General features: G+C 48.9%; 8 protein-coding genes, 4 long non-coding RNA genes and 1 other non-coding gene across 32 annotated transcripts; 6 read left to right on the plus strand and 7 right to left on the minus strand.

The window, feature by feature from the left end:
- Positions 1-12,383: 12,383 nt before the first annotated feature.
- LOC131423690 (uncharacterized) lies at positions 12,384-19,579 on the minus strand. Its single transcript, XR_009225573.1, has 2 exons — positions 19,444-19,579; positions 12,384-14,474 (listed from the first exon to the last, which is right to left on the minus strand). It is a non-coding gene; the product is annotated as an uncharacterized LOC131423690 (long non-coding RNA).
- On the plus strand, positions 19,532-30,152 carry Mzf1 (myeloid zinc finger 1). 3 transcript variants are annotated; one of them, XM_046431158.2, is made up of 6 exons: positions 19,532-19,699; positions 21,214-21,649; positions 22,077-22,260; positions 22,961-23,031; positions 23,147-23,267; positions 28,403-30,152. In XM_046431158.2, exons 2-6 carry the CDS (start codon positions 21,254-21,256, stop codon positions 29,839-29,841), a joined length of 2,211 nt encoding a protein of 736 aa, XP_046287114.1. In that variant the 5' UTR covers positions 19,532-19,699; positions 21,214-21,253; the 3' UTR covers positions 29,842-30,152. The 3 variants fall into 3 exon arrangements, with proteins under 3 accessions (XP_046287114.1, XP_046287115.1, XP_046287116.1); XM_046431159.2 differs by lacking the exon at positions 19,532-19,699 and having other exon boundaries at positions 21,476-21,581; XM_046431160.2 differs by lacking the exon at positions 19,532-19,699 and having other exon boundaries at positions 21,526-21,649; positions 22,063-22,260.
- A 3,787-nt stretch (positions 30,153-33,939) lies between these two features.
- Positions 33,940-37,195, plus strand: Ube2m (ubiquitin conjugating enzyme E2 M). Its single transcript, XM_046431157.2, has 6 exons — positions 33,940-34,638; positions 35,779-35,873; positions 35,982-36,020; positions 36,122-36,225; positions 36,526-36,589; positions 36,674-37,195. The coding sequence occupies exons 1-6, from the start codon at positions 34,530-34,532 to the stop codon at positions 36,812-36,814; spliced, it is 552 nt and encodes a 183-aa protein (XP_046287113.1). The 5' UTR covers positions 33,940-34,529; the 3' UTR covers positions 36,815-37,195.
- A 565-nt stretch (positions 37,196-37,760) lies between these two features.
- Chmp2a (charged multivesicular body protein 2A) lies at positions 37,761-41,139 on the plus strand. 2 transcript variants are annotated; one of them, XM_046431156.2, is made up of 6 exons: positions 37,761-37,916; positions 38,564-38,755; positions 40,299-40,478; positions 40,560-40,690; positions 40,778-40,839; positions 40,924-41,139. In XM_046431156.2, the coding sequence occupies exons 2-6, from the start codon at positions 38,588-38,590 to the stop codon at positions 41,049-41,051; spliced, it is 669 nt and encodes a 222-aa protein (XP_046287112.1). In that variant the 5' UTR covers positions 37,761-37,916; positions 38,564-38,587; the 3' UTR covers positions 41,052-41,139. The 2 variants fall into 2 exon arrangements, with proteins under 2 accessions (XP_046287112.1, XP_058430647.1); XM_058574664.1 differs by lacking the exon at positions 37,761-37,916 and adding an exon at positions 37,926-37,948.
- A 638-nt stretch (positions 41,140-41,777) lies between these two features.
- Positions 41,778-47,716, minus strand: Trim28 (tripartite motif containing 28). Its single transcript, XM_046431155.1, has 17 exons — positions 47,365-47,716; positions 46,964-47,076; positions 46,645-46,777; positions 44,813-44,948; positions 44,616-44,732; positions 44,428-44,542; positions 44,205-44,351; positions 43,997-44,111; positions 43,811-43,917; positions 43,691-43,727; positions 43,553-43,598; positions 43,226-43,478; positions 42,815-43,134; positions 42,608-42,731; positions 42,440-42,526; positions 42,210-42,347; positions 41,778-42,117 (listed from the first exon to the last, which is right to left on the minus strand). Exons 1-17 carry the CDS (start codon positions 47,699-47,701, stop codon positions 41,941-41,943), a joined length of 2,502 nt encoding a protein of 833 aa, XP_046287111.1. The 5' UTR covers positions 47,702-47,716; the 3' UTR covers positions 41,778-41,940.
- Positions 47,717-56,027: 8,311 nt separating this feature from the next.
- Positions 56,028-56,100, minus strand: Trnav-cac (transfer RNA valine (anticodon CAC)). The gene has a single exon. It is a non-coding gene; the product is annotated as a tRNA-Val (tRNA).
- A 9,056-nt stretch (positions 56,101-65,156) lies between these two features.
- LOC131423702 (uncharacterized) lies at positions 65,157-71,293 on the minus strand. Its single transcript, XR_009225607.1, has 3 exons — positions 71,167-71,293; positions 70,707-70,845; positions 65,157-70,457 (listed from the first exon to the last, which is right to left on the minus strand). It is a non-coding gene; the product is annotated as an uncharacterized LOC131423702 (long non-coding RNA).
- A 17-nt stretch (positions 71,294-71,310) lies between these two features.
- Zbtb45 (zinc finger and BTB domain containing 45) lies at positions 71,311-77,686 on the plus strand. 3 transcript variants are annotated; one of them, XM_046430870.2, is made up of 3 exons: positions 71,311-71,520; positions 73,645-74,917; positions 76,906-77,686. In XM_046430870.2, the coding sequence occupies exons 1-3, from the start codon at positions 71,311-71,313 to the stop codon at positions 77,160-77,162; spliced, it is 1,740 nt and encodes a 579-aa protein (XP_046286826.1). In that variant the 3' UTR covers positions 77,163-77,686. The 3 variants fall into 3 exon arrangements, with proteins under 3 accessions (XP_046286826.1, XP_046286827.1, XP_058430723.1); XM_046430871.2 differs by having other exon boundaries at positions 71,311-71,481; XM_058574740.1 differs by lacking the exon at positions 71,311-71,520 and adding an exon at positions 71,719-73,270.
- A 1,179-nt stretch (positions 77,687-78,865) lies between these two features.
- On the plus strand, positions 78,866-87,086 carry Slc27a5 (solute carrier family 27 member 5). 4 transcript variants are annotated; one of them, XM_046430867.2, is made up of 11 exons: positions 78,892-78,910; positions 79,154-79,594; positions 79,942-80,151; positions 80,517-80,675; positions 83,243-83,367; positions 84,987-85,181; positions 85,267-85,357; positions 85,955-86,153; positions 86,295-86,392; positions 86,557-86,687; positions 86,787-87,086. In XM_046430867.2, exons 1-11 carry the CDS (start codon positions 78,907-78,909, stop codon positions 86,961-86,963), a joined length of 1,830 nt encoding a protein of 609 aa, XP_046286823.1. In that variant the 5' UTR covers positions 78,892-78,906; the 3' UTR covers positions 86,964-87,086. The 4 variants fall into 4 exon arrangements, with proteins under 4 accessions (XP_046286822.1, XP_046286821.1, XP_046286824.1 ...); XM_046430866.2 differs by having other exon boundaries at positions 78,866-79,594; positions 86,499-86,687; XM_046430865.1 differs by having other exon boundaries at positions 78,866-79,594.
- On the minus strand, positions 82,478-85,955 carry LOC124084037 (uncharacterized). The gene is made up of 3 exons (XR_006849014.2): positions 85,648-85,955; positions 82,953-83,612; positions 82,478-82,637 (listed from the first exon to the last, which is right to left on the minus strand). It is a non-coding gene; the product is annotated as an uncharacterized LOC124084037 (long non-coding RNA).
- Positions 87,087-91,068: 3,982 nt separating the features above from the next.
- On the minus strand, positions 91,069-111,370 carry Znf446 (zinc finger protein 446). 11 transcript variants are annotated; one of them, XR_009225594.1, is made up of 10 exons: positions 105,329-105,462; positions 103,778-104,159; positions 103,508-103,705; positions 102,865-102,959; positions 100,708-100,792; positions 100,451-100,542; positions 98,774-98,901; positions 96,680-96,754; positions 95,971-96,119; positions 94,298-94,916 (listed from the first exon to the last, which is right to left on the minus strand). XR_009225594.1 is itself a non-coding variant. In XM_058574756.1 (9 exons), the coding sequence occupies exons 1-9, from the start codon at positions 105,346-105,348 to the stop codon at positions 96,357-96,359; spliced, it is 1,104 nt and encodes a 367-aa protein (XP_058430739.1). In that variant the 5' UTR covers positions 105,349-105,462; the 3' UTR covers positions 94,923-96,356. The 11 variants fall into 11 exon arrangements, 7 of the variants coding, with proteins under 7 accessions (XP_058430740.1, XP_058430739.1, XP_046287008.1 ...); XR_009225593.1 differs by having other exon boundaries at positions 100,451-100,545; XR_009225596.1 differs by lacking the exon at positions 94,298-94,916 and having other exon boundaries at positions 94,923-96,382; positions 103,504-103,705.
- LOC124084099 (uncharacterized) lies at positions 105,479-108,159 on the plus strand. Its single transcript, XR_006849042.2, has 3 exons — positions 105,479-105,849; positions 106,094-106,359; positions 106,516-108,159. It is a non-coding gene; the product is annotated as an uncharacterized LOC124084099 (long non-coding RNA).
- On the minus strand, positions 107,630-113,718 carry Znf324 (zinc finger protein 324). 2 transcript variants are annotated; one of them, XM_046430949.2, is made up of 4 exons: positions 113,267-113,718; positions 111,779-111,905; positions 111,253-111,369; positions 107,630-110,447 (listed from the first exon to the last, which is right to left on the minus strand). In XM_046430949.2, the coding sequence occupies exons 1-4, from the start codon at positions 113,300-113,302 to the stop codon at positions 109,033-109,035; spliced, it is 1,695 nt and encodes a 564-aa protein (XP_046286905.1). In that variant the 5' UTR covers positions 113,303-113,718; the 3' UTR covers positions 107,630-109,032. The 2 variants fall into 2 exon arrangements, with proteins under 2 accessions (XP_046286905.1, XP_046286904.1); XM_046430948.2 differs by lacking the exon at positions 113,267-113,718 and adding an exon at positions 113,146-113,264.
- Between the last annotated feature and the right edge of the window lie 20,401 nt (positions 113,719-134,119).

Raw genomic sequence — 134,119 nt, forward strand, 5'->3', positions numbered from 1 at the left:
CTTCCAAAAAATAAAACCCTGGGACCAGATGGATTCTCAGCTGAATTCTATCAGACCTTTAAAGAAGAACTAAAGCCAATACTCCTCAAATTAATCCATGAAATAGAAAGGAATGGAGCACTTCCAAATTCATTCTATGAAGCTAGTATCACTCTCATATCAAAACCAGATAAGGACACATCAAGTAAAGAACACTGCAGACCAATATCATTGATGAACTTAGACTTTTAAAAAATATACCTAATAAAATATTAGCAAATCATGTTCAACAACATACTAAGAGGATTGTACGTCATGATCAACTTGCTTTTATACCAGAGATGCAAGGATGGTTTAATTTCCACGGATCAATAAATGTAAATCATCACATAAGTAGAATTAAGGGCAAAAATCATTTAGTCATCTTGATAGGTACAGAGAAAGCCTTTAATAAAATTCAGCACAAAATTTGTCAAAATAAAAGCAATGAAGAAACTAGGGATAGAAGGAACCTACCTCAATACCCTAAAGGGTATATATGAAAACACCTAAAGCCAACCCCACAGTAAATGGGAGAAAACTAAAAGCATTTCCTTTAAAATCAATAACAAGACAAAGATGTCCACTCTCACCACTCCTGTTTAATATAATTCTAGGCAGAACAATTAGGCAAGAGAAGGAAATAAAGGGATTAAAAATAGGAAAGAAAGAAGTCAAATTATCACTGTTGGCGGATGATTTGGTCCTATACTTAGAAGAAAAAAAACTCCACCAAAAGACTATCAGGGCTAATAAGCAAATTTGTCAAAGTAGCAAGTTACAGAATCAACATAAAAATCAGCAGCTTTCCTATACATCAATAATTAATCTGCAGAGAAAGTAATCAAGAAAACTATGCCATTCTCAATAGCCTCAAAGAAAATAAAATACCTGGGAATAAATCTAACCAAGGAGGTGAAAGATCTCTACAATGAAATCTATAGAACATAGAATAAAGAAACTGAAGATGACTCAAGAAGATGTAAATACCTCCCAGGTTCATGGACACAAATGTGAGCTTTCAGGGCCCCGTCTTTTTCTGATGTGGCTCAGAGGAGTCAGAAAGCAGTGTACTTAGTACTGCCAATTTGCCATAAAGCCTATCTTTCAAACATATCTTAAATAATAAACTTGAATAGGCAGGTGACAAAAATCAGGGAAAAGAAGTCATAAAGGGCATTTGGCTTCATGCCCTCTCCAGGTCCCACCTCCCAGCACGTTCAGCAATATGGAAGGTCCTTAACACCTGTCCTTTTGCTTTTCATTTAATGAATCATTAAATAATTGCTCATGGTGATCACCTGAAACTTCAGACCCTCAATCCTCCCCAAACTTGTGGGAGGGCACAAGTTCCAGTGAGCTAATCACAGAGTTGGTTCCATTGCACCCAGCCATCCAGAGCCACCCAGAAATCATAGATCATGGTTCACCTCCCTGGCTGCAAATAGACACACTGCTTCATAGATTCAAGGATCAGGAGTCCTACCAAGAGTCCCTCCAGCAGATCCCTCTGCATTAAGGATGCAACCACCGCCTGCGCGGTCAGAGGGAGCTGTCGCTCTCCACCTGACCTTCACCTTAGCACCTTCACCTCAGGGTTCCAAGGCGGCCGGGGGCAGCGCGTTCTAGGGCTGCCGCAGTCTGGCTGGGCACAATCAGGAGCCACTTGTCAAAAGAAACTAACTTTATTTTTAGAACCACACACGCCAAACAAAACAGCCTCTCAGGAAAAACCCTCAGAGCCTCAACTGCCACCACCGGCTTTCCACAAGCCTCTCTCTCCCACACAAGCTTCTCCCCACCTCCCACAATCCTCCTGCTCTTGAGGCCGATTGGCTGGGTCACGTGGGCGGAGTCAAAAAAGTCCCCCAATGAGCAGCTCCGTGGTCTGAAAGGGCAGGGAAACAGCCCAATGAGCATCACCGCAGAGGAGCCAATCAGCTAGATGTTGCTGGGGCCGAGGAGCCAATCAGCTAGATGTTGCTGGGGCTGCTGTGAGCCAATCATCAGCCAGCAGCTGGAAGTTTGCTGGCAGCTGGAAGTTTGCTGGGGCCCCTTTGGCTGTGGCTCTCAACATCTCCCCCTCTCTGTTTAAACAACAAGCATGTGGCTTAGGGACCATGCCTGTTAGGCAGTCCAATTCAACATATGGTCCTTACCCGTCATCGGATGAACTGACCTCTAGGCGTCAGCCTCCTGTCTTAGGTTGGTACCACTGCAATTGGATCATACCCGGTGGCTCTCAACATAGGGCGCCCCTCTCCCCAGCACCGCCGCCATATAGCAACGGCAGGAGCCTCCGCGTCCTACCGCCCCGCGGTCCCCCCCTTCGCCCCCACCCCCCGCAAGCCCCCGTCCTGCCTGCCTCGCCCGCCCTCTTGCGAGGGGGGAGCCCGCGCTCACCTGTGCAGAGGCGCTCACGACGGGCAGCAGACCCACAGTAGCGTCCAGGTGAGCTAATGGTATGCACAGGAGGACCAGCGGAAAAGAGAAGGAAGCAGTGCGGGCGCACAGGGCTGCCTGCCATTGCGCTTGGGCTCCGTCAAGCCCCCTGAGCCTCAAGGGCTGGGTCTCTTTCCAGGTCGCGATCTGCGGGTCCCGCAGCTGGAGCTGCGGTTCCAGGGTGAGTGGCCCCAGGCCTCTGTTGCTCACCCAAGTGGACTCCCAGGAAAGCTAAAGGCAAGGCTGACCGGTGTCCTTGCAGCGGGAGGTTCCATAGAAAGGAATCGATTTGAGCCACTGGGTAGACCATGGAGTCGTGCTGCAGATGGTGCAGGCCTTGTCTGCACACCCTCCTGTGAGCCCAAGCAGAGACACATTAGAAACCACTCACCAAGCCTAAGCAAAGCCCTATGTTACACTCGAATTCGGGACCCCCAAAAGACCACCAGAGACCCAAGATCCATGTAAGCCGCAAAGAGGTGTTTATTGCGAGCTAGCTTGGTCCTCCACGCAGGCACACACCAACTGGTGATGCTGCTTAGCAAATCATCACACACCACAGGAAAATCATAAAACAACTCTAAAACATGATTAGCACATTCACTGGCGGGAACAAGTTGGGTAGGGGTGATTGGTTAGTACAAGAGGGGAATTCATTTGAACTGATTGGTTTAAGCCAAGAGGGGTGTTCCTGCTGAACTACATGGTTTCCCAACATGTTATCAACAACCATAAACTACTGGGAGGGTCATCTGGCATGCCAGGTATTTCCCTGTCTCATGCTGATTGGTGGCTGCTAGGGGGCTGCTATGGTCCCCACCTAGCCTGACTGAGTCAGGGACATCTGGCACAGCAGATCTCTCCTGTTATTTGTAGATAAACAACTTAGCAGGGTGGGAATGTGCCTAGGAGTGCTCTGTGGGTCTTCCCAAGGACAAAGGTCATGTCCCTTCTTTGGACAGGTTTTGCTCTGAGGTAGAGGCTGGTTTTTCACCAACACGTTGATTGTTGAGCACGAGTTAAGGCTCCAGTGTAGCAGTATGGCATCTCAGTGTCATAGGAACTTAATAACCTGTGTTTGCCAAGTATAAGTCCTCACTAGTAACTTATTACCATGTGGCATTTTATAGAAGTTGACTGTGCTACTATTCTCATCGTTAAAACAGAGAAATGAGTTTGAAATTATTTAGAAGTGAGATAATTATGGAGGCCTGTGTTCTGTGTTAGTAATGATATGATACTTGGTTTCACATATCATCACCTAAAGGCCTCAAGAGCAGCCTCCTGTTTTGTTTGGTAATGTTAGCAGGCCCACCCCATCCATATGGCCCCCTGTCTTGCAGAGTGATGCCAGTGTAGTGAGTTTTCTGACACTCATCCTTGAACCTCTCCATGCCAAAGAGCACTTACCTGGTCCTATAGCCCTGTGCAGTCACAGCCACACCTTCCACCTGAACATCTTTAGCAACATCTTCAGCTTCAAGAGCTCAACACTGAACTATTACTTTCTTATTCCTCATTATGACAAATTTTTTACTCTCACCCTCCATGTGAAAATTATGTGGTTTTTCTTTTTTGCCACAAAATGTTACCAGGATTCTACTAGAGTAACTTGGAAATTTAGTGGATCGAACCCAGTGCCTCATATCTTTCTCCATTTAAAAACATGTGGTGAGGGGCTGGGGTTGTGGCTCAGTGATAGAGTGCTTGCCTACCATGGGTTCGATCCTCAGCACCACATAAAAATAAAATAAAGATGTTGTGTCCACCTAAAACTAAAAAAATAATAATAATAAAATATAAAAAATAAATAAATAAAAACATGTGGTGAGCCAGTGCTCTAGGGCATACATATAATCCCAGCTACTTGGGAAGCTGAGGCAGGAGGAGTCCTGGAAAGTTCAAGGCCATCCTGGGCAACCTAGCCATCCCTAGTGTCTCAAAATAACAATAAAATAAAGGGCAAGGAGAGATAGAGATCTTGCCTAGTGGCAGAGCACTTGCTGAACATGCAAGAGCCCCTAGGTTCAATCCTCAGTACTGCAAAAATAATAACATAAAAACAATATAGTGGACTGGGGTTGTAGCTCAGTGGTAGATCACTTGCTTTGCATGCATGAGATTCAAACTCAGTTGAGTTTGAATCTCAGCAGAACATAAAAATAAGTAAATAAATAAAGATATTGTGTCCATCTGAAGCCAGATTTAAAGATAGGTAGTTAGTGTAGTTAGGTAAATCGGGTCTAATATTGAGTAAAATCAAAAATGAAGGCCAGGCCAGCCAAGCCAGACCGGAGGAGGAAGCAGCCTGGCGCCAGCCAAGCCAGACAGGAGGAGGAAGCCCAGCCCCGCCCCGTGTGCTAGTCTGAAGGAAGCCCATCAACCCTTAAAACCCACCAGAGGGGGTGTGGCTACCAGCACGGTTTGCGCCTGATCCAGGTACCCGGTTTCCAACTCCCCCACCCTTAGCTGCAATAACTCAAAATGTTTCCCACAAGCTTTTGGGGGTTGTAGCTATCAACGCAAAACAACAACTGTACAGGCACCTGGTTTCTACCTCAGAGACTAGAGTAGGGAAGATACAGGTGGAAGCTCATTTCCTTTCACACTGGCTATACCCACCACCCTGAATACAGAGGCTCAAGCTAGGAATAGACAACGCCACCTACTGGAAGCAAGGAAAACAGTGTTCTGAGAGACTTTTTTTTTCTCTTTCTTTCTCTCTTTTCTTCTCTCTCTTCCACAACTTCAACATATGTGATACCAAGAGCTGTGCATGAACAACTGAATTACCAAAGTAATATAATATAGAGGAATTGCATATACCCCACTTTCCCCCCATTTTTTTTCTTTATTTCTATCTTACTTTCCTTTTCCTTCTCTTTTATTTCTCTTTTCTTCCTTGTTATTTTTTTTCTTTTTTTTTTCATTCATATTCTCTCTAACCCACTTTCAATCTCCTAACTTTTGCTATCTATACATAGGGTAACTATCTAAATACAGATAGGAGGTTGAGTCTATACATTCTTCCATAAATTACCAGTCTATTGGTGAGAGTTCTCCAAAGGTGCTAAGTTAGTTTAACCTCATACCCTCACTCCTTTCCCTCTAAGTATAACATCCTTCGTCTGAAATTAAGTTTTCTATATGCCACCAGATATGGTATGCCTTTTATGAAACTAATGAATATATTCTTAAGTAATAATTAAAACCAATATCTATAGACTTAGAATCTAATTATAAATGTATTAATAATGAAAACTTCTGCTTAGATGATGTATTGTTGATATTGGGAACTGTTAACATTGTCTTTCTCTGCAAAAGAGGGTTTTGGAGCTATACAAGAACAATACAAATATATAAGGGGAAAAACATTAACACAAAAGTTTCACAAAGCTAGAAAGAATCATGAGCAGTATGAAAAGACAAGGAAAGAAAGGACCACAAACAATACAGGTCAATTCAACATTAGATGAGGTAATATCTGCAGCTGATGGAATGTCAGACAAAGAGTTCAGGATATACATGCTTCAGATGATCTGGAGTCTCAAGGAAGACATTATACAGCAAATTCAGACAATGAAAGATCACTTTGACAATGAATTACATAAACAAATCCAAGAAGCAAAAGATCAACTCTATAGGGAGATAGAGGATATAAAAAACAAACAAACAGAAATCCTGGAAATTCAGGAAACAATAAACCAAATTAAAAACTCAAATGAGAGTATTACCAGCAGAGTAGAACACTTAGAAGATAGAACTTCAGACAACGAAGACAAAGTTTTTCAACTTGAAAAGAACATAGACAGCTCAGCGAGAATGTTAAGAAATCATGAGCAGAACATCCAAGAATTATGGGATAACATATAGAAACCAAACCTAAGAGTTATTGGGATACAAGAGGGTATAGAGGTCCAATCCAAGGGAATGAGCAATCTATTCAATGAAATAATACTAGAAAACTTCCCAGACTTAAAGAATGAAAAAGAAATCCAAATACTAGAAGCCTACAGGACACCGAATGTACAAAATCATAAGAGATCCACACCAAGACACATAATAATGAAGATGCCCGACATACAGAATAAGGAGAGAATCTTAAAAGCCACAAGAGAGAGGAAGCAGATTACATTTAGGGGTAAACCAATCAGGATAACTGCTGATCTTTCAACACAGACTCTGAAAGCTAGAAGATCCTGGAACAACATATTTCAAATGCTGAAAGAAAAAAGGTTCCAACCAAGAATCATGTATCCAGCAAAATTAAGCTTCAGGATTGAAGATGAAATAAAAACCTTCCATGATAAACAAAAGTTAAAAGAATTTGCAGCTAGAAAACCAGCTCTTCAAAACATCCTTGGCAAAACATTACAGGAAGAGGAAATGAAAAATAACAATGAAAACCAACAGTGGGAGGTAGTACAGTAGAGGAAAAACTAATCATAGAGGAAAAACAAATCATGTTAAGTAACATACATAATCAAATATGGCTGGAAATACAAACCATATCTCAATAGTAACCCTAAATGTTAATAGCTTAAATTAGCATTTAAGACATAGGCTAGTAGAATGGATTTTTAAAAAGATCCAACAATATGCTGCCTACAGGAGACTCATCTGATAGGAAAAGACATACACAGACTGAAGGTGAAAGGTTGGGAAAAATCATATCACTCATACGGACCCCGGAAGCAAGCAGGGGTGTCCATACTTGTATCAAATAAAATAGACTTCAAGCCAAAGTTAATCAAAAGGGATAAACAAGGACACTACATACTGCTCAAGGGAACCATACACCAACAAGACTTGACGATCATTAATATATATGCCCTGAACAATGGTGCAGCTACGTTCATCAAACAAACTCTTCTCAAGTTCAAGAGTCTAATAGACCACAACACAATAATCATGGGAGATTTTAACACACCTCTCTCACCACTGGACAGATCTTCCAAACAAAAGTTGAATAAAGAAACCATAGAGCTCAATAAAATAATTAATAATTTAGACTTAATTGATATATACAGAATATACCACCCAACATCAAGCGGATATACTTTCTTCTCAGCAGCACATGGATCCTTCTCAAAAATAGACCATATATTATGTCACAGGGCAAATCTTAGCAATTACAAAGGAGTAGAGATACTACCATGCATTTTATCTGATCATAATGGAATGAAATTGGAAATCAATAATAAAATGAGAAAGGAAAAATCCTACATCACATGGAGATTAAACAATATGCTACTGAATGAACAAAGGGTTACAGAAGACATCAAAGAGGAAATTTAAAAATTCTTAGAGGTAAGTGAAAACTCAGACAAAACATATCAAAATCTCTGGGACACAATGAAAGCAGTACTAAGAAGAAAATTCATTTCATGGAGTTCATTCCTTAAAAGAAGGAAAAGCCAACAAATAAATGACCTCACACTACACCTTGAAGCCTTAGAAAAAGAAGAACAAATCAGCAGCAAATACAGTAGAAGGCAAGAAATAATTAAAATTAGCGCTGAAATCAATGAATCAAAACAAAAGAAACAATCAAAAAAATTGACAAAACTAAAAGTTGGTTCTTTGAAAAAATAAATAAGATTGATAGACCACTAGCCACACTAACAAAGAGAAGAAGAGAGAGAACCCAAATTACTAGCTTACGGGATGAAAAAGGCAACATCACAACAGACAATTCAGAAATACAGAAGATAATTAGAAGTTATTTTGAAACCCTATACTCTAATAAAATAGAAGATAGTGAAGGCATCGATAAATTCCTTAAGACATATGAACTACCCAGATTGAGTCAGGATGATATAAACAACTAAACAGACCAATATCAAGTGAGGAAATAGAAGAAGCCATCAAAAGACTACCAACCAAGAAAAGCCCAGGACCGGATGGATATACAGCAGAGTTTTACAAGAACTTTAAAGAAGAACTAATACCAATACTCTACAATCTATTTCAGGAGATAGAAAAAGAGGGAGAACTTCCAAATTCATTCTATGAGGCCAATATCACCCTGATTCCCAAACCAGATAAAGACACCTCAAAGAAAGAAAACTACAGACCAATATCCCTAATGAATTTAGATACAAAAATCCTCAATAAAATTCTGGCAAATCGGATACAAAAACATATCAAAAAGATCGTGCACCATGATCAAGTAGGATTCATCCCTGGGATGCAAGGCTGGTTCAATATACAGAAATCAATAAACGTTATTCACCACATCAATAGACTTAAAGATAAGAACCATATGATCATCTCGATAGATGCAGAAAAAGCATTCAACAAAGTACAGCATCCCTTTATGTTCAAAACACTAGAAAAACTAGGGATAACAGGAACTTACCTCAACATTGTAAAAGCTATATATGCTAAGCCTCAGGCTAGCATCATTCTAAATGGAGAAAAACAGAAGGCATTCCCTCTAAAATCTGGAACAAGACAGGGATGCCCTCTCTCACCACTTCTACTCAATATAGTTCTCAAAATACTGGCCAGAGCAATTAGACAGACAAAAGAAATTAAAGGCATTAAGATAGGAAAAGAAGAACTTAAATTATCACTATTTGCGGTTGACATGATTCTATACCTAGAAGACACAAAAGGGTCTACAAAGAAACTACTAGAGCTAATAAATGAATTCAGCAAAGTGGCAGGATGTAAAATCAACACGCATAAATCAAAGGCATTCCTGTATATCAGTGACAAATCTTCTGAACTGGAAATGAGGAAAACCACCCCATTCACAATATCATCAAAAAAAAAAAAAATACTTGGGAATCAACCTAACAAAAGAGGAGAAAATTTATACAATGAAAACTACAGAACCCTAAAGAGAGAAATAGAAGAAGATCTTAGAAGATGGAAAAATATACCCTGTTCATGGATAGGCAGAACTAACATCATCAAAATGGCGATATTACCAAAAGTTCTCTATAGGTTCAATGCAATGCCAATCAAAATCCCAATGGCATTTCTTGTAGAAATAGAGAAAGCAATCATGAAATTCATATGGAAAAATAAAAGACCCAGAATAGCAAAAGCAATTCTAAGCAGGAAGTGTGAATCAGGAGGTACAGCGATACCAGATTTCAAACTGTACTACAGAGCAATAGTAACAAAAACAGCATGGTACTGGTACCAAAACAGGCGGGTGGACCAATGGTACAGAATAGAGGACACTGAAACCAATCCACAAAATTACAACTATCTTATATTCGATAAAGGGGCTAAAAGCATGCAATGGAAGAAGGATAGCATCTTCAACAAATGGTGCTGGGAAAACTGGAAATCCATATGCAACAAAATGAAATTGAATCCTTTTCTCTCACCATGCACAAAAGATAACTCAAAATGGATCAAGGAGCTTGATATCAAATCAGAGACTCTGTGTCTGATAGAAGATTGAGGAATTGTCAGACCTAGTACATTTGGGTTGTGTTGATCATCGTGCACATCTATGTATAACATCTCTCAGATTTAATGATTCCAGAAATACCTCTCAAATCATTGGACAGTACCTGGCCAGAAACTGGTCCATGGAAGCAGAGAAGTTGATCCAGACCCAACTGACACAAATTGCCATGTTGAACAACACTCGTGTGGACCCTGTGACATTGGGCCAATTTATGAATTGGCTGTCTTCTGCCTTTTCTTTCTTTAAGGAATGGGTGGGAGTAGGCATTTTTGGAGCAATATGTTGTTTTGGGGTTGTCCTTTGTCTGTGGCTTTTCTGTTGCCTAAGAGCTCGCCATAGCCAAGAAAAGGCTATGATCGTCCAGGCTTTTGCAGCCCTAGAGAATGGTATCTCTCCACAAGTTTGGCTTGTGCAACTTAAGCAATGATTTCCTGGGTTTTGGCCATTGCACCCCAAGTCATCTTTGACATTGCACTGGGTTTGGCATGCCCTCCTCTTCCTGCCTTCCCAGTTTTGGAAGGCCCATGCACTCTGCAGGCCTTGTTGCCATTGCACGCAGGTGGGCTTCCATGCTGGTGCTGCACTTTATGCTTTGGACCCTTCGTTTTCTCAGGGGCTGAGGGATGGTGTTGCCACTTCCAACCTCATAGTCACTGACCAGCTACTTGTAAAATCCCCTTTCCTTTTCACCGTCAGCACGATGCAGGATGCGAGGCAAGGCACTGCACTTGAGTGATCCGGTCTCCGGACCTCAAGGGAAGCATGTCCTATTGCATACGGGTTTGGCGTCCACGCCCTGTCCCACGAAAAAAGGCGTCGGCTGATATGGTGTCAGATCTAGGGAAGGCACCTCCTTAGGACTGAGCCATACATTGCAGCCATGTTTGCACAGTGGGATAGGACCTCTACTTTCGCCTGCATTGTTTTTTAAGAGATAAGGGGGAACTGTGGTGAGCCGTGTTTGTAGACCGTTGCCGCCATTAGAAGATGGCGCCGGTCTCCGTTGTAGATCTTGGTAAACAACTCCTTATTAGGAAAAGTTGGCGCGCTGTCCCTCAACACCCTATGAGAAAACCCCGCGTGGCAGCTTTGGATTGGACTTGAGTAAGCTTTATTAGGCTGTGTGTGGGGGCATGGAAAGAGTGCGCGCTTGAGAGAAGACTAGAGTTAAGGCCTGAATAAACCGCTGAAAGAAGAATCCTGTGTCGTGTCTTCCTTGCTGGCGAGGGGGTCGCGACACATATGGGTTTGAAGGTATTCCCACAAGTAAGCCTCAAGGTTTTTTACATTTGAAATAGACCTTAATGGTGCTCATTATTCATTAGCCTCCAGGTGTGGGAGAACCATTGTCACAGATGTAAGGATAGCTAAACTGGAGTTCTGGATATCAGCTGTTATGGATTTGAGCCAAAGCATCTTCTTTTTGGTCTGAAGAAATCGCTTTAGTTAGTCTCTCTGGAATCCAAATTGGCTGCTGTTCTTCCTTGTGTGGAAACACACAAACAGACCCCCGACTCCAGACAATCGCTGGGTCAGGACCTCTAATGATAATAACTGTAAGCTGATGCAGCTGTGGTGACAGCTGTAGAATACCAAATCTGAAGGTAAATGCTATCACCATAATTGAAAACTGGAGTTCGGGATATCAGCTGTTATGGATTTGAGATATTGCTAACCCTGCATTTCATTCTCTCTCCCTATCGCCGTCCCCTGGCAACCTCAGACGGCCCTGGGTAGTGTCCCGGACTCAAACTGCCACCGGGCCACACAGGGAGCAAGAGCCTGCAAGACTGTGCCTCCAGGTCGGGAGGGCAGGTCCAGGCTCGGGCTCGCAGCCGCAGCATCCTGCTCCCCGGGCGGGGGGCGGGGAAGGGCCAGTGCCACCCCTGCTGCCGCCGCCGGCTGGAAAGTCCCTGCTGCTGCACTGCGATCGGCTCACGCACGCGGCGGCCACCGCACCGCCTCACGCACCCTCCGGTGACAAAAGTGGTTAATAACAGCCTTTTGTTGTAATTCCTTCCCTGATAGTCCTTTCTCTTCTGAACTTTCTTCCTCTTTCTGACTAGAGTTCCTGGGCTTTTATCAACGTATGCCCTAACTGTTCTTGGTTTTACTGGGGTGCCTCCTTCCTTTAGCAATTTACTTAACACCCTTTCAGTTTGATTTTTACTAACTTCTAATCTCATATTTCTATAGTAAAGATAACACAATACACTAAAATAACACAAAACAAAAACACACTGTATCAATTTTTCTTTTTTCTTGAAATGGCCATCCGTCCTCTCGCCATATCTGCTTCCTCAGGGGCGAGCAGCTTTCCTCCCCCCCCCTATATATTTCTAGGGATGGGCAGCTTTCCTCCCGTCCTATCTATTTCTAGGGACGGGCAGCTTTCCTTGTCACTTACCCCCGAGCGTCCCGGAGTTCCCCTGTATGGGCCACCATTTGCCATGGTCCAGCTGGGCAAAATAACCGGGAGGTGACAAGCAACTTGAAGGTTGAAGCGGGAACTGCTTTATTACGGAACAACAGTGGTATATATACCTAACTGATTACACACAGCTTGACTCAGTTAGCATCATCCAGATACAGCAATCAGCCAATAAGGAATCCTCACCATCTTAATGGCTCCGTGGTGTTGCCTCACAAACCACTCCTCCTGGCAAACTGCCAGGCGCTATCTTGACTTGATTTGTGGTCCCCAACACATCCATCTTCTGCAGGCCCCTGCTGTAGTGAGGATAGGCTTCCTTTGAATTCTTTTTTTTAAATATTTATTTATTTATTTTTAGTTATATGTGGACACAATATCTTTATTTTATTTTTATGTGGTGCTGAGGATTGAACCCAGGACCTCACGCATGGCAGGCAAGTGATTCTACCTCTGAGCCACAACACCAGCCCTTCCTTTGAATTCTTGCTGCCACGACCACAGGGCCTCCTGAGGATGCACCTTCTGAACCTGCCACCCCCTGTGTCAGTACAGCTCCTGGAGGCAGGCAAAAGCTCTGTGGACATCCCAAGACATGCAGACTGCACTCCCAAATGGGGTCATTCTCTATAAGGACCTGAAGGCCAGAAACAAGGTAGGACAGGGCCAGGGCCAGATGCTCATGGCTCAGCACTACCACACCAACTTCCTCAATCCCTGCACCTTCTGTGAGCTCTGTCTCTGGCCTTGTTAAAAATAGGCCTTTCCCCTCCTCCCAGAGCAGCCTAGAGCTGCTGGCATCCCCATCCTCTGAGTCCAGGGGGACCCTGCAGGATCTGGAGAGCTCTCCATGGGCCTGCAGAGGCAGGCGACATCTGCCTCAGCCACATCCCCAAGCACGACCACATGGCTGGTTAGCACTGTAGTGCTATGGCAGAACCAGGGAACGCTATCAGGCTCAGTGATACAATCCTCCAAGCCCTGTTCACAGTAATGGGTGCAGTTCTGCCCAGGCCTCAGCAGCATTGTGCACTGTGGTCTTGACAGTATAGCTGTGCCAAAACTCCTATGCAGAGAGTTGGGCCTCACCAGCTATTTCCTGGACTGGCTGGTTGAGCATGCAGCACAGGTAATAGGTCTTGAAGGCAGCAGTGATGCCCTCGTTCATGAGCTGGATAGAAATTGAGGTGTTCTTAGGTAGGAACTCAACATGCCTGAGGTGTCACCCAGGTGTACAGGGAGGGTGGCAAGTTACACCATCCAGGAGCAGTAGGGCATGGTAGCTTTCCATGGTGGGACAGAAGGGTCCAGTGAACCATTTCTGGAAGATGTTAGGAGTCAGCCAGTCATGGTGGTTGGAGTATCAGACCACAGGCAGGCTGGCCTTGCAGCAGCCCTTGAGGGAGTGCAGATTCTCCAAGGGGCTTTAGCTTGAAATCACCAGAAGCACTGCCACCCAGTAGCAGAGTTAGGTGATACTTAGAAGTCTTGGGCCCAGCCCAGACACCCTCTCAAGCAGCCGCTTCCAGAACAGGCCTGTCTTATCCACATTGAAGGCCTGGGGTGGTAAGTAGCAGCCCTCCTTCAGGATGGTGTATAACTTTGGGTTATCAAGCAGCAGCCTGGGTGTCATCGTGGCATATCTTGAAATGGACAAACCAGCCATTGCTGGCCCCAAAGTTTTCAGTCTGAGCACTATTGCCCTGCTCTATTGAAGCCATGCAAGAAGCTGGTGTGTCTTGTCCTGGATAAGCAACATGCTGGCTCTCCATATGGCTCATCACCATACTCCAACAGCAGGTCAGCTGCCTGGCACTGACTGGAGTGGCCACCTGAGAACTGGCCAAGATCCGACCTTTGTTGACACGGATGGAGGCAACAGTGCAGATGGTCAGCCCCACGGCCCAGGCAGTCTGTCAGTTTCTCACCCTCCTCAAACCTCTGCGGCACCTCCACTTTCATATGTATTGTGATAGACTTCTGATTCCTCTTGGCACTGCCTTTTCTGACACCTGTAGTTGGGGGCTGCCTTCATTTTGCCTCCTTGCTCCATACACTTCAACAAGCTGTCTTCTCCCTGCCTGGAGCTGCTGTTGTGCCCACAGTGGTAGTCTCTTGCCCTCTCTTGTCCTCTCTCGCCACCTCCTCTACCTGTAAGAAGGAAACACATGAACTGTTTTTAATATTTATTTTTTAGTTTTATGTGGACACGATATTTTTATTTTATTTTTTATGTAGTGCTGAGAATCGAACCCAGTGCCTCACACATGCTAGGCGAGCGCGCTACCATTTGTGCCACATCCTCAGCCCCAACACATGAACTTTAATGTGTGACACATACCTGGCCATCCCATGCTCTTCACAGACCACCCAGCCCTGCCAACCACTGCTCCAGCAGCACACCCAGCCTCTTCTCTCTCCTACTAGAAACACTACAAACTCACTTCTCAGCCTTCTTATGACACTAAAAGAGGTCTTCTGGGGGACTCTGCTTTCTTCTTACACTGATGTAGGGTGGTCTAGGAACCTCTTGCCACCCTAAGGGAAAGAGAATTGGGAGAGCTTGACCCACCTCCAAGACACAGGTGAGCCACCTGTCTCCACACTTCTCATGCAGAGACATCAAGTATCAGTGAAGGGCACCTAAGGATGTCCACACTCCTAATTCCAGAAACCTATTAATTACTTTACATGGTAAAAGAAACTTTGTAAATTAGTAATCCCAAATTAAGTAGATTATCTTGGGTTATCCAGGTGGCCCCTAAATGTAATCACAGGAGTGCTAATAAGATACCCAGAAATATTTGACCAATGAAGCCTAGATCCTCAAGGAAGTAGCCTTGCTGATAGCTTGATTTTGGTTTAGTGAAATCCATTTCAATATTCTGACTGCCAAGACACTAAGATGAGAAAGCTGTGTGGTTTTAAAACACTAAATTTATAGTAATTTGTTATAGCAATCATTAGAAATTTAACACAGAAGGTAACCTCCTGAAAAGCTTAGAGTATGTGGTGTGAGAGAAGAATGACAGTCCTCTACATGACAGAGTAATGAAGTAAGACTGAAGCCAGATCCTGTCCATCCTCTGGTAGGGTCCTCCCAGGCCTCCCAACTCTGGGGGTAAATGTCACAGTTTCACTGGGTTCCTTGTGGCATCAAAGCCTCCTTCTCTCTTTCACTCACTCTAGACCACATCTCTAGGCAGAGTTCTTCCCCGTTATCTACATAGCTTGTTCCCCCATCTTCTACAGGTGTCTGTTCAACTATGACTTATCAGAAAGGCCCTACCCCTTGTATTTAACTGAGCCCTCTGTTGTGTCTCCAGACCCTGAAGTACAGAGAGTGGTGGGAGGCCACTTCCCACACTGTTCCTTTTGCATTCTGAACAATGTGACCCTAGCAGCTGATCAAAACATTAGGTCCTCCCCTATCCCGTGTTACTGGTATAGAATCCAGCGGCAGTCTACTACAAAGCTACATACCTAGCCTTCTTTCTTATTTTATTTTGAGACAGGGTCTCACTGAGTTGCTAAAGCTAGCCTCAAACTTGTAATCCTCCTGCCTCAGTCTTCCAAGTGGCTGGGATTACAGGAATTTGCCACAATCACCATTACAAATTTAAAGGAGTGCTTGAATGGTCTGTTGGTGGACTGGCTAGGGCGCCAAGGACAAATCCCCAGGGTCAGGAGCCTGGGAAGGCAGGGAAAGGCTCCTGCCTGTGTAACAGGGGTCCATTTCATGCTTAGGACATGACCCTTGCTGCTTCTGTCTCTGTGGCTTACTTTTAAACTGATATGTTTTTGTTTTGTTTTGTTTTCTCCCTCTCCCTCTCCCTAAACTTCTTCCCATACTAGGCCACATTATCTGTCCTTGAGCAAACCTGTACCACAGGAATGGAGTGATTCAGACTTCAGGGATGGCACAATAAGATCTAAAAAATGACTGTCTCCTTCAGCAACAGTGAGGCATTAAGAAACTCAGTAAGACCTGTCTCTAAATAAAATACAAAATAGGGCTGGGGATGTGGCTCAGCAGTTGAATGCTCCTGAGTTCAATCCCCAGTACAAAAAAAAAAAAAAAAAAAAGTCTCCCAAGTCTACAAGTGAATTACAACCCCTAACAGGGCACACCTAGAATGTAGCCTTTGAATCATCTCTTTAAAAATCCCTCTGTTGCAGTACTTGGTGGTGCATGTCTGCAATCCAGCAATTTTGAAGGCTAAGGCAGAAAGATCATTAAAGCCAGTCTCAGCAATTTAGCAAGGCCCTAAGCAACTTAATGAGATCCTGTCTCAAAATAAAATTAATACATTTTTAAAGGGTTAGGATGTGGCTCAGTGATTAAGTGACCCTACATTCAATACGTGAGATATATATATATATATATATATATATATATATATATATATATATATATATATATGCCATCTCTTTCCCAAGAGGCAGAATCAAGCATCTGGAACAGGAGTTCCTGTGTTTTGCCTTTGCTAGAAAATCAATAAAACTTATTTTTCCTTTTTTCTCAAAACTGTGTCCTCATTATTGGATTGGTTTTAGGGACTAGGATAGAGTTTTCAGTAACACCTGAAAGGGGCCCCAGTCCTTCTGTCTCCTGTATCCATGCCTTGACCTGCTCACCCACAATTTTAATTTTGCTCATTTCCCCTCTCCCTCTCCGGAGTGGCTTCCCAAGCCCTCTTGACATGCAAGATATGAGTGGAAATGGCATCTCGCAGAACCCAGGAGCCAGGAGCCCACAGCCGCCAGGAAGATACCTGCATTGGTGGCTGAGCAGGGGAGCCATCAGCCCAGGAGGATTGGGTGGTGCAGCCAGCCACTCTGGCCTTCCTGCCTCCTTTCCCTCTGGCTTTTGCCTGTTTTTCCTCTCTGGCTGTCCTTCCAGAATGGGCTCCCTTCAGAATGTCAATGTGTGTATATACTCTGGGAGAAGGGGCTTTTTTTGTTTCTAGAGGGAAGGAGGCAAGACAGCCAAAAGGCAAGGTCTCAACACCCCTGCCCCACCCCTACTCCCCCATTATAATTTTTTTAAATTACAAACAACTCTCAGGAAGCATGTGTCAGAAACTCATGTACCTCACAGAGGAACCAGGGGTCCCAATACTGACATAAAAGCCCAAAGTCAGATGCAAAACTTCTTAGTGACCTAGCCAGCAATACACTGGACAGAAAGCATCAGCAGTCTTTCAGCCTTTTACAAGTAAGTCTCTAATAAACCACCCCTGGACCTTGACCAAAAGTAGTTAATTGAAGGGTTGCTGTGTTTAGGGAGTCTAAAAATGGGCTAAGTAGACAATGCTAGGGAATTTACGACTTCCAGTCAACTTTTTGCCTTATTATCAAGTTTTAGATAAATTTTCCTAAAAACCAACTCTCCCTTTTTTTTTTTTTGTTTTGTTTTGTTTTTCTGTTTGTTTTGTACTGGGGATTGAACCCAGAGGCGCTTTACCACTGAGGTATATCCACAGCCCTTTTTATTTTGTTTTTTGATACAGGGTCTCCTTAAACTGCTTAGGGCCTCACTAAATTGCTGAGGCTGGCCTCAAACTTGTGATCCTCCTGCCTCAGCTTCCTGCAGTACCTGATTTCTCCATCTCTTCTTGCTATCATCTTTTTCCCAGTCTTTGAAAACTGTCAATCCATCTTACTGTATCTCTAATTTCTTCCCATGTCTTCTGTCTTACCTCTGTACTCCTGTACATCTCTTGAGTCTGGATGTCTGCACTTTTTTTTTAGAGCATTATATCTATACATGGTAGTTGAGTTCATTTAGACAAAAACCATACATGCAATGAATTTGATTTCAATCACTGTTTCTCCCCACCCCGTTCCCCAGGATGTAAAAGAGGAAGTCCAGTGGTCCATTTTCAGAATATAGTATTTAGCGTTAAATATAAAATTGGGATGTAAGGCAGTTGAAGGGGGGAGTAGAAAGTTACAAGCAGGCAACACCAGAATGAAAAATTCACAGCCCCTTGACAAACAGGAGGTGTGAAGTAAGGGGCCTGCCTGGCCAACAAAAATAAACTTCATAGGTGCCAAAATGCACCCAATCCCAGAAAGGCTTTCGGCCCACTAAAAACAAAGGAAGGTGGGAAGAACGACTAAAGGTATTTTTATTTAAATAATCCAATAGACAACAGTAAAACCTAGGCAAAGTTCTGGAAGATTGTGTACCCCATAGTATTCAGCCACTGAGGAAGTGGGAGAAAGAACTTTGAGCTCTACAGGATAAAATGCCAATTGTAATGGCTCTGGGGTGTGCCTGCTCCCACAGATTCCCGACCTTGCAGAATTGTCGCTTTTTGCTATATCTTGTGTCTCTTAGTCCTTTCTTTGGGCTTGAACAGGTGAGCGAGCGTGTTTCTTACAGTCCGTTATTCTTGTCTCTCCTCTCTCTCTCTCTCTCTCTCTCTCTCTCTCTCTCTCTCTCTCTCGTCCATCCGTTTCTGATCTTTCTGCCTCTAGGCAACAGTTCTGACTCTCTGACCCTCTCTAATTAGGTGAAATCCCTCTTTTAATCACATGGATTTTGCTGTTTACTTACTTTCACTGTCTCTGCTCAAGTCAAGAATCTGTCCGCACAGTCTCTGGGTCTCGCTTCCCTGTCCCTGCATCTGTGTGTCTGTCTCTCCTCTCTCACCCTCGTCAACTCCCGGCCCCAGTCGGCTCCTAAATTCTCATCCCACCAGCTTCAAGGCCTTTCAAAAGCCTGCTGCTCGGGCTGTTGCCCTGGAGATGGCCAGGTGGATCCCTGGTTACTATGGAGACTCTCGGGCCCACCCACCACCCAAGAGTACCAAGGAGCCTCCCGACGCTGCGCACGCGCACATGGGGCCCTGCCAACTACATCTCCCAGAAAACACCGCACTGAGCCTCTCTCCATTCAGAGGTCCGGGGTGGGGGGGCGGCGGGAAGGCCCTCCCGGCAGGGGGTTGCCTTGGAAACGGAGAGGCTGACGGCGTCCTAGTGAGGCCGTGATTGGTGCAGAACCCTGCAAATCCAGGGAGGGCCCATAGAGAATTGACGAAAATGTGGTAGGGGGCATGCGCGATCTGGAAGGCGGTACTGCCGTCCGTTGCCCCCAGAGAAGCTTACGCACGTCAGCGGAGGCCGGACGCCTGGATTCGAGGCGGAGAGTGTGGGAAGAGACGGCCAGGAGTGCGACTTCATTATTGCGGCCACCACTATCCCCAGGGGACGGGAAGAGGGAGTAGAAACGGAGGCGAGGGTGGAGGAAGGGCAAGGAAGGCTCGAGCTGTGCGCGGAGCATTCTGGGAGACGTAGTCTCGCCGGGGACGGGGTGGACGGCAAGTGCGCATGCTCGGGAACGCGGGAGCGGCCCGCTGAGCGCTGAGGTGAGGGGGGGTGGGGTCTCTCAACCTGGAAGGCTCGGGAGGAGACCGGGGCGGTGGCCTGGACTCGGGGGTCCTAGACGTCGACCGAGACCGGGAGAGCGGGGCAGACGTCCGAGCCCTCCCTCGGACGGCCCCTGCGCGGAGGCCTGTCAATCACCGTTCTTTGCGACAGGCTCTGGGAGCCTCGCTCCCGGTTGCCATGGCGGCGCCAGGACCTGCCTGGGCATCCCAGAGAGGATGTTGCCCGCCTCGACTGCTGGGAAATGTATTTCCCAGGGACTTACCGGCTCCCAGAAGACCCAAGTTTCTGTAAGGGTCTCAGGTTTACTTGGAACTCTTAAGAAGCAGAGATTTGGCCCACGGGATCAGGCGATCCTCGAAATCTATGCCACCCACAGGGCATGGCTGGGACAACAACCCATTAATAAACTCAGATTTTCACAGAACCCCAGCTGCAAAAGGAGCATCTCCAGCGGGGAAGCCAGCCCCATTTGCAGATGGGGAAACTGCGGTTCTGAGAGGCACAGGGACCTGAAATGAGCGAAATCAGAATCTTGGTCCATCCTTTCATTCTCCTGGTCCGTGGCCTGGGGGCTTTTGCGGGCCTTCCTAAATTCCCCCTTCACCTCCAACCCCACTTAAATCAGGGTGCTGAGAATGGAGTATTGTGTTTTGTGTTGAGTTGGGCTCTGATGATAGGGCTGAATAGGAGAGGGGTGCTGCCTGGGAGCTGTGACACACAAAAGTGACTGAATAGATTGAGATAGGGGACCAGGTGGAGCAAGGCTGCCGCCTGGGACCAAACAAAAGAGGAATGATGTTGGGGCCCTAGTAAAGGGGCAAATCTGAGAGAGACTGAGTGGGAGAGTAGACAGTAGTGAGGGGCTGGCTTTGGGTCAAGTGGAGTAGGAAGCAGTGGTGTTGATGCCTAGGTGGCAAGTGGCATAGAGGCCATCCACCACGTAGAAGGAGAACTGCAGGCAGGAAAGGGTTGATTGTGTAGAAGGAGGGCAGGGTTATTTGGCACAGTGGTGTATACCTGAAATCCCAGTGACTCCTGAAGCCGAGAGACTGCAAGTGCAAAGACAGTCTTAGCAACTTAGCAAGATCCTTTCTCAAGAAAATTTTAAAAAGGACTTGGGAGGTAGCTCAGTGAGCAATCCTGGGTTCAATTCCCAGTACCAACAACTAAAATAAAATGAAGAAGAAAGGCACGATTTGGGTAGAGAGGAGGTGTTTTCTAGGCTTAAGAAGCAGGCTGTTTTGGGAGGGGGGCTACCAGAGGTTCTGCACAGGCCCAGCAAGAGAGAGGGCCTGGGAAACAAGTGGCTCACCAGGGCTTCCAGCCCTACGGGTCCCTGGAGAGTGATCTGCCTGTTGTGCCTCAGTTTCCTCATCTGCCTTCCAGGTGGAGCAGGTCTGAGGATCAAACAACACAGCATACAGTAGGTACTCAATAAGTGTCCACTGCCACTGTCTGTTATTGCACCAGGCTCATCCTGTTACTTCCCTAGGGACAGATACTGGCCTGGGAGACGTGACCTGGTACTCCTGATGAGACCCACTGTGCTGGGCTCCCCAGGACACACCCCCCGAGAAGACGAGGAGCCTGTCATGGTGAAGCTAGAGGACTCTGAGGAGGAGGGGGAAGCTACCTTGTGGGATCCAGGCCCTGAGGCTGCACACCTACGCTTCCGGTGCTTCCGCTATGAGGAGGCAATGGGTCCAAGAGAAGCCCTGGCCCAGCTCCGCGAGCTGTGTCGCCAGTGGTTACAGCCAGAAGTGCACTCTAAGGAGCAGATGCTGGAGCTCTTGGTGCTGGAACAGTTCCTGGGTGCACTGCCCCCTGAGATCCAGGCCCATGTACAGGAACAGCGGCCAGGTAACCCTGAAGAGGCTGCCACCTTGGTCGACAGGCTTCGCTGGGAACTGGGCGGGCCTCGGAGATGGGTGAGTCAGTGACCTTGAATGGAGGGTCAGGGTTGAAGCACTGTCCAGCTCTGCCTCATCTTAGGGTGCTATGCTTGTCCAGACACACCCTGCCCCTCATGGTCAGGAAGTGGCCACCTGGGGGAGGCTGCTCAGGACAGGGTGTATTCTCACCAGGTCATTCCTGCATCACCTGGAGTCACATGGCTACATGGGCTGCAGGGTAAAGGAAAAGAGAGAGGGTACCAGGCAGCCCTGAGTGTAATAAGAGAGCATCTGTGCATTGTGCTTTTCCTCCCTGCTCAGGTCCTAGGGGAGGTAGACCCTTGGAGGATCTAGTCAGTATATATAGACTAGACAGACCTCTGGGGGTCCTGTAATGGAATGGGTGCCCATGAACCCCAGGTTGTGCCCAATCCCACTCTACTTAATAGGGGCATCTCCCCAGGTCACAGTCCAGGTGCAGGGCCAGGAGGTCCTATCAGAGAAGATGGAGGCCCCCAGTTTCCAGCCTCTACCTCAAACCAAGCCTCAACCTCCAGAACCTGGGCCTGAGATGCCCCCTGGAACAGTGCAGGAATTGCCACTGGGCCTTCAAGTGAAAGAGGAGCCAGAGGTTACCGAGCATCCAGGTGAGGCCAGGCAGGGTGGACAAATGGGGTGGGGGGGTTGTTCCTGGCCTGAGAAGTCTGAAGTCTACTTGGCCAGGTCTCTACTAGATGGAGTGGTTCCCATATGCCACTGGCCCCCACCTCCCACCAAATCAAGTTCCCCTCCAGCATAGCCAGCACTGTGACTATCTAACAAGCCAAGCCTGACTGCCATAGCTCATTTCCACAACTGTCCCCCAGCATGGAGCAGACTTTTGGGGTTTCCCTGTGAGAGAAAATGTGGATTCACTCCCCAGTGAGGTCCACTGAGAGTGGCTGGGGATCAGGCTCATATATAGGTGAGTGTGCTGACATATAATGATGTGCCTCCCCATTCACCTCCCAGGGAGAGTACCTGAGCCAGCCACCTACACTCCACCATTCCTATGTGGACCTTGTACAGCACCCCCTCACACACACACAGATGACCGTCCTACCTTTGTACACAGGGGTACAAAGTCACAGACCTGAGCCCACCTTATCCCACTGCAGCTCCACCACTGGCTTTCTAGGGTGCCCTGTTCACCCTACTCCCAGGCAGGCCCTCAGCTGCCCTGCCCTCCCCCACCCAAGCCTATGTCTAGGCCCTCCTCTGCCTAGAACCTGGCACCTGTCATACCGTCAAGAAGGGCAGCGGGGTGGGAAATCCCTTAGGCTACCTCACCCCACTCTTTCTCCCTAGAGTACCTGGAGTCTGGGCCTCTACCTGCTGCCCAAAAGGCTGTACCCGCCCTCTTACCTAAGGAGGCTCAGGTGAGCCCTGCACAGGACATGACCCAGTCTCTGCCCTAGAAGCCTCAGTGGGTGGGTGTCAGGTCCCTCCCCAAGCCCTGTGGGCACAGATGAACAGTGAACCCTGTGGTTTCAGGCCTATGGGACAGCGCTGGACCATGCCTATCCTCAGAGTGAGACTGGGCCTGAAGGGCCCTCATGGAGGGAGCACCCTGGGGCTCTGTGGCATGATGAAACTGGGGGCATCTTCTCCCCAGGTAAGTGAGACAAGACATGGTGGGGCTGGGTCCTCCTCATGGTCCACCATATCCATCAGCCCCACTCCTTGCTGTACTCAGGCAGCCCTCTCCAAGGTCTCCCTTCCCCATTCTCTAGACTGTCCTCTCCAGTGTTCAACCTCCTATAGCATCTTCTGCCCTCACCAACCCCACAGTTCCTCTAACTTCTGCTCCTTAACACCATGAAACCTGCTGAGAGTGGAGTCTGTGTTCCCACACCCACATCCCCTTCCAGTCCTGGAATCCTAGGTGAGTTGCAGACTCAAAGCTTGCCTCCTGCTGTCCTAGCATCAGGGCGAATAGCAGGCTACAGACAGGGCAGGAGAGACCTTCACACAGTACAGGGACCCAGCAAGGACAGACCAGGAGCCTTCCCAGTCACCCCAAGTCCCCCTCTTCCTTGGTTTGCTTCCTTGTGTGATATTCTTATCTCTTCACTCCAGTCTTCCATCCTTGTGCATTTCCACTCTACTTGTGAAATTTTCTTACTTATATCTTCTATATATTCTGTTACATTTCCATTTCTGTTAGAAAACTTTTAATCTCTAAAAGTGTTTTCATTCTCTGAATTGTTCATTTTTATAGTTGCTTCCTATTGTTCCATCAGTTGTAACATCTTCCTTTATTTCTGTGAGGACAGCAATAACTTCTTTTTTAAAGCTTTCTTTTCTCAATATAGTCTCTTTCCCTTCCAAATTGTTTGTTTACATGTAAGATAGGGAGGACACAGATTTAGCCAGGAGCTCTGAGCAAGAGGGTGAGGGGCTCATGGGTTGTAGCAAACAGGGCTGAGAGGAACATGGGGACTTACTCCATCAAGAAGATCCACCTTTTGGGGGTATGATTAAGTGACTGGAGTATGAGTAGATGCATTAAGAAATCCACAGGACAGTCTGGTTGGGCTACTCCCTGCTATGAGCATCCTTAGTTTCTTCCCGAGTCCCCATTCAGCCTCCTGCCTACATGCTTGTGGAGAAGATGATGTCCTAGCACTTAATCCTTCTGCCTTTCTCAGTGTGGTCCTCCCACTTTCCAGTAAACAGTCACAGCAGTGCATACTGTTGGCCAGAATCTGTGCAGACAGTCCGTAGCAGCAACATGATTGCCCCACTCATTCACCTATAGCCATAAGTACCTGGTATCTCCAACTCCAGAGCTTTTAGAAGCTTCTTTGGAGTAAACCAGTGTGGTTTTTTCCAACATCTCATCTTTCTCACTGCTAGTTTAGTGTTTACCTTTTCCAGTCTGCAGCAGTTACCATTTTCCCATTTTTCCAGAGCAGAAAATGTCAAATGTTTGTTTACTTCTCTCTTGTCTTTAAAAAAAATAAGGTTGGGGTTGTGGCTCAGTGGTAGAGCACTCGCCTCGCATGTGTGAGACCTGGGTTCAATCCTCAGCACCACATAAAAGTAAATCAGTGAAATAAAGGTATTGTGTCCAACTACAACTCAAAAATAAACATTTTTTAAAAAATAAATAAAATAAAATAAAGCTAAAATAGGCAGGCACAGTGGTGGCATGTGCTTGTAATCCTAGCAACTCGGAAGCTAAGACAGGAGGACTACAAGTTTGAGGACAGCCTTGGCAACTTAAAATTGCCTTCTCAAAATTTTTTTAAAAGCTCAAAGGCTGAGGCAGGAGGATCACAAGTTCAAAGCCAGCCTTAGCAATTTAGCGAAGCACTTAACAACTTAGAGAGACCCTGTCTCTAAATAAAATATTTAAAAAAGGGCTGGGGAGGGGCTGGGGATGTGGCTCAAGCGGTAGCGCGCTCGCCTGGCATGCGTGCGGCCCAGGTTCGATCCTCAGCACCACATACAAACAAAGATGTTGTGTCTGCCGATAACTAAAAAAAAATAAATATTAAAATTCTCTCTCTCTCTAAAAAAAAAAAAAAAAAAGGCTGTCTTTAAAAAAAAAAAAAAAAAAAAGGGCTGGGGAATGTGGCTTAGGGGTTAAATGCCCTGGGTTCAATCCCCAGTACCAAATTGGGATAAATAAAGCTAAAACAAAAAGAACTTAAGTTGCCAAGACTTGCGATCTTCCTGCCTCAGCCTCCCTAGTGTCTGGAATTAGAGGCACGTACCACTGTGCCCAGCTTCTGCTGTTATTTTTTTTATCAGCTAGGATTCTAGCTGGGCATGGTGGTGCATGCCTATCATCCCAATGATTACAGGCAGGAGGATCAAAATTTCAAGGCCATCCTCAGCAACTTGGCAAGGCCCTTAGCAATTTAGTGGGACCCTGTGTCAAAATTTTAAAAAATTTAAAAGTCTAGGGATGTGGCTCAGAGGTTAAGCACCCCTGGGTTCAATCCCCAGAATCAGAAAATAAATCAATAAATAAGGATTCTAACTCACTCTTTATTTATAATGTCCTTGTGTCATGGATGCTGATGCCTCCTTTTGAGGATTTGGAAATACTCATAGTATCCTTTGCAGGCAGGCCAGTTAGCTATATCTTCAGGTGTGAAGTCTCCCACTGGCTGGGTTATTGACAGCCTGCCCTCTGAAGTTCTGGGAGCTTCTTGTTTCCCCTACTGTAAGCCTCATCGTAGGTGTGGGGCTGCTAAAGGGCCCATCATAACCTTGAAGTAGAAGGATCATCTGGGACCTGGACCATTCAGTACAGACACCTCTGCCTGCAACCCAGCCAGAAGCAAGCAGCTCATTCTTGGCCAGGTTGGTGAGTAGACAGCTAATCCAACCCATTTCCACAACCCCAGCTGCCTGAGGAAGCCTGGCTCTTGCCCATGCTAAGCATGAACTCTACCACTGATTTATCCCCTTAGCCAGTCTTCTTTTTAATGTTATCGTCATGAGAATACTTTGAATAGATAATGCAGTCACGTATTAGAAAATTCAAAAGGTCCAAAAGAACATTCAGAAGACTGCTTCCCAACAGCCAACATTACCAGTTTCTTCCAGAAAGTTTCTGTATGTGTAGGATACATATATTGTCATATGCCACATAGTGATCTTGGGCAACCTGGTCCACAAATCCAGTGGTGGTCTTATAAGGCTATATTGCTTACTGGAGTTAGGAAAGTAGCTCAGTGGTAGAGCATGTGCTTAGCATGCATGATGCCCTCAATTCAACCCCCAAAATGCAAGCACACACACACAGAAAAAAAAAATATATTATATTCCTACTGACATCATAGCCATCACTCTGATATTTACACAACAAAACCACGCAATACTTCTCAGAACCATTCTGAGAAACATAGTTAAGCAACACATGACTATACAGACATATGTTCATTTTCCTTCTTTAAAACACATGTGGGAAAAAGAAAAAAATTTAAAAACATATGGCCAGTTGTGGTGGAACACACCTATAATCTCACTGACTTGGGAGACTAGAGGATTGCAAGTTCAAGAACAACCTGGGCAATTTAGTGAAACCCTGTCTCGAAAAGGTCTGGGGATGGCCAAGCACAGTGTCACATGTCTGTAATCCCAGCAGCTCGAGAGGCTGAGGCAGGAGGATCACAAGTTCAAAGTCAGCCTCTGCAAAAGTGAGGCACTAAGCAACTCAGTGAGACCTTGTCTCTAAATAAAATATAAAATAAGGCTCGGGGGATGTGGCTCAATGGTCAAATGCCCCTGAGTTCAATCCCTGGTACCAAAAAAAAAAAGGAAGGGGGGGGGGGCTGGGGATGTAGCTCAATGTTAAAGTGTCCCAGGATTCAATCCCTAGTACAAAAGAAAAAAGAAAGGGAAAGGGAAGAGAGAAAAGAAAAAACTCACATATGGCTTATTTCCACCTGTTCCACACCTGGCATTGCCCACTTCAACAAACAGCAGGGGGCACCCTAGGACTTTGAATGCACATAGAAGTATGCGCTATGGCTTACTGTGGACACACCATCCAGGTTCTTACTGGCATTCCTTTGGGCTGCTTTTCATTAACTCTGAAAAACCTTAGGCTGGAGAGACTAGCCACTTTTAACACAGATAGGAATGCAACTGTTGGAGAAATGTCGGAAAATAGAATTACTAGGGCAAAAGGTGGTACATTTACTGTTTTGAGGCCGTTTTTTAGTGGCTTCCCGTTTATGCTCACCAGTCATGCATGTGAACACTTGAGCCCCTGCATTGAGAATGTGGGAATGGTGAATGAGTTCAGCCCTACTGTGCATTTTTCTTAGAGGATACTTGTTTTATGGGGTTTCTTCACATCCTTTGACCATGTGTCAAGTCATTAGTCTTTTTTGTTGATTTATTGAAGCTCTTTACCGAAGAAATTAATCAGCCCTTTGCCTCTGGAGAGTTTTTCAGTTTCCCATTATTTTGACTCCGTATTGTTTTTTGTTAATTTCCTTTGATACTTCTAATACAACTGATGTTTATTTGAGGGCTTATTGATTTTCCATCACACACTATAATGCTCACCACTCTCAGTCTTCTGTATTTAACCTCCAGGATTCCCTTCTTTCCAGCTCATGCTTCTCAGTTGCCTTTGCTGACATCTCCTTCCCCATTCAGTGTCTTATCTCTGGATTGTTCACAGCCTGGCTGGGGTCTACTTCTCTCCTCCACAAGACAGGCCTCTGTTAATCAAATGCAGGCACAGGGCTCTGTATGACCTGTGTATACACCAGGCTCATGTTTCACCAAAGCCTGCATGAAGTCTATTCCTCCTGTGTGCCACAGGCAACTCAAGTCAGACACATCCAATTCCAGGACCAAAGTCTAGGAGCTTGTCTTCCTGCACCACCATCCCCCATCCTTTCCTGTGGGCGCTGCCTCCAGCCTTCCTCAGACCCACCCAATCTCTGCATGGCAGAGCCCATTACTGTCTACCCAGACAGTGCAAAGGCTGCCTGCCCCACTGTTGCCCTAGAGCCTTTCCAGAACCAGGCTGTTTTTTTCCTGCTTAAGTCAAGCCACGAAAGCCTTTTCACATAGCCCAGTCTCTTCTCATTCTGGGCTCTGTCCCATTGTCACCTAGGGGAAACCTACACGGATAGAATCCCTGCTCCCGCCTTGCCACCTATCTGCTCCTTTGGTCTGTTTCAAGCCTCTTCTAATTCATACTGTATGCCCAGGGCTGAAGTGGGTCTGGGCACAGAGGGCACTCTCATGAATGAGTGGGTCCCTCTTGTGCAGGGTTTGCGCTCCAGATGGACAGCGTCTCCACAGAGCCAGGTACTGTGAGCAACCACCTCCGTGTCCCCTGGGATATGGGCGCGGCCAGTCTCTCCAGCCGAATAGACTCTCCCTCCCACGAAGGTGGCTTTGTGCATGCAGTTGTGCTCCCCAGTGACCCAGGAAGTGAGCTGGACCCCACTATAGAGGCTGTCCGGCCCGGCATGGGACCTGCACTAGTTGCTGCCCGCTGGCGCACCCCAAGGGGCCGCAGCCGGGGACGAGGCCGCCCCAGCACTGGGGCTGGGGCAGCGCGGGGCGGCCGTTGCGACGTGTGCGGCAAGGTATTCAGCCAGCGCAGCAACCTACTGAGGCACCAGAAGATCCACACAGGCGAGCGACCGTTTGTGTGTGGCGAGTGTGGCAGAAGCTTCAGTCGCAGTTCGCACCTGCTCCGCCACCAACTCACGCACACCGAGGAGCGGCCATTCGTGTGCTGCGACTGTGGCCAGGGCTTCGTGCGCAGCGCGCGGCTGGAGGAGCACCGGCGAGTGCACACTGGGGAGCAGCCCTTTCGCTGTGCCGAGTGCGGCCAGAGCTTCCGGCAGCGCTCCAACCTGCTGCAGCACCAGCGCATCCATGGTGACCCCCCAGGCCCAGGCTCTGCACCCCCCGCCCCTCCTGGCGCACCAGAGCCACCGGGTCCTTTTCCGTGCAGTGAATGTTGTGAGAGTTTCACGCGGCGCGCGGTGCTACTAGAGCACCAGGCAGTGCACACAGGTGATAAGTCCTTCGGCTGCGTAGAGTGCGGCGAGCGCTTTGGCCGCCGCTCGGTGCTGCTGCAGCACCGGCGCGTGCACAGCGGAGAGCGACCCTTTGCCTGCACTGAGTGTGGCCAGAGCTTCCGACAGCGCTCCAACCTCACGCAGCATCGGCGCATCCACACGGGAGAGCGGCCCTTCGCCTGCGCAGAGTGCGGCAAGACTTTCCGCCAGAGGCCCACGCTCACACAGCACTTGCGCGTGCACACAGGTGAGAAGCCCTTTGGCTGTCCGGAGTGTGGCCAGCGCTTCAGCCAGCGTCTAAAGCTCACACGCCACCAGAGGACACACACTGGCGAGAAACCCTACCACTGCGGCGAGTGCGGCCTGGGTTTCACGCAAGTCTCACGGCTCACTGAGCACCAGCGCATCCACACGGGCGAGCGGCCCTTCGCCTGCCCCGAGTGTGGCCAGAGCTTCCGGCAGCACGCCAACCTCACCCAGCACCGGCGCATCCACACCGGGGAGCGACCCTATGCGTGCCCCGAGTGTGGCAAGGCCTTCCGCCAGCGGCCCACACTCACACAGCACCTTCGCACCCACCGGCGAGAGAAGCCCTTTGCTTGCCAGGACTGCGGCCGTCGCTTCCACCAAAGCACCAAGCTCATCCAGCACCAGCGTGTCCACAGCGCTGAGTAGCTCCAGCCATGCACTCACTGCTTAGTAAAACACCTACCTCACAGTGTTGTTGAGGCTGGCGGTGGCATAGGAGCAAGAAGGCCCCACCAGGGCCTGGCCCCCAGTAGGTGCTTAAGAAAAAGTGGACTGCCAAGCATGATGGTGCACACCTATAATCTAGCTACTTGGGAGACGGAGGCATTAGGATCAAGTTCAGGGCTTGCCTGGGCAGGACCCTGTCTCAAAAAGGGCTATGATGTAGTTCAATAGTAAAGAGCCCCTGAGTTTAATCCCCAGTAACAAATAAGTAAATAATAAACAGTAGACAGCTATTGGGTCTGCCCACTGAGTGCCTCTGCGCCTGCTCATTCTCCTCTGCCCACCTCCACTCCTAGGCTGGTACACTCCCTGTGCCTCTGCATGCCCCTGTGAAGGCCCTGCCACCCCTAGCCCTAAGGTGGCTCGGAACACACCCATCCCCTCTGTGGGACAGCCCTTTTATATGCCTCTGGCTACACAGAAGAAACACCCAGCAGGTCGGGCAGAGTGGTCACGGGCAGAAGTTCTTAGTCTTCCAGACCCACAGAGGAGAAAATGTTCTCTGTATCTGCCACACAGTGCCTGACCATCAATCAGGGTCTAGTCCAGAAAGAGTCCCAGCAGATATTTTAACAGAGATGCTAATTGGTATGAAGTGATTAGTGATTATTGCAAAAGCTAGTCAAGCTCAAGGAGAGACCGTCCTTGTGGGGCTTCTCAGACTCCCTTATAGTAGAGTCCCAGCACTTCTGACAGCTATAAGCCCAAGATTCATCCCACTTGAGCCCACCAGGATCCCTCCCGTGTTGGTGGGTGGTACTGAGCCTGGATTGTGATGCCTGATACCTGTACACCCAAGATCATCAGATGCAGCAAAACTGGCCACTGGCAGGCCACATACTGCCTGAAGACACATTTGTGAGACTCCTTTATACTTGGGAAGCCCTTTCCTAAGTTTGAAAGCTGGAAAGTTTTACCCTGAAATTCACATATTTCAAGACTTCCCTATTCCCATGTGTTTACAACCATAGTACTTAGGGAAGGATTCTATAGAAGGGACTCCAACTAGTTTGGAAAGCACAGACTACAGGCCCAGGTCCAGTTCCTCCATCCTCTGGTCATAATGTTCCCATCATTCCAGCCACAGGAGTAGTTCCTCCCACTCTGGCCCTGTGCACAGCCTGACAAGACTCCCCAGCACTGAGAAGCCCCCATCAGGAATGCACTCAGTGGGGATTGGGGATGTAGCCCAGTGGTAGACCACTTACTAGCATGCACAAAGCCTTGGATTCAACCCAAAGAAAGAAAAGGAGGGAGGGGAAGAAAAATAAAACAATGCATTCAGTGACAAGTAACAGAAAATGTAGCTGACAGCAGCTTGCATGTGCAGGTGCACATTCAGAACCCTGCAGACTTCAGGCCTGATGTTTCCAGGACACTGTGCCACTGGCTCTGTTAACCTAGCCATCTTCCGCTTCCACATATTGACCAAGCCCTTGACAGAGCCCCTCCTCCCTAACCCCACTGGTGGGTGCCTTGGGTTCAGGTAACACGGATTAAAGGATTCAGGTGCAGGGGGTAGGGTTGTGGCTCAGGAAGAGTGCTTGCCTAGCATGCGTGAGGCACTGAGTTCAATCCTCAGCATCACATAATAAAATAAAGGTATTGGATCCACCTACAATTAACAAATAAATGTTTTTTTAAAAAAGGGTTCTTGGGCTGGGGATGTGGCTCGCCTGACATGCACTGGACTCTGGGTTCGATCCTCAGCACCACATAAAAATAAAGATGTTGTGTCCACCGAGAACTAAAAAATAAATATTGAAAAATTCTCTCTAAAAAAAAAGGGGGGGGGGTTCTGGTGCAGCATGATCCAGTTTGAGCCCTAAGTCCCAGTCAGGGCATGAGTCAGCCTGGCCTTTACCTAGCATTTCCAGGAACAGCAACTTGGGCCTGTGTGTCCAAGCTTTTACAGGGGCATAGCTGTACCTTTCCCTTCCACTTGAAGTCATTTCAACCTTCAAAACTGGGGCCCTGGCCTATAAGCATATAAGCCAACCTGAGCCAGAGGTCACTCCTGTGACACAAGAGGGGTCATCCATCCCTATGATGACATTCACTATCCCCTCTGACCCCCAGACACTGGGCAGAATCCAAATCAGAAGAGTGGTCACTGGACCCTCAGCAGGCAAGTGTTACCATACGGTCAGCAGGGACAAGGGCCTGAACAGAACAGCTCAGCCCCACACAGTCATAGCCATAAAAGAAATCTGGCAAAGAAGTCCAGAAAGCCCTAGCAAGCAGGAACAGCGATAAAATGCCTGGCCTGCCTGTCCCTGAGCCAGTGGCTGGCCATACTGCTCACTCCCAAGCCCAGCACTCTCCTCTCAATGCTGATTCATGCAGTTATTCTCACCCCAGCTCTTCTATACACCTCCTTCTACACTTCTCAGCGTTGCTGATTATAGCTTCATCTCTGACCTAGCAACCTACAGCCTCCCTTCCCTGCCTACTCCTGCCCCTTCTTCTCCAAAACAAACCTGTCTTCCAACCTCCCAGAAGCTACAGTAAACACCCACAGTTGCACACACAGCCCAGCTCCTGACTTCAGTTCAACCATCCCCTTCTCCCTAGTCTGCACTCCAGGACCCAATTCTTCCCATGTTGTTGCATGACTGATGGTCCTTCACTGGATGGTGACATGTGAGGTCACAGACCATACAAGTCCAGCTTTGGCTAATTCAGCATCAACTCTCTGGGGGACAGATACCCCCTTCCTAGGTGGATCATCAGTAGATGGGCTTCAGCAACTAACTGGAGGATGGACACATGAACCAGGCTGGCCAGTAAGAACCACCCAGAGACTGTACTTAAACAGTCATCAACTCTCTTGAGGAAATGATCTCTATGAAAACAATCAGCCACAGAGCGGTGTGGCTAAGAATGGTGAGTATGAAAGAAGAGCAGGAGAGAAGGGGGGGGGGGGGGAAGGATAGGGGAGGAAGAGGGGAGGCGTGGGAAAAGGATAGGGAGAGTCTGGAGGGGCCTTGTGCGTCCCAGAACTAGCCACGAGAAGCCTGAGGAAACTGAGATGGACAATGGAAGTCCTGCTGGCACCACACCCAAGCTGTCTGAGAGTCCATCCTTGCCCCCCAAATCCTTTCCAAGACTCAGCTCTCAAGGGAAAGGCAAAAGAGGATGCCGGGGTTTTATGACCGGGTCAACTAGTAGGCTGGAGGAGCGAATCCGCCGAGGTGAGGGCTGCGGGCCAGTCCGGCAGGCTAGTGCTGCTGCCCTTTGGCAGAGGGCCAAGAAGTACACTAGCCTGACATCCCCCACGCGGCGCCGCCCCCGGTTTCCTTGGTGACGGCCGGAAGTCCCTGACTGGGCGCACCGTTTCCTCCCGCCCTCCTGGCGGGCTGAGCTGTGATTGGGTCAGAGATAACCACGCCTGCGGAACCCCGAAAGCGGTGGGGAGGTACCAAGGAGGCGGTGCCCTTTGGCGGGTCCCGGCGAGCGAAGAGTGCCCCATCCCCCAAGGGCCACTCTGGCCTGTAAACCTACACAGTAACCACCACTTTGTGGCACAATGTTTATCTTTAAGAGACAGGGTGTTGCTTTGTCGCCCGTAACTCCTGGGCTCAAGAGATCCTCCTGCTTCAGCCTCCGAACAATACGAATTTTCTGTTAATTTACCTCAATCGAATTTCCATGAGGAGACCTTTGGATTTGCCTTAGGACACTGAGGGGGCTCGACCCTGCAACCTCTGAGCAACAATCCTGTCCTCGCCCATGTTCTACCTTTGTCTGTGACCTTTTGGGGGCAAGGATCTAATCTGACCCACCACAATTGCGCTCCACTTGAATGCAACATTAAATGAACTCACGAAGAGCCAGGGGAAAGCACCTGCCCCACTCAAAGTTGGCTACAAGCATCACTTCCTGTACCGCCCGGCGAGGGTCCCCGGAAGTGAGCCCGGGACCGCTTAATCGTCACCTGCACAAACGGAAATACCCGAGCCCAGCCGGAAAAGCCCGAACCCCAAACCCCATCGCTGAGCAACGAGGGCTGCGGAGCTGCGCAGGCGCACAGCGCAGGCCCGGCAAGAAGAGCCGAAGCGGGCAGGCGGCGGAAACATCCGAAGCCGTGAGGCGCCAGAGGCCGTTGCCAATCTCTGCGCCAAAGCCTCTGCTACCGCGGAAGCCGAGCCTCCACCGGTACACGGCTACCACCACCGTGGCTGCCGCTTTCTCGTTCCACCCCGAGCCTCAACCCTTTGCAGAGGGAGCGAGTGAGCTCTGACCCGCGGGGACCAGGAAGCCCGGCAGCTGCAGCCTTAGCTGGGCCTCGGAAGACCTGAGCGGGCGAGGGGGAGGAGGGAGCGGCCGGGAGAAGGTGGGGCGGGGCCGATCGGGCCCGAGAATAGCCGAATCTGCCCGAACGCCGCCGAGCGAGACCGAGGCGCTGGGCCAGGCCAGAGCCGGACTACGGGAGCCGAGGCGGGCCGCGCGGTGGGCGCGGAGCAGCGCGGCAGGCCGGGCGGGCGGCGGCAGCAGCGGAGGAGGCCGCGGCAGCGGGTCCAAGGAGCGGAAGAGGCGCGGACGGCAGCGGGGGGCCGGGTGGCCGGGGTCCCGGGCCCCGCAGCGGCGGCGGCGGCGGCGGCGGCAGGATGATCAAGCTGTTCTCGCTGAAGCAGCAGAAGAAGGAGGAGGAGTCGGCCGGCGGCACCAAGGGCAGCAGCAAGAAGGCGTCTGCGGCGCAGCTGCGAATCCAGAAGGGTATTGGTCGGGGGATGGGGGTTGGGGCCGGGGGGGAGGGGGTCGGAGGACAGGGCCCAGGGGAGGGCAATGAGGGAGTCAGGAATGGGGAAATGTGGTCACCGAGGGTCAGGGATGGTGGGCCGCGGATGTGGCGTGTCGGAGGTCAGAACTTGAGGACTGTAATGCCGAAAGCGGGGTTAGGGTAAGGCGGCCACTAGGGAGGGTCACATAAGAGACCCGGTAGCGGGGGCTTGGGGTATTCTGAAGGCCTGACGTCTGGTATTAGGGCCCTTGAATCTGAGTATAAGGTGGGGGTGCGGGGGCTCGAGAGTCTGGAGGTCAGACCAGAACTTGGCTTTGGGGTGAAGGTCCAGAGGGATAGCGAGCACCGAGAACTGGGGAAATGAGTAAGAGACAGTTTAGTATATGAAGCTGGAATCGCTGGGAATCTGAGTCAGAAAAGGGCCCCAGACTCATGGGTTTGGGGGTTAGACAGCAGTTTGGAGTTTGTGGAGCTGGAAGGGATAGTGGGTGTCAGAGGCTGAAGAGGGGAAATTTAGGCTATCATGCTGGGAATCTCAAGAGTCACAAGGAGTGGGAAGGTGAGCACTTGAAAGTGTGAGGGTCAGACGGGAACCTGGGTTTGAGATGAGGAGGAGGAGTGTTTTGATACAGAGGGGACGATTTAGGGTATGGTGAGTCAAGGTCGTTGAGTTTGGATGGATGAATAAACACTGTGAAGAGTGGAAGTCATGACTGGGGAGCCTGGGGTTAGGATGTTCAGAGGCTGTTAGATGCCAGGACTTTTAGAATGGGGGCCACATGAGAGTGGAGTCACTTGGGGAACTGAGTTTGGGGGTATTTAGGGCTGTGAATTTAGTAGAATTAGTGTTCACCTTGGCCCAGGTGGTGGGACAATTAAAGATGCATGTTTTCCGTGTGCTGTGTATCCAGAAGAGCCCACCTAGAGACTGGAACAGAGAAAGCAGAGAATACAGAATGGGTTAGAGGTGAGGTGTGGAAACATAGCGCAAGACAGAGTCCATAGAGTCTGTGATGAATCCATCAGGACTTTCTGACACCTGTGCAGAGCTCCCTCCTTTCTCTCATGAGCCTCTTCCTCCCTCTCTGGCCTCTTTCTCTGCTGCCCAAATGCAGACATAAACGAGCTGAACCTGCCCAAAACCTGTGACATCAGCTTCTCAGACCCGGACGACCTCCTCAACTTCAAGCTGGTTATCTGTCCTGATGAGGTAAGTGTGGCCCAACTTGTACTGGCCAGACTCCCAAGAACAGAGCAAGAGAAGGGATACTTTGGCTCTGCAGGATGGGGCCCTACCACCTTCTCTCTTCCCTCCCAGGGCTTCTACAAGAGTGGGAAGTTTGTGTTCAGTTTTAAGGTGAGTCCCAAATGGGCAGAGGTAGCTCCATGGACTGAGGAGGCAGCATCTGAGGCCCTGTCAGGCACCTACTCACCTCCTTTTTCTTTTCCTGGAGCCAGGTGGGCCAGGGTTACCCACATGATCCCCCCAAGGTGAAGTGTGAGACAATGGTTTATCACCCCAATATTGACCTCGAGGGCAACGTCTGCCTCAACATCCTCAGGTAAGGGCACTGGCCCTCCACTTCCTTCCCCAGCCCTACCTGCCAGTCCCCCTTATAGCTAACTGCATCACTCTCCATCCCTTCTCTCCCCCTTATGGCCTGCATCCCTCTGTCCCGTTATCTCCAAGTCATCCTCCTAATGGCCCAACCCGACTTTTTTCCATGGCCTGTCCTGCTCCCTGCCTCCGTAGTTTCTCAAATCCTCACTCCTGCATGCCCTGACCCTGACCTATTCAGTACCACCAGAGCCTGTAGTGGCCTCCCACTCACCAGCCTGACCCTGATGCTCTCTGCCCACAGAGAGGACTGGAAGCCAGTCCTTACGATAAACTCCATAATTTATGGCCTGCAGTATCTCTTCTTGGTGAGTAGGAGTGGGCATTTGGGACTTGGGGAGGTTGGCTTTCTTCCTCTCTGGCCTGTTGACCCCCACTTGTACTGGTCACAGGAGCCCAACCCTGAAGACCCACTGAACAAGGAGGCTGCGGAAGTCCTGCAGAACAACCGGCGGCTGTTTGAACAGAATGTGCAGCGCTCCATGAGAGGTGGCTACATCGGCTCCACCTATTTCGAGCGCTGCCTGAAATAGGGTTGGCATATACCTGCCCCCGCCAGGGCCACCAGCCCAGGCATTCCCTGCAAATATTTATTGGGGAGCCACGGGGTGGGGGGGTGGGGGCAACCGGTGGGGGGAATCCTCTGCCTTGGCCTTGCCTCCCCTCTCTGCTACCTGCCCCTAGTTATTTTTTTTTTTAACCATCACGTGATTATGGTCGGCGCTGTCTCCCCCCCCCGACCTGCTCAGCGATGGGAAATGAATTGGCTTGTCTAGCCCCCCGCTGGGTGCTGTCCAGCCCCCCACTCTGGGCTGTGGGGTGGGTGGGCAAGGGGCCTGGGTAACTGGGCCCAGGCAACCCACCTCTCCACCACCGGAGGTCCCACCAGGCTATTAAAGGGGAATGTTACTGCATGGCCTCTGCCTCTTCCTTCTGTGGGATGGGAGGGTCAGGTAAGGTCCTTCAGGGGTCTGAAGGGGGTGAGGGCAGTGGAAAGTGGATGGTCGCAGGTGGGGTGGCATTTGGTCACCCTACAAAGACTGGCTGGTACCTGGGATGGCCTTGGGTTGGGTGGGATGACGCTTGCTCTGGGGTGAGGAGGGCAGGCCTCTAATCTGTGGCTTCCTGGCACCTGTCAGCGCGTAGCATCTCCAGCTTTGCCCCTTTTTGCCATGTGCGGGACACGGAGGGGGCTCCTGTTTGGCGCTGTCCGAGGCCTCAGGCAGAAGTCAGGGTTGCACGGATGAACTGTGCCCTAGACGGTGGCACGGGGGCCCTCCAGAATGTCTAGACTGAAGGCACCCAGAGATGCACTTCTCGGCTGCGGACGCGACCCGCGCCCTAGCTCGGTTCACTAGGGCGGGACTCCGACCCAGGGAACGCCCTCGGACCTTTGGCAAAGACACGGGAACTGGTGCGCAGGCGCTTGGGCGCAGGCCTATCTTAGTGCGCGTGCGCGCCAGCTACTTCCCAGCATTCCGGGTGTGGGTGGGGCCTGTGACGTCAAGTCGTTTAATCCGGAAACGGCGGCGGCGGAGACGACAGAACCGAGAGGCCTTCGTTAGTGGGTACGCCAGGGATCTAAGCAAGTGGCGCGTGACCCGGAAGCGGAAGCAACTCCCTGTGCCTGCTCCGGTGAGTGGCTCCTGCTGGGCCTCAGGTCCCGGGTGGGTGGCGGTGTACCAAGGTTTCTCTAGGCTTAGGTATCCAGGGTCAGGCTCCTCCCTGGGACCCAGTCCTCATCATCTGGGCCCCCCACACACACACCGCCTTGCCCTCGTTGCGACGGGGCCCCCGACGTTCCAGACCCAGCCCTCTGTGTACAGGGTGCCAGTGCCTCCGACTGCCCTCCGGAGTTTCCTCAGCAGTCGGGGACCCCAATCCTGGTGCCATTGTCCACCCTCAGAGCCCCCAGATCCACCTTGTTCGGGGCTTTCACCCATCCTGCCCTCTTTTTGTGCTCAGGGTCTGTCTTATCCCGGCATACCCATTCACCCATTTCCAGTCTCAGTCCGTGGAAAACCCCAGGGCCACACCCCTGGGTCTGAAAGGGGAGCCCAAACTTCCACACCCTGAAATTGCTGGGAAAGGTGAAGGGGCTTGGGCTGGCATAATGGAGAATTTCTTTTTTGACTGTCCCTGAGGGGCATTCTAAAGCTCGTATCTCTGAGGCTTTGTTCACACCTCCTGTCCTCACTCCAGTCTCCCTATGTGAGCCTGTTCTGCCTCTTGCCCTCCTTCTGGGCACAACACCCTATAGCTGCCCCTCACATCTGTCCCAGGCCTGCCAGCGGGCTCCAGCCACCATGGACCTGTTGTTTGGGCGCCGGAAGACACCAGAGGAGCTACTGCGGCAGAACCAGCGGGCCCTGAACCGCGCCATGCGGGAGCTGGACCGGGAGAGGCAGAAACTAGAGACCCAGGAGAAGAAAATCATTGCGGATATCAAAAAGATGGCCAAGCAGGGCCAGATGGTAAGTGCCAATGATCAGGGGCAAAGTGCCAGCTCTCAACCAGATACTGTTGTGATGACAGTGGACGAGACAGGACACCAGAAAACAAGTCCTTTGAGGAATGCTGAGTAAAGGATGAAGAGGGCTCCCTTAGTTTGGGGATCTGGAAGTCTTATCTATGGAAGTGCTGTCAGCCAAAGTGTGAACAATCTTCAGATCTGGCAAGGGAGTGCATCCAGCAGACATTGGAGAGCCTTAGCAAACTGGGGGCCAGACTGCTCAGAATTAGCTCTATGAAGGGTTGGAGCACAAGAGTAATGTTTGGCCAAAAGAAAGGAAGTCAACTAGTAGGGAGAGCACTAAGAAGGGAGCAGAGCCTTTAAGGGGTGACTTTCTGAGCAGCTGTAAAGCGCCAGGAAGATGTTTAGTCTTAGTTTTGTAGTACTTGGGAATCAAACTTAGAGGTGTTTTGAGACCGGTTCTTGCTAACTTGCTGAGGCTAGCCTCAAAACTTGGGATCTTTCAGCCTTGACCTTCCAAGTCAATGGGATTACAGATGTGCACCACTGTGTTTGGCTTGGTATATTTCAGGACACAGCCTTCGCTGTAGGCTTTAAGTGAAAGAGGCAAAAGAGTTTTTGATGTTTTGTTGTGCACTGGGAATTAAACCCAGGGTCACTTTGATCACTGAGCTACTACATCCCCAGTCCTTTGAGACAGGGTCTTGTTGAATTGCTGCAGTTGGCCTCAAACTTGCAATCCTACTGCCTCAGCCTCCTTAGTGCTGGGATTACAGTTGTGCACCACTACAATTGGCTATGCAGGTTATTTTTGCCCCTCACAGAGGCAAGCACTCTGTGAGGGCTCCATCCCCCGCAATGAGGCAGATTCTTTGTGTAGAGTGAATTAAAGGAAGTCTGGGCCTGCCTTCCAACATCTAGGGATCAGGAAGACCTTACATGATAAAAGGGTAAGCTGGGCATGGTAGTGCATGCCTATAATCCCCAGCAGCTCAAGAGGCTGAGGCAAGTGGATCATGAGTTCAAAGCCAGCCTCAGCAAAAGTGAGCACTACGCAATTCAGACCCTATCTCTAAATAAAATGCAAAAAAGGACTAGAGATGTGGCTCCATACCCGAGTGCCCCCCTCCCAGTTCAATCCCAGTTCAATCTACCCCCTGCTTTAAGAAAAAAAAAAAAGCTTCCAAAAAAAAAAAAATTAAAGAGGGCTAGGGATGTACCTCAGTGACAAAGGCCCCCAGGTTTAAATCCCTGGTTAAAAAAGTGACCCTTCGGGGCCGGGGAAGTGGCTCAAGCGGTAGCGCACTCGCCTGCCATGCATGCAGCCCAGGTTCTATCCTCAGCACCACATACAAAGATGTTGTCCGCCGAAAACTAAAAAATAAATATTAAAAATTCTCTAAAAAAAAGAAAATCTCACAATGATAAATTAAAATCTTTTTTTAAAAAAATGACCCTTCTATTAGCCAGATAAAGATCTTTGGCGACCCCAATATTAAAACATAATTTCATGACCTCATCTTTGATACTTCCCTATTCCGCAGGATGCTGTGCGCATCATGGCAAAAGACTTGGTGCGTACCAGGCGCTATGTACGCAAGTTTGTGTTGATGCGCGCCAATATCCAGGCTGTGTCCCTCAAGATACAGACACTGAAGTCCAACAACTCAATGGCACAAGCCATGAAGGGTGTCACCAAGGCCATGGGCACCATGAACAGACAGGTATTTCTTTCCCAATTTCTCTTTCCACCCCACCCTACCCCCACTGACCCTACTGACCCAAGTCACCCTACCTACTTCCAGCTGAAATTGCCCCAGATCCAGAAGATCATGATGGAATTTGAGCGGCAGGCAGAGATCATGGACATGAAGGAGGAGATGATGAATGATGCCATTGATGATGCCATGGGGGACGAGGAGGATGAAGAGGAGAGGTGTGGGGAACTGGGTGGTTAAGGTGGGGATGTTTTCCTGATCCTCAACCTGTGCATAGTTCTGAACAAGTTCCTCCTCTTCCCTAGTGATGCTGTTGTGTCCCAGGTCCTGGATGAGCTGGGACTAAGCCTGACAGATGAACTGTCAAGTGAGTGCTGCAAACTCTCAAGATTTCCCACCCACAGCCCTTGGCCATTCTCCCTACTCTAACCCTAACTTTTCCCCTTTTCAGATCTCCCCTCGACTGGAGGCTCACTGAGCGTGGCTGCTGGTGGGAAGAAGGCAGAGGCCACAGCTTCAGCCCTGGCTGATGCAGACGCAGATCTGGAAGAGAGACTCAAGAACCTAAGAAGAGACTGATGACCCCACTGCCAAGGGGGATGTCCGGAACAGACACCCAGGGTCTTTACCATGCCCTCTGTAATAAAATTGGACACTTAATCCCAAACCTGTGTGAGTAGCCTCACATGGGGTTAGGCCTTATGTCCTTGGGACCCAAATTCCATACTGGTTGGGGTTTGGCACTAGGTTGGACAAGCAGCTGACCTGGCATACTCAGAGATTTGGGGGCCCTGCTATCTCTGACCCAATGGCAAACTCCCTAAACAGTTTAACACCCAACAAGGTTTGACCTGGAAGTGGCTTGATGAGAACTTAAAGACAGTCCTAGCCAACTACACAGTGGGCTCCACTGGAATGCACCCAAAGAGTAGCTTGAGAGTCATAGGACAGACTAACTAGTGTCAAGAGGCTAAAAGAAAAAACTGGGACAGACTGGAAATCTCAACACACCAGGTTGGCTATGGAACCCCAATTTGACAATGGCTATAAGCTCAAAAGCACTCATTAGTAAGCTGCCCCGGGGCCTGCAGCCCTTATCAGACACTAGTGTATATCCACCACCCTGTACATATGACCTCTTCCTCCAATGCCAAGAAAAGCCTGAGGGATGTTCTTCGCCACACCCAATTCAGGCCCTCTGAAAAAAAGGGCCCCTGGGAGCCAAGTGCTTGATGGAAGTAAGGAGTATACGCAGGCAGAAACCAAGCCCCAGGACTATAGCCCCCAACCAGCCAAGGCCTGAGGAACTGGTGAAGTTTTTATTAAATCCATAGAAGTAAAAACCATTTTTGTGAGGGACTGGGGATGGGGCCACCAAGGAGTAGGAGTTAGGCCACCAGGGTTGGGATAGGGATGGGGTAACAGGACAGATCAGAGCTGGGCTGGCCAGGCCATAAGGGCCCCAGCTTCAGGGGCCATCACCAGGGCCTCCAGACAGCTCCTGGGAACTTAGGCCAGCACTGGGCAGGCTCAGCGGCGGGGGCTCCACCAGCACAGCAGAAAACTTGGTGTCACCGAAGGCCTCATTCATGCGCGTCTCGAAGAAGCGCTGCAGGCCGATGATGGACTGCACATCCGCCTTGTCCTGGGACAGGCAAGGGTGCACAATGGGTGGGTAGTCCCTGGCTTCCTCCTCCCGCTTCCCCCACACCCATGCCCTCATTCTACCAGGCTCACCTCTGTCAACTTGTTGAACTGCTTGAACATGCGGCCCACATCCTGGGCAAACTCTTGGGGGGAGCTGTAAGGGGGTGACAATTTCTCCTGGAGGCGAGCACGAATCAAGGTCAGGTCCAGGGTGCCACCAGGTTGCTCCTACAGGCAAGAGACAACATACACTTCTGACCTTTGACAGTGGGAATCCAGCATACTCCACCTCTACTCTTAGACCCTAGGAATCAACATACCAGAGAGAAAGTAGAATCGGTAGCCAGCTGGTGCAGGGGGCGGCAGGGTTCATGGCAGAATAGTGCCAGGAGAACACGCTCACATTTCTACAATAGATGTCAGAGCTATAATACAGAACATAGATCAAACCCACTATGCCAACCATATCTCAGCAGCTCAGCCCTTACCCTCTGGTTGGCTGGTGAGAGCTTAGCAACCACGCCAGTGTTGTCGCCACCATCCAGGCTAAGGCTGCCATCCTCCTCCTTCAGGTCAGGGAGCACATGGCAGAGGGAGCAACTCCACTCCTCCCTGGGGTGAAAAAAAGGAGGGAATGCACAGGAACCTGCCCAGTTATCATGCCTTACCCAGACCCCACCCAGCCTCATACACACCCTGGCACATCCTGCAAGGCAGGCAGGTGGCAGTCCAGATGGAAGCAAAACTCGCACTGGTTGCACATGACCAAGTCACCTGGCTTCTGGCATACACGGCAAATGGTGGCACTGTCATCCAGGGTACCTGGGCCACCAGCTGGGGCTGAAGTACCCTCTGGAGCCACCACCTCTAGGCCTGAGCTGGTGCTGCCACTAGGTGAGGCCAAGCGGGGACCTTCAGTGCCAGAGCCCTCAGCCAGAGCCATCAGCACAGGCTTGGTCTCAGGGCCCTCAGTGGCAGCAGGAGGGGCTCCAATAGCAGCCTCCGTCTCTTCCTCCTACAAGGCAGTGAAAGGTGTTCAAGAGAGAAGCCAGCCAGACCCCGGTGACCAAATGCCACCTTCCAATGGTCCCTTGGGACAAGCTCACCTTAACAATAGCCATGCCAGGCAGGGGCGGTGCACCAGGGGCTCCCGGAGGCATGCTCCCTGGCTGACCAGCAGCCGCTGCAGCAGCACCACGTTCAATAACTATGAGGTTGTAGTCCTCAGTGGTGCTGCCTGGAAAGACCTTGAAGACGGGTGGCTGGCTATCAGCTGTAAGGTCCAGGTCCAGGCGTTCGAGGCTCACCCGTGGCACCTTCCGCATGAGGCCGCTCACCTCACCCTCACCTGAGCGGGCTCTATAAGTAGACCTTGGCTTAAGCATCCACTTGTCCCTATCCCTCACCCCACCCCACTAAGGACGGCCACTCACCGCTTCATGCCTGATACATGTGGTTCTGCACTTGAATAGGGATCATCTATTGAGAACACAAATATGAAGATGACAAAGTGGGGTAGGCACAGGGCATTATCATGTCCTCTCACCCTGCCCCCAGAAAGACGCACTCACCTGACCCAAAGCCATAACCTTCCTGTACCTCCATTGGCTGCAAACAGAGCAGAGCAAGAGAACCTCAGTCTCAATTCGACCCTATGCCCTGCCTCTCCCTGGGTCCTCTCCCCTGCTCACCTGGCCGCTACCAGAGCCTTGCTTGCTCAGAGGCCCTGGAGCTCTTGGAGGAGCCATGGGCCCAGGGCCCGTGGAATTGCTACCAGGACGCTCAGCCACAATCTTGCCTGAAGAAAAGAAAAAGCTAAGTAGGTACAGTCTCTAGGGTGGCACCAAAGTAGAACAAGGGCAAAAACTGGAACCCACCAAATGCCTCGGCACTCTTGGTCCAGGCGTTGAGGTCCCACTGAAACTTCATCTCACCGTGTGGCTCCACGGGATCCACAATCATCTTGAGGGCTCGGTGCAACTGAAAATAGATCTGGTGGGACAAGTAAGTGGGACATTAACACTGGACAACAAATAGAACCCCAGAGTGCAGAGGTCCACCCAACCGTAGCCCACCACCACACACCAGCTTCTTAGAAAGCAGCAGAGCTGTGTTGTTGTCACTTTCCAAAGCCCAAGAGGCAAAGCGCAGGATATGCTCCTGATGCTTCTGGATCTTGGTCATGGTCCAGTGCTGCCTCTCCAGACGCTCCTGCTGCCCTTCAGTCACTTTCTGTGGGTAAAAGGGAACAAGGTCAGCCAGGAAAGCAGTGGGTACCCAGGTACTCCTCCACCTGCACAAGGTTTACCTGGGCATCATTGACCAGCACTCGGCCACGCTTGTTAAGCTCCTTCATGATCTGCAGGATGGCCATCTTGACATCCACCTGCACACGCTTCTGCACATCAGATACCTGGCGGATCCTAGAGGACAAGGTAGGTCAAGCTGGGAAGTGTCTTACCCAGGGTTCCCCACACCTCTCACATCCACACTTACGAGCTGCGAACCTCCTTGGTGCTCTTCTGCAATGTGGCATGTTTGTCCCCAAGGCGCTTCACCAATGAGGCCAGGAGCTTGCGCTGGTTCCTCACTGCATCCTCCAGAAACTGGTACCTGAGAGCAAAAAAGGTTTACCTGAATGCTGAGCCCAAGAAGAAGTGGCATCCACCCACCCGCTGTGCTCTGGGACTCACTGGTGATCCTTGTGGGCGTTGAGCTGGCAGTCCCGGCAGGTGAGGGTATCACAGCTCTCACAGAACAGCACAAGGGGTTCATGCTTATGCACATTGCAATACACAGTACGTTCACCATCCCGAGACTTGGCCGGCCCTGAGAAGTTAAGAACCATGAGGCTGGACCCTACTCTTGGCCAATTCTAACTGGGCCAGTAGACAGGGCTTGGGATATTTCCTGACTATTCTATTGAGAAAGCCTAGATGGCACATGGCAGTGGCTGCTCCTTGCTCCCCAAACAATCTCCCCCAGCTTGCTCAAGAAAAAACTCCATTTCTATTAGCTTCCATGAGTGACAATAAAAGATTAATGATGACAGCCTGTCAGGGCTGGGGTTGTGGCTCAGTGGTAGAGTGCTTGCCTGGTTTGTGAGTCACTGGGTTCAATTCTCAGCACATTAAAATAAATATAAAATATATATGTATTAAAAATAAAGGCTGAGATTGTGACTCAGAGGTAGAGCTCATGCCTGGCATGCATAGGGCACTAGATTCGATCCTCAGCACCACGTAAATAAAGGTATAGTGTCCACCTACAACTCAAAATTAAATATTTATTTTTTTAAGTATTTATTTGCAAACAAATAAGTGGCTGGGGTTCAGGGGTAGCGCACTTGCCTGGCATGTGTGGGGCACTGGGTTCATTCTCAGTACCACAAATTAACAAAAAAAAAAAAAAAGAAAGACAGCTTATCAATAGAGAATTCACTACTCTCTCTACTTGAAACTTATCCGGGTGATTGTTCAGTGTTCTGCCCACCTACAAACCATCTTCCAATTGGCTACCTTTCTCCTCTTCATTGTTGTCTTCCCTCTTCCCTAACAAAAAGAATTCCTTACAAATGAAAGACCCTTAGGATACCCAGCTGAGACTTCTCAAAGTAGGAGATAAAATGTTACAATGGGACTCTCAGAATGTTACAGGTTCACTCTCTGGGGCAGGGTCCTGGTGTTAAGAGTAATAACACTAAAAACCAACAAGCCAATAACTCCCACACCAGTCTCCCCATTAGAAAATCAGGCACATCAGTCTCTTTCCTGCTCAACACTAATCAAGCCCTAACTATACTGATCAGGCCTGAATTATGTAGCACGTAACAGAGATCAATCAGGCCTGAATTATGTAGCACGTAACAGAGATCATCGCTTCTATGCAGCCCACCTCCTTCAACACTGGCCAAGAACCTGAAAGCTGGGACCTCTGCAGATCCCTGCCCATTCCTCCCAGTTCAGCTTCTCAGGACCCACAGCTCTCAAACTCCACTATCACACAAACCCCTTTCCAACCCAAACCCACATACTCAGAAAAACCTACAAATACATAACTAAGCTTTAGGTAGGATACGTCAGCCTCAACAGCTGACATATTCTAGTACTCACCATCAATGATGGTCCAGAAACCCCACTTTCCCCAGTGCAAGTCTAAAGCCAAGTGCCAGGGATCCCAAAACCCAGTAAGCACCTCATATCTTGTTTTTTATGTAACTGCATATGTTCAGCCCTTCACCAACCTGGGCCCTCTCTGACAGGGTGCTTCCAAGAGGACCTTCTTGAATCCTTAGTACCCCTGTAGCTGAGGGACCCTATGCCTCCCCTACCCCATGGCCTTTTTTTTCCTTCCACCTAGGCCCGCAGAGAGATTGCAAACCAGAGCCTAGGCAGAACTATTTTTGAGTTCTGCCCTCAGGCTTTTTGGAAGGTACCACCCTAGAACCCACCTCCAGATGAAAACCAACACTATAAGCAACTAAAGACATACACAGGGCAGCTCCAGCTACAACCCCACCACATACCAGTAGAGCGCACAGTGTGGTCCTTAGTGTACTTCACCCGCTGGTGAGCCTCCACACATGTCTCACATAGTGGCTCAGAGCACTCCACACAATAGCTGGTGGCTGGAGCATTATCCTCACAGCTAGTGCAGCACTGTCAGGGAAAAGACAGGATCACAAAAAGCAGGACAACCTGACAGATCCGGGTTTACCTCCCAGGAAATACATCGCGAGAATATGGTGGGTCTGTTCCTCAAGCTAGGCAACCCACCAGGGCTGTGATAGTACCTAGAAAGTAACAACTGGAGCTGGTACTAGGTTCCTCTAAAGCAGAACGCACCTGGTTCGCATCTTGGGCATCGGAGGAAGCCTTGCTGCCACTATCCCGCATGAAGTAATTCTCCACGATGTCTTTGGAGAAGCATTGTTGCTTGCACACCGGACAGTCCACCACTGTGAAAGGCAGAGGGGCAGGGATTTGAGAACGACGCTCCCTTGCACCTAGGCTGAACCCCCATTCTCCAGCGGAAGCGACCCTCCACTCCCCGAGCCAGATTTCCTCCAACTTCATTCAGACGCCCATCTCAGGCCCCACTGTTACCACCAAGGCCCACCACCCGCTCAGGCCAAACCCGGTCGCGGCCCCTGTACGCTCGCACAGGCGCAGTCCGGGGTCTCGGCGGCGCGTCCGGATCAGGGGTTGCGGGGAGGGGGAGGGGCGCCCCGCCACCCGGTACTCACCGGCGCCGTCGCCCGCTGCGCCGCCATCCCCCGAGCTATTGGGAGCGGCAGGCGCTGCGGGCCCGAGGCAGGCACTACAGGCCGAGTGCAGGCAGGGGAGCAGTCGCGGCTCCCTCTCCGGCCGCAGGCGCTCCCGGCACACGCCGCAGTGCTCCAGCAGCTCCAGAGCTTCGCCACCGCCCCCCGCAGGCGAGGACGCAGAGGCCGAGGCCGCGGCCGCGGCCGAAGAGGCGGAGGAGCGCTTCTCGCCGCCCGCCGAGCCTTCGCCGGGGCCAGGACTGCCCGAGGCAGCGGAGGCCGCGGCCGCTGAGGCCGCCGCCGCCGCCGAGGCCGCCATTCACACGCCGCCGGGGGCGCCCAGGGGGGAGGAGGGGCGCGGGGCCCGCCGCGCAGGCGCAGACCCACTCGCCGCCAACGGCTGGGCCGCCGCCGACGCCGCGAGGCCGAGCGCCGCCACGCGTCTCTTGGGGTTGCCGCTGGCCGCGTGCAGGGCGCTGCTGAGGCAGGGCCGGCTGCTGCCTGATCACCTCGCAACGGCGCCACCCAAGCCTCCTCCTCAGCTACCGCCGAGACACGCGCCACAAGCTCCGCGTACAGCCGCCTGACCGCGCGCCCGCTCGCAGAAAGAGCCGCGGCTTGGGGGCGGGACAGAAATAACTGGCGCCGACGCCGACGCGCACGCGCGGTGAGCGCCGAACGCCCGGGGGCGGGGCTCAAGCCGGGCGCCGGGGCCAAGCCCGCGAGTACGCACGCGCCCGCGCGGGGTCGGCCCACCACGGCCAACCCCACTTCGGCACGACCTGGAAGGGGGCGTGGTTTCTTTGACGTCACCGCCGCAGCTGAAATCGCGAGCAGGGCGTCTGCACTGTTCACGGAGCGTGATTTCTGCCTAGCTCCACGTCCCCATCGAACGCGCCGTGGTAGGCTGCGTTCTCGAGCTTGGGCATTGCATACCTCCACTCAGTCCCCGCCCTTCGGTTGGGGTTGAGACGTCTGCCGCTACGTCCCCACGGCTTCTGGAGAGGGGGCGGGCCCAACGTGCAGTGGGTGTGGCGCAGGTGGAGGGGCGTTTGGCTGGGTTCTGCCTCGAGGTGGAGGCAATTGTAACCTCAGTATTGTTGAATTTTGGAAACATGGAAATCCACTAAGTGGGAAGCAGGCCAGTTCGTAAAGTTCTGCCCAAACCCCAAAGACTCCTTGTGTTTTAGCCTGCCCTATGTCTTTTTTTCCCATGTGGGAGGGCCGGGTGCGGTGGTTCCTGCCTGTAATCCCAGCGGCTCTGGAGGCTGAGGCCGGAGGATCCTGAGTTAAAAGCCAGCCTCAGCAATTTAGGGAGGCCCTAAGCAACTCATTGAGACCCTATTTCTAAATAAAATGCAAAAAGGGCTGGGGATGTGACTCAGGTGTTAAGCGCCCCTGGGTACATTCCCCAGTACCAAAAAAATAATGTAGAGAAGCAGGTTCTGTGTCGAGATTATTTTCTTGAGAGAAAAAAGGGTCTGGAGGAGAGCAGTCCCACAGAGGGGAGCAGGATCTGGCGGGGAAGATTCCGGGTCAAGGCGCGAGCTTGTGACTAAAGCTATCTGGGGAGCAGCGGGACCCGAGGAAAGGGGACCCTGCAGGAACTCGGCAGGAAGAAACGCCATGGTCTGCGGCTTTCTGCAGAGCGCTGGAGACAAGGTCTCCGGGGCTGGCCGCCAGGCCAACGTGGCCTTTATCGCGGCGAAGCTGGGGACCGCGGGCTTGTCCCCGCCCCTGCCTTTGTTCTGGCTCTGCTGGGCCGCTCAGTGCCCTCCCCAGTGCTGCCCCGCCGCCACGACCCGGCCTGGACCCTGGCTGGCGACTTGGACAGTCGCAGAGGGGCGCACGAGCGTCCTCCAGCCACTTGGGCGGCTGAGGCAGGAGCATCCAAAGTTCCAGGCCAGCCTGAGCAACCCAGAGAGATCCTGTAGCCAAAAAAAAAGTGGAAGATGGTAGTGGCTAGCCCTGGAGCTGCCCCCAAACATCTGCACAGGGAGAACAGTTCAGGCAAAAACAAAGGCAAAGATTCGGAGGCCGACTAGGATAAGCAACTGGTAAAGTGAAAAGCAGTGAAGTGAGGGGTCTGTAGGGATTGCCCAGAGAGGTGACTGTACATCCAGCAGGTCCTAGAGAGAGGTTGGATCCCCGGCACCCTATGTTGGCTGTCCCTTTACAGGCCTTCCTCTGAACCCTGGCAGAGCCCCCCATTCCCATCTCCTAGGTCCCCAGTGTGAGGCACCTACACAAGCTGGTGACAGGCAGTGTCAATAGCAGGCCTTGGAACATCCCCTCACCACCCGGCACCAGGCTGCTGTCTCTGCATCATCCAGAGGAGGAAAATGAAGCTTTGGAAAGTGCTAGGACAGCACTGGAGGAAGGGAGAGCAGGCAGTCCCAGGAGTAGACCAGGGACTGGCCAAACAGGGCCAGGGCAAGACCTTTACTCAGGTCTTCTCTGAGAAAAGCTGGGCAGCCAGAGGCCCAGAGGGATAGGACAGGTCAGGCGTGTGCCTTGGCCCTTTCCCCAGGGAACCCAGCCCTTGCCCTCTGTACTCCCTGCTCACCCTCTGAAAAGACTCACTCCTTGGTCCACCAGGAGTAATCTGGCCTTGCAGACAGGGCTTCGAGGGGGGAAAACAATGTGCAGGGGCTGCTCAGACTGCATCCAAACCAGCTGATGACTGCCCACCACCCCAGTTGGAAACCTGGCCACAGATAGCCACCTCACCTCTCCTCCTTCCCTAAACTCCACACCTGTGTCTGGTCCTCCCTTCTACCCTTAGGCATCACCCCAAACCCATGCTAAGGAGGTCTTGTGGCTGCATCACTGAATGTGTCTCTGTCGTTTACAGGAACACTCATCATTGGATTTCAGGCCTAGCTGGATAAACCAAAATGATCTCATCTTGGTATGTTGCATTTTATCTGCAGAGACCCTTTCTAAAGTTTATATTACAGGTGTATCTTCTTGCGGGGTACATATTCAACTCACTATGCCCCTATCTTGTGCTTATTTGTGTCCCCAAAAAGATATTTTGAAGTACCTGTGAATATGAAGTTATTTAGAAATAGGGCCTTAGCAGATTTAATAAAGTAACGATGCGGTCATACTGAAGTAGGCTAATTTTTTTTTTTTTTGTACCTGGAATTGAACCCAGGGGCACTTAAGCACTGAACCACATCCCCAGCCCAGCCCCAGCCCTTTTTATATTTTATTTAGAGATAGGGTCTCACTGTGTTGCAGAGGCTGGCTTTGAATTTGTGATCCTCTTACCTCAGCCTCCCAAGTCTCTTGGGTTACCAGCATGTGCCACTGAATCCAATTGGAATAGAGTAAATCTTAATCTAATATGACTGGTGCCTTTAGAAGAAGATATGTGTACACAGGGAAAACACTTGTAAAAAGATAGAAGCAGAATCCTGGGCATGTAATCCTGGCTACTTGGGAGAATGAGACAGGAGGGTGGCAAGTTCATGGCTAGCCTCAGCAATTTAGTGAAAGCCTGGGTCAAAATTAAAAGGACTGGGGATGTAGCTCAATCAAACCCCCATGGGTTCAATCCTCAGTACAAAGACAGCAATAACAGTAAAGGGCTGGGGATGTGGCTCAGTGGTAGAGCACCCCTGGGTTCACTCTCCAGTATCCAGTACTGAAAAGGGGAATAGACAGAGATTGGAATTATGTGTCTGGAGGCAAAGAAATGTTGGCCAAGAGTATTCAGAAACCATCAGACAGGCATGGGACACAGTCTCCCCCCATAAATTCCCAAAGAAACCAACACTACCAAAAACTATCATTCAGATTTCTGGCCTGTGGAACTCTGAGAGAATAAATTTTTGTTGTTTTTAAAAACGCAGTTTGTAGTATTTTGTTTGGGAACCCTAGGAAACTCACAGCCTCTCCTCTCAGTCACTGACACTCACTATTCAACTTTCTATCTCTATGGATTTACCTATTCTAGAGATTCCCCTATGAATATTTTTTTCTTTTCATTTTTAAAAAATTCATTGCTGTTATTGCTGTTCCCCCACCTCTTTTTTTTTTCCATTTTGTTTTGTTTTTGGTGTTGGTGTTGTTTTCATACTGGGGATTGAACCTCTGAGCTATACTCAGCCACTGAATCACATCCCCAGCCTTATTTTGTATTTTATTTAGAGACAGGATCTCACTGAATCACTTAGTGCCTCACTTTTGCTGAGGCTAACTTTGAACTCATGATCCTCCTGCCTCAGCCTCCTGAGCTGCAGGGATTACAGGCATGCACCACCATGGCCAGCTTGTACTTTTTTTAAAAAAATATATTTTTTTAGTTGTCAGTGGACCTTTATTTTTCTTTAATATTTTTAGTTGTTTAGGGCACTCACCACTGAGCCACAGCCCCAGTCCCCCACCTATACTTTATATGCCATTTTCTTTCCTTAATTGCCCATACTGTCCCTACTGCCTCCTTTTCCTCATCCTTTCAATCCTCTAGCAGGATTGATGCATGGAAACCTCTGAATGGCCATGGCTTAGACTACCCCCTGCTACCTAACAGGGAGGTCCATCACAGGCCTTCCTGGTGGACTCATTGCCCAGTGAAGACTCCAGGCAGCCGCTCTCCACCTGTGCTCCCTGTGATACTGTGACGTACAGCCTTACACAGACAGGATACCCTTGCTGACATCTCTCTGGGCTTATACCTAGAAAGGAAATTGTATATGTCAATTTGACTAGGCCAAGGTGGTCCCCAAGTATTTAGTCAAATACTATTCCAGATGTTTTTGGTTTGGGGTGTTTTTGTTTGGTATTTTTTGTTTGTGCTATTTTGGTTTTGTTTGTGGTGCTGGGGATTGAACCCAGAGCTATAGAGTACTTTTATTTTTTGAGACAGCTTCTTGTTGCCAAACGCTCCATCCTTGTTCCTGATGCCAATCCAATAACAAGGACATGGTTTTGAGTAAAAGGAAAATGGTTTATTGCTTTGCTAGCAAAGGAGAAACGTGTGTGTGTTAAAGAGGTGACTCAGAGTTCTCAGTCTAGAGTTGTTAATTCACTTGTTAATTTGGGAGGTATTCATTTCTGTGATCTTCCTGTACCATCCCCAAAGTCTGTATTACTTTGTTCCTGTGGTGGGTGTGTGTGCTCAAGGACAGATAATTCTGCCTAGGTTGGGAAACAAAGGTAATTTTCCCGGAGGTTAGGGAGTGGGGAGTAATTAGGGAGGAGCAGGGACAGAGGAAAAGAAAGAAACGTGTCCACTTTAAAAGTGGGGGGGGGGGGCTGGGGTTGTGGCTCAGTCTTAGAGCTAGCTTCGGGGGGGCTGGGGTTGTGGCTCAGTCTTAGAGCTAGCTTGGGGGGGGCTGGGGCTGGGGTTGTGGCTCAGTCTTAGAGCTAGCTTGGGGGGGCTGGGGTTGTGGCTCAGTCTTAGAGCTAGCTTGGGGGGACTGGGGTTGTGGCTCAGTCTTAGAGCTAGCTTGTGGGGGGGGGGGGGCTGGGGTTGTGGCTCAGTCTTAGAGCTAGCTTGCCTAGCACCTGTGAGGCCCTAGGTTCGATTCTCTGCACCACATATAAATAAAATAAATATATTTTGTGTAACTACAACTAAATAATAAATATTTTTTAAAAAAATAGGTTTTTTTAAACCTATTTATCCCCAGCAGGGCTGGGGATATATAGCTCAGTTGATACAGTGCTTGCCTTGTATGCCCAAGTCCCTGGGTTAAATCCCCAGCACTACTAAATAAGTAAATAAACAGATTGCAATTTTAAAGCATAAAGTAGACCACTGTTATTGCTTTGGTAGCAAAGGAGAAACACGGTTGAAGCTGCCCTGGAACTTGTGATCCTCCCATACAGGTATGTGCCACCAAGCCCAGCTCACTATAAAGTCTACATCTAGTCTGAAGCTAGAGGATCACAAGTTCAAAGTCAGTCTCAGCAGTTCAGCCAGTCCCTAAGTAATTTAGTGAGATCTGTCTCAAAATAAAAAATAAGAAGAGCTGGAGATATGGTTCAGGGGTTAATCCCTCCCTAGGTTCAATTCCTGGTACCAAAATAAATAAATAAAATATACAGTGGTAGCACATGGTGGAGCATACCACGTAATCCCAGCAACTCGGGTTGGGGCAGGAGGATCACAAATTTAAGGCCAGCCTCAACAATTTAGTGAGGTCATAAGCAACTTAGCAAGACCCTGTCTCAAAATAAAAATTAAAAAGAGCTGGAAATGTGGCTCAGTGGTTAAGTGCCCCTGACTTCTGTGGAAGGAAGGAAGGAGGGAGGGAGGGCTGGGATATAGCTCAGTGATTAAGCACCCATGGATTCAATTCTGAGTACCAAAAATAAAAATAATAAATACATTCACAATACCTTGCAACCACCAACTCTATCCAGTTTTACAATATTTTCATCATCCCAAAGAGAAACTCCAGGGGCTAGGGTGGAGAGCACTTGCCTAGCACAAAGGGTTTGATCCTCAGCACCACATAAAAATAAATAAATAAAATAAAGGTATATTGTGTCCATGTACAACTTAAAAAAAAAAAAAGTGGGGGGAAATTCCATACCTGTCAGCAATTACTCCCCATTCTGCTCTCTCATTAACCCCTGGCAAATACTACTGTGCTTTCTGTCTCTGTTGGACTTTGGGATGGAGAGTGTTGTTTTCTGGTTCTTTGGGTTCTTTTTGGAAGAGTTAATTTTGTTTCTAGGTTTGTTTTGTTTTGTTTGTAGTATCAGGGATGGACCCAGGGCGTATGCTAAGCAAACTGTATCATTGAGCTGTATCTCCAACCGGGGTCTATGGACTTTTTTCTTTCTTTTATTTATTTATTTTTTTCTTCCTACTGTAGGTAGATGGTTTAACCTTGAGCAGGTGATTAGGGGTAGGGGATGGACATATATGTATGTTGTACTGCGTTTTACAGGCAGTACAACATACATATATATCAAAGAGAGTTCATAAGTCACAGGACTGGGAATCACAGGGAACTTTATCACAAAAGGCAAACATCTGGAAAATGGAAATTGGTGAGCCAAACCTCGCCCAGTAATAGTTAATTATAACTCTTTAAGGAAAGGATTGTTTCAAGGTCATGTAACACCAATCCCTTGTGATCAGATCCTCACAACCCTCACATTGTGACCAGGTCATCTGAACCCTCACAAAGGAAATTTGCTGAAGGCTATACAAAGGGTAAGAAAAGCCAGGTGGCTCACCCTGGCTCTGGAGGCTGAGGCAGGAGAATCAGTCTCAGCCGGTGAGGCACTAAGTAACTCCATGAAACCCTGTCTCTAAAATGAATACAAAATAGGTCTGGGGATGTAGCTCAGTTGTCAAGTGCCCCTGAGGTCAATTCCTGGTACCTCACAAAATAAAAAGGGTAAAAAAAACACTTAAAGAGGGAATGAGAAACTAAGGTAAGAAACCAAAACCCTTAAAAACCCCAGACTCCATAAAAGCCACTCCATTCTCTGAGGCTGGGTTTATGGCTCAGCGGTAGAGCACTCACGTAACGCGTGAGAGGCCACATGTTCAATCCTCAGCACCCCATAAAAATAAATAAATAAATTGGGGCTGGGATTGTGCCTCAGAGGTAGAGCACTCCCCTAACACGCAAGAGGCACTAGGTTGGATCCTCAGCACCACATAAAAAGAAAATAAAGATATGTCCATCTATAACTAAAAAATAAATATTTTATAAATAAATAAAGGTCTTGTGTCCAACTAAAAAATAAATAATAAAAAAAAAAGCCACTCCATTCTCTTCAGAGGCCGTCTGTGCAGTGCCCTACAGTGTACCTGATCCTCATTTCTCATTTTTCTAATAAATTCATGTCTATACTTTGTGCACCTCTGTTGAATTCTTCCTAGGGGACCACAAGAACTGGTGTTTTTGAACACCTCCCCTACCCCAACCCTGCCACACACACACAGCTGCTTTGGCTTCATCTTCTGCCACAGGACTAGGGACTAAAACCTTGTGCTCTACCAGTGAGCTACATCCCTGGGTTTGTTTTTTTTTTCCTTTTCCTTTTTTTTTTTTTTTTTTTTTTTTGGTACCACCAAGGATTGAACTCAGGGCATTTAACACCTGAGCCACATCCCCAGGCATTTTTAATTCCGGGTCTTACAGTTGCTTAGGACCTTGCTAAACTGCTGAGGTTGGCTTTGAACTCACGATCCTTCTGCCTCAGCCTCCTGAGTCACCAGAAATACAGGCTTGTACCACCAGGCCTGGCCATAACTCTCCTTTTTATTTCTTATTTTATGAGAGAGTCTTGTTAAGTTGCCAAGGCTGGACTTAAACTTGCAATCCTCCAGCCTTAGTCTTAAGAATTCCAGGGGGACTGTGGCTCAGTAGTAGAGCGCTTGCCTAGCACATGTGAGGCACTGGGTTCAATCCTTAGCACCACATAAAAATAAATAAAATAGGGGCTGGGGTTGTAGCTCAGTGGTTGAGCGCTTGCCTGGCATGCATGAGGCCCTGGGTTCGATCCACAGCACCACGTAAATACATGAATAAATAAAATAAAGATATTGTGTCCATCTACAACTAAAAAAATTCTTAAATAAATAAAAAAAATAAATGCATTCTATCTATATACAACTATATAATAGATTTTTTAATTGAAAAATAATTTTTCCTTTTTTTTTTTTTTGGTGGTACTGGGGATTGAACCCAGGGCCTTGTGCATGTGAGGCAAGCACTCTACCAACTGAGCTATATCCCCAGCCCGAAAAATAAATTTTTTTAATTGAAAAATAAAAATAAAGAATTGCGGGGCTGGGGATGTGGCTCAAACAGTAGCGTGCTCGCCTGGCATGCATGCGGCCCGGGTTCGATCCTCAACACCACATACAAACAAAGATGTTGTGTCTGCCAAAAACTAAAATAAATAAATAAATAAATACTTTAAAAAAAAAAAAAAGAATTGCTGGGAGTCCAGGCATGGGCCACCAAGCCTGCAATTGTCTAACCTTTTGATGGAGGTTTATGATATGTAGAAATATGTATAGTGAGTACCCCAGAAAACCAGCTTTGATATTAAAAACATTACTGGCTATCGTGAGCCCTTCATTCCCCTATAGCTGTTATCCTGACCTCCTAGAAAAATTTGCCCATTCATGAACACACATGGGGTTTTCACTTCTCTGCCTGGCTTCTACCCTAAATGCACATCCATGTGGCCACATGTGGCCCTAGTTCCTTCCCTGCCCTGCATGTGTACAGTCTCATTATATAAGTACCCTGCAATTTACATTTTTAAAAAATATTTTTGTTTTGAAACTGTCTCTTAATGTGTTGCCCAGTCTGGACTTGAACTCCTGGGCTCAAGCAGTCTTCTGGCTTCAGCCTCCCAAGTAGCTAGGGCTACAAGCAGGCCCAGCCTGCACTTCCTTTGACTGCATTTGGGTTTCCCTCCTGCTTGTATTGATATAAATGCAGTTACTATGTGCAGTATCATACACAGTTTTTGATTGAGTATTTCTCAAGTTGTCATGAGGAGCTGGCAGGTTTTAGCAGAGGGAGGCATATCTGACTGCCACTTCAACATTTCATGTTGGGAATGTATCGGTGGGAGTAAGGTGAAAACAAAAGATCATTGTCCCTGTAGGTTGCTGGAGAAAGCACTGGCTCTTTTCATTTACTCTTTGGAATCTCTGTGATTCCTCCACTAGTTTCTTGTGGCTTCTCTAACACTACCACAAACTCGATAGCTTGAAACAAAAAATTGGTCTCTCACACTTCTGGAAGCCAAAAGAAGATTATCTCTGCCTCTTCCAGCTTCTGGTAGCTTTAGGCATTCCTGGGCTGCATTCCTGGGCTTGTGATTGTATCACTCTGATCTTTAACACCACCATCTTCAAATCTGGGTTCTGACTCCAAATGCATCTTCTTCTGCCTGTCAGTGATATGGTCTAAATTATGTCCCCAGTCATTCATATGGTGAAGCCCTAATTCCTAATGTGATAGTATTTGGAAATGCAGCCTTTGGGTAATAATTGGGTTAGATAAAGTCAAGTGGGTGGGGGCCTCATGATGAGATTAATGTCTTTATAAGAAGATCTGAGAGCTCTCACCTCTCACCCCAATATGCAAGGAGAAGTATCCTCAAAATCATTGCCACCACCTTGATTTTAGATTTCACTTCTAGAACTGTGAGTCTATATTTTCACAGCCTCTCTATTATAAGAATGCTTGTCAATTTACATTTAGGGCCCACCAAATAATTCTGATGATGTCCCCTTTTCAAGATACTTAATCATTATTACAAAGACCATTATTTCTAATAAAGTAACACTTAAAGGTTCCAGGAACTAGAGTCACTTTCAGTTTAGTGCAGTTGCTATATCACAGATGGGAAACCCAATTCTAGAGAGGAAAAGTGGTCCATCAGAGCACCTTAGCCTGTATGAATCCAACCCACTCTTGGACCGATTGGCTGTCTTCACCTCTTCTGTCTACTGCCTTCCCAAAGAAGCTATGTCTTCCATGAAGGGCAAGGATAGAAAGGGACAGTAGACACCCAGAGTTTCGTACTTTCCCCTGCAGAACGGAAGCAGGGCACCTAGGAGAGAAGGCATATTCGAGGATTCCAGGCAATGTCTGAGGTGAATCTGAAATACCTTGATACGCAATAAAGTTAAGACATGCCTCAAAATGGTAGAGATATGTTAAAAGGACACAGAAGCGAAATTTGAGGATACAACTTCAGCATCAGAAAGAACTGTGACCAAGCTGTGAGCCATGGGCACACCTGTAATTTCAGGTTCTTGGAGGCTGAAGCAGGAAAACTGCAAGTTCAAGGACAGTCTAGGCAATTTAGTGAGACTCTGTCTCAAAATAAAAAATAAAAAGGGCTGGGGATATGGCTCAGTGGTAGAGCTTTTGTCTAGCATGTTCAAGGCCATGTGTTTGAGCCCCGGCACTGCAAAACAGAGAGAAAGAGTCTGAAAAATATACCCATCTGTTACCATATCATGCTGCCTTTTAGCTACTCCTCATTCTGAGAACTTGGCATCAATCTTGCCTTTCCGAAGGGAACTCTATTTCAGGGGAACATGTGGCCCCAGCTCTTGCTTATAGAAGAATGCATCCTGATAATTAGATGCTAAAATATGAAAAACATAATTTCTCAAGCCAAATTCCCCAGAGCATGCCTGAATTATCTACTTATGTTTACACAGGAGGCTCCTGGTATTAATGTGGCTGCCTTGGGTACCTGAGCAGGCAGAGCATACTCAGATGTACATACCTATCATAAAATTTAATTTATCCATTGGGCAGAAATTAATAAAAAAGAACAATTATACTTTTTTTTTTGAGAGAGAGAGAGAATTTTTTTTTAATATTTATTTTTTAGTTTTCGGTGGACACACATCTTTATTTTATTTTTTTATGTGGTGCTGAGGATCGAATCCAGAGCCCCGTGCATGCCAGGTGCGTGCACTACCTGAGCCACATCCCCAGCCCCCCAAAAATAACAATTATAATCTGTAATATTCTGTAATAAAATTATCAGCATTAATACTCCTTTTTTTTTTGTACTGAGGATTGAACCCAGGGGCATTTAAACACTGAGCCACATCCTCATCCTCAGCCCTTTATTTTTAATTTATTTTTGTTTATTTATTTTAGTTATAGATGGACACAATTCCTTTATTTTATTTTATTTATTATTTTAATGTGGTACTGAGGATTGAATCCAGTGCCTCATACATTCTAGGCAAGAACTCTAACACCAAGCCACAACCCAAGTCTGTATTTTCGTTTATATTTTAGACTTTTTTAAGTTAAGTTGCTTAGGGCCCCACTAAGTTGCTAAGGCTGGCCTCAAACTTGTGGTCCTCTGCCTTAGCCTCCCAAGCTACTTGGATGACAGGCCTGCACCACTGTGTCCAGCATCAGCATCACTAATCTTGAGCTTTGGGACAATTTTTACACAAAACAAAATTATGTGAACACAAGCACAGTGATAACCAAGATAGCTATGGACAACTAAGGGGCAGGATGTGCACATTGCTAAATGTCAGACAAAGGAATAATTCATGCCCCAAGCAGGGCAGCTGGAATTTTATCCCACTACTCATAATGACATTCAATTTAAACTTATGAATCCTTGCAGCTGGGCACGATGGTAGAGGATTATAATGCTAGCAGCTTGGGTAATCCTAGCAGGAGGATTGTGAGTTCAAAGCCAGCCTCTGCAACTCAGCGAGGCCCTAAGGAACTCAGCAGATCCTGTCTCTAAATAAAATATAAAAAAGGCTGGGGATGTGGTTCAGTGGTTAAGCATCCCAGGGTTCAATTCCTTGTACCAAAATAAATAAGTAAGTAAATAAATAAATAAATATAAAATGGTTACTTTCCCCCCAGCCACTCTGGAGGCTAAAGCAGGAGGATCACAAGTTCAAGGAAAACCTGAGCAAATCAGTGAGACCCTGTCTCAAAATAAAAATAAAAAGGTGGAGAATGTGATTCAGTGGTAGAGTACTTGCCTGGCATGCACAAGGTGCTGGGTTTAATACCCAGTACTGAAAAATAATCAAGGCCTGAGGAGGGGCTGGGGATGCGTGCAGCGGGGTTCGATCCTCAGCACCACATACAAACAAAGATGTTGTGTCCGCCGAAAACTAAAAAATAAATATTAAAATTCTCTCTCCCTCTCTCTTTTTTTTTTTTTTAAAGAGAGAGTGAGAGAGATAGAGGTAGAGAGAGAGAGAATTTTTTTTAATATTTATTTTTTAGTATTTGGCGGACACAACATCTTTGTTTGTATGTGGTGCTGAGGATCGAACCCAGGCCGCAAGCATGCCAGGCGAGCGCGCTACCGCTTGAGCCACATCCCCAGCCCCTCTCCCTCTCTCTTAAAAAAAAAAAAAAAAAAAAAAAAAACAAGGCCTGAGGATGTAGCTTGGTGGTGGGATGCAACTGGATTAAAACCCTAGCACAGCAATAAGAATAACAAAAGAGGAGGAGGAGGAGGGGGAGGGGGAAGGGAGGGGAGGGGGAAGGGAGGGAAAGGGAGGGGAGGGGGGGAAAGCTGGGACAGGGCCTGTGGGTCCAGCAGAGGCAAGGGCCAGAGCAGCCTGGGAGAGGGCCCGGCAGGGGCCAAACCCCCTACCTGTCAGGGTCCATGGGCATGTGTACCAGGTATGCCAAGTAGTGAGGAAGTGCCTGGGGATGGGCCTCTAGGAACCAATCCTTGTTTATTATAGATGTTTTTTGGTTAAAAGAAGAGACTTAACCAACAGCTTCAACACAATGGGCAGAGAGGGAGTGACTGAGGTCAGGTGTGGTACAGGTGGCTTTTCCTACTGTGCTGGTTGTGGCTGCTCAGTTGCTCACCTTGGTAGTGAACCACTTCTCAGACCAGATGCTCCTGAATGGAGCAGTGTAAGCTGACAAGATTAACAACATCTAGGTGGCACAGGAGCCCAAAGGAAAGTGACTGAGACAGCAAGGGCAGGGACCAAGGCTGTGTTGTGTGGTTGATGTGAACTGCCCACAATGTGCACAGTGGTAGTAAAGTCATATTAGTGGGGAACAGGAATCGGGACAGCGACTCACAGTAAATGGGTCAAGGGAGCCCACCAGAAGGATGGAAATGGAGGGTGGTGAGGTTACACCACATGGTAAATCTTACCAAGGATGATTGGATTGTTCACTTGAACTGAAACAGCTGTCTGGAGGCAGCATGTGAAGGCTTCAGGCCACATCCTATGGGCAGGGAATTCCTAGCCCCAGGGCATCCAGTGAAGGTCTTTCCTGAGTTGCTCTTTTACATATGAAAGCTCTTTAAACCTTTTCTAACTTTCAGACATTCTTTGCCTCCACCCCTCTCAGTAGACTCTTAATCTCTGGATGCCTTTACTTTTCTGGTAAATGCTAAAGGCACCAAGCCTAGTCCCACCCATTGCTTCTACCACCTCCACAGAACTCTCCTGGGACTCCAAACTCCGTTATTAGGAGGCCCGTAGGGAGTGTCAACTCAAGTCTTGAGGTTTCCATTTTTTTTTTTTTTTTTTTTTTTTTTAAATATTTATTTCTTTTAGTTATTGGCGGACACAACATCTTTGTTTGTATGTGGTGCTGAGGATCGAACCTGGGCCGCACGCATGCCAGGCGAGCTTGCTACCACTTGAGCCACATCCCCAGCCCCGAGGTTTCCATTTTTTCCTCTGTGGCTCAACCCTCCTCTGCTGCTACTTGCCTTGCCAGAGACCCCTCTCAGAATCTACCCCATCTGCCTCATATGGGGAGGAGTTTCCATGGAGCATGATCAGCATGCTCCATGGATCCTGAATCCTGGGACCTGCCTCCCACATCTGGCACAGACCAGACTCACAGAATGGGACTTGGGTATTAGTTTTTTCTTCTAGACAGTAATAGCCAGAGAGGGTGACCCTGGATGATGAGCTCCCCTGGTAGTGATGCAGGATGGAGAGAGGCTGTGAACCGACACAGCTAAGGGGCCCTGGAAGATGCCTTGGTGGATGCCTTTGTCCACTGATCCATGCCTCAGTCAGTGTGTAAGGGTAAAAGAAATTGAAGTTAAAGCATAAAAATTAAAGGGTAAAAGACCGGGTATATAAAGTTTCTAAGCTGCAAAGTCTGAGTTAAAATATAAAGGATTAGGTATTGTTAGGTTTCTATGCTACCTGCAAAACCTGAAATTCCTGTAGTTGTTAAGACAATGATTGGAACCTCCCAGTAAATATTCCCCCTGACTGCTTGGTTGTTTAATAATTCAGGGCTCTGTGTGATCTCCCAAGTAGGCCTTGCAGGGCCTAAACCAATCAGTTTAAATGTGTACCCCCGTTTAGAACTGACCTATCACTCCCGCCTGACCTGTTCCCGCCAATGAATGAACTAATCATGTTTAGGAGTTGTTGCTTGATTTTCCCGTGGTGTATGATGATTTGTTAAAGGAGACTGTGATGTATGTAAAGTCCCACCCTCCCAAAAAAGTGTACTTAAGCAGTGCTCAGCCCCTGCTCGGGGCTCTGGGCTGTTCTCCCTTCTTGAGTGGGCACGGAGCCCTAGCATGCTAGATCAATAAATCCCCTTCTGCCAATTGCATGAGTGGTCACTTGGTGGTCTCTTTCTCCGACGCTTCGCCGGACCCTTACAAGTGATAGACCCAACTGATCTTTTCTTTTTTTTTTTTTTTTAAAGAGAGAGAGAGAGAGATAATTTGTTTTTAATATTTATTTTTTAGTTTTCGGCGGACACAACATCTTTGTTTGTATGTGGTGCTGAAGATCGAACCCGGGCCACACGCCTGCCAGGCGAGCGTGCTACCGCTTGAGCCACATCCCCATCCCCAACCTGATCTTTTCTTAAAAATTGGGAGCCATCTCGCCATAAAGCCATGAAAAGATAATTTCGGCTTTACTATAAATTACTACAAATTCTGAACCTGCTTGGAATGCCTGCCCTGGCCTTGAACTCACCCCTGCCTGGCTCTCTGACCAGATAGCAGCAGATAGATCTCTTCTGATGACAGAGAGGTGGCCTGGCGAGGCTCACATATACTCCTGTCCGGGACAGTAACGAGAATCCTTCTGTCCTCTGTTCTGTTCTGTAGGGAATTCCCCTGGAAGGGTAGAGAGGTGCCGACGGGCACGCACGCGCTCCTACCCCGGGAGCTTTCGCAAGACAAGACGTTGCATTGCTCCTCTGTTTTTCTGTTTCGGCGCCGGGTTTCTGTTTTCTTGTGTTTTGTTCTGTGTTCTATATGTTTTTTGTTTGTTTGTTTTTGTGCCTTTTGTTGTGTGATTTCTGTGGTAAAAACTTAAGGATATTGGACGTGAAAATGGGTAATAAAGCAAGTAAGCCTGACACCCCTTTGGACTGTGTTTTAAGGAACTGCAATGAACTTTACCCCCCTTTGTTAAGCAGGTGAGAGAAGCCCCTAGCTGGCTGCTGGAGCACACCCACTGCAGAGGGCAATGCCTGCTGGGGATATGAGAACTGAGTATCTCCCAGGTTAACAAGTGAGACTCCTTTAAAACCCCTTGTCCCTCCAGATCAAGAGAGTCGCAAGCTTTGGGCAGAGTCCCCTGTGTTTCTCCTTTGTTAGCAAAGCAATAAACCTCCCTTTTTCTTTTTCTCAAAACCCTGTCCTCATTATTAAATTGGCATTAATTGGCTTCAAGGTCAGGAACTGAACTTTCAGTTACAAATTTTGATACCAACCCCCCCCCCCCCGAACTTTTTGAGAGCTGACTACTGAAATGTTAGGAGATGGAAAGTGCCAAACCAGAGGAGCTAATCCTGTAAGTAAAAGGAGGGACTGAGGGACTCCCAGCAGCTGCCCAAGCCCTGTTGCTTCAGGGAATTCCCTCCTTCCTTCCCTGCACTGTAAGGATTATGCCACCTCTGTCTTCTTAAAAAAAAAGAGAAAGAGAAAAAGGGGACACTAAATGCAGTAAAGTCGCCACCGAGACCCTTGATTTTACATTTCAGGTTGCCCCTCTGTGAAAACATCTGGTCCCCTTTTGGGGACATCTATGGTGCCACTGGTGTAGGAGATTTTTCTCTTATCTTCTCTGTTTTAAAGGTTTCTGTCTGTCATCCATAGTCTGGAGCTCCTTTCTGTCTGTCTGTCTTGTGTCTTTGTTTCTGGCCCTTTAAGACATGGGCAATAGCAGTGTTGATATTATAGATTGTTTCTTGGGAATGATCTTGGCTGAATGTGTGTCTAAAAGATGATGTTTCATTGTAACAATCTGGTATCTGAATGGGTTTTGAAGCATTGCACAATCTTGCAGTTAAAAGTTGGGTTTAGGTAATTGTTTAGTTTATGATTTCAGATAATTCATGCCAGAGAACTTAAATACTTAGGATGGAAAACTAAAGAACTCTACTTCCAAGTTGGCAAGTAACTTCCCAATCATTCAGGTTTTTGTTTTTTTTTCACCAGTTTTGAATTGGGTAGCCTGGGAAGATGTCACTGTGGGTACCAGTGCATTAATTTGGACAAGGATAGTAAATCATAGTATGGGATCTGTTGACAAAACAAGATGTAAAGATATAGAATTTTGTGAATTGTATCTTAAATTTGTATCATAATTTTCAACATCTGAACCTGAATATTATGACTTAAGGTTAAAATGCCTTAGGCCTGAGGTGTCTGCTCAGAACAGCAGCTTTTCCCGGCTCCTTCAGACCTCAGCCAGGACTTAGGTTGAAATGCAAATGAAAGAAGCCTGCAAGCTCAGTAGGAGACTCATCTGAGGCCTAAGGGGAAAAAAAAAAAAAGTAAATTGTGTGGTATTTACTAATTACTGGCCAGTCATTTTTTCTAGGACTCTTGTTTTTTTTCCTTAGATTCTGTATTTTTTTGAGCTCATGATTTTGATCCTACAGACCTAGGTTAATGTTTTTCTGATCAGTTCTATCTTTGACCAACTGTGGAGTTTCTGAAACATTGCAATGGAGATTTCACCTGCAAAAAGCTACAAGGCCTTTAATATTGTTATGTGTGCACACTTGTGTTATGTGTTGTATGTCTATATGTACATATGTCCGTATATCATATATATGATATACAAATTAACATATATAAGGAGCGCTCATAAAAACAAATTTAAAAAGTGGATCCAAAGATCTTTAATTCATGCGATTTAAATGGTTCAATTTAAATTGGATAAACAGATAAAAATTAATGTCTTTAAATTTAAGCTTACAAGTTTTCTTTTCTTTTTAAGAGAGAGAGAGGGGGAGAGAATTTTTTAATATTTATTTTTTAGTTTTCAGCAGACACAACATCTTTGTTTGTATGTGGTGCTGAGGATCGAATCCGGGCCACACGCATGCCAGGCGAGCGTGCTAACGCTTGAGCCACATCCCCAGCCCCGCTTACAAGTTTTTCTAGGTGTTCAAAAAAACTAATAAAATATTAATGTCTATAAAATGTCTAATATGTCTTGGTTCTAGGACTTTTCTTTCAACAAGAAAAAATGGTTAACACTGTTCAATACATTTGTCTGATATTTTGATAAATAAGTAAAGTAAATTTGATATGGGATTACTCATTCATGAGTACTTTTGTTAGATATCTGATTTATTTACTATATAAGTTTGTATAAGTTTGTTTTTACAATCGGTCATGTGTTAAAAAGACAAAATTTTCTTAAAACATAAGTTTACCCATAACATTGTGTTTATTAAGTTTTATTTTTTTCTAGAGCAAGCAACCATAAAAATTAAGCAACTGGTTAAATAAGAACTGTTATTTTAGAGCATTGTACTGCCATTTCTTTAAAAGCTAAACTTGGTTAATATAGAAACATCAATGTAATTGTGATGCTATTAATGTGCTCATATCTTCCAGGTATACAAGTCTATAAGGTAGAAGCTTTAAAGAGCATTATATCAAGCTGGTGTTCTAAAGTTGTTTGGTAAAAAAAATATATTGGGAATTTATTTACCTGTTATCAATAAGATATGTAAAGTGTTATGTTACTTTTTACATTGGGGAACAATTTAAATGTATTTTTAAGTTAATGAGAGCCTAATCTATGTAAAGGTTAAAAACTTTCAGCCTTTCTTTAATTCATGTTTTAAATGTGATATCATATGGTGTTAGCTAATGTTCATGTGACCTCAAACAATTTATGTAAACTTTGTAAAATGATATTTAAAAAGCAAAGATCAGCTTTAGAACTAGAACACTTAAGATTTATAAAGAGCCCTGCCTTACCTGAGACAATGTAAGAGTAAAAGAAATTGAAATTAAAGTGTAAAAGACCGGGTATCGTAAAGTTTCTAAGCTGCAAAGCCTGAGTTAAAATGTAAAGGACCAGGTATTGTTAAGTTCCTATGCTACACCCCCAAAACCTGAAATTCCTGGAGCTGTTAAAACAATTCCTGGGACTGTCCAGTAGATAAATAACCTAGGACCCTGTGCAGTTTGGCACGTAGGCATTCAGGGCCCAAACCAATCAGTTTGAATGTACCCCCCCTTCCCGCCCGACCTGTTCCTGCCAATGAATGTGCTAATCAAGTTTGAGAGTTGTTGTTTGATTTTCCTGCGCCTCATGATGATTTGCTCTGATGTATGCAGAGCCCCCGCCCTCCCCAAAAAGTGTACTTAAGCACTGTTCAACCCCTGCTCTGGGCTCTGGGCCGCTCTCCCTTGTTGAGTGAGCTTGGAGCCCCAGCACGCTGGATTGGATCCTCAATAAATCCCCTTTTGCTGTTGCATGAGCCGGTCTCTTGGTGGTCTCTTCCTCCGACGTCTGCCGGACCCTTACAACAAGGCTCTGTGTCCCATCTTACTACATGTGAGAATGACTACAAAAGCAGTAGGCCAGATTTTAGTTCATTTAAAGTTATGTTCAAAAGTTGTTTTTTTGTTTTTTTCTGTCAAGATTACTAGGATCTCAAACAGGGGATATAATGTATAACTCAGCCAAAATTCAGGGTAGCTATTACATGAACTAAATGTTTTTACTCTTGTTAATTTTATTTTGTAATTTCCTTATAAATGGTCTAAAGATTCCCTGTTAGTGTTTTACAGAAGTGTTGCTTTAAGAACACAACATGGGTTAATTTAAGATAATAAGCCATCACCTACAAGACAGATATGATAATACAGATCCCAATTAATAAAAAAGATAAATAATTGTAAAGTTATAGACATTAAAGCCCAGTACTCTTAATATAAGGCTGTTAAAATTTATTTGCTGGATGTTTAAGATTAAGTTTTAAAATTAAAGTTAAATTAAAAGGGCCAAAAAAAAACAATATTTGGCTCTTGCCCTCTGAGTCAGTCTGAATCCAGGGAACAGGGGACTTCTCTAAAGAGCTTTGCAACTCTGGGCCACATAACCTCCTGAACAGGGAGATTAATGAGACCAGTGGAGGACAGAAAGCCAATCAGTGCATTTGCTGTGAAGAGGAGGGTCATCAGAGAAGGGAGACATCCCTGATGCTTCTGAGGGAAGCCACATGGTCCAGCAAGACCTGGACCCATACTAGCGCAAATAGCACTAGCAGAACTGACAAGCTGCTCTCAAGTTTCCCCAGGACTCCCAGGGAAACTCCGCTGACTGTTAACAATAGATAGAAACAAAAGTCAGTTTGACTGCTTCATCTTAAACACCTAGCAAAGACATTAAAACCAAAACACAGGGGCTGGGGATGTGGCTCAAGCGGTAGCGCGCTCGCCTGGCATGCGTGTGGCCCGGGTTCGATCCTCAGCACCACATACAAACAAAGATGTTGTGTCTGCCGAAAACTAAAAAATGAATATTAAAAAATTCTCTCTCACTCTCTCTCTTTCTCTCTGTCTCTCACTCTCTCTTTAAAAAAAAACACAGCCATTCCTGGGCATTTTAAATAATAATGATGACAATAATAATAATGATAATAATATTTTAAGGTATACACTTTATGTTAACCTCCCAAAATAAGTAAGACTGGAGGCTGAAAAGAAGGATTCTCAGACAGAAATGCCTGATAACTATAAAAAGAGACTATCAAGAGGAGCTGCCAGAGACAGAAGTTTTTAGTTTAAGGCCCACAGATATTCCTAACCTACACAGGTAGGCTTGGTGTTTGCTAGTTTGATTATCCAGCCCTGAGTAACAGAATTAAAGGTTTCTCTATTAGACACAGAGGTCACACTAGTAAAAGGATTTTGCAAGATCAGATGACATTAAATTATTAAACTGTACCTTATGGGGAGGGACAACTGTAACCCTAAAAGTTAAATGTTGTACTTACAGTCCTGATAACTGGGGATGTTAAGGCCTGGTGAGGGAACTTCTGCACAGTGACATGTTCCAGCTGCTGCGACATTTATGCAGTACTCATGGTTTTTGTTTCTCTCATAGAAGCACCCATCCCCAGATGACTTTACAACCTGTTCTTCCCCAACCAGACTTCAAACCAAACTGACTTCTAAAAGGGAGCTCATGTCCCTCACGCCATGCCCCCTCACGTCACCCCCTCTCAGCTCAGAAGAAGCCAAAACGAGCAACGCCCCTCTTCTTACAACAATGGAGCCAAAAATAGACTGTCAATATAAGTAATTAATTAAGTCAGATCAAATCAGGGAGACAGGTTTTGGGTGAGTTCTAAAAAGTTGGAGACTGTTGCCTGAGGGATTAAAATTCCCTCAGTGCTCTTCTCCTACCCTATCAAATATTTGAAAGGGACACATAAGAAAAGGGGGGAATGATAGACCCAACCTGATCTTTTCTTAAAAATGGGAGCCATCTCGCCACAAAGCCATGAAAAGCTAATTTCGGCTTTGCTGTAAATTACTGCAAATTCTGAACCTGCTTGGAATGCCTGCCCGGGCCTTGAACTCACCCCTGCCTGGCTCTCTGACCAGATAGCAGCCCTCTCTGAAACTTAGAGACACCTCATAAATATTGGCTTTCCCTGGCCAGACAACGACCCTCTCTGAGGCTCTAATGGTCCTCATAAATTCTGATGTTGGGGCCAGCAAAAATGTAAACTACCATTCGTGTGATGCTTGTCAGAGTTCTGTTATCTGTAACCCCCCTTTGTGTAACTTTCTGGGCTATAAAGCTGGGCTGCAGGAAAACTGCTGTTGCTGTCTTGATTCCCACAGTTTTGGGTGGGAGAGGCAGCCCGGCCGGTCAAAATAATGAGCTTGCTTTAATTTGATTTTAATTGGAGTCACTGGTCTTTTCTTGCGTCCTGGTCTAACAGCAGCTCAGGGAGCCCAGTCACGCTGGAGCTCAATTTCTTCTACTCCTTTCAGATCTGTTTGGTACCTACTTCTCCCATCTTGGGCCTGGCCTCAGATTTTCAATATATACAGGCCACGTAGCTCTTCCCTGGTTCCTTAAACTGGTGTCCTCTACTGCAGTCATTCATTCCTCAGAACACTCACATGAGCTGGGCTCAGTGGCACATGTCTGTAATCCTAGGGAGACTGAGGCAGGAGGATCACAAGTTTGAGGCCAGCCTCAGCAAATTAGTGAGACTCTGTCTCATAAAAATAAAAAAAGGACTGGGGATATGGCTTAGTGGTTGAGCATCCCAATTCAATTTCCAGTATCTAGTGCAAAGCAAGAAAGTACAACCACTACAATAAGGTCTTGGGAAAAAGAAGCAAAATAAATATTTGCTTCAGGCTTGTGACGCTGGAGGCCACAGTTCTTGGGTGCCCTTGACTGCCTGAGAGTGGTCAGTGTTTGGTTCTTCCCACCCAGACCCCTCCTGACCTCCTGGTCCAGGTCCTCCATCTTCACGTCTTTCTCAATCACCAGACCTCTTCCTTCAGGGCTGAGAACTTCGCTGAAGCTACTTGGATTTTCCCCTTACCTTGAGTCTATTGGGCAGACCTTCTGAGTTTGCCGCCTAGGTAGGTCCTTTGTCTTCCCTGTAGTCCCCTTTTACATGCCAGTGGGACATGCCTCTCTCCACAGTACCATTCTGCAACTCAGCCCATAGTTCCTGGACCTGCCTTGCCCAAGGGAGAACCACCCTCTTTCCACCACCCTTGCAGTTGCCCTTCCCAAACTCAGCTGGGCCTCCTCCAGTCATGCCTCTCACTTTTACCCCAAGGCCCAGTGCTTGTAGGATGGAGTAGTGACAGCTCCTCTGTGAGGTGCCTGATGACTGTTGGAAAGGCAGAAATGAAGCATTTGATAAGAGGGAGGTGAAGGGTTTGTGTTCATCAAACAGGAGAACAAACAGATTCTTCCTGTGTGGAGGCCCTGGGTCTCCCGAGGGTACTTCTTTTCTACTGCTACTGTAACACAATACCACAAACTCAGTGGCTTAAACCATTGTCTTTTTCAGTTCACCATTCCGCAGGTTGTCTGCTCTGGGTCTCACAAGCTGCAACTGAGGTGTTGGCCAGGGGAGCTCTTACTTGGAGGCTCTGGGGAAGAATCTACTTACTCCAGCTCATTCAGATGGTTGGCAGAATCCAGTTCCATGCTGCTGCAGGACTGAGGGCTTTGTTTTCCTGCTGGCTGTTGTCCAGGGCTCTTCTCAGACTTCCAGTCTTGCGTTCCGTCATCTGGCACTCTTTACCTTCAAAGGCTCTTTCTCTTTTGACTTTCAGAACCCCGGAAAGTACCTGGGAACTACCTAAATAATTAAGGTTCATCCTCTATTTTAAGATCAGCTGATTAATAACCTTAATTACAACTACACAGCCCCTCTCACCATGCAGTGTAATTACTCAGATAATATGATCACTTTTACAGTTTCTGGGTACAAAATCGTGGAGAATCTTGCAGGGTCAAGCTAAGTGAAAGCCAGGGCAGGGTGAAGCATCTGCCTGTTCCTGTGTTAGAGCAGCAGGCACCAAGTTGAAAGACACAGAGGATCTCTTACCCTGGCAAACCTCCTGGACAAAAGATGCGGGTTGGTTTGAAGTCAGGGAGGACGCTGAGGACATCTAAGCTGTGTGAAAGGGTGCTACAGATGGAGAGAATGACTTGAGCCAACCTCCAGGTGGGCTCCAGCCAGGGACCTGAGGATGAAGAGTAATGACCTGAGATGAGAGGGGTTGTCAAAGTAATAGGAACAGATCCAGTGTGTGTGTGTGTAGGGGGGGGGGGCCCACATTGGAGGGTTCAGAGTCTGAACAATGAGACCAGGACTAGACCCGTTGTTGTTTCTGGGGTTTGCATGCATGCCGTGCAAGTGTGGAGAGCGTGGTACCACTGCGTGACATCCCCAAGCTTTTTACTTTTATTTTGAGCTCGGGTTTCACTAAATTACCCAACTGGCTTCGAACTTGCAATCCCACGTGGCTGGGGTTACAGGCCTGCACAACAGAGCCAGGCCTCACCTTCAATTTTCCTGTGCCCTTTTCAGCCAGGCAGAATGCGAGCTGAGTGACAGTTCTGGCCCCGCCCCCACCCGTCACCAGGGCGACGCCGGAAGCGTGCCCGGGTCCTAGATCCCTCGCGTCGCTGCCGCCCCGGCTTCGGCGATGTTTTGTGTGTTTGTTTCCAACTCTGACGAGAGCCGGAAGTGCGGCCTGGCGGCGGCGGCAAAGAGCCACAAGAACTCAGGAAACGTGCTGCGACCTAGCGCTCCGCCTGCCCTGCCACGGCCCGGGGTTCCGCCGGCGTTCTGGCCCGGAAGTGCGGCCTGGGAGTTGGTGAGCAGGAGGCGGCCACTGCCGGGCCCGGAGTCGGAGGTGGGGTCGGGCGGGCATCCCCCTGCCGCAGGGTCGGCGGGGAGGCCGGGACGTGCTAGGGGAGGGGCACCTGGGCTGGGCTCGGAGCGCACGCTGCGAACGCGAGGGGGCGCTGCAGGATCGGAGCTCCACGCAGGCCAGGGTGCAGCGGGGGAACCCGGGGTGGCGGGGCTGCAGCGCGGGCGGTCGCAGCGGGTCAGAGGCGGCTCCGCGCGCGGGGCAGGGCGCCAGCCGTGGTGCCCAGGGCGGGTCGCGGCTCTTGGAGGACAGCGCGTGGGCGAAGACTGGGCTACGAGTGTGCGACGCCCGTCCCAGGAGGGTGGGCCTTTGTTGGGAGGAATCCGGGACCGCCCCGCGGCCTCTGGGCTGTGGAATCAGAGCCCTCAGGGAGCAGGGCGGGGCGGGGCGGAAGAAGAAAGGGTTCAGGCCTCGCGGGTTGCAGCACACATTTGTGCCCCGCCCTCCTTTCCTGCACCGTGAAGAAGGGTGCGGCTGGCGGAGACCAGCCTTTGTAGACGCAAAGGCTTGGCTTCTTTGAGGAGGGTTCTGAGATCAGAAGGGTCCTGGTCTGTTAGGTCCGTACAGGCCCCCTCTGGCTGATGTGTTGGGGAATAAACCTGGAGGTGGCCGATGTGGAGGGAACCAGCAATGTTACTTCATCGGTAACTGGTGCATAGTGGCTTGGGGGTCTTGCTGGAAGATGATTTTTGCAAATGGGGAGGGAAGAGTTGAGACTGAGACCCCCAACAGATCTTTAGGGTATAGGGGCAGGATTAAGTAGGGCTCCACTCCGGGGTTGTGACCCTGGAGAGACAAGTTGGTGGAGAGTTGTCTCAGGGTTTGTCGATTCTCCTTCTTAGACCAGAAATCTGTACGTTCTGGGTGTAAGATGACCCGAGTAAACTACCCTATTCCATAGACAGAAAAACAGGCCCAGTGCCCTCTGGTCACCTGCTTGATGGGTGAAGTAGCAATTTCTCAGAATCCCCTGGAGGTACCCCCCCTTCTGGTGACTGAGGCTGGGCAGTGCCTGGATCATAGGGTCACAGTTCACAAGAAGCATGAGGATTGCTCAGCCATGCTCCTTACATGGCTTCACACCGGCTGTGGCCTGCTGGTGCTTCACCCTTACCCATCCAGTCACATGGTCCATAGATAACGCCTCTCTATGCCACACACCCTGGGGCACCTGTCCAGCTGTTGACCAGCTTTCTACCTTCACTCTTATGTGACCAGGCATACTCCAAATGGATCTGACCAGGAAGCAGATGTGCCACCTGTGAAGACCTGCATATTCCAGTTAATGTAACCCCATTCTGGTGCAGCATTCCTGGGTCAGCACAGGAAATCAGCTGCAGTAAGATTGAGAAGTACAAAGGGAAGACCAAAAAAAGAAAAACAGGCAGAGTGGAGGCCACAACTAGCTGAATGAACACTGGCTAGTGTTTCTGTATGAAGATCTGCTAAGTGAGGCAGGGCAGCTGGTCCTAAATGGGGGTTCCTAGCTCCTCTACACAGAGCTACACATTCAGAGGGAGAGTGGAGGCTACTTAAGGATGGATGGAGATATATAGCTATAACTGGGGGGTTGAACCCAGGGGCACTTAACCACTGACCCACATCCCCAGCCCTTTTCATATTTTATGTAGTTATGGGGTCTCCTTGAGTTCTTAGGGCCTTGCTAAGTTGCCGAGGCGGCTTTGAATTTGAGGTCTTCCTACCTCAGCCTCCCCAGTGGCTGGGATTACAGGTATGCACCACCGCACCTGGCTACTTAAGGATATTTTAATTGGGGTGGAGTGGGCCAAGAAGAGGAGGAGGTAAGCCCTGCACCTTCAGGGATGGGGGAACACCTGGGAACTGATATGCCTAACCCTTTTCCAGAGGGATGTTGGGGGCTGTGGAGGCAGAGGGCATTGCAGAAGAAGACTTGAGGTGGCTGAGTCCTGTGTGTTGTGAACCAGGACTGTGAGGGGCTGCTGGGGAGATATGGGGTGGGCAAGGTCTAGAGTGCAGTGCACCCTTGGCCCTGCCCTGCTACAAATTAAGGGCTGAGGAGACCTGAACACTGGGAGAGGAGAGTCCTGGGCTGACCTCCTCTCCCGGTTCTGTTGTCCTATGTAGATGGCGGCTGCGGAGGCAGTGCACCACATCCACCTGCAGAACTTTTCTCGATCACTGCTTGAGACCCTCAATGGACAGAGGCTTGGTGGGCACTTCTGTGATGTAACTGTGCGCATCCGTGAGGCTTCCTTGCGAGCACACCGCTGCGTGCTGGCTGCAGGCTCCCCCTTCTTTCAGGACAAGCTGCTGCTTGGCCACTCGGAGATCCGCGTACCACCAGTGGTGCCTGCACAGACTGTGCGCCAGCTGGTTGAGTTCCTCTATAGCGGCTCCCTTGTGGTGGCACAGGGTGAGGCTCTGCAGGTGCTCACAGCTGCATCCGTGCTTCGCATCCAGACAGTAATAGATGAGTGCACACAGATTATCGCACGTGCTCGTGCCCCAGGAACCCCTGCACCAGCCCCCCTGCCAGCACCGGTGCCCCCACCGCTGGCACCTGCACAGCTGCGCCACCGCCTGCGTCACTTGTTGGCTGCACGACCCCTTGGGCACCCTGGTGTAGCACATAGCCGCAAGCAGCGCCAGCCTGCACGTCTTCAGCTGCCTGCACTCCCAGCCAAGATAGAGGGTCCGGATGCAGACCCAGTACTTCCAGTCCCTGAGGATAGAGGTGAGGATGAGGAGGACACCGATGGCGAAACCGACGGCGAGGATGGTGAAGGTGGTGGCCCAGGTGAGGGCCAGGCGCCCCCTTCTTTCCCTGACTGTGCAACTGGCTTCCTCACTGCTGCTGCGGACAGCGCTCGAGAGGACCCACCTGCATCTGCTGGCCTCACTGACTATGGCAGTGCAGGCAGAGATTTCCTTCGCGGGGCTGTGGTGGCCGAGGACGTGTTTCCAGAAAGCTATGTATCTGCTTGGCACGAGGAGGGCGGCACTGCCACAGAAGGCTGTCCTGCTGAGACCCCTGCCCCACCGGACTGCTCCCTGGCAGGACCCCGTGTGCCTGGCGTGAAAACCTCAGGAATGCCTGTAGCACTTTTCCCCTTTCACCTGGGCACGCCGGGGCCACCCCAGCCAACCCCTCCCACACCATCAGGGCCAGCTCCTGCACCCACATCCACATCCACCTTCTACCCTGCACTCCAGCCTGAGGCCGCCCCCAGCACTCAGCTTGGGGAAGCCCTGGCCCCGCCTGTGGTGCCTGCCAGTGCCCCTTCAGGTACCCCTGTACGTGTTCCCGGAGCAGAGCAGCCTGCCTACGAGTGTAGTCACTGCCGTAAGACGTTCAGCTCTCGGAAAAACTACACCAAGCACATGTTCATCCATTCTGGTGAGCCCAGGGGATCCGGGAGGACCACCTTTCTCAGCCCCTTGGTCATTGGAGATTCAAGCCCTAGGGGCAGTTGGGCACTGATGTGGTTTTGTTGCTTTTGGTTACCCCAGGGGGGCTGGAAATTGAACCCTCCAAATATGAGGCATGTGGGGGGGAGTCTCATGTGAGTAATAGGTACTCTTGCCTGTGTCTTCCCCTCCTGTTTTGGGGGATGAGGAATCCTGAGCCTGGATAGGGTGCACACCTGTAAATCCAGGCCTTTGAAAAGTTTGTGGTGGAGCCTGGAGGGGGGCAGGAGAGATGGAGCAGGGATTGGGGTATGGGGGTAGAGCTCCAGGTAGTCTCCTACATCTCTCCAGCTGTTCACTAGGTGGTTGGGGCTTGAGGTACAGTCAGGTGTGTTCCCTGACCTAGGAAGAGTGGGGGAAGCTGGCAGAGGGGCAGCTGAATGAAGGCTGAGGAGTAGCCCTTTGGGCTAGAGGAGTTTTAGGAGAAGACATGGCCACAGTATGTGAACCGCACAGGCCCCTAGAGGGGAACCAGGCCTCAAAGACCATGGGGAACTTCCTTCTCATCTTGGCCAGGGAGCAGTAGAGCAGGAAGGTGGCTGGGATGGTGGCGGGTAGGTCCTGGGTAAGGTTGTTTCTAGGGGACTGGGTTGGGACAGGAGGATGGAAAGCAGAAGCTGGCCAGCCGGCAGAGCTGACCATTGGCGGGAAAACCAAAACCATTACAGTGGGAGTGAGGCCGGAGGCTCTTCAGGGGCCAGAACTTGGGATTTGACTCTGAGGCGTGGGAAAGCGTCGGTGTTGTCTCAGTTGGGGAGTGACCGAGATGTCACAGCTCAGAATCTCCATCTGGTTGCCCTGGGAGGACAGGGAAGCTGGGTGCTTGGCATGCGGAATGCTGCCAGGACCCCAAGGTAGTGAGTGCCAACCTTGCAAGACATGTGTGGCCTGAGCCAAGTGGCCAAGCCTGGTTGGTCTGGAGACAGGCGCCCTCAGCCCACCCCAGCAGGCGCTGCCCTGGGATCCCTTGGTGCTGAGATGAACGTTGTCAGCGCACGATGACTGCCTCCCCTGCAGTCCAGGGTGACGAGTGCAGCCTCTCACCCTGGGGACAGTGCAGTGGCGACAGTCAGGATTCTGACTGGGGATTCCAGCAGGAAGGGGCACATGTGCCCTGATCTCCCCTTGCCCAGGCATGCTGGGCCTTACCAGACTGTCCTTAAAATGGTAACTGGCACAGCGGGGTGCAATGGCACACCTCTTTAACCTCAGCAACTCAGGAGGCTGAGGCAGGAGAATCACAAGGCTAGTCTGTGCAACGTAGTGAGGCACTATCTCAGATACATTAAGAAGGTTGGCCAGGGGTGCACATCTGTAATTCTAGTGGCTGGGGAGGCTGAAACAGGAAGATCTCCAGTTCAAAGCCAGTCTCAGCCATGGTGAGGCACCAAGCAACTCAGTGAGACCCTGTCTCTAAATAAAATTCAAAATAGGGCTGGGGGTGTGGCTCAGTGGCCGAGTGTCCCTGAGTTCAATCTGTGGTACACCCCTCCAAGAAAAAAAGGGCTGGAGATGTAGCTCAGCCGCACAGCATACCTGGACTCAATCCACAAGATAAAAAAGGGAAAAAGAATGGTGATTGGCAGTCAGAGAGTTCAGAAGGCTCTACCTGTATAGGCCCAGTGAAAGTCCAGGGAGCTCCTAGTGGGGAGTCCAGACACAAGTGGATATTCCAGGGCAGGGTTCCCTGCTGGGGCCTACTTGCTGGACAACGGCACCCTTGGATGAAGGTGTGGGTCCAGGAGAGGGGCTCGCTGTGGAGCAGGAGGACTCCAGAATTGGGAAGTTTCCCTGACAGGCACTTAATCCTGGGGGGTCGTGGCTACTTAGGGAGGGGAGAGGACCAGAGCCCCTGCCATAACGGGTGCCTGGGAGAGCTGAGTGGTCCGACGCATGTTCTGCCCTCCTTGTCCCCAGGTGAGAAGCCACACCAGTGCGCAGTGTGCTGGCGATCCTTCTCTCTGCGCGACTACCTGCTCAAGCACATGGTCACGCACACTGGCGTGCGCGCCTTCCAGTGCGCAGTTTGCGCCAAGCGCTTCACACAGAAGAGCTCCCTCAATGTGCACATGCGCACACACCGGCCGGAGCGTGCTCCCTGCCCCGCCTGTGGCAAGGTCTTCTCGCACAGAGCGCTGCTGGAGCGCCACCTGGCTGCGCACCCTGCGACCTGACGCGGGATCTGGCTACACCCACCAGGAATCGACTGCGCCCCCACGCAGTTGGCTACTGCTGCGTTCCGTGACCGCCACTCCGCTCTTCCCTGCCCTATCCCTTTCTCCAGACTGAACCTGGGGCCCGGCCTATCACTCCTCTCTTCCACGTCCTTGGACCCTCTAGGTAGGGCAAGGTCCATAAAGGGGACAGTCAGAGACCTGGCCACGAAGAACTGGACCATTTCCCGTCTGAAAGTAGGCTCACAGGCCCGAGGAACTGGGTCCGGGTTTAAATCTCTGGTGTTGATTTGCGCGCGCCTCCCATTAGCTGTAGGGTGGGGATACAGCTCTGTCTGAATATTGGTTGAACGATGTCCCTGGGCCCCACTTGGCACGACCCCTTCCTCATCCAGGGCCTGAGAAAGCCCAGATGGACCCATCATGGAATAGGTCAGACCTTGGAACTCTCACTTCTCACTCTATAATAAAAGAGTCTGGTCAGTGCACACTGCCATTGTAGACTGGCTGGGCTAGGAACATCAGGCTTCGGCATCCACGTTTCTGGGCAGCACCCTGCCATGGGATTCTGTTCTGGGTATCTAGGGTGAGTTGCATATATGACTGAAGGTCAGTTCACTCAGAGCTGTAGGCCAGGCCCTCCATCTGAAATGAGGGGCACCACAAAACTCACCCAGGGGGTCCTTTGGAGCCAGGCTGCTTCAGGGTATGTGAGCCCAGGATACCTACCTTTGTTCCCTTTGTTTCCGGGTGCCAGGTACTAGAGTGCAGTGTGAATTAGTTGGCCCAGGGCTGGGTGGATGAAGGTGGCCACCCCAATTAAGATGATGTCACAGGACCTTGCACATCAGACCTCTGCCAACCCAGAGGGGTCACACTCCCCCTTCTCCCAACTCCAGTGCACTGACAGCTCCTGGATTGGGTACCCTGCTTTAAGGATTTGGATCCAGTGGAGGGGGTTATAGCCAGCAGGGCCATGCCCTAGTCCTACTTGTCACTGCCTCCAGAGGCAAGGGGAAACCACACATCACAGGAAGAGTTCAGCTTCTGAACCCCAAGCTCAATCCCTGTTGATGTGGGGGTGAGGCAGAGTCCCAGTGCAGGCCTGTGGTGGACAGCTAGGCTTGAGTTCAGGCATTGCAGGTGTTCATTTTCTGAGCTATTGCTGTGCACCTGGAAGGAGGTTAGGGAGGCCTGATCACTGGGAACAAGAGGCTTGACCCAGCAGAACCTCATCTCCCCAAGGGGTCAGTGAGTACTGCAGGAGGACCACCCAGTGAGGTCAGCAGAGCGTCTGAAGCTTTTCCATTTGACTTGAATGAAACACTTCCAGTGCCGGGATTTCTGACTGTCTCCCAAATGCCTAGAATATAGTAAGCATGGATGGAAGTACTCCATATACTTGTCCCCACACTGGAAAGAGAACTAGATAAGCAGGACAAGCAGAAAGGAGACTGGCATTTGTGCTCAAGAAGAGAGACCTGGGGGCCCTGAGGCCTGCAGCAGAGAGGGGGACAGGCCTGGTAAACAGGCCAGAAGGGCTGGGACTATACACAAGACCAGGAAGAGAAAACAAATAGGAGGAAAAGAGCCGAGGGCGGAGCAGCCACTGTCAGTGCCTGGGCCATCATCTGGGGGAGGGGTGGACAGGCTGCTCTGAGGGCAGGAGGCCAAGGCCAGGAAACCCGGGGACAGAGGTGAGAGTGCCTTCCACAGCCACTTCTCCAAGGACAGAGCTGGTGCCATGGGTATCAGGCAGTGGCTGGCCTTTCTGCTGTTCTTGCTGCTTCTGCTGTGGGGTCTGGAGCAGCCCATATGGCTACCGGCTGTGGCACTGACCCTGCGGTGGCTCCTGGGAGACCCTGCCTGCTTCCTGCTGCTTGGCCTGGTGGTATTGGCACAGCCCTGGGTCAGCTCCTGGAGGTCCCACTGGCTGAGCCTGGTGGCTGTGCTTCTGACCCTGATTCTATCGCCTGCCCGGCCACCCCCAGGGCTACGCTGGCTGCCTGCAGATATGGCCTACTTGGCCAAGATCCTCTACCTAGGATGGAACATCAGGACACAGTTGAGCCGACAGCCTCCCGACACCTTTGTGGATGCCTTCGAGCGACAAGCGAGAGCACAACCTGGTCGGGTGTCCTTGGTGTGGACAGGGCACGGGGCCTGCTCGGTCACCATTGGTGAGCTAGATGCCCGGGCCTGCCAGGCAGCATGGGCCCTTAAGAATGAGCTGGGCAAACCCACAGGCCTGGGTGTCAGGAAGCCAGCTGCCCTCCTGGTACTGACTTCCCAGGCCATTCCTGCTCTGACCGTGTGGCTGGGGCTGGCCAAACTGGGCTGCCCAGTGGCTTGGATCAACCCACATGTCCGGGGGACACCCCTGGTGCACTCTGTGCTGAGCTCTGGGGCACAGCTGCTGGTAGTGGACACAGGTGAGGGCCCCAGGGCCAGTGGAGGAGGGAAGGGGATAGGGGCAAGGGTTGGACTGAAGGTCAGAAGTTCTGGTGGGGGGTGGGAAGAGAGCCCTTTGCTCCCGTCTGCTCATGTCACAGATCATTAGGGTCAAAAGTTGGCATAATTGGAAACGAATCCTGGGGCCAATGGTTGTGATTTTTCCAAAATTACTGTTTCAATCCTTCTTTGCAAAAAAGAAATAAAATTACTAATTATTGAATTCTTTGCCCAAGAATGCTAGTTGCTGTCTGCCTCTGGGTCTTGGGTACCCCGCTTGACCTCACAGGTAAGCTTTGCCTCAGTTTTCCTCTGGCCATTCCTGCAGATCTTAAAGAGAACCTGGAAGAAGTCCTTCCTGAGCTGCAGGCTGAGAACGTCCGCTGCTTCTACCTCAGTCATGTCTCCCCTACGCCAGGTGTGGGGGCTCTGGGGGCTGCCCTGGAGGCTGCTCCTTCTGACCCAGTGCCTGCTGACCTGCGTGCTGAGGTCACATGGCAAAGCCCTGCCCTGTTCATCTACACCTCAGGGACCACCGGTGAGGGTACCCCTCAGCCCCAGCCCCGCCTCTTACACAACCCTGACTTGTCCTGTGCCTGCCACTTGTCCTCTGACACCTGCCTTCTGATTCAGACATCTGGTCTTGACTCTGATTCCCAGTGTGATTTGGGTGGTCAATGCAGAAATCCTGCCTCTGTCCAATAAATGGAACTGAAACCCTACTGACCGTTAGTCTTTACCTATTACTCCCTATTGGAATTCAGCCTCAGAATACAGCCACAAATTCCCACTTGACCCCTCTGAGGCCTGAAGCCCAGTGCCTGACTGGAGAGCTGCCCCTCGGTTATGGGCTCTTCCGTGCTACCCTTTCACCACTCCCCTTCCCACTCCTTCCTTCCCCAGGGCTCCCAAAGCCAGCCATCCTCTCACATGAGCGTGTACTACAGATGACCAAGATGCTGCCCTTTTGTGGGGCCAGAGCTGATGATGTGGTCTACAGTGTCCTGCCTTTGTACCATGTGATGGGGCTTGTTGTTGGGATCCTCAGCTGCTTAGAGCTTGGTAAGCCCTTCTCTGAAAATCCCTCCAATCAGTGGAACCATTGGAGTGGGTGTCAGGGTAGGGTGGTCACGGCGACAACCCAGTACCCCAGGTTCTCGTGTGTGTGTGTTGCTTGGGGATTAAACTCACTGAGCTATACTCCAGTCCTTTTTATTTCTGCTTTTGAGACACATTCTCACTAATTTGCTGATGCAGGCCTCAAACTCACAATCCTCCTGGCTTAGTCTCCCCAGTCGCTGAGACTATAGGCATGTTCCCCTGTGTCTAGCTTATGTGTAAATATTTTTAAAAAATATTTATTTTTTAGTTTTAAGTGGACACAATATCTTTATTTTATTTTTATGTGGTGCTGAGAATCAAACCCAGTGCCTCACACATGCCAGGCAAGCACGCTACCACTTGACCCACATCCCCAGCCCATATAAACATTTTTATCACAGAAATACATGTTTGTTTGTTTGTCTGTACTAGGGATTGAACTCAGAGGCACTCAGCCACTGAGCCACATCCCCAGCCCGATTTTGGATTTTATTTTATTTAGAGACAGGGTCTCACTGAGTTGAGTTGCTTAGCACCTCACTGTGCTGAGGCTGGCTTTGAACCACAATCCTCCTGTCTCAGCCTCTTGAGCCACTGGGATTACAGGCATGCGCCACCCTGCCTGGCTTAAATGTATGTATTTTTAATTCTTTTTTAAAGTTGTAATTGGACACAATACCTTTGTTTTATTTATTTTTATGTGGTGCTGAGGATTGAACCTAGGGCCTTGCATGTGCTAGGCGAGCGCTCTACCACTGAGCCACAACTCTATGCCCTAAACATGTGTATTTTTGAGACAGAATCTTGCTTGCTAAGTCACTCAGACTTGTCTTGAACTCCTGGATTCAGGAGAGTATCTTGCTTCAGCCTCCTGAGCAGCTGGGACTACAGTGTGTGCCGTGATGCCCAGCTTCTTGTGGAAAGCTTCAAACACACAAAAGTACAGATGATTTGCTGGTGTCTTATATATCCTCGCCCACCTTCAACACTTGTCAACATGGTGCCAGTTTTATTTCTATATGTACTCTTCTTTTCAGATTATTTTAGGGGAAATTCTAGACTTTTTTGTTTGTTTTGTGGTACCAGGGCTCAGCAACTTAGTGAGGCCCTAAGTAACTTAGCCAGACCCCATCTCTAAATTTAAAAAAGAAAAAAAAGAACCGTAACCATTTGTACTATTTTGTGTCAAGTCCATATTCAAATTTCCCCAATTGCCTTTTTTTTTAGTTGCAGATGGACATAATACTTTATTTATTTTTATATGGTGCTGAGGATTGAACCCAGTGCCTCACACACACCAGACAAGCACTCTGTCACGGAGCCACAACCACAGCCCTCCCCAATTGCTTTTTTACAGTTAAAGTCTCCGTGTTCGTTTACTTGTTAGGTGTCCATTCCTCTTTCCTCCGAGATTTCCTGTAAGATTAAAAGGCCTTCTAAAGGGTTTTTAGGTTCAGTTTCTGCTTTGTTTTGCTGTTTGTTCACATGCTGGGGCTTGAATCTAGGGACTCGGACATACTGAACAAATTCTCTACCACCAAACTATACCCCCAGCACTGATTTCTATTATTTCTGACAAGAATCTTGGTGAGGGGTGGCTGGTGATTCCTCCTTTGTCACACCGGGGGCACTTATGTCTGTTACCTGCCTTAGAGAGGTTGAGATGGACTGGGAAATCTCTCCATCAAGGTTCCCTAGTTGCTTCTTTTGCAATTCAGATGTTTCCTTAGGGATTGGAAGCAAAACTGCCAATTTCAGTGACCTGGGTTGTGTTTTCACAGAGAGCATTGTTACTTTTCCCCAAAAAACACAGTCTCAGAGAAGACACGTTTGTTACCTCACCAGGCACACAAGCAGCTACCCCTTGGGTGCAGGATGATGAACCAGATGCCATATAGGGGTCAGGAGGGAAGAATCACTTTCCTGGAGTGAACACAGTGGCCCCAAAATATTATCACTGATCCATGTGCCATCTGTCAATACTATATGCCCTCCTACCAAACCTCCCATCCAATGACTCACCTTCCTCCTCGCCCATTCTCCCATCCATCTCTCTACCTACTTACCTGTCCATTCATCCACCCTCACACCTACCCATCCATCTTTCTATTCACCCATCTATCCAGGTACCCACCCACCCCTGCCACCACCCACCCATCCATCCATGCATTCCCCATCCAATCTATCTACCCACAAGTCACCTTTCCACCCACCCACCATACCCATCCTCCCACTTACCCATCTACTTTACTAGTCATTCACTTATCAAATCTGAGAATGATTCATCGCCAGCCCTATTTGGCAGTGTCTACTTTATACCAGGTACTGAGCTTTGCACACTTCTGGAAACGAGACTTGAATCCAGGCCTCCCTATACTCTTCTCAGGGGAGTAGTCCTGCTGGGCCAAGACACAGAAATGAGACGGACATCGTCCTGTGTTCTAACGTGCCACAATCACACATTCAAAGCAGTTTCTCACAGTTACTCGGAAGCATGATTTGAAACTCCCTCCTTCTCTTCCTCCCAGGAGCCACCTGTGTCCTGGCCCCCAAATTTTCTGCCTCCCGCTTCTGGAATGATTGCCGGCAGCATGGTGTGACAGTGATCCTGTATGTGGGCGAGATCCTGCGGTACCTGTGTGATGGTCCCCAGGTGAGGCTCTAGGATGAGGTTTCATGTTGAATACTCCAGGCATGGAATCCCAGATAATATCCCAAGTAGAATTCTTAGACAAGATTCAGGTACTGGTAGGGGTTGGTTGTTTCCTCCCACAGCTAAACACTCAAGGTCACTCCAGGTGAAGGGATCATTTCACTGGGCTGCATGAAATGATCGCACAGAGACAGAGGAACACCTTTATCTTTGGGTCTTGTGATGGCTCCTCTGACCTGAGAGGTCTGTGGAAAGAGAGAGAGGCACATGCTGAACCCTTTATTGGGGAGAAGCCATTCAAATGAGGCCAGGGGTCAGGTTCCAGGGGGTTGAGTCTAGCTTTGTGTTGTCTACTGTCAGCAGGCCGACTGACATCTAGGAAGGCCATGCCCATCTCATGAGCTGTGTGGGGATCACAGGCAGAGCCAGCGAAAAGACCAGAGCCAAGCTCGCCCAAACAGAGGGGCAAAGTGGGTTCAGTCCACTTTGTGTGCTCGGTGCTCATAGTTCACACACACAGCCCATGACTGGCTCGCCACATCTCCACATTCTCATGGCTCAAGGCTCAGGGGCTCTTGGTTCCTATGTGGCAGCTCCCGACAGTTGGCACCTTTGGTCCTATGGGGTGTAGCTCAAAGGTAGAGCATGCATTTAGCATGTGTGAAGCCCTGGGTTCCATCTCCAGCACCCTGGGAAAATTCAAGTGTTGAACTCACCCAGGTTCCTCAGGTAATTCATTGTGTATAATGAATTATCCACAAGGTTGGGGAACTTTTGATGATTAGCTTGGGCAGGTGACTTTACCAGTGTCATCATTTGAAAAATATAGATAAGAATAGCCCCTACCTGAGGGGGTATTGTCAAAATTAAATAAATTAAATATATGTAAAGTGCCCAGACAGGGTGTAGCTCAAGGGTAAACTCACATCCTCCTACAGAGCAATAAGGTGTGGTTCCCAGGTAACTATCTCTAGGCAAGGTCCCCAGGTATCCCTCCCAGTTAAGGTTCAAGGTAACTCCGAGAAAGGCTTCAGGTAACTGCTCAAGATGAGGCTTTAAGTCACTCCCCTGGTTACCTTCAAATAAAGGTTCCTGAGTAAGCCTTCTAGGTAAGGCTCCCTTCTAGATTACCTTAGGTGACCCCTGCCAGGTCAGTTCCAGGTAACTACCCCCAGGTGAGACCCCACATATTCCTCCTCAGTAAGACCCCCAGATGGATGTGGTCTGCAGTCAACCTAGGTAGGCCTCCAGATAACCTAGGAGCGACCTCCAGGTAACTTTCCTGAGGCAAAGCTCTCAGGTAACTTCTACAGGTAACTCGGCAATAAATATCCTGAAGAACCTCAAGTAGGGGCTGGGGTCAAAGCGCAGTGGTAGAGCACTTGCCTAGTACCTGTGAGGCACTGGTTTGATTCTCAGAACTACATATAAATGAATAAAATAAAGGTCCATTGACAACTAAAATAATAATAATAATAAAAAACAATCCCAAGTAGATCTAGTTACAGGTCATCCCCCAGGATAACTCCTAAGATAAGGACCCAAGATAGCCCCCTCCCCTGGGAAAAGGTTCCTGGACATGCTGTCTCCTCCTCACTCTTCTTGTGATGTCTTTGCAGCGACCAGAGGACCAGACACATACAGTCCGTCTTGCAATGGGCAATGGACTGCGGGCAGATGTGTGGGAAACCTTCCAGCAGCGTTTCGGTCCCATTCGGATTTGGGAATGCTATGGCTCCACGGAGGGCAACATGGGCTTTGTGAACTATCCGGGGCACTGTGGGGCTGTGGGCAAGACAAACTGCCTCCTGCGAGTGAGTGGGTAGGGCACCCAGGTTACAGTGGCCTTGAGGCTGACCCCAGAGGACCTCTGCCAATGCCCGCTACCCTCCACCCCAGGTACTGTCTCCCTTTGAGCTTGTGCAGTTTGACACAGAGGCAGCGGAACCTGTGAGGGACAAGCAGGGCTTCTGCATCCCTGTGGAGCCAGGTATGGAGGTAGTTTTCTCTGGTGTTGGGGGAGTGGACACCCTGGTGGACACTTGTAGTCTCCTCCTCCACCTCTGCAACAAGCGGCCCAAAGCCTTGAGATCGGTGCCAGCTGGGGGTGTCTGCAGCCCTCATCTGATCTCCCAGGCCCTGGGTTGTCTGACTACACCTGGGGCCAGCCCCCTGCCTCAGTCTCTCGCTCTCACTATGGGGTCTCTAGGTGTCTGAGTTGTTTTCTTGAGCTTTCTGCGGGGGTCACAGCCTCTTGGGCATCAGTCCCCTGTCCTGTACCTTCTCGTCTTCTCTCCTGGGGCCTGGCCAGGACCTGGCCATGTCGGTCTTCCCACCGCCATTTTTTTCTTGCCCATCCCCTGTCGTCCCTTTCCTGTTTCTCACGGGTTCCCCGAGGCCCCTGTGTTTCGCGTCTGTCTGCCGGTGCCCGTCTCCCCGGGGTCTTTACTCCTGCTCTCCTCCCCGTGTTTCTGCCTCTCCGCTGCTGGTGCCAGGTGAAGAGTCCACCACCCTGGGGAAACTGAGGCGGGGCTGCTGGCGGCCGAGGTCCTGCGTCCCTCTTTATCCTCTCCTCCTCCTCCTGCAGGGGAGGCCGGTCTCTTGCTGACGCGGGTCCTAGGCCGCCACCCTTTTCTGGGCTACCGCGGGCCCCGAGAGCAGTCGAAGCGGAAACTGGTGTCGGACGTGCGGCGCCGGGGCGACGTTTACTTCAACACCGGGGACGTCCTGGCCCTGGACGCCGCAGGCTTCCTCTACTTCCGTGACCGCCTGGGAGACACCTTCCGGTCGGGGCCGGGCTGGGGGCGGGGCCGGGCTGGGGGCGGGGCCTCGGGGCCCCAGGGACCCGGAGGAGACGGCGCTCGGGGGGAGGCGGGGCTTCCCCCCTGCGGGGGCGTGGTCCCAAGGCCCGGCTCCCGCCCCTGCAGATGGAAGGGTGAGAACGTTTCCACCAGGGAAGTGGAGGGCGTGCTGTCGCAGGTGGACTTCCTGCAGGAAGCGAATGTCTACGGCGTGGGTGTGCCAGGTGCCAGGAGTTTGCTTGTTTTAAACCTCCAAAAGCTTTGTGGGCGGAGGGTGGTTATTTCGATTCTGCCAGGGGAACTGCTGTGACACAGTGGTTTAATGTCCAGTGTCACAGCCACTGGCCAGGTTGGAGGGCCAGCCGAGAGTGACAAGTGTGCTTCCCAGGGTGCGAGGGGAAGGTGGGCATGGCTGCCGTGCAGCTGGCTCCGGGCCAAACTTTCGATGGGCAGAAGCTGTATCAGCATGTCCGTGCTTGGCTCCCTGCGTATGCCGTCCCGCATTTCGTCCGTGTCCAGGTAAGCCAGGGCGGGCCGCCAGGAGAAGCGGGTGAGGGATCGCGGCCCAGGGTTTCACAGAGGAGTTTCACAGTCGTCGTCACCATCACCGCCCTGTAGGAGGTACTGGAGATCACAAGCACGTTCAAATTGGTGAAGCCCCGTTTGGTGCGTGAGGGCTTTGATGTGAGTGTCATCGTTGACCCCGTGTTCATACTGGACCACCGGGTCCAGGCCTTCCGGCCCCTGACAGCAGACATATACCAGGCTGTGTGTGAAGGAACCTGGAAGCTCTGACCACCTGGCCAGCACTCGGGCCCTACGGGGGGGGCAGAGACCAGTACCCACCCACTGTGGCTGTGGGCGAAAGATGCGACTCATGCAGTCCACGGGGAGAAATAAAGAATGTGCCCACGCTTCTGCCCTGGTAAATGATTTATTCACTCAAATCACTCGCTACAATTTCACTCTAGACGTTCTTAATCAAGAAAACAACAATCCTTAATTCTAGGCACTGCAATAGACATAATCAATTCACAGCAAACAATTCTAGATTAATTCTAAGCAGTGCAAACACACTTAATCATGATGTGCTAAGTTCAAGTGTCAGATCCAAAGTCTCAAGCCTTGGGCTGGGCTACACAGCTCAGCGGCAGAGCACTTGCCTAGCATGCATGAGGCATGGGGTTTGATCCTCAGCACCACATAAAAATAAACAAATAAAATAAAGGCATTGTGTTCATCTATAACTACAAAAAAAAATTAAAAAAAAAACAAACAACCCTCTCAAGCCTTAGGCTTTAAGTCCAGCAGATGCACACTCACTCAGACTGCGGTGATCCGGTCAGGAACCAAGGCAGGCTTCTCCTGGGGTGGAGCTGATGGCCAGTTAAGGAGAGGGTCCTAGGGACAAGTTGCGGCTATCACCAGGGTCAAGATGTGGTTGTAAAGTTTGAGAGTGGTGAGGAAACTGCAGAGGATCAGCAAATGGCAAAAAGTATTGGGGTGTCAGGTCCTCATCAGGCTCTCAGAGTGAGGACATCCTTGTTGGCTGGATGGCTGAATGTCTCTGTTCATTTGCTCTATTATTTATACCAAATTTTGGGGCTTTTGACCCCCCTTTCAATCCTTATCAACTGCCACTGGGATCTCTCAGTGACAACTGGTCTGGTGGTCCCCAACCTAATCTTTCCACCTTTCTCTCTTATCAAGCGCTTTTCCCTCTAATCAGTGAGGACAGCCTGCCAGAGGCTTCACTCTGAGTTTATTAGGGTGGGAAGAAGTGACTTGTTTGTGGCTGAGGGCCATACTGGAGGGCTCCTTTAGGTGTGCCTGGTGAGACTGCATGATTCAAACTTGAGTTTTAAAATGGAGTTGCTGGGGCTGGGGTTGTGGCTCAGCGGTAGAGAGCTCGCCTAGCACATGCGAGGCCCTGAGTTCGATTCTCAGCACCACGTAAAAATAAATAAATAAAATAAAGGTAAAAAATAAATTGGGGTTGCTTAGGTTCAGGCCTAAGGCCATCCTCACATCCACACCCCTGTCATCTCCATCTTGGACCTGCATAACTGCGTTGTTATCCCAGCAGGGCTGGCAATGACTCTGGGTTTTGCCACAGCAAGAATAAATTCGACTGTGAACATAGAAGTCTGTGTCTAGCTGGCTAAGGAAACAGAGAAGCAGCCAGGCTGGTGGCGCACGCCTGTAATCCTAGCAGCACCAGGAGGACTGCAAGTTCAAAGCCAGCCTCAGCAATTTAGCAAGGCACTAAGTAACTCATCAAGACACTGTCTCTAAAGGGCTGGGGGTGTGGCTCAGTGGTTAAGTGCTGCTGGTACTATCCCTGGTACGAAAAAAAAGAGGAGGAGGAGAAGAAGAAGAAAATAGAGAAAAGCCATATCCCCCAGTGCTCCCCAGGACCTTACTCCAGAGTCCTCTACCAGAGACCTGATTTTGGGGAGGAGGGGAGGTCCCGTTTGGACAAAGCCAAAGATATGAGAGCTGCTGCTCCAAGAGAGTTTCGACTCCATCTGTGGGTCTTTTGGGCTTCCTGAGGCTACAGGGCCTGGGTTGGGCTGGTGTAGTAGAAGGGAAGGATGCCCTGTGACCTGCGGCCTGCAGGATGTGGGGAGAAATGTGAATAGGTGATCGGAAAAGAGTGGAGGGCACTGGCCTAGGACAAAAAGGGAGTGGACCGTTCCAGGCAGGGAGCAGCAACACGTGCAATACCCTGAGGAGTTTGGGGCCGGTGGGGTGGGGAGGGCATGGAGCAGACATAGGGTCGCCAGCCTGGGCTCCTGGGAGACGTCCCAGACCCCAATCTGAAGCCTTTAGAAAATGACTGGAAGTGTTTCCTGGGACATGGTGGGTACTGCAGGTGTGGGGGGGCCTCCTCGCGGTCCAGCGCTGGAGCGCTGCGCGCGGCCTTTGCTAGGTGCCAGAACGGGAGTGCCCTCCGGCGCCGCAAGAGGTCGGTAGGTGCCACCTCCAGGGCGAGCTGCCCTCAGGGTCCCGGAAGTCCCCTCAGGCTCTTGGCGACCAGGTGCCAGGTCCCCAGGCTGGTCCTCCCATCTGGAGCGCAGAGGTGCCATCTGGCGCGGTGGCAGCTGTGGGTGAGCCGGCCTCCGCAGAAGCAGCTGCGGCTCTGCCTTGAGGCTGGATCTTCCGTGGGGGATGCTGATCTCACCTCTGGGGCGCGGACGGCGAGAACCACATAGCAGTAGCACCTGCATTAGGCTGTCCCGGGGCAGCACTCTGGGTTGAAGTTCCTTTGAGCCCTTGAGGGAGCCTTGGCCTCCTGATCCAAGGGCCCACAGGAGACCTGACCGGCCTTTGAAGCCAGCAGCAGAGCCGTAGTAGCTCCACAAACTTCCGCCTGGTAGACTCTGAAGCTTTGCGGGTCAACTTGGGGAGAGGACCGACTGCACCTCTCCCAGGTTCTGGTCCTGTCAGTTGGGGTCTGGCTCTGAGAATCTGTCATCTGTGCCTGCTGGGCATTGTGACCGACTCCCGTTGTTGTCATCTGCCCTTTCTCTGACTTTCCCAGCTGATGAGGTTGCTTGTGCTCCCCACAGAACTGCGGATCCTTTACACAACTGGTCTGAGATCTGGGCCCACTGGGGTCCAGCTCTCCTCCCCGGCAGAGAGTAGGTCATTGCATTCATTCACATTCCTGTTTGTCCCAGGAGGTCAATAGCCTGGCAATGAAGGCATTTATAGCTGTGTGGATATGATAGTAGAGGCTCGAACTTTGCCACCGACTGGGGCCCAGGGTTGTCTCCTGTTGCAGACACCATTTCTCTTAGGAAGGACTCTGGTCAGAAAGGGAGCTAGAAGTTGTATGAACATAGCAGCAGGAGCTGGCCATTACTGTTGCAACCTCAGCTTGCTCCCCCCGGTACACAAAAGGTCTGATATCATTTGACAGTGGGCACCTAGCAACAGAGGCTGGCCCTCTGGATGGCTCTCCTGCCATGAACTTAGTAGGTCATTGTTACATTAAGGTCTTTGTACCCTCTGAAAGCAGATAGCAGCCCAGGGGGAGGTTGGAGTGCATGTATGAAACAGCAGAGGTGGGTGCTGGCCACCTCCGCTGTGGTCCTGTGCCTGTCATGTCTTATGACCATCCATTGAGATCTGACAAGCCCTGCTCTCTAGGCTTCCCCGAGCTCCTGCACAAGGTTGCCCTTAATCTCGTGCTACCCTTTGTCCAGGTATCAGGATTTTTGCATGTACCACACTGTGAGTGGGTGTTAAATTTTAGTTGTCTGCAAATAAGTAATGTTGCATTCCTGTGGCAAGAAGTTTGAGGAGTCCTGGGCAGTGAGGCCATGTCTCTGTATTTCCTACTATCAGAAAAAGCCAGCATCTGAAATGTGGACTGAGGAAACCACCAGTGAACAGATTACCAGGTGACATGTTCCAGATGCAGAGGAGAGTGGGAATGGTGGTAGATTTGAACCTGTCTTTGGATCCCAGAACTTGCAGCATGAAGAAAGGCAGCCACTTATTGGCTGCATGACCTGGGGCAAGTCCCTAGAACCACCTGCCCCCACCCACATGCCTCAGTTTCCTCTAATTTAAAATGGGGCAGATGTCTACCCCATATTTACCTTGAAGGATGTTTGAAAGGATGTTACCTTGAAGGATGTTTATCTAGAAAGGGGAAAGGAAATTTTCCCATAAGGGTTAACTAGTGTCTTTGCTTTTGGCATCTTTGCTCTGATGTCACTCAGGGCCTCAGTTTCTTCATCTGCAGAGTGGACATGTATCACATCCCACGACTAAATACTTACGGTCACTCCAGGTGAACTGGGCTGGCATGAAACAATCACACAGAGACAGAGAAATACCATTTTCTTTTTCTTTCTTTTTTTTTAAAGAGAGAGAGAGAGAAGAGAGAGAATTTTTTTAATATTTATTTTTTAGTTATTGGCGGACACAACATCTTTGTATGTGGTACTGAGGATTGAACCTGGGCCGCACGCATGCCAGGCGAGCGCGCTACCGCTTGAGCCACATCCCCAGCCCGAGAAATACCATTTTCTTGGGTCTTATGACAGCTCCTCTGATCTTAGATGTCCGTGGAAAGAGAGAGAGGAGCTGAACCCTTTTATTGGGGAGAAGCTATTCAAATGAGGCCAGGGGTCAGGTTCCAGGGGTTGAGTCTAGCTTTGTGTTGTCTACTGTCAGCAGGCCGACTGACATCTAGGAAGGCCATGCCCATCTCATGAGCTGTGTGGGGATCACAGGCAGAGCCAGCGAAAAGACCAGAGCCAAGCTCGCCCAAACAGAGGGGCAAAGTGGGTTCAGTCCACTTTGGCACTCAATGCTCGTAGTTCTCACACACACACACACACACACACACACACACACACCCCATGGCTGGCTTGTCACATCTCCACATTCTCATTGCTCAAGGCTAAGGGGCATCTGGTTCCTATGTGGCAGCTCCTGACAGACATGTTGTCTGTCTTGCCTGTCATTTGAGAGAATCATCATAAACAACTATAGGAATAAACTTGTGTCTGAGAACACTCATGGGGTGCCTGGGGGTCAAGCTAGGGCTGGTACTTTTCAATCGACACCTTATCTTACCCTTTCATGTGAGAAACTAGTGGGACTCCATTTTTGAGAAACCAGCCTCTACCTCAGCGCAAAGCCTGACAAAGGAAGTGGGTGTGACCTTTGTCCTTGGAAAAACCCACAGAGCACTCCTAAGCACATACCCACCTGCTGAGTTGTTTGTCTACAAATAACAGGAGAGATCTGCTGCACCAGGTGTCCCTGACTCAGTCAGGCTAGGTGGGGATCCACAGCAGCCCCCTAGCAACCACCAATCAGCATGAGACAGGGAAATACCTGGGATGCCAGATGACCCCCAGTAGTTTATGGTGGTAGATAACATGTTGGGAAACCATGTAGTTTAGTAAGTACACCCCTTGTGGTTTAAACTAATCAGTTCAAAGGAACCCCCCCTCTTGTACTAGCCAATCACCTTTACCCAACTTGTTCCTGCCAGTGAATGTGCTAATCAATGTTAAGAGTTGTTGTCATGGGCTGGGGATGTGGCTCAAGCTGTAGTACGCTCACCTGGCATGCGTGCGGCCCAGGTTCGATCCTCAGCACCACATACAAACAAAGATGTTGTGTCCGCCGAAAACTAAAAAAAATAAATAAATATTAAAAAAAATTCTCTCTCTCCTCTCCCACTCTCTCTTTAAAAAAATATATTTAAAAAAAAGAGTTGTTGTCATAACCCACTTGAATCTAATGTATGAAATGATATGTCAAGAGCTTTGTAATGTTTTGAACAACCAATAAAAAAAAAAAGAGTTGTTGTTTGACTTTCCTGCGGTATGGAATGATTTGCTGTGTGATGTTGTGATGCACAGAGTATCCCCCAAAACCTATAAAATCTCCCTGGACAAAGGACCGGGACCATTGCATCGGGAACGGTTGTGAGTCCAGGCTCGAGCTGGCAATAAAGACTCTTGTGATTGCATCGGATTCGGCTCCTGGAGGTCTACTGAGGTCCCATGAATCTGGCATTACAAATGCATCCCATACGGTAGGTTGTAATGGTGTTCCACTTTAAGGTGAAGGTAGCTGCAGTTGAGAGAGGTTATGAGTTATTTAGCAAACCCTGTCAGTGCAGGTGTCAGGTCAAAGGGCATAAATGTTATAAACAAGATCTCATTCTGGATCCTCAGACCCATCCAGCTTGAGTAATTTATACTTATGCTAGGCAAGCATTCTACCACCGAGCTACAACCCTAGCCACATCCTCAGCCCTTTTAATTTTGGAGACAGGATCTTGCTAAGTTACACAGGCTGACCTTGAGCTTGTGATCCTCCTGACTCAGTAGCTAGGATTACATTATTGTCTGGAGTCTTATTTGCTATTTTTGAAGACTGAGCGATCCATTACATTATTTTTATTTATTTATTATTTATTATTAGGTACTGGGGATTGAACTCAGGGGCACTCAGCCACTGGGCCACATCCCCAGCCCTATTTTGGATTTTACTTAGAGACAGGGTCTCACTGAGTTGCCTACCGCCTCACCATTGCTGAAGCTGGCTTTGAACTCATGATCCTCCTGCCTCAGCTTCCCAAACTGCTGGGATTACAAGTGTGCACCACCACACCCAGCCATTATTTTGAATTATGTCTTATTTGTTGACAATGCTGTTAATACCCAACAGTGTGATGAATGGGATATGGGGCAAAGAAAAAGGCAGACCAGGTCTACCCACATATTGCTGGTGTTCTTCTGGTTACTTCTAAGCATACACCTCATTTTTGGTTTATCAACCTAATAAAGTTCCTGATGATATGAATTCCTGCTTCATAGTCTTTCTCCACATTTTATTATGTTGTAGTCATTTTCTTTTTGGGGGCTCAAAAATATTGTTGTTTATGTTGCAGATGCTTTTATCTAATACTTTGCTTTTGTAGAAAATCTATTTTCTATGGGTTGAGGATATAGCTTAGTTAATAGAGTGCTTGCTTTGAATGCATAAGGCCCCTGGGTTCAATCCCCAGCACCACCCAAAAAAAGAAAAGAAATAAAACCTATTTCTATTAGATTTTTAAATGTGTTGTCAAGGAGTTATTCACAATATTCATTTTGATGTCTCTCTGTGGATATAATTTTTTTTTTTTTTTGGTGAGGGTGATTGAACCCAGGGCCTTGTGCATGCAAGACAGCCACTCTACCAACTGAGCTATATCCTGGCCCGGATACAGTTTAATCTCCTTTTTTAAAAAATATTTTTTTTTAGTCATAGATGGACATAATACCTTTACTTATTTTTAAACTTTTTTAGTTGTATATGAACACAATATTTATTTTTATGTGGTGCTGAGACTCAAACCCAGTGCCTCACATGTGCTAGGCAAGCGCTCTACCACTGAGCCACAACCCCAGCCCCCTTTAAAAAAATTTTTTTTTAAAATATTCTTTAAGTTGTAGATGGACACAACACATTTATTTGCTCATTTTTATGTGGTGCCGGGGATCACACCTAGTGCCTCACACATGCTAGGCAAGTGCTCTACCACTGAGCCAAAACACCAGCCCCCAGCCCCTTAATAAGTCTCCTTTTTTGATAGTTTAGCACTCAGGTTCAAAATGCTTTAATCTATTTTATTTATTGGTCTTTTCAAAGAGCTAGCTTTTGGATTTATTTGTTCTACAACTTTGTTGTCTACCATCATGTGAGTTTCTGCTTTAACAAGCTTCTGTAGCCTGGAGAGAGACGGGCCAGAGGACTATCCTATTCAGGGTTGTGATGCCCTTGTCTGCTCTGAAAACAAAAGGCTTGTAAACTTGCACCAGCAACATAAGTTATGAACTGCCTTCGCCTCCACACTCCCATTGTTTCATGGTTTTAGGCTTTTACCCTAAACAGGGTCTCTCAAGCCCTGGAATTGAGTCAGGTTAAGGGGCCTCCTATGCAATTTTTTTTGTGTGTGTGTGTGTGTGTGTGATGGTACTGGGGATGGAACCCAGGGCCTCAAGCATGCTAGGCAAGTGTTGCATCATCAAGTTACACCCACAGCCTGCTCTATGCATTTCACAACAGATTCTACAGTCCTCTAAACTTTTGACTGGTTGATTTTCAGGGCCTTGCTAAGTTGTCCAGGCTGGTCTTGAACTTGCGATCCTCCTTTCTCAGCTTCCAAGTAGCTGGAATTATAAGCATGTGCCACTGAACTCCCTGCCTCTTTTTACAGTCAGGAACCTGGAAAACAGAAAATAGATTCTACTGCAAGACACAGTCTGGGAATTAATTCTTGGCCTGCTAAGTGCAGCAGAGAACAATTTGCAGAGAAATATCAGTTCTTTTTTGATCCAGAGCTCTTTTCAGGAGAATATCTGAATCATTAAATTTACTTGTCATTTTATTTCTTCTTTTTTTTTTTAAATAATTTTTTTAAGTGTAGAAAGAGAGAATTTTTGAGAGAGAGAGAGAGAGAGAATTTTTTAATATTTTTTTTTTTAGTTTTCGGGGGACACAACATCTTTGTTTGTATGTGGTGTTGAGGATCGAACCCGGCCGCACGCCTGCCAGGCGAGCATGCTACCGCTTGAGCCACATCCCCAGCCCGTCATTTTACTTCTAAATGTATTAGATAATGACTAGAAAGACCATCAAAAGGTGAAATATAGTGTTACTATGTAACTTTGGGGGAAAGTTTTCTAAAACACCTGCACCATTTTATATTCCCACCAGCAGTATGATGGTTTTAATTTCTCCATGTCCTCCCCAACACTTGTTATTGTCTTTTCTTATTACAATCATATTAGTGAGTGTGAAATGTTATGAAGAGTTTATACAGGACCCAGATTCACCCCCTCCATCACCACCAGGGATGGAACCCAGCCACCACACCCAGCCAGGATCCACTTTTCTGATCATAATCCATTAAATTTACAAATAGGAAGATCTAATAAAGTTAACTATTTGACAAGACATTTCCCTCAAAAGTGCTCTGGGAATAGAGTGAATGACCAGGAGCTGTAGGAAGCAGTCTTCCTGATAAAAGGCTGAGGTGGCTCCTGGTTCCTGTTGGAGGACCGGACTGGTTTGAATAATTCTGCAGGCTAGAGGGAATTGAGACCTGCTACTCAAGCCTAAGCAGGAACTGTGCCTGGCCCATTTACCAACTTGTTTGCTTAGGCCCTTATCAATGGGAGCACAGTGGGGTAGGGAATGTGCTGTCATCCAAGGACTTCCTCACTGGTTTCAGACATCAAGGCAGAACATAATACTGGGCTTGAATTTTAGCTCTTACACCACACCACAGATGCTTCCAGAGTGAGGCAGACCCAGGTCAAATCCCAGCTCGCCAATCATGGGGTCAGCTCTGGCAGTGGAGAGTGTTTCTGGGCCCCAAGTGGGCTTAACCAGAAGCCCCGGAAGTGAAGAGTCTTGGAGGAAGACCTGGGTGGGGAGAAGGAAAGGCTCATGGAGTCACCATGAAGATCAGATGAATCACAGGGGGACCTGGTAGAGAAGCAGCAGCTTGAGTTGGTATGAAAAGGCACAGTCCCTGGAGAGGCAGCTCAGGGAACGGAGCAGATGAGTGGGCACCACTTCAGGCCTGGCCTGGCCTAGTTTCTCATGAGATGATGTAGATTCTACAACCCACTCTGGAGGCTGACAGTGCTGCTGAGTTAGCTAAGGCCAATGCAGTGGATAAACGACTGAAGAAAAGAAGTGAAGACATGAATGGATCACCTGCATGGAGATCAAACCAGGTATACAAAGTGACACACAGGGTGGCACATATGAGCAACTGTGGGCTCTATTGACATACACTAATTACCTTCTGTCCACAGATTTGAAAAGGAAATAATGAGAGTCCACAGTGTTAAATTGTTGGGAACTCTTGGGGATGCAAAGTAAACTGACCCCAAGCAAGTGTGGAACACACTTTCATGTGCCCATCAAGAACTTAAAAATCTGGGGCTGAGATTGCGGCTCAGTGGTGCAGCACTCACCTAGCACAGGCGGGACCCAGGTTCGATCCTCAGCACCACATAAAAATAAAGGCATTGTGTTGTGTCCATCTACACCTAAAAATAAATATTAAAAAAAAAAAGAACTTAAAAATCCCTGGCTGGGGTTGTAGCTCAGTGGTAGAGCGCTTGCCTAACACATGTGAGGTACTGGAATCGATCCTCAGCACCACACAAAAATAAATAAATAAAGGTACTGTGTTCATCTACAACCAAAATAAATAAATAAATAAAAAATCCCAGCCCACTTTTCTAGATTTTTAAATTTAAAAAACTTTTTAAATTTGAGAAGTCAGTATTAAACATTAATCTATTAATGTATGCATGCTATCTTTGACTTAAACTAATACTACAGATAATATAGAAAAATCATATATTTTAGTAAATTATTTAATTTCACCCAGATGAACAATATTCAATAAATGCCTTGTTTTAAAAAGCATTTCTCAGCTAAGTACAATGGTGCATGCCTGGAATCCCAACAGCTCAAGAGACTGAGGCAGGAAGATCATGAGTTCAAAGCCAGCCTCAGCAACTTAGGCCGTAAGCAACTTAGTGAGACCCTGTCTCAAAATAAAACTTAAAAAACAGCTGGGGATGTGGCGCAGTGGTTAAGCGCCCCTGGGTTCAATCCCCAGGACCAAAAATCAAAACCAAAACCAAAACCAAAACCAAAAAAGCATTTCTTGATTCAAAGTCATCTGAAACTGTTCTATATTATATTCTAGATGTTTTAATTTTCTTTCTGTATTCAGATCTTTAACCTATCGGTAATGTCTGTCTGTGATGTGAAATAGGAATTTGTTGAGAGCTGTCCATGGGCTCATTGCAGCCTAGTGAATGGGAACTTCCAGTGGACATTTCCTCTGTGTAAGACTGCCTAGATGCACTGTGAGCCTTATTCCGCTCTGCCTGGTCCCACACAGCACCAGAGATGGGGTGACCTGCTAACCACCCAGCCTCACAACCCCTCTGAGATGGGTGTAACCTGCCAAGATGCAATCAACCTGCTGAATGCAAGACATCAAGAAGCAAGACTCCACCCTTGAAACCTTATCCCTGCCTTTTCTCTACCCCCTTAAATAAGCCACATGAGTCCAGCTCTTGTGTGGACTGGACCTATCAGGGGCTCCAACTTTGAAAAAAATCTTTCTGACTTTGTCTTTTGTTCTTCACTAATTATTCCAGACTTTAATTTCTAAGGAGACTTATCCCTCTGAGCAGGCAAGAATTCCCTGGCAAGGTGCTGGCCAGCCCAAGACAGGAATCTAATTTCATTTCATATAAGTAACCGAGAACTCATTTTCTATTGACAGTGATGAAGAAAAGGAAGAGAATGCACCACAGCCTTAGGAAAGCCCAGATTGTGATCAGAACATGGGATAAATGTTTCTTGAGCCCAAAACTGAACCCAAAGCCCAACTGGTTGACAGTCTGTCCTACTTTGGAAACTGAGTTGAGCTGGGTTTTTTAGACATCTTTAAACATCTCTCATTTTCTGCCACTGTTGCTGTCCCTGTCGAGGATTCAAGGTCTATGGGCTCTTCACAGGTACTGCTTGATGGAGTCATTGTGCTCTTCCCATCAATTCACTTTTGTTAAAATCCTATCTTATTGGGGCAGAGGGGTGGGAGGGAAAGGGAGGGGTCAGGGGATTAGCAAGGATGGTAAAATGTGATGGACAACATTATCCATGAAGACACCGAATTGGGTGTCAACCTATTTTATATATAAACAGAGATATGAAAAATTGGGTATATATGTATAATAAGAATTGTAATGCATTCCACTGTCATTTATTTTTTAAAAAATCAATAAAAAAAATTTAAAAAGAGGGAAAAAAAATCCCAGCCAGGTGGTGGCACATACCTATAATCCCAGCAGCTGGGGAGGCTGAGAGAGTTCAAAGCTAGTCACAGCAACTTAGCAAGGCCCTAAGCAACCAAGTGAGACCCTGCCTCTAAACACAAAAATGGACTGGGGATGTTGCCCAGTAGTTAAGTACCCCTGGGTTTAATCCCTGGTATTCAAAAAAAAAAAAAAAAAAAATTAGAATTCCATGTTCCATCATCTGACCTTGAAATGGGAGACTGAAGCATCCAAGTGGGCCCAAAGTCATCACAAAGGTCCTCCTTATAAGTGGAAGACAGGCAGAAGAGTGGCGGTGATGTAATGTAAAAAGACTTGACTGGCTACTGCTGGCACTGAAAATGAAGGAGGAGGCCGTGAGTCAAGAATTCAGGACACCTCTAGAAGGTGGATTCTCTCCCAGATTCTGCAGGAGGAACTAGCAGCCCTGTTGATAAACTGATTTAGTTCACTGAGACATGTCTCAGAGTTCTGACCTTAAAAACCAACATAGAATAAATGTTAAAAACCAACATAGAATAAATCTACAGTGTTTCATGCCACTGAGTTCATTGGAGCAGTTATTAGGAAACCGATACTGCAAGTCCTGAGTGACTGTCCAGAAAGCCAGACAGCTCTCCCTGGGCAGTGGGGATCCTCTGCCTTTCTGCTGCATGACCAACTAAGGATGTGAGGATGCAGCCCTGGCTTGAAGGCTTGCATGGCCTCAGAGACATCTGTCACCCTTCAGAGGTCACTCTTGTCCATCTATGCTTTGAAAAGAAGTGCCCTGTCTACCCAAACCCAGGCTCAAGAGTTTAAAGGCTGGTGGCCAAGGATGAAAGTAGGCTGGGGGATCTGGGGCTGTGACCGTAGGGTTGGCGATTCTAGGATTTGCCCTGAGCCTCCAGCTGCCAGGCAGATTGCTGATCTGACCAACAGAAGTGAGAAATCAGGGTTCTTATTCAGAAACTTACCTGCTAAAAACATATAATTTATGCTAAGGGTGAAACGTGCACATGGAGGTCCAGGGGTCTCACACAGCAGGACAGACATCAGCTGTGCTTTTCTGAGCTTACTGCCACCTTCCACAGGGACTTCTGTAGGAAGGGGCAGCAAGGCAGTTTTTGAGCAAGAGGTCCCAGGAGGAGGGCGTGTCCTGGGCTTTTATACCTCAGGTAGGGAGGCCTTGGTGATCACCCCACAGTCACCACTCAGCTTGGATTCCCACCCAGGCCTCGTCTAGAAGGCAGGGCAGGAGGAACAGAGCAGCTTTCCCTCACTCCCAGGTGGACTTTTGGGGGCAGGTCCAGAGTTCCTTACTGTCCTCTGAGTTTCCAGTAGGCTGGAGTTGGCCCCCAGGGTGCTCTATCTAGGCCCAGAGGCCCACAGGTGTCCCCCCTCTACCGCCCCCCAGGAGGGCAGCCCTCCTGCTCAAGGGGCCTCAGGCCGGTGGCTCTTCCTGTGGATGACCAACTGGGACTTCCAGTCGAAGCTGCGGCCGCAGTCACTACAAAAGTGGCGCCGCTGGCCAGCATGACTCTTCCGGTGGATGACCAGCTGCGACTTCCAGCTGAAGCTACGCCCACATTCCTCACAGGTATAGCTCCGAGGCCCCACCGGGCGCCGCGGGGGTTGTGCCACTGGCTCCTGGGGTGCCTGTGGTGGCCTCTCGGGACAGGGGCCTCCTGCATGTGAGCGGTGGTGGATGACGAACACGGACTTCCAGTCGAAGCCCCTGCCACACTGCAGGCACACGTAGGGCTTCGGCTGCGCGGGGGAGAACGGGAGTGGCAGTGCTGGTGGCGGGGATGTGCAGACCTGGCTGCGCCCAGGAGTGTCTACCTCAGCCCCGACTTCTGGGTGGTTCAGGCTGTGCTCGCCTGGGCAGCGGCTCTCACCAACCTCGGGTCCGGAGCATGGTGTCCCCAGCTCTGGCTCACGGTCAGGCTCTGACTTGGATTCAGCCCGCTCTTTGGCTGGCGGGGGTGGCAGCCCTGCTGGGGTGGGCAACGAACGATCAGGTGGGAGATCACCCGAGGCCCCGGGTGGGTGCCTTCTGGAATGGGGAAGGCTGTGACTGGGCCCTGGGAGGCCTGTGCGAAACCCCAGGCAAGCAGCCTGAACCCAAGCCCAGGCGGGAAGGGACCGGTGGTCCTCACCCAGCGAGACCACCGTGCCGTACTTCTCCAGCATCGCGTCCCAGTACTGCTCCTTCTGTGATGGGTCCAGCAGCCCCCACGCCTCCTGCAGGATGAGGATGCAGCTCATCACTGTGGTCCCACCCCAGCCTGCTAGGGTGGCATCCTTACCTATTTACCCAAGCTTCATCTATGGGCTAGATAAGGCACAAGCCAAGAAGGGGCTTGTGAATGCTGGGTCCTCCTTCAGATCATCGGCCAGCCTGCCAGTACTCACCTGTCTGAGCTGTCCACCCATTGTTCTGGTCAGAGATTGAAACAGGGTGGGATTCAGGTTAAGCTTTGTAAAGACCATTATGGCTGCCCCCAACCTTTGCCCTTTCAAGTATCTTAACAGGATGCTAAAGGGAGCAAGAGACTCAGGGACTGCTGGGGACTCAGCCACCTGCCAAGCCTCTGACTACAAGAGTCTTCAAAGGCTGGGAGCATTTGAGCACATGGAAATGAGGCTGTGGGGAGGAAGGAGGATCCAGGATCCTGACTGCACCTTGGGATGTGAACAGGGGACGCAGGAGTGGCAGTGGAGAAAGTTCAGAGTGTGGGGGGGCTGGGAATATAGCTCAGTTGATAGAATGCTTGACTCGCAAGTACAAGGCCCTGGGTTTAATCTCCAGCACCACCCCCCCCCAAAAAAAAAAAGAAAGTAAGTTCAGAGAGTGGGTGCCAGTTGGCTCCTGTGTGCTGCTTCTGGCAAGACCCCGAGAGAGGATGAACCTGGCATGTGGCAGAGGCCCCAATGGCTTTACTGGGAAACATACTTCCTGCCTTTGAGTCCTGCCATCTGGGGCTTTGCTGGGTTGGGAAAAATAATCCTGAGAGACAAGCCAAAGCAAGTCTGGGAGCAGGGAGCTGGCCATATATAACCAAGATAGAGATGGTAAAGGCTGGAAGCGATGATCCCATGGAGCCTGCAACCTTTCCACTCAGCCTAAGATTTCTAACCGTGCCGTCAGACTATGGAAGGAACCTGGAATCTCAGCCTCAAAGCACACCTCAACCAACCATTCTGCTGAGAAAGCTCCCACTAGGTGGTATAGTAGCAAAAGAACCAGGAGAAGACAGCCCCCACTCTACACACTTGGGAACGTGGTGCTCAAGACGACAGGAGCTTTGAATTGATTGCCTTTTTTTTTGAATTTTTTTAATATTTATTTTTTAGTTTTCGGTGGACACACATCTTTATTTTATTTTTATGTGGTGCTGAGGATTGAACCCAGCGCCCCGAGCATGCCAGGTGAGCGCGTTACTGCTTGAGCCACCTCCCCAGCCCCCAGCTGACTGCCTTTTGAGAAAAACCCTACAAGAGAAGGGACTTTAGGCATTTCCCAGGAAGAGTGTTTGTTCTGACCCCAGGTGCTGAAGTCCTGCCAGTTTGTCACTGGTTCCTCCCAACCTGCACACACAAGTTTTAAATCTCCAAGTTCTGGCCCTAGACCTCTAGGAGCTGCAAATCTCCCCAGTGACTTCTCTGGAGGTGAAGAAGGCAAGCCCACCAGTTCTGGTCACTTCTGACCAGGTTTCCATGATCTGAGGCTCAAATTTTCCAATAATAGAGGCCAACAGTCTGTTCCTCTACCCCTGGGACTTCTGGGGCACCCGTTACTTACTCCACTTTTGGGCAGTAAAGAGCTTAAGAACCAGGCGCAGTGGTGCACACCTGTAATCCCATCAGCTCAGGAGGCTGAGGCAGGAGGACTGAGTTCAAAGGAAGCCTTAGCAACTTGTGAGACCCTAAGTAACTCAGTGAGACCCTATCTCTAAATAAAATTTAAAAAGAACTGGGGAGGGCTGGGATTGTAGCTCAGTGGCCGAGCGGTTGCCTCGCACGTATGAGGTACTGGGTTTGAACCTCAGCACCACATAAAAATAAATAAATAAAAGTATTGTGTCCATCTACAACTAAAAAAGCCTTTTTTTTAAAGGACTGGGGTTGTGGCTCTGTGGCAAAGCGCCCCTAGGTTCAAACCCTGGTACAAAAAATAAAAGCAAAAAACAAAAAACAAAAACAAAGTACAATAGCATTTGGCCAAGACTGGAAAAACCACAGGGCAGAGGCATGCACCAGGGATGTTTCCCTCCCATACTTGGGACCTGTACTTTCCACTGGGGACTGCTCACCTGAATCCTGGGTGGGTGGAAGGAAGTGGAGGCTGTGTCCTGGTGTCTAAGATGCCCCTTGGGAGACTCAGTTGGAAGCAGTGGACTGGGCGGTGCTGAAAAGTAAGGTAGATGGGAATGGGTGTCAGCAGTTACCCACACAAGCCAGGCTGGAGGAGGATCTGGTGTTACTGCCTAAGTCTTGGTCCACCTCTGCCCTATGTATGTCTTTTGATTCCCAGATCTTCTCCAGGGCTTCCATCCCAGCCAAGGACATCCACCCTCATTTCCAGAGTCTAAGCCCTGGCATAAGAAGTCTCCTGAGGAGCCAGATATTGTGGTATATTCCTATAATCCCAGTGGCTCTGGAGGCCAGGGGAGGAGTGCAAGTTCAAAGTCAGTGCCAGCAATTTAGCGAGGTCCCAATAACTTAGCAAGACCCTATCTCAAAATAAATTTTTTTTAAAAAAGGAAGGGATGTTTAGCTTCTGCGTTGGGGTTTACTCTTTTTTAAAAAGGGATGTGGCACAAAGGTTAAGCACCCATGGGTTCAATCCCCAGTACCAAAAAAAAAAAAAAAAAGCTGCCTAGGACTCCCCTCCAGGGATGTGCACACTCTTTCCACAAGCTCCACAGTCGTGGTGTGGCACTCTCCCTCACCCACATGCTGCCCATCAGCACTGGGCTCCTCCTTCACACTGCAGCTGAGCTGGGTAGACCCTTCCATCCTGGCATTATGTGGACCCTCTCCAGGGGCTGCCCCAGAGAACTCCACTGTTCCTGAGGGGCAGGGGCTTGCTGAGGACTCCTCTGTCTTCTGGGCTGCAGGAAGCACCTCTGGCTTCAGGATGTGGGCTGTGATCTGAGAAAAAGAGGTAAGTCACAGGGGCTCTATGTTTGATCTGTCCTTAGAAGTTAATGACACCACACTTACCCAGCCCAACAGCTGCCCAGGGTCATGCTGTAGCCCTTCAACTAGAGCTACAGCTTCCTCAGGGCTGCCTGGCCGCTGCCCTTGCACCCAGGACTGGATCTCAGGGGGCAGTGTGCCCACAAACTGTTCCAGCACCAACAGCTCTAACATCTGTTCCTTGGAACATGACTCAGGCCGCAGCCATTGGCGACACAGCTCTCTCAGCCGGGTCAGGGCCTCTCTGGGCCCTGCCACCTCTTTGTAGCAGAATCCACGGAATTTCAGTCGTGCAGCCTCAGGCTCCTCAAGGGTGGTCTCAAGATTACTGAGGGACTGGTGTGGGGACCTCAGTGGGGATGGCATTCTTGTTTCAGAGGGTCTTTTGGGAATCACCAAGAGGGACCTACAGAAAAGGAGGGATCAAAGTGTCATTCAAGAGGGCCTGGCTAAGGAGAGACAGATACAAAGCCCAGCCCAGGAGCCAAGGCCAGGACAGAGGAGACCCTGAGACCAAGAGTAGGTAAGGGGTGGGGGCTCCAGGAAAGCTTCATGGAAGGAGAAGGTCACAGGAGCTGAGATCAGGAGGATGCCTTGTGGATAAACGCTTGGAGGGAAGGAGTCCAGGAAGCTGCCAGGAAAGTGGAAAACAGTTCGATCCAATACAGGTAAGACAGGAGCAGTGGTCCACACCTGTTATCCCAGCAACTTGGGAGGCTAAGGCAGGATTGCAAGTTCGAGGCCAGCCTTGGCAATTTAGTGAGATCCTGTCTCAAAACAAACAACAACAACCAAAAACCAAAACAAAAAAACCAACACCTGGGTATAACAGACAGGAAAGTGGCTCCCCCAGCCCAGAAGCGAACGGTCAATCGACCAGCTGGTCCTGGGGGATTGGGAGCCCTGAGTGTGGAAGGTCGGGCTTTGTGTCTGTCCTAATGGTCTCTGGGACTTGCTGCCTGAAGAGCTGGCTCTGGGGACCGGGCCTGTCCTCGCCAGGAGACAGACGAAGCAGGTGCAGTACCAGGTGCACTCCCGAGTGCTGACACGGTTCCGAGACGCGGTGCTTGCTGCAGAGGCCTCGTGCAGGCTGGGCCCATGCGAGTAAACCCCAAAGCAGAAGCTAAACAAACGGAGCTGCGCGTGGCGTGAGACTGCGGGTTCAGCCCTGAAGAGCATCTGGGGGAAACATGCCCACCTGGGGGTCCGTCAGGCCTGTCCTACCCGAGACCCGGGGATTTGGGGGTCTGCGCCCCGGGACGGGACGGGACGGGACGGAGCAGATCTCTCAGGAGTGCCGGGTCCGGGCCCGGGCGCCGAGACGTGTTCTGGGTGGGCGGAAAGCCGGGACCAAGGCGGCGGCGGCACTTCCGCCGCCGGGGAGCAGGACCGGCGCGCGCCCCTCGCGGTGGAAGAAGCCGCGCACGGGCCAGTCAGAAACGCGCTCGCCTCGGCAGCCGCTCGGGCCGGCGGCCACTTCCCGGAAGTGGCGGCGCTCACACCCGCCCGCCCCGCCCGCGCGTGGCCCCGGCGACCCCAGCCCGGCCAATCCCGCGCCGGCCCTTCAGGCACCACCTGCTCCCCGAGGAGCGCATTTTCAAACTCCTCGCGACCGGATGGCATCCCTTCCTCTCCAAGACTCCGCACTGCCGCAGGGTTCAGCGGTAGCGCCCCCCGGCCCGGTCTTCACACCCGAGCGCCAGGCGGACCCACCGCGGACCGGGACTGCCCGTCAAAGCCTTGCGCATGTGCGCAGCGGACCCGAGGCCTATTGGGTAGTGAGAGCGTGCTCTCCCGACCAATCAGAGGAGGCCCTCGGCCTCGGCTCTCCCCACCCCACCACGCGGCCTGCGGGGTGGCACTCCAGCCCCCCCCAGGTACCGGTGGAGCACGGCTGCCCACTTCCAGTTCTCCCCATGGCCACGACCACAGCGTTCCCCCATCCCGAAGAGATCCTAAATGCCGCTCCGTGGCAACCTCCGTGAATTCGCAGGCTTCCACCTCGCTCAGAGTTCTCCTTCGAAGGAGGCACTGGAGACCCTCATTCAACCCGTTAATGCCCTGCGGACTTTGGGGGGCATACATTTACTGAGAAGGTAACTATGTATTACCCTTAGGAGTCTGACAGGCACATGAAGGGTGTCCAAGTTTGTGGGATGTGCTCAACCTTCTGTTTATTTTGCAAAACAGAAGTAGACAGTGGCTGGTTTTTCACAACAGGCAACGTTATTATTATTTAACTGTGGGGTAGGGTTCATTCTGCCTCCACCTAACAAGTAGCTGAACTGTGGCGTACTCACTCAATACTGAACTTTATCTGCAGGTGTTTTGGTTTTTCAGATACCTGCCAACAATTCAGGACAAGAGCAGTAGTCCTAAATGCTGACTGGAACCTTGGAGCAGTGTGTGGGTAGAGCTCATTAACTCTTACCTGTCCAGTGGCTTCATCAGGGTGCTAGTTTTTGAAGGGCTTCGGTATTTTCTCTGGGACTGCAGATTGTCTGGGAACAATTTTCCAATGGGTGGAGAGCTCTTCTCCAGGTACCTTTACAGGAAGACCCTTCTCCCTGGATTGCTGTTCACCAAGCCTCCTGCTGTGCTACAGGGTAAGCCTAGTTGGACTTACCCAAATGCCAATTAAGTATTTGGCTTCTCATCAATGAGTGACAGTTCCCACATCTAGCTTCAGAATGCCATTGCCCTTAACACCCTTCCCCATCCTCACACTTGTGGATTTATCTTTTTCTCTTTCTTTCTTTCAGTGCTGAGGATTGAACCCAGGGCCTCAGGCATGCTCAGGGTGCACTCTGCCACTAAGCTATACCACCAGTCTTCTGGATTTGAGCTACCTGTGATGCCTATGTTTCAGTCGACCTTTGTCCCAGAAAGTTCAGGTACACTTTTACAGTTACAAATTGACTGGGTTAAGAGAGACCAGCCCAACAAGACCACAGGGGTTGGAGAAAGGCAAGGCAGATGGAGGAGGCAGCCCAGGTTGGGGTCCCCAGCCAGTTCTGGGTATCAGAAGAGGTAGATTCAAGGAGGTTGGAGCTGAGGAACAAGAACACAGCCCAAAGGTGAGAAAGAGCTCAAGGAGAGGCTGGTGGGGAGACAGGACACTGGATCCAGCCTAAGGGGTCAGGAGGGCTTAGGACATAAACTGGGTGATCCAGGAAATTCTGCCCAAGGCACAGGAAATATTTCATGAGTGGATACACACTTGTTCAACAGATGCCTTTGGTCCTTAATCTCATGAGTTCCCTAGAAGTACCTCTGTGGCAGGGTGGGGTTTGTCTGTATTTCACAGCTTTGCAGACTGACTTCATACAGGAGGGGTGGACAACAGTCTCAGGAGGCTTCAAGGCAGAAGATGGGTATGGCCCAAGTGGTTGATAAGCAGGACAGCTGGGTCTTACGTTCTTTGAGTATAGGAGAGGACTGCAGGGTCTTAAGGTGATGGGGCTGGTGTACCTACTGGGCTGGAGTCAACCTTGCTAGGATACCACATACGGCTGCCCCAGCTGTGCCTTAGCAGGAGTACATATTCTGTCCCAGTTTCTCCCCCCCCCCCCCCCCCATTGACTGGATCCCCAAAGGCTCATCTCCCAGGAGAGCTGCTGCTCAGGGGAAGGCAGCAGCTTCCACCCAGATCTCCTTGCTTCCTCCACCAACCTGCAACCACCAATGGGACACAGGTGTCCCAGTCCCACACTGGGCTGCAGACAAGCCGCATATTCACCCTGTACTTTCTCTAGGGGACTCAGGTTGAAACTCTGGGACGAAGACACCCTGATGACACATCTGTGTTATGTGTGTTTAATACTGTCTGCATTGCATTAGAGTGAAACAAGCACCAGGCTATTATTGTTCACAATGTTTAAAAAGAAACCTTTACTAGGGAGACATCTGAACACCCCTGGAGCCAAGAGAAGAGGCTGAGGCCATGGACTTCCACATGCCTGTACACAAAATTATAACTTACATCCATTTCAAGTTGTAAATGCTATCGTTTTGGGTCCCCCCCCCCCTTTCTCCTCTGGGTTAAAAAGACCGCTGCCTACCCTGGCAGTGAAGCCCCAGATCAGGAGAGGGCCTGGTCTGCTTAACCATATAGGAATCAAATGGCCCCACTCCATCCATCTGTCCTCAGCATTAAGGGGCATTATACTGGGGAAGTGGCTTCAGAAGAAGGCTGAACATTACATAGGCTTAAGTAATGACAAGGCCTTCTTGTTCAGCTGTTTGTCCACTTTCCAACCAAGGTAGAACAGGTCATGTAGCCACCAAACCCAACAAAAATGAGCAACCCTGTCTTGTTTCCTCTGCAGTTCTCATCAGTGCTTTGGATGTAAAGATTCCTCATTTAAAAAAAAAAAAAATCCTCATAACATTGACTTTGGTAACAGGAGCTCGTGACAGAACGAAGATGGGAATGTGAATGAGTGCTGCTGGGAAGCCAGTTTCCAATGCTGACAGCCACATCCCCTCCCTCAGGGCTGCACTGCCTGTGAGTCAGCTGTGTGGCCAGGTCAGACCCTCAGGCCTGGCTGACTACGTTGAGGCCTGGGAGCTGAGGTATGTGAAACTGAGCCAATCCCCCGGCTTCTAGTATCAGCTCTGTCCTGGGCAACTCGCTTTTCCTCTCTGTGTCTCAATTTACTCATCTTTAAAGTGAGCAAACTAGCACAGGGTTCATAGGGCTGACAAGAGGAATTTCCCCACAGGTACCCACCTGAAGAGCACCCTCTATGGGATGGGCCCAAATTTTTTCCTCTTTTTCCCAGAGAAGGTAGTTGAGGCTGAGAGCCCAACCACTTGCCCAAGTCCTACATCCTGACTGTCATTCCTCTGTAGCCTCCTATTTGCTGGGTCAGATCCAAAGCAGCTCTGGATGAACTGAGGCCTGGGCACGGGGGGTGGGAGAGGGAGGTGTCGCCAGCTGCCAGTTTCTGTGAAGACTTCTTCAGGCCTGCACTTCTCCCCTCACCGTAGCGTTAGTCATGAGACAGTGAAAAGGCATCACCAGGCAGGAATGCCTTTTTTGGCACCAGGTCCTTCCTCCTGGTATCTCTGCATACGACCTCGTTGAGGACACAGGTGTATCCCAAAGCTGAACTGGCAAATCTTGTCACTGTGTACAAATGGAAGCACGCCAAAGAATCTTCCTTGTGCCTGGTTAGCACGCATAGGGCTTCTCCCCCTTGTGGACCTGCAGTGGACACAGGCCTTTAGCTGTGAAAGGGATTCACAGAAGGTTGGGGAAGGGTAGAGGTGTGCCCTTAGGACTCGGCAGACGTTAGGGCCGTGGGTGAACCTGAGGAAGGAGAGGCTTTGGCTTCCTTCCCATGTACACCTTCTGACGAGCTCTCCGAAGGAGACCTGGCCTGGGCACGCATCCCGGCCCTGGGTCGCCTCAAGGCCTTCTCACCAGTATGGATCCTCTGGTGGTGGAAGAGGGCTGGGCGCTCGCGGAAAGCGCGGCCGCATTGTGTGCACACAAAGGGCTTCTCTCCTGTGTGGATGCGCCGGTGGCTAAGCAGCACTGCTCCCTTGGCAAAGGCCTTGCCACAGTCCCCACAACGGAAGGGCCGCTCACCTGTGTGGAGCAGCTGATGCTGTGTGAGATTGGAGCTATGGCTGAAGGCACGGCCACACTGCGCGCAGGCGAAAGGTTTCTCACCCGTGTGCACCCTCTGGTGCTTAAAGAGTGAAGAGCCCTGGCTGAAGGCGGCACCACAGAGTGCACAGGCGTAGGGCTTCTCACCCGTGTGTGTGCGCTCATGCTGGATCAGGTGCGAGTTGCGGCAGAAGCGGCGGCCACACTGGGCACAGGCGTAGGGCCTCCCGCCTGCGTGGATCTTGCGATGCTGGCTGAGGTTGGAGCCGTGGCTGAAGGCCTTGCCACACTCGCTGCAGCGGAAGGACTTCTCTGCTGTGTGGATACGTTGGTGCCGCACCAGTGAGGAGCTGTGCCGAAAGGCTTTGCCGCAGGCCGGGCATGCGTAAGGCGTCTCGCCACTGTGGATGCGCTGGTGCTGTGTCAAGTGTGAGGTCTGGCTGAAGGCCTTGCCACACTGTGCACACTCGTAAGGACGCTCACCAGTGTGGGTGCGCAGGTGCTTGAGGAGGTCTGAGCTCTTCACAAACACTTTGCTGCATGCCCTGCATTCAAAGGGCTTCTCCCCAGGGAGCAGACCGGGAGCAGCATGGAGGGCCTCGCCCAGCTCTTTCCAGGTTGGGGCCTCTTGGGTACCCATGAGTCTCTGAGGCTCATGCCAGTTTGTGTCCATTCCCCGTTCTCCCCCACTGCAGATGGTTCTGAGGTCTGGATCGCTTGGGAAGGCTCTGGGGTGAGCTGGCTGCACATGTGGCTTCTGCAGCTCCGCCATCTGTGGCAACTTCCCTGGAGCGGGGCAGTCTGTAAGGACTTTCTCTCTAGACTGGCCACTCTCAGAAGCCCTCAGTGGGGAGGTCAGTCGCAGGCTGATGCTGGCTTTACCACTGCCTGAGCCTAGCAGGAGCCTCTCCCAGTAGATCACTGACACACCTGAAGGTTTTCTCTCTCCAGATGAGAAGGCACCCCGTTTTCCCACCAGGCTTGGACTAGTAGGTGTCTCAGGGGAGCTATGCAGGAAGGCCCCTGGCAGTGTCGGTTCTCCAGAAACATCTCTGTCCTCTGCCAGACAGCAGGAACCTGAGGGTAGAGGAATGATGGCTGCCTGGGGCATCTAGCCAGGATGTGACCAGAGCAGGCTGCTGGGCAGGCAGGGGGAACCCAGGGGATGGACGAAAAAGCCTAGGGAGAAAAGCGGAAGCCTACGCGGGCCCTGCAGGAAGCCGGTGGAAGGAGCATCTGCCCTGACAGGTATGGCATCCACTGTATCTGCACCCCCAGGGTCAAGAGGAAAGGCCCAGACAACCAGATGTGGGAGTATAGAGAACTCAGCATCTACTACATACCACCTGAGCCTCTGCTGGCTATCCCACCACAGATGCCTCCCCACAGTTCATTCCCCAGCCTGTTTTTTCTCCTTGCTCTGATTTGTTTCTGAAGCTACAGACAATTTGTGAACAGTTTACTGACTGCCTCTCCCCTGCATTAGCCCCAAAGAGCAGGACAAGGAGTATCCTCGGCAAGGTTGTGTTCCCAGGACCTGGAACAGGTCTGGCCAGAGCAGGAACTCAAGCAACATCTGGACACATGAATGAAGGGAGGAAGGAATACCCAACAGATGTAACAGCTAGATGGGGAGGTCTGAAGCTGTACCACCCAGTTGGAGGAAGGACTCTGAACAGGTCTCACCACAGTCAGGTGACTTCCTGTGTGAAAAGAGATCCTATGTTTTTAGACCCAGGCCATAGCCTCCAAGACAGGATGATGAAAGAAGGGAGAAGAGGCAGATGGGCAGCCAGAGGAGACAGTCTGTCTACAGGAGGGGAGTCAGAGGCTGGGCCACCGGTTGGTCCCAAGTTCACCCCTACCTTGAGCCCCAACTCACCAAGGCTGGACTTTCTGTGGGCATTCCTGCCCAGGGCTGTATCTGTCCCACTGGGAACCCAAGGCTCCTCACCATGCTCCAGCTGGATGACCACACGAGGTCGGGAGGCAGAGAGTCCTACGAACAAGGTGGTTCAAGTGAGAGGCCACGTCAAGTCAGGAAAACCCATCCCACAGAAGATGGCAGGAGTCAGGGCTTCCTGGAAATAGACGATATTATCTGTGCCATCAGGAAAACCTGGGGTCACAACAGGGCAGGGCCTCAGTGGGACAGCTCAAGGATCCCTGCAAGCAGCATATGTTCTGGGGCACCACAGGAAGAGGACTGAGCCCAGGCACAGGAGATTCAGTCAGATGGGGCCACAGGGTAAGATGGAGCAGCCTGCACATCTCCAGATCCTGACCCTTGCCTCATGTGGCGTCTAGCCAGAAGGTCCTGCTCTTGGGTGGGTGGGAAGGTGAGATGATAGTCCTGATGACCCAGCCAGGTACCAACTTGGCTTCCCATGGAGGACCCAGGGCCTTACCCAGTGAGGCCACAAGTGCGAAGTTCCCCAGCATCACGTGGCGGTACAGAGCCCTCTGGGCTGTATCCAGTAGCATCCACTCTTCCCGAGAGAAATACACAGCTATGTCCTCAAAGGCAATCAGGCCCTACAACAGCAAGCAGTCTAAGGTATGGCTGTGACTCAGAACTCAGATCCTGTCCCCATGGTCACCATCCTTGGCACTTTCTGAACATTCACGATCTTCCTGGGGTTCTATTCCAGCGCTATCTTCAAGTGGCACTTCCTCCACCCATCTGGGCCCCCTTCCTTCCACCTTTCCTGTTCAGGCCACAGAAGCGCTCTCAGCCTCTCCCCTGGCTAGTTTACAGAAGCAAGTGAGAGCCATCCTCATGGTTCTTGGCTGGCATCCACTCGACCCAGCAAGACCACTCATGACCCTACCCAAATGTGCCCTTCCTATGCTGGCACAGCAACTGTGTAAGTCCCAGCTGTGGACACTCCAGGGTGTGCCCACTCTAGGATCCTCCCTGCTGTGCCCCTGACACTTCCAGGCTAGTCCCTGAAATCAGTTGCCACAGGAGGGTGGTCCAAAGGGCCTGGTGGACACATAGGAAGTCAATACCCTACTGCCCCCTAGTATTGTCCCCTCTATTTCTTCATTCTTTTTCCACCTTCCCCTCCCTCAGCCACCTGCCAGACTCTTGCCCTGACAACTGCAGTTATTCCCAACCATTTTCCTCTCTCTAGGAAACTGAAACTGACCATCCTCCACTGAGTCTGTGAGATCACCCCCTCCTCAGCCCAATTCCCAAACTCTGCTTTGGCTCAGGACACCTACAATGTCAACTTCACTCTCAGACATGGCAAACTCCTGATCTTTCCGTGGTGGTGGTGGGGGGAACCTGTTTTCAATTACCGTTTGAGTGCCTTTCAGGCACTTAGGCTTCTGAAAAGCTTCCGACTGTGCTTCACTCACAACACTTGCTCGTACCCCACACACCTGATACAAACGCAGCTCCACGCGTAATTGAAACTTTTCCCCTACGAGCTTCCCCATCCAGTCCAGGAGCCATCCTTTGCTCACCTGGGCTGTGGTGGGAACCTTCACCCTTCATACGGACACACCTCTCCACATCTGTTCTCCGCTCAGTAAGAGGTGAGAGGCTTTCAAAATCCTAACTGGGAGGACGTCCGGTCTCTCTTCAAAACATCCTATGGCTCCCACGCCCTGGGGATAAAGTCCCAACTCCTCTACCTGCCATTTCAGTCTTCCACATCGAGGACGCTGTGCCCAGAACCAAGGTGTCTCCGCTCCCAGCCTTTGCACGTGGGGGACCTTCCCGCTGGAATTTCTTCCAAATCCCACACCTGCACGCCTCACTGACCTGGACCTCCGGGTTTGGAGGGTACCGGTTCCCACCCGAGCAGCCAGAGGGCACAAGTCGTCTAGGGAAAGTCCTTCCCTCCATGAGGCTCGGGGTCCTCGGAAGGGGTCTCCCTACTCACCGGCGCCGGGTCTGCCAGCCCCCCTGCCGCCGCCATCGGAGTCTGCAGCCGAGAAGGGGCAGAAAGGGTGCACGACAAGGCCCCGCCAACTGCCCGCCGCCTCGCGCAGCCTGCCCGGGCCCCGGTCTCGCGGTCGGCCCAGGGCAGGTGGCGCCCGGGAAGCCGCCGCAGCGCTGCGGCGAGGGCCGAGGAGCGCGGAGCTCCGGCACCGCCCACGCGCTCCGGGAAACCGAGGCTGGGGAGTCGGGCAGCGGCAGCGGCGGTGCGCAGGCGGCACCAGGCAGGTCTTCCTCCAGGACCTTCCTCGCTTTCTCGTCTCGGGACCCAGAGGCTCCGGGACAGCCGGCCCAGCCTCTGGTGCACCACCCGGAGAGCCGCAGTGGCCTGACGCCAGGCAGCCGGGTGACAGTCCCGAGCGCCGGAAGTCGGGCCCCGGCCCCCAGGGGCAGGCGCACGTGGCGGACGCACGCGCAGAGCCCTCTGGGTGCTGTAGTTCCCACGGCCTTGCCGCGCGCTGGAGCCGCGGGTCTGTTCTCCATGGCAACGGCGAGCGTCGACGCGAGGCCTGCAGTTGCAGCTGCGAGTCCTTCAACTGAACCCAGCCGGCCCTAAGCGCAGGTTGGGCTGCTGGCTGGGCCACCTGGGCCGAGGATCCCCGGGTCCCAGAGCGCAGCTCAGCAGCCCCGGAGACTAAGCCTTGAAGATGCCAAAGTGGCAAGTTCCGAGGGTCCACGGGGCGCCACCAGCCAGGGGCGCACAGGAGAGACTGTAACGCGGAGGGTGCCTAGAGTTCAGAGTTCAAATGTGACCATTTCCTGACCATTTCCTGCTGTGCGCCCTGAGGAGGGGTTTGGACTTCTTTGTGCGTGACTGTGTTGTAAAGAGTCGTATCAGTTTCGCAACCTCTACACCAAGAATTGCAGGTCCCTAGCCTAAATCTTTCTTGATTCTGGAATTGTTTCTAGGCGCTTGCCCAAACCATCCATTTTCCTTGTAGACTTGGATTTCAAAAGTACTCTCCCAGTCTTACTTGTCCGTTAGGCCCTCTAGTTCTTGCCTTACCCCACACATCACAATGTTGATTTCCTTTTCTCTCAGACCAATTCAAGTGCAACACTGAACACCAAGGCAGGATGCTCTCAATGCACACTGACACTGTTTCTGGCACAGAATAAAAAGAGCCCCACAAGGGGGTCAGGGTTGCAGCTCAGTGGTACAGTGCTTGCCTCGCCCGTGTGAGGCACTGGGTTTGATCCTCAGCACCACATAAAAATGAATGAATGAATGAATGAATTAAACGAAGGTTGAAAAAAAGAATGCTTAAAAAAGAGAGCTCTACAGTCTGGGCATGATGGCTCATGGTGGCTCATGCCTATAATCCCAATGACTCAGAAGGCTGAGGCAAAGGAACCTAAATTTCAAGGCCAGCCTTGGAAACTTGGTGAGACCCTGTCTTAGCTGTAGCTCAGTGGTAAACCGCCCATGGGGGTTCAATCTTCAATACCAGAAAACAACAAAAACAGAGTAGTTGCAAGCCCTGGCACCATGCTGAAGGATTCTATGTCCTTTATCTGTCACTGAGGGAAACCCTGCCATTACCACACCCATTTTAACACTGGAGAACATGAGCCACGTGTTCCAGAGTACTGAGCTGACCATTGGCTGGGGTGAAATGTAAACCTACTCATATATGCCTTTAACCACTTCACCATCTCAGGACTTACTTTCAGTTCAGCTTTAAATAAAAGAAATGGTTGTGTGCAAACTGCACTGTCGGGGAGTTAATAAGCTCTCAGTATCAGCTATTGCTTCACTACTGTTCAAGATAGGTTTGATTGAAGCATGAGTAGGGCTTCTTGTGTCACTGGCAGGGGAAGGCGTTCCCAGGGCAGTGCACCCGCAAGGTCTTGGTGGGTGGACAGCCTAGGTTTTTTTTTTTTTTTTTTTTTTTGGACACAACATCTTTATTTGTATGTGGTGCTGAGGATTGAACCCTGGCCGCACGCCTGCCAGGCGAGCGCGCTACAGCTTGAGCCACATCCCCAGCCTACATTTTAAATTTATAAGGTAACATATTTGGTTTTGTTAAATGTGTTTTTATACATTGGTAAATTTTAAAAAATGGTAATATTCCTTGCTTCTGGGTCTTAATCTAAAAGTAAGGTTATTATGAGTTATTACACCTGCTAATTCTTTCTTTAATGATTTTTTTTAGTTGAACATGGACATAATACTTTTATTTTATTTTTATGTGGTACTGAGGATTAAACCCAGTGCCTCACATGTGCCAGGCAAACACTCCACTACTGAGCCCCAGCCCCAGCCCTATGCCTGTTCAGGTGTAATTCTATATGCATACAAAAAGCTTCAGCTGTATTTTGATTAAAGTACTGTGAAGAATGAAGTATTTCATCTTATTATAAAGGTATGCCAGGCACAGTGGAAGACGCCTGTAATCCTAGTGGCTTGGTAGGAGGATCTCAAGTTCAAAGCCAGCCTCAGCAACTTAGGAAGGCACTAAGCAATTTAGTGAGACCCTGTCTCTAAATACAATATTTTTAAAAGGGCTAAACTGAGACCCTGTCTCTAAATACAATATTTTTGAAAAAGCTAAAGTGGTTTGGGAGGCTGAGGCAGGAGGATCTCAAGATCAAAGCCAGCCTCAGCAAAATTGAAGTGCTAAGCAACTCAATGAGACCCTGTCTCTAAATAAAACACAAAAAAAGGGGGCTGAGGGTGTGACTCAGTGGTAGAGTGCTCACCTCTTTATACGTAATTGAGTTGATAAATCTGTGAGTCTTTGTGGATGTAAAATAGACCACAAAGACATTTTAGTGTTATTATAGAAATTACATTTCTTGGTTCAAAGTTATTATACAAACTATTTTTTTGGTCCTATTCATTTCATTTTGTATTTTCCTTACAGAATTTTATAAGTGTTGCCTTTATTTGTAGGTGGTGCTGAGGATCAAACCCAGCGCCTCACACGTGCTAGGCGAGCACTTTACTGCTGAGCCACAACCTCAGCCCCAATCTGTTGGATGTTTAAAACCAAAACTTAGAAACCAAAGCTAAGGAACTAAAAGCCAAGGAAAAAGCAGCCAATATTTGGCTCTTGCCCTGACTTTAGAGTCAGCCAGGATCCAGGGAATGAGGGACTCCTTCTAAGGGCACTGTTTCAGTGTCACCTGAGATCCTGATCAAGGTCGAGAGAACAGGAAGCCAACCAGTGCACATTTTGCGAAGAATAGGGTTACCGGAGAGGGAAATGTGCCTGATGCTTCCAAGGGAAATCACATGTGGTCTGCAAGACCCCAACTCAATTTGGCAGATGTTACAATTAGTAGAGGAAAAACTAAAGGAGCCAAGAAACTTCTCACAAGTTCCCAAGAATGAACCCTAACAAAACTCAGCTGACTCTTAACAGTTGGTAGGAAAAAAATCAATTTCGACCAACTTGGTCTTAAACATTTGGCAGGAGAATATAACCAAAACATAGCCATACATGGACTTTTTTGTTGTTTTTGTACTAGGGACTGAGCCAAAGAGTACATAATAATTGAGTCACACTACCAGTCCTCTTTTATTTTATTTTATTATTTTTTTAGTTGTAGTTGGACACAATATCTTTACTTTATTTATTTATTTTTATGTGATGCTGGGGATTGAACCCAGCACCTCACACGTGCTAGGTGAGCACTCTACCGCTGAGCCCCAGCCCCAGCCCCAGCCCCATTTTATTTTTTATTTTGAGAAAGGATCTTACTAAATTTTTTAGGGCCTTGATAAACTGCTTAGGTTGACTTTGAACTTTCAATCCTCCTGCCTCGGCCTCCCAAGTTGGTGGGATTACAGAAATACACCACTGCGCCAGTCATACATGGACATTTAAAATAAGACGATGGTTCCATTACTGTTACCTCAGATGCATATTTGTATCAGTCCTCCTGAAATTAAGTAAAACTGTGAGGTTATAAAGGGAGGATTTTTATACAGGAGTGCCTGATAAAATATCACAAAAATCTCCGAGTCACAAGTTTTTTCTAAGTCAATTTGCGACCTACAAATCTTTCTAACTCTTCCCTAGGCAGACTTGACCTGTGTCTCTGTTTTGGTTTTTGTTTTTCGCTAGCTCAATTATTATGAGCTGCCTTCAGACTCTGCTTTTGGAGTTCTCAGTTCATCACTTCAAGCTTGGCAACTTGATTTCAATCAAGACCTGAAAAGAAGACAAGCTTTGGGGCTGGGGTTGTGGCTCAGTGGTAGAGCGCTCGCTTAGCATGCACAAGGCACCGGGTTTGATCCTCAGCACCACATAAATGTAAAATAAAGATATTGTCTCCACCTAAAGCTTAAGAATAAATATCAAAAAAAAAAAAAGAAGAGAAGCTGAAAAGGACTAAGCTTACCAAGTGCTCCTCATCACCAGGCTAGCTATCTAAACTGCTAAAGAGGAGAGAATCCATGACTGTGGGCAGTTTCCACCTCAAAAAGTAAACATATCTAGATGGATGGCAATACCAAAAGGTACAAGAACAAAAATGAAAATGAGACCAAAAGGTATAAAAAGAAAAAAAAAAAAAGGAGACTTGTGAAAAATAGAAAGTTTGGGGGTCCATTTTTCAGAATATAGTATTTAGCCTTAATTGGGTTATAATATCCAATTATAGCCACGTTTAATTACAGCCCTTCCCTCTGCTTGCCTCAATTTAATAAAAATCAGCCCATCGTAGATTGTAACTCCAAGCTCCTTCTATCAGAGCCAGGGGCAGTGCTGACTGGCCGCACACCCCGCTGTGGGAGTGAAGTTGGCCTTACTGAGCTGCTTCCAAGCACGCTTGATCCATTCTGGCCTCCCGGTGTTTCTGACAACCAGTGTGGAGCCTCTGTGGTACTGTGGTACTGTGGCCGAGCTGGGTCTCCCTGCATCGCTCAAGGTGTACGGAGTAGCGGGAGGAAAGAAAGAAAAGGGGGGAAAATGAAATTAAAAGTATCTCTTGGGAGGGTTAGGCCCTTCTCTCTGTCAGAATCATAGTGGTCTAACCTCTTCTGTGTCTGGTTTATTCCACTCACCATTTTGTCTATATCCAGGTGCTTACTGTTGAGTGATTCCATGGTATGGATGCAGCACAGTTGATTTTTCCATCCTCCTGTTGCACAATGGGTTATGATCAGATATTAGCCATTAAATGAAATCCCTGTGAACATTTGTGTAAAAGTTAGGCTTAAAATTAGGTTTTTAATTTTCTTAGGTAAAAGCTAGAAGTAAAACTGTTGTATCCTAAGTTGTCTTGCTTTATATTTCCACCAGCAATGCATGTGTTACTAGGGTTCCACATTCTCATCAACATTTAACATTCAAAAATTTGGTGTTTTTTTTCTTGTTTGTTTTTTTGTTTTGGTACTGGGTGCTGAATCCAGGAGTGCTCTACCACTAAGCCATACCCTTAGAAAAACTTTGCTCTAATTAGTTATACATGAGAGTAGATTGCAAACCACAGCTCTTTTTATTTAATTATTTTGATACTGCTGCCTCAGTCTCCTGAGCCACTCCTGAGCCACAGGCCAGGACCGCTGTGCCTGGCCAAAGCATTTTTAAAAGTATTTTTTTAGTTGTTGAAAGACCTTTATTTTTTATATATTTATTTTTTTAGTTATAGTCGGACACAATACCTTTATTTATTTATTTTATGTGGTGCTGAGGATCTAACCCCGGGCCTCACACATACTAGTCGAGCGCTCTACAGTCCAGTAGATCTTTATTTTATTTATTTATTTTAATATTTATTTTTTTAGGTGTAGATGGACACAACACAATGCCTTTATTTATTGTATTTTTTATTTTTTTTAGAGAATTTTTAATATTTATTTATTTATTTTTTAGTTCTTGGTGGACACAACATCTTTGTTTGTATGTGGTGCTGAGGATCGAACCCAGGCCGCACGCATGCCAGGTGAGCGTGCTACCGCTTGAGCCACATCCCCAGCCCCCACAATGCCTTTATTTTTATGTGGTGCTGAGGATCGAACCCGGTTCCCGCCCATGCTAGGTGAGCGCGCTACCATTGAGCCACAATCCCAGCCCTATTTTATTTATTTATATGTGGTGCTGAGAATCGAACCCAGTGCCTCACATGTGCCAGGCAAGTGTGCTACCACTGAGCCACAGCCTCAGTCCTTAAAACTATTTTTAACTGTGGTAAAATACACATAAAATTTAGAATATTAGTGATTTTAAGGTGTGCCATTTAATGTACTAAGTACATTCACACTGCTACTGTTGTGCAATTGTCTATCTCCAGAACCTTTTTAATCTTGCAACGCTGAAACTCTGTTCCAATTAAACATTGCTTCCCTGTTGTTCCTCCCTGACGACCCCGGGCAACCACCTTTCCATTTTTTGTCTGTGAATATGACCACTCTAGCTACATCCTATAAGTAACGTCAAAATCAATTGCCAATGCCTTTTTTTTTTAAAGATTCACCAGATCCTTGGGCTGGAGTTGTGGCTCAGTGGTACAGTGCGCACCTTGCACGTGTGAAGCACTGGGTTTGATCCTCAGCACCACATAAAAATAAATAAAGGATTTGTGTCTATCTAGAACTAAAAAAAAAAAAATTAAATTCACCAGATACTTTAATGTCACCTCTATCAATAAAGTCATAAGGCTCAGTTAAAAAACTGAGAAATGAAAGAAAATTTCACAGAAGTAAAAATTTTTCTGAAAAATCCTTGTTAGTTTATAACATTAAAAAGTGTAACATCATTACCACCTCTACAAAAATATTTTTTGTTGTTGGTTTTTTTTTTTGCCAATACCTTTTCTTTAAATTTTTTTTATTCTAATTTGTTATATATGACAGCAGCATGCATTATAATTCATATTACACATATAGAGCACGATTTCTCGTATCTCTGCTTGTATACAAAGTCTATTCATGCCAATACCTTTTGATGTCATCCTGAATCTGGTTGACGTGTGATCAATATTGGAAAATCAGTGGCCATTATTGCTAAAAATATTTATCTGGCTCCGTCCTCTCTTTATGGTACTCTCTTTAAAAAATAAAGAAAGAAAGAAAGAATTTTTTAAAAAAGAGGAAGATCCAGAGAGGACCCAGCTGTGGAGAGTGGGAGCTGGCTGTCGGGTGACACTGGAGTCAGTGTTGTGTTGGGCACCTGCCCTGTGTCTGCTAGTACCAAGTGGTTTGAGCAGTAGCCACAGTTTACTTCTACCTTCCTTCCTCATTCTGTCCTCTCCAGCTTTGTACTATTTCTGTTCTAACTGGCCCTGGGGAATTGATGACCCACTGCTGTGACTTCTATCTTTTCCCCATTTCTTTTGTTTTTAGTTGTCAGTGGACCTTTATTTTATGAGGTGCTGAGGATCGAACCCAGGCCTCACACAGGCCAGGCGAGCGCTCCACACTGAGCCCAGCCCAGCCCCGCTTCTCCCCATTTCTCTCCTCTGCTCCTTTACAGGTTGGCCCTGAATTGGTCTGCACTCAGTGCACATCCTCATGTAGACTCTGACCACAAGGTGTCCAGCTGCAGCTAGATTTCCCTGGATTCATGCCACCAATCTGTGTCCCTTTTTCTTATCGGAGGCCTAGGACCTCCTGTGTTGGGTCCTGCTGAGAGGTAAGGTGTGAGCTGGAGTCCCTGCCTCTTCTCCCAGCCTGAGCCCGCCCTGTGCTCTGGCACTTAATGAGGCATCTTCTCCTGTCCTCCTGATTTAATCCCTGCTTATGTCAGATAGGGACTTGAAAGAGGCAGCCCACAGGCACTTCACCAGCGTTTGTCTGCTTTCTGGAGAAAGGCTGTATGAGTGCAATGAGTGTAAGAAAGCCTTCATTGGTAGCTCCCACTTCTTCGTCATCACAAAGTTCATAACACAGAAAGGCCTTTGAATGCAGTGAGCGGGGGGAATCCTTCCTGCATGCTTCAAAACTTGTTCTGCATCAAAGGATTTACGCTGGATACAGACCTTATTAAGTGCAGCCAGTGTGGAGAAGCCTTCAGTTCCCTCTGCAACCTCCTTTCACATCAGTGAGCTCACACTGGAGAAAAGCCTGATGAGTGCGACAAATGTGGACAAGTTTTCCGCTTTGGCTCTGACTTTTCTAAGTACAAGAAAGCTCATGCTAGAAAAGAACCTTCCAAGGCTGGGTGTGGTGGCCAATGCCTGTGATCCCAATAGCTCAGGAGGCTGAGGCAGGAGGATGGCAAGTTCAAAGTCAGCCTCAGCAATTTAGCAAGGACCTAAGCAACTCATAAACAGGGGTGGGGATGTGGCTCAGTAGTTGAGTGCCCCTTAGTTCAATCCCTGGTACCAAAAAAAAAAAAAAGGAGCCTTCCAAGTGCAGTGGACATGGGAATACCTTCAGCTAAAGCTCCAATTTCTTTCAGCACTAGAAAGGTCACACTAGAAAAAGGCCTCAGGAGTGTGGACAGTGTGGGAAAGCACTTACCTCGGGCTTTCTTGTTCACTATAAATGGCCTCAAACGAGACATTTCTGTGAAGCTGGGTGTGGTGGTACTCTCCTGTGATCCTAGCTTCTTGGCAGAACAAAGTAGGAAAATCACAAGTTTGAGTCAGGTCTGGCAATTTAATGAGACCTTCTCTCAAATTTAAGAGCTGGGGATATAGCTCAGTTGGTAGAGGGCTTGCCTTGCATGCATGAGGCCCTGGGTTCAATCCCCAGCACCACACACACACACACACACACAAAAAAAAAAAAAAATAATAATAATAATAATAATAATAAGCAAACAATAACTGACAACAGTGAAATTTGTGAGAAGAATCTGTGAGGAAGCCATCAACCAAAAGTTGAAATTTGTGTATCCCAACACCCCTCATGGAGAAATTGCTTATGAGTGTCAGATATTAGGGAAGTTTTTTAGGAGCTGTGATACCTGTGACCTGTCCAGATTCTTCATCAGCTTATGTCACAAGCAGATGCCATCTCACCTTGACTGTGACGGCCTCTACAGCATGTGCTCGCCATCTTGGGAGGCAGACCTCTGCTCCCATCCTGAAGAGCATGATAGGAGCCCTTTAGGGTCACTAAAGTTCCCATCTCTTCTGTCCCCAGTGGTTTAGTCATCACCCTGACCTAGTTCTCTCCAGGAGCAATTCCCTTCCTGGTTCTTGTCAAAACTCCATTTGTGGGGCTGGGGTTGTGGCTCAGTGGTAGAGCACTTGCCTAGTACGTATAAGGCACGCATTCGAGCCTCAGCACCACATAAAAATAAAGGTATTTTTACAAGTCTTAAAAAAAAAAATTTGTTCAGCTTCCATATCATCCATCCTTCACAGTGTGGTGAGAAAGTCCTTATTGTTGAAACCATTTTTTTAATCTGGGAGGCTCCACCCTCTTTGGGGAGAGACTGAAGAGTTAATTGGGCTCTAACAGGGCAAAGGAGAAGGATTTTGTTAGGGGTGTGTGGCTTCATTTAGCTCAGGACAGCGTCATAGTAAGCATCAGCTCTCAGTGCAGTCAAATTCCTTGAGGCCTGAGGCCTTCTGGGACAAACTGATGGCCTCTGTTGTTGTGTTCCTCACCACTAAAACACTCAGGGTCACTCCAGGGGAACTGGGCTGCACGAAATAACCACACAAGAGACAGAGAGACCTTTTTCTTTTGGGTCCTGTGACGGCTCCTCTGACCTTAAGCGTCCACAGAAAGATTAAGAGAGCTCGTGCTGACCCCTTTTATTGAGGAGAAGCCATTCAAATGAGGCCAGGGGTCAGGTTTCAGGGGGCTGAGTCTAGCTTCATGATGTCTGCTGTCCGCAGGTTGACTGACATCTAGGAAGGCTACACCCAAAGGCAGAGAGAGAGAAAGGGACACAAAAGGACATTTCTGTGGAACATTCTATCCCAAACAGGGCAAAGGGGTAATATTACAAAGGAACAGGTGTGTGTAATTCAACTCCATGGGTGACATGGAGTGACGCCTACATCTGAAGACATGCCCTCAACTTCCTGGACCGGGACAACATCCAGGTCACTACGAAACGTAGTGACCGGTCAAAGCCTCTCGCTTCAGATGGAAGGCGTGAATCATTCGGAGTGACTCCCCACACTCTGTAGTCCAGTTCATGTGTCCTATTGACTGGACTTCCTACGGTGTCCACAGCTTTGGAAATTTGGTGTGTGGTGTCCAATCTCCAGTACATCTGGGCAGCAAGAGTTGGTGCCTTTGCTTTCATGGATGTCCCCAGCAATGTGGAGGGGCCTCTGTCTCCTGGGACCTGCCCCTGCATAAGGTGGGCAGGTGTTTTTGCAGGAACATGGCTCTGAGGTGAGGGAGGGAAGGAGACTGTGGTAAGTGCAGGAGACAGGCTTGTGGTGTTCCTGAGCCAGACAGCAGATGCTCTGAGCTGGTCATATTCACATCCCATGGGTAGGGTGAAATTGACCACAGTGGAGAAATTTATACCATAGAAATTAACAAGCAGCAGTTCTTTGAAAAAAATAAAGCAAAAGGCCTGATTTTCAGTGTTTGTCAAATGTGTTATGACTTCAGCCACAAGAGAGATGGTTCAGCAGCTTTTAAGACATCCTGCACACATTTATCTTGCACCACTATGGTCTTTAGGGTGAGTGCAACAGCAGCATACTGGATATTGGTAAAGCAGATGATCTTAAGTTTTGTGGATTTTTGTGGTGTCTCAGAACTATTCCCTTCAAAGCCATCCTTCCGTGGGCAGAAAGCCGAGGACTCAGAGGGCCTAAATCCAAGGGTGCGAATCGTGTCCCAGCCAATAATCCTAGTGTCAAATAGCAGTGGCTTTCATCTGCTGGGTTTGCTGTCACTGAGGTAGGACCTCCCTTGGAGCAGTGAGTTCTTGCACTAGTTCCTGTCCTGCTAATAATAAAATACAAGTTGCACCCTAGTGGACAGAATCTTTTTTTTTTTTTTTTTTTAGTTTTTTAGGTGGACACAATATCTTTATTTTATTTTTATGTGGTGCTGAGAATCGAACCCAGTGCCTCACGCATGCCAGGCGAGCGTGCTACCACTTGAGCCACATCCCCAGCCCCAGTACAGAATCTTTATAACCCGATTTCTCAAAGGCTCCTGCTCATTCTTGACAGGACATCGACACCATGATTCCTTCTGTGCGGGACACTCTGCCTGGAGTTGCGTCCTGGGAAAGGTTTTCTGATCCCCAATCTGAAACGGCGCTCATTACCTGCTGTCACTTCTCGCTCTTTCCTTTCCTTCAAAATTCTAAGGAAGTAGCACTGCCTGGAGTCACCTCGTTTTCTCTCTGCTTGGTCGGATCTCTGTTTTCCCCATTCCTTGAAGGAACCCGGAGTGAAGACCGTATCCACTGCGCCACCTCAGCTCTGTTTACTGCAGGCCCCAGCCACCGGCCTGGCAGTCAGAAGCAGTTCAGGAAACATTTGTTGGTTGGCCACCCCACAGGATCTGCTTGGGCCACCTCCACACCTACAAACGTAGCTGTCGCTTTTTGTGGAAAGTGGGAGAAAGAGCATGATGACAGGAAAAGAAGGAGTGAGTACCTTCACACCTGATTATGTCCCATACTGGATCCCTCTGCATTTAAATAAGGACACTTACTTAACCAGTGCCATTGAAGCAGACACTGTGTGCTGGGGACTGCATTAGTAGAGCAGTAAACACACAGATGCCTTCTCTTGTAAGAAATAAAGAGACAAGCATTCCTTTAAAAAAAAGAAATCACAAAATACAAATTGCTTTCAGTCCAGGAAAAGTGACAAAGACAGGATTTACCCTTCCACTTGAAATAACTAGACAAAATATAAGAAACAATGTTTTTCACACACTCTATAGTAGACAACATAGAGCGACGATCCCTCACGAGAAGAGGTGAAGTGAGCTCTGTGATCGCCTCTAGTTTCTGCCTAGAGAGAGCATTCAGGCCGCAGTATAAGGAAGAAGATCCAGATAGAACCTGAGCCCAGGAAAGCAGTGCAGCCGCGTCCCACCTTGGACGACTGGAGCGAGGAGGGCAGCCTAGCTCAGGACTGGCAGAGTTTACCTGAAGGCTGATCAGCAAGTCCGCGTGAGGTGACGCTGGGGAAAGAACCACCCAGGGGGACAGATGGGACAGTCCCCGAGTGTAAACTTGATTCTTCATTTTCTCACCAGGGAGGAAAGTAAAGCTTGTGATGTATAGGCCAGAGTGCCTTAGTGGAGAAAATGAGCCCCAGACTCAAGGCAGCTCGGGTGCCCCCGAACAGCTCGAAAGCAAACCTCAGAATGACCTGACTATCATCAATGAATGATCAAAAATTTATATTTAGAAATAAATATATCATTTAAAGTAGCATGAAATAAAACCAGGCATAGTGGTGCCCGTCTGTAAACCCAGCAACTCGGGAGGCTGAGGCAGGAAGATCACAAGGTCAGCCTTAGCAATTTAGCCTTGTCTCTTAAAAAAAGGGCTGAATATGTTGTTCAGTGGTAGAGCACCCCTGGGTTAAAACCCCAATATCGCAAAAATAAAATATGAAACTTGAATATTTAGCAGCATGTTTCACGCGCACACACACACACACACACACAAACCTACAACACCTGTACCTGAAAGCTGTACCACAGAGTTGTGGCTGTAGCTCAGTGACAGGGCGCTTGCCTAGCACATGTGGTCCTTAGCACCACATTAAAAAAATAATAATAAAATAAAGGCATGGGCTGGGGCTGTAGCTCAGTAGTAGGGCGCTTGGGTAGCACATGCAAGGCCCTGGGTTAGATCCTAAGTAACACGTAAAAATAAATAAAAGAGGTTTGGGGTTGTGGCTCAGTGGTAGAGTGCTCGCCTAGCATGGGCAGGACCCAGGTTCGATCCTCAGCGCCACAAAGAAATGAAGGCATTGTGTTGCGTCCATCTACACCTAAAAAATAAATGTTTAAAAAATAAATAAATAAAAGGTATTGTGTCCAAATACAACTAAAAAAAATATTTAAAAAATAAGGGCTGGGGTTGTGGCTCAGTGATACAGCACTCGCCTAGCATGCACAAGGCACTGGGTTCGATCCTCAGCACCACATAAATGTAAAATAAAGATATTGTGCCCACCTAAAACTAAAAAATAAATATAAAATAAAGGTATTGTGTCTATCTACAACTAAAAATATAAATATTTTAAAAATACAAAATAGGGCTGGGGATGAGGCTCAGTGGTTGAGTGTCCCTGAATTCAATCCCTGGTACCCCCAAAATATAAAATAAATAAATAATTAGAATCAGGTGGCAGATATCCTTCAACTTTGTTCTTCAGTTTTAAAATTTGTTTTGGCTATTCCAGGACCTCTGCAGTTCCTTGAATTAAATATATATGTACACATATTTTATATATATATATATATATTTAGTTGTAGTTGGACACAATACCTTTATTTTATTTAGTCATTTTTATGTGGGACTGAGTATCAAACCCAGGGCCTTGCACATGCATGCTAGGTGGTTGCTCTACAGCTGAGTCACAATCCCAGCCCTTATTTATTCATTTTTATGTGGTGCTGAGGATGGAACCCAGTGCCTCCTACATGCTAGGCAAGCACTGTACCACCGAGCCATAACACCAGCCCCCATTATTTCATATTTTTATTTAGACATAGAGTCTCACTGAGTTGTTTAGCACCTTACTGTTGCTGAGGCTGGTTTTGAACTTGCAATCCTCCTGCCTCAGCCTCCTAAGCCGCTGGTATTACAGGCATGCGCCACCTTGCCCAGCCCAATAATTTATTTTTATTTGTATTTTTTTTGGCACTGGAGATTGAACCCAGAAATGCTCTACTACTGAATTATATCCTGTCCTTTTTGTTTTTATTTAGAGATAATAAATAATAATTACTAAGTTGGGAAGAAAGAAATAAAACTGTTTTTGTTTACAGATGACATGATCATTTATGTAGAAAATCTGAAATAATAAACAACAGCAAAATACTCCTGGATTTAATAAGCAATCACAGCAAGGTTGGAGGATACAAATATACAGAAGTCTATTGCTTTCCTATGTGCCAACTAAGTACAATTTGAAACTGAAAAACAATGTCACATTAGTATCCTAAAAATGAAATAGGTATAAATCGATAAAACATACAAAATATATGAAGAAAACTACAAAGTTCTGGTGAACAAAGTCAAAGAATTGAATGAAAAGAGACATTCCATGTTTATGTATAGACAGAAAGACTTGATATTGTCAAGATATTGTTATTCCAAGCTTGATCTATAGCGTCAATGCAATCCCAATAAAAAATGTCAACAAGTTTTGATCCCAGGGATACTTTATCACTGAGCTACATTCCAAGCCCTTTTTATGTTGTTGTTTTTTTTTTAGTACCGGGGATTGACCTCAGGGGCACTTGACCACTGAGCCACAACCCCAGCCCTATTTTGTATTTTATTTAGAAACAGGCTCTCATTGAGTTGCTTAGCACCTTGCTTTTACTGAGTTTGGCTTTGAACTCACAATCCTCCTGCCTTAGCCTCCTGAGCTGCTGGGATTACAGGCATGTGCCGCCTCTCCTGGCTTTATCTTTTATTTTGAGAGAGGGTTTTGCTAAATTGCTGAGGGTGGACTGGAATTTGTGATCCTCCTGCCTCAGCTTCCCAAATCACTGGGCTTACAGGTGTACACCACCATGCCTCACCTCAGCAAGTTATCTCGTGGATATCAATGTTCTGATCTAAAGTTTATGTGGGGAGACAAAATACCCAGAATAGCCAACTCAAAATTAAAGAACAGGGCTGGGATTGTGGCTTAGTGGTAGAGTGCTTGCCTGATATGTAGGAGGCACTGGGTTCAATTCTCAGCACCATGTATAAGTAAATGAATAAAATAAAGGTCTATCAACAACTAAAAAAAAATATTTTTAAAAAATTAAAGAACAAAGCTGAAGGACTGACACTATCTAACTTCAAGACAATACAAACAGGGTACATCAGTGCACACCTGTAATCCTAGCTGCTTAGGTGTCTGAGGCAGGAGGATCACAAGTTCAAGGCCAGCTTGGGCAACTTAGTGAGACTCTGTCTCAAAATAAAATAAAGAGGGCTGGGGGTGTAACTCAAAGGTAGAGTGCTTGACTAGCATGCATGAAGCCCTGGCTTGAACCCCCAGCACTGCAAAATAAAATACTTAAATCTACAGTAATCAAGGCAGAGATCCCCAAATAGATCAATGGAACAAAACAGAGAGCTCCAACACAGACCAACTAATCTTGGCAAAGGAACAAAAGCAATATTGGGTAGTAGATGTGATTATTTCAACTAGATAGCCATCCAAATGGAAGAGAAGGAGAAGGAAGGAGAAGGAGAAGGAGAGGAATCTGGCCAGGCATGGTGTCACATGCCTGATACCCCAGTGACTGTTACCCCAGTGACTTGGGAGGCTGAGCAGGGGGATTACAAGTTAAGAGAACAGCCTGAAGCACATATCAAGACCCTGTCTCAAATTTCTTAAAAATGAAATAAAAACGGTTGGAGGTATGACTTAGTGGAAGAGTGCCCCTAGGTTCTGTCCTGAGTATCATGATAAATTTGAAAATATATTAAATTAAAGTCTATGTGTGAGGCCCTGGGTTTGATCCTCAGCACCTGCACCACTACCCCCACCCCCCCACCCCCACCCCCCCAAAAAAAAAAACTAGAGGCGACTCTGTCCCATCCCTTTTTCTTGGTACTGAGCCACATCCCCAGCCCTATTTTTTTGTATTTTATTTAGAGACAAGAGTCTCACTGAGTTGCTTAGGGCCACACTTTTGCTGAGGCCGTCTTTGAATCTGTGAGCCTCCTGCCTCAGCCGCCCAAGCTGCTGGGATTACAAGTGTGCACCACTGTGCCCAGCCCACTCGGCCCTTTTTGACAAGCCCAGGAAACCAGGCCAAGCCATCTTAGCCCTGAAACATAAGGCAGAAACCCTAACCACTTTCCATCCTGCCTGGATTCGAATATCTGCAGAGGGACTCTAACACCTGGGGAACACTGTTCCCTGTGCTTCGCATCCTCTTTCCTGGAGGAGTCAGGATCGTCCTGTGCCCACTGGAATGGCTTCCCGTTGACTCAGGATTGGTCAAAGGGCCTCACAGGGAATCTAGTGTGCTCTTTTCTGGAAGGGGTACATTCTTCATGGATGTGGTCAAGTCTCCTGGACACCCCTGTGATGTGTTCAGTGAGCCCATTAATCCCCCTCCCTGGAAACACCTGCCTTCTATATTGTGGTATTAATTCACCTTTAATCTTAGGGGTTCCATGGGGGTAAACTGAGAAATGGAATGGGTAGAATAGGGAATGGGCTTTGAGAGCAGCGAGTGGCCTCGGCCTCGGCCTCAGGGCTCAGGAGGGCAGGGAGTTGCTGTCTGGTCCTGGCCTGCTTTGCACTCCTGTCTAAAGAACATGGAGAGACTGGAAGTCTTTGTGGAGTAAACATAATGGCTTATATGTCACCGGGTTACCTGAGGGCACAGAGCTCACCCTAAGTAAAAGGAAGTTTTTCTGCCACACTGGAACGGGTCCCCCTGCCCTGCATCAGGAGGCAAGTCCCTGATTATCTAGGAGGATTCAGGGTCTCCCCAGATGTCTGAAGGTAAGCTGGCTTCTGGTTCCTCGGGGGCCCAGTGGGTAATATATGCAGACAGAGGAACACTGGGTGCCAAGTCGTGAAAAGGGAGAGATGGGGAAACGATATGCCATCCTGGACGAAGGATCAGCTCGAGCTCTGCATCAAGGTGAGGGTATGAGGAGCAATCCAAGAGCTGTGGACCTGTGCTGTCTTCCATGGCAGAAGCCCACGTGGAAGCAAATGAGTGCAGCTTTGTGAGCATTCATCTTACTTCTCCAGCTGTGTGTTGCCATCTGTCACCCTCGAGGCAAGAACTCAGGCTGAGAGAAATGACGGACTGCAGTATAGATAGTAAGTGGCAAGAGGCTCTCGAATTCAAAGTTTTTGTGAACTGACCAGGGTTTCTGAGCACTCTAATACTTTCATGGCTTTGCAAACTCGCTGTCCAGCAGAAGAGTGGGCCCAGGAAGATGAGGGATGGAACACTGTCGCCAGATCTGGTGTTTCAGAAACCAGGCACTGTGGTGCACACCTACAAGGTAACAACCCTCTGACAATCCCAGCAACTTGGGAGGTTGTGACAGGAGGATTGCAAGTTCAAGGCCAGCCTGAGCAACTTGGCAAGGTCCTAAGCCACTTAGTGAGATCCTGTCTCAAAAAATAAAAAGGGCTGGGGATGTGGCTCAGTGGTAAGTGTCCATGGTGGTACATTGTTAAAAACCTCAGTACCAAAAGAAAAAGAAGGAGCTTGAGATCCAGAATACTGTAGTCTGATGTTTAAAGTTCATTGCCTATTAAAATTTTTCATGGGCTGGGGTGTGGCTCAGTGGTAGAGTACTTGCCTAGCACGTTTGAGGCCCTGGGTTCAATCCTTAGCACCACATAAAGATAAATAAATAAAGGTACTGTGCCCATCTACAACTAAAAAAAATTTAAGAAACACCTTTTCATGATCCTATTATTTCAGCATAATCTATATGATGTGAGACGTCGATGGTTTTTTGTGCTATGGATTCTGGCCCTCAGACTAACTTGCTTCATGGGAGAACTAGCTGGGATGTGAACAGACGCCCTATAAAAGAGGGCCAGGCTCACATCCCTGAATGGTGGTATCAGTAGTCATTGCTGCCACTTGTCCCAGGTGCCTCTGCTCTCCCCAGCCCTTGGGTCACCCAACTGGCTCATTGGTGTGGTGTGTGCAGTGCCCCATGACGACTGTCCTTCCTCTCACCTGACCATGGCACTCTTGACCTGTCAAAAGATACTAGGGACTCTCATGACTGAATGGCAGGCAGAGTATCCCAGGTAGAAACCTACCCATGGGAGTGGATCAAGCCACCGGCAGCAGGACCATTCCCAGTGGAGTCAGCCTTTCCATGGGTGACATGGTGCAGAACCTCATCCATTAAGAACATTTTTCTGTTTATACACAGCAGAGTTCACAGGAGAGAGGACCCTGTCCAGGACTGGGTATCTGTGAAGCTGTTCCAAGGGCAACCACCCTCTTCCAGCATGGGAGCACCTGAGCAATGAGAATCCCCTAGAATGGCACGTTGGGAGTCCTTGTCTCTTACATTGCCAGAGCCACGTACAGGGGAGCACAGACAAAAAACTGAGAAGGGAAGACCTTCCTCCACAGCTCCAGTTGGTGATACCAGGTGGCCATGCCAGACAGAAACCTTCCCAGAGCAGCGGCTTTGGCCACCTGAGGACTCACCAAAGAGACTTTGAATTCTTGGTGTGCAGAAAGGCCCTGGGGAGGAAACCAACCCTAATCAATGACCAAAAAAAAAAAAAAAAATTACACTTGGGAAACATCCTCTGTGTATAAGGAACGGAGGAAGCTTTCAGTCACCTCTCCATGTTAAGAAGACTGTAGAAAGTTCCCATCAAAAAGAGGCCCTACCAGTTTGGTAAAAAATGGGAAGACCCTTTTATCACTAGAGGATGCAACAGAAAGTGTATGGGAGCAAACATAAGCCAGACCCTGCCCACAGCGCCTGGCATTCTAGGCCACATATCATCACCGTTTGCTGTTGCAGAAGTCATCTATGTCGGCACCCATTCATCTATTCACTAACCTGGTGGCTCAAAACCACATGTCCTAACTCATAGTCTCTGTGGCTCAGAAACCTGGGTGCCCTTGTCGGAGTCCTCTTTCTTAGAGCCCCTTGGTAGGTTGACATCCAGATGTCGACTGGGGAAGGTCTGCTTCCAAGCTTCCACATGGTGTTAGCAGCATGTAGCTCTTTGTGGACTGTTGAATGCTGAGAGGGAACAGGTTTTTGGGTGACACTAACTTTGAGTCCCACTGACAGAAGAGTGGCTAGGAAGAGATCTTAGTCCAGGGAAAGATTGGGGCTCGGTGGACTGCCTCACGTGGTCTGGATAGCCAGGGTCCCCGTGGGCCCACAGCTAGCCCTGAAGAATGGGGTAGTTTCTTTAAGAACCTCCCCAGCAAGAGTGAACCCTTGCCCAGTGCATGTCCCACTTGACTAGCTGTGTCTCCAGGGACCTGCCCAGGACTCATGACTCATGGAATCTGGAACCCAGCCGGCAGGTGTCATTGCCTCAGGCCTACTGAGGTCATCGATAACTGATTGCCATAGAAACATGGGGTGTGAAGACTGGTGAACTAGGGGAACATGGCCATCCATTCTGAAGGCGCATGAAGACATGTTCCAATAATGGCCAAGTGGGATAAGGGCGTGTAGAACGCAGGACCTACAGAGCTGGGGGTCACCCAGAACTGAAATCCAACTCACTGTTTTTTGTTTCCTAAGTGGTTCACCTCACAGCTATTGCTGTACTCGTAGCAAACCCAAGACAGCAGGCAGAGCTTTTAGTCTGGAGAGTGGCTCATGTGAGTAGTGAGGTTTCTAGACTTAATTGCAAGGCATGACTTTAAGCATCACACATGTAGTTGTCACCCAGCAGGTCTGTTACCTTTTCTTTTATATATATATTTCACTTGTTGATAGACCTTTATTTTATTTATATGTGGTGCTGCGAATCAAACCCACTGCCTCACACATGACAGGCAAGTGAGCTACCACTGAGCCACAGCTCCAGCCCCTGGTCTATAACTTTTTTATGTTTGTGTGTGTACTGGGGATTGAACACAGGGGCCTTCAACCACTGATCCACACCCCCAGCTCTACTTTGTATTTTATTTAGAGACAGGTGAGTTGTTTAGCACCTCGATTTTGCTGAGGCTGGCTTTGAATTCACGAGCCTCCTGCCTGAGCCTTCCCAGAGGCTGGGATTACAGGTGTGAGCCGCTGCACTTGGCTAGGTCTCTTACTTTTTAAGGAGTTGAGAGAAAGCACAGTGGAGTTAACATGGTTCTCCCTGATCTCCTGGTTTTGGAAGAGTCAAATATTTGAATTTTTATGTGACTTTTGTTTTATAAATGTGGGAAAATATTTCTGGAAAATTCCAATACAAATTTAATTCAACAAAATCTTTAAATTGGCTATACAGATGCATCTCAACTTAGGATGGGACTGTGTCCTGATAAACCCATTGAAAACATCGTGTTTCCCATGTGCTTTTCCCCTGTGGGGCCAGCTGTCTCCAGTACACAGCAATAATGCACACAGTGTGAGATCAGTGAGAAGACTCAGGCTTGAGCTCAGGGAGAGCATCTAGTACTTTCTTTCCATATGGTGCTCTTCTCTCTCCCTCTGAAGGGTTCAGCTGATGGTGGGGCTATGATATGGGCCCTGCACAGATCTTGCAGAATAACTAAACACTAGACAAATGTCCCTGAGGCCCACCTGTGTACCCGGCCCTTGCCTTTGACTGGAGTATACCTATTCATCTCAAGCTGATGTGCAATAGAGAGAATTAACACACAGACCAGAGAACAGGAGAATTACAGAAGCTAGGATTCTGAAGAACATTAAAGGGAGATGGCAGAAAGCAATGAACACTACTTCACATTGGTAGCTGGGAAGGCCTTTCCAAAGAGGGGAATTAGGAAATGACCTGAGCATTTGAGAGCAATGAGGTCAGGAGAAAAAGGCAGGGCTTGAGGTCAAGAACTGGGTCATAGTGGCCCTGCAAGCTGGGGTGAGGTGTTTGGTTTATTCTAAGCCCAATGGGAAGAGCTCATTGCACCACAGATTCAGGCTGGGAGAGCTAACACTGGGGACAGGCTGATGTCGCTGGGCAGGTGATGTACTGTTGGTAGCTTCCTGGGATGGAGAAGGTCAGTTCAGAACAGTAAGCTGTGAAGGACACATGGTTAGCCTTCATGCTAGGAGAGTGTGTTTCATCA

This window comes from Marmota monax, unplaced genomic scaffold (assembly GCF_021218885.2).
Source record: "Marmota monax isolate L192 unplaced genomic scaffold, Marmota_monax_Labrador192_F-V1.1 WCK01_AAM20220418_F8-fsc00215, whole genome shotgun sequence".
In the NCBI taxonomy this organism is placed as follows: Eukaryota; Metazoa; Chordata; class Mammalia; order Rodentia; family Sciuridae; genus Marmota; species Marmota monax.

Coding starts and splice junctions, on each gene's coding strand:
- Mzf1 (XM_046431158.2), top strand. CDS start 21,254: ATGAGACCCACTGTGCTGGGCTCCCCAGGACACACCCCCCGAGAAGAC. Junction 22,261..22,960: donor AGAGGTTACCGAGCATCCAG/GTGAGGCCAGGC, acceptor CTTTCTCCCTAG/AGTACCTGGAGTCTGGGCCT. Junction 23,268..28,402: donor TGGGGGCATCTTCTCCCCAG/GTAAGTGAGACA, acceptor CCTCTTGTGCAG/GGTTTGCGCTCCAGATGGAC.
- Ube2m (XM_046431157.2), top strand. CDS start 34,530: ATGATCAAGCTGTTCTCGCTGAAGCAGCAGAAGAAGGAGGAGGAGTCG. Junction 34,639..35,778: donor GCAGCTGCGAATCCAGAAGG/GTATTGGTCGGG, acceptor GCCCAAATGCAG/ACATAAACGAGCTGAACCTG. Junction 35,874..35,981: donor TGGTTATCTGTCCTGATGAG/GTAAGTGTGGCC, acceptor CTTCCCTCCCAG/GGCTTCTACAAGAGTGGGAA.
- Chmp2a (XM_046431156.2), top strand. CDS start 38,588: ATGGACCTGTTGTTTGGGCGCCGGAAGACACCAGAGGAGCTACTGCGG. Junction 38,756..40,298: donor TGGCCAAGCAGGGCCAGATG/GTAAGTGCCAAT, acceptor CCTATTCCGCAG/GATGCTGTGCGCATCATGGC. Junction 40,479..40,559: donor TGGGCACCATGAACAGACAG/GTATTTCTTTCC, acceptor ACCTACTTCCAG/CTGAAATTGCCCCAGATCCA.
- Trim28 (XM_046431155.1), bottom strand. CDS start 47,701: ATGGCGGCCTCGGCGGCGGCGGCGGCCTCAGCGGCCGCGGCCTCCGCT. Junction 46,778..46,963: donor ATGCCCAAGATGCGAACCAG/GTGCGTTCTGCT, acceptor TTTCCCTGACAG/TGCTGCACTAGCTGTGAGGA. Junction 44,352..44,427: donor TGCTGGTCAATGATGCCCAG/GTAAACCTTGTG, acceptor TTTTACCCACAG/AAAGTGACTGAAGGGCAGCA.
- Zbtb45 (XM_046430870.2), top strand. CDS start 71,311: ATGTTTTGTGTGTTTGTTTCCAACTCTGACGAGAGCCGGAAGTGCGGC. Junction 71,521..73,644: donor TGCCGGGCCCGGAGTCGGAG/GTGGGGTCGGGC, acceptor TGTCCTATGTAG/ATGGCGGCTGCGGAGGCAGT. Junction 74,918..76,905: donor GCACATGTTCATCCATTCTG/GTGAGCCCAGGG, acceptor CCTTGTCCCCAG/GTGAGAAGCCACACCAGTGC.
- Slc27a5 (XM_046430865.1), top strand. CDS start 78,907: ATGGGTATCAGGCAGTGGCTGGCCTTTCTGCTGTTCTTGCTGCTTCTG. Junction 80,676..83,242: donor CCTCAGCTGCTTAGAGCTTG/GTAAGCCCTTCT, acceptor TCTTCCTCCCAG/GAGCCACCTGTGTCCTGGCC. Junction 85,358..85,954: donor CTGCATCCCTGTGGAGCCAG/GTATGGAGGTAG, acceptor CTCCTCCTGCAG/GGGAGGCCGGTCTCTTGCTG.
- Znf446 (XM_046431052.2), bottom strand. CDS start 105,348: ATGCGCTCCTCGGGGAGCAG. Junction 100,793..102,864: donor TCCACCCACCCAGGATTCAG/GTGAGCAGTCCC, acceptor CTCATCCTGCAG/GAGGCGTGGGGGCTGCTGGA. Junction 100,546..100,707: donor CGGCACGGTGGTCTCGCTGG/GTGAGGACCACC, acceptor TGCCCACCCCAG/CAGGGCTGCCACCCCCGCCA.
- Znf324 (XM_046430948.2), bottom strand. CDS start 113,229: ATGGAGGGAAGGACTTTCCCTAGACGACTTGTGCCCTCTGGCTGCTCG. Junction 111,370..111,778: donor CGCACTTGTGGCCTCACTGG/GTAAGGCCCTGG, acceptor CCTTGTTCGTAG/GACTCTCTGCCTCCCGACCT. Junction 110,448..111,252: donor CCACAGAAAGTCCAGCCTTG/GTGAGTTGGGGC, acceptor CTCTACCCTCAG/GTTCCTGCTGTCTGGCAGAG.